This window comes from Onychostoma macrolepis, chromosome 15 (genome assembly GCF_012432095.1).
Source record: "Onychostoma macrolepis isolate SWU-2019 chromosome 15, ASM1243209v1, whole genome shotgun sequence".
Taxonomy (NCBI): Eukaryota; Metazoa; Chordata; class Actinopteri; order Cypriniformes; family Cyprinidae; genus Onychostoma; species Onychostoma macrolepis.
In genome coordinates, this window is record NC_081169.1 from 14739073 (window position 1) to 14883251 (window position 144179).

Below are 144179 nucleotides of genomic sequence, written 5' to 3' on the forward strand. Positions count from 1 at the left end.
TAAGATACTATTATAGTTGTTAATATTTTGAATACTTTTGTTGTTGTTGTTGTTTTAATTTAAATTAAAAAAAATTTTGGTGTGTTTTTATTAGGTTTTTTTAATAATTTTTAATAATATCTTTTTTTTATTCATTTTTATTTATTTTTATTATATTTTTATTCATTTTTCAATATGTTTATAGTTTTCACTTATTTCAGTTTTAGTTATTTTAGTACAACAAAATAAACTAAATGAAAATGAGAAATGTTGTCTTGGTAAATGACTAGCTTAAATAAAATAAAATAAGTTTAAAATGTCCATTCCACCACTGAAAATGTGATGGAAATGATTCTGTGCTGGAAATAATCATGACTTTCAGAAAAACAAACATGGCAGAATCTTTCTGTGATACTTTTATGTCCACTGTAGGATGTTGTTAGTGGACAAATTAAATAAACTAGTGAGTGTGGAAAGCGCTTCAAGAGAGTTTATTTTCACAAAAGTGCCTGATATTTGAAAGAAACAACTTTATGCAGTTTCATGGTTTCTGAAAATAGCAAACGTCTGCTTGAACACTTAAACAACATGTCACCTAGAAAATGCTTTTCTAGTCTGGGAGGATATTTTTGTCAATCCTTTCTTAGAGTTACATAATCCCTCTTTCATTTATTGTGTATAATGTTGTCCAATGGCCCACTCTGCTTTGCCAAGAGGCCATCGAAAAGCGTTCCCTTCCAGCTTTGCCATGTCAAAGTGGGAGCTTTGCTTAGGGCCACAGTATACCCATTCATGTGGCAACCGAAAGTCTAGCCAGCAGACTGTGTCGGCCTGTATCACAATGCCGGAGTGAGCACACATGTCAGCTATCAGTCTCCTCTCTCTCAGGCTCAGAGTTGGCAGTGCTGAGCGAAAGGGTCAATTTGCTGCATTAATGCCATCGGAAGCTGGCGCACACTCATATGGCACAGATTCCATCCCCACTCACTCCCTGAACACTGAGCGGGCCCAATCCCACCCCTCCGAGACGTGGCCTGCTCACTGCTTCAGTGAGTCGCTGGAATTAGGGGATCAGGGGAGGCAATTTGGTGTTTTCCTAAAACTCGGAAGTTGGCAGCAAGAGCTGATAAGAGGAGTGCCGGAGATATTAGTGAGAGCGCCGGAGAAGCAGAGGCCTCAGACGCAGGTGTTGTTACTATAGATACAAGCTCCTGCTCACCTTACTGATGACAGCCAAGGACACTGGCGGAAATGGACAGTTATGTAAACATTATGATTGCGATTTTATCCACAGTTTGTTCGGAATCGCATAACCTCCTCTGGAGGCTGGGACAGGCTGCGGTTTGATCTGTGGTTCAATGACATTGCTATGTTACTTTTTCCTATCTATTAATTCATTTAAAATCATTAAAACATTAAAAATTATATTCTTACATAAGATGAGTTGAATACTCTTCTATGAGCATTAATTCAAAAATTTTTTGGCATATAATAAAAAAGAAAATGTCAAGGTGATACATCTGTCCTCAAAACATTATGAAGACAAAAGCCTCAGTAAAAAAATAAAACATTCTTAAGTAGTTTGGCATAATCTTTTATCATTATTATTTCTAATAAAACATTGTAACAAAACTGTTTCATTGCTTATAAATATATGAAAAAATGTTCGCAAGTCATGTGGTACAACCAACATCCAGAAACTTGCAAGAAAAAAAAATACGTTTCATTACTTATAAATATATGGAAACAAATGTCTGCAAGTCATGTGGTACAACAAACATCCAGAAACTTGCAAGATAAAAAAAAATAGCATATAGAAATGAAATTATTATTTCATACGTTTTGCAACATGTGACACCTTACATTGCCATAAATATCTTATATCACTAAATTACAACTTTTCTTGAAAATGGTGCAATATGAAACCAGCATGAAATCAAAGAGTTTATTTTCTAAGCCTGGAATGTGTGAATGTTTGAAACTAAAATTTTCAACTTTTATTTGTCTCTTTCTGTATCACGGACATTCTCATATATCATTAGTCCCCTGTACCAGACCTGGGCTAAACCTGCTGAACAGACCACTTAAAACCAGCTGGTTTAGCTAGTAGATTAGCATAGCCATGTCAACTAAACGGCTTTAAAAAGATAGTTTGCTGGTTAAGCTAGTTAGGAGGCCTAGGTAGGAACACCAGCATACCACCACCTGATGGCATCTGTTTCCTCACAGCAGATACAGCAATATTTATCAATCACTCTTGTACTACACACTCTCCCCATTGTCACATTCATACAAACTGAGATGTTTCCAATGGCTCTTTCTTTCCAATCTCGCTTTCATTTGTTTTCCTTCTCCCGCTCAATGTAACAGCCTTTGTGTCGCAGGGAATCTGAAAATAAGCAGAATCGCAACGGAAATGCTACACACACTGCAGAACAATAGCAGACCACGCCACGAAGGTTAAAACAAATGTGTCTTTTATGAAGAGAGGGTGTCATTTGCTACAGTAGGGTGGGGGAGACGGAGCTCAGTCAGCGAGGAAATGACAATATCCACACTGTCCCCGGCAGCGGCAGCGGCAGCAGTGCCGAACCAGGCGCCGCCACGGCTGAGCACTGAGGAGCAGCGACTCATAGGAAACATCCATCTTCACCTTCGCTGAGAAGGGGAAATAATTGTTTCCTATGTGTTGCTCATAACGATTCGCTGAAAGATGGAGGAAGTTAGTGATGACTATGGTCATGTATGTCTTAAAACACTTTCATCCAGGGGCATTTCTAGCCTTTAATCAGTACTGGGACACAGGCCACTATCAAAAAAAGTCTCCTAATGCTGGGCGATATACCGGTTCAAACGGTAAACTGGTTTGAATTACGCACAAGGTATGATTTTTTTTTTTTTTTTGTAACGGCATACCGGTAGAGTGGCTAAGCAATGAAAAGATCCTTACACTTCTGACTTATGGTTAGAGAACTTTTAGAACTATTGCACTATTACACAACTAATTTAATAACTGGGCAAATAAACCAACTATAAACCGCTGTTAACAGAAGCCAGAGACGCTGAAGACCAATGCAAAGAGGAGAAAATAATGTACAAGCAGATCAAGTTACCTGTTCATAATGTGCGAAATATTGGATGAAAATCCTAAATATTTAAATTAGGGTTTATATGAATGTATTTCTGAAGGGAACTGACTGTCTTCAGTAAAGTTTGGATGGTATTTTTATTTTATCTTACATTCATATAATGCATAGTGTTTTAAGCATAACGCTGCTTTGTTTACAGAGGTAACCGAGAAAACACAATGTTGCTGCTGTTTGCTTTAAATTTTGAAATTATACAATCTAATTTGCATCAAAAACTGCTCATGCTACATGTAGCATGTTTGTTTGGATCGTGATTAAAATGCAGTGATTCTGCAACTGTTTCATGCATTCTGATTCATGTAAAGGCCAAGTCAGGGAAAAACATTGATAAACTGTAAAACTGCCAGAATCCTAAAAAAATATATTATATGTTACGAATATATTCATATAAATTACTTTGGCAGTACAGAGTCAAGCTGCTTCACTGATTTTTATTTTATTTATTTTTTTGTTTTCTGTCTAATAAAGTCTGCTGTTACTATTTTTGTGTGAGAAATCTTCTAAAAGAAATCCTGAGGAGTGAACTGTCCGATTGAGTCAAAGCCCACATACACGTTCAGTAATTTACAGTAGTGACAGTTCCAAAAACCAAATTAACTCAGGTAGTAACAACAGCATTTACAGAAATTCTGTGCAGTGTTTCTATGGAACTGAACTAAAGAACTAGTTGTTAATGACACATTTAAACGAGTTGTGGTGCAAGAAATCACAGGGTACGAGGTACGTCTTGACTCATTAGTGCTGCCAGATCTTGCTATATAAAAAAGAGGTGAATAAGAACATATAAAACACTTAAATCAAAATTGTTGACGGTGGTTTATTAAAAATTGCAGAAGATAATTAGTCTTTGATCACTTGTAATATTACTCAAAAAGAGTGGGTACCAAGTGCGCAAGACAGCAAAATGTTGCTATTGTTTCCACAGTGTCAGTCATCGTAATTTCAAGAGTGAGTTCCATTCTGTACACACAAAAACCTGTAATTTAAGGGATTCACTCTCGTATTTAAATGTGGTTGTCACTCCTGAAACTTTACAATTGCGAACAAATTCAGATTTTCAAATTCAAGTTTTGCAAACCCAAAATGTTTAGGGTTTGAATAGAGTGATTTATAACATCATTAGCTAAACAGCATATACAGGTGCATCTCAATAAATTAGAATGTCGTGGAAAAGTTCATTTATTTCAGTAATTCAACTCAAATTGTGAAAGTCGTGAATTAAATAAATTCAATGCACACAGACTGAAGTAGTTTAAGTCTTTGGTTCTTTTAATTGTGATGATTTTGGCTCACATTTAACAAAAACCCACCAATTCACTATCTCAACCAATTATAATACTTCATAAGACCAATAATAAAAAATAAAAAAAACATTTTTAGTGAATTGTTGGCCTTCTGGAAAGATAGATTCTCTACGGGGTTCAGGTCTGGTGAGTTTGCTGGCCAGTCAAGCACACCAACACCATGGTCATTTAACCAACTTTTGGTGCCTTTGGCAGTGTGGGCAGGTGCCAAATCCTGCTGGAAAATGAAATCAGCATCTTTAAAAAGATGGTCAGCAGAAGGAAGCATGAAGTGCTCCAAAATTTCTTGGTAAATGGGTGCAGCGACTTTGGTTTTCAAAAAACACAATGGACCAACACCAGCAGATGGCATTGCACCCCAAATCATCACAGACTGTGGAAACTTAACACTGGACTTCAAGTAACTTGGGCTATGAGCTTCTCCACCCTTCCTCCAGACTCTAGGACCTTGGTTTCCAAATGAAATACAAAACTTGCTCTCATCTGAATAGAGGACTTTGGACCACTGGGCAACAGTCCAGTTCTTCTCCTTAGCCCAGGTAAGATGCCTCTGACGTTGTCTGTGGTTCAGGAGTGGCTTAACAAGAGGAATACGACAACTGTAGCCAAATTCCTTGACACGTCTGTGTGTGGTGGCTCTTGATGCCTTGACCCCAGCCTCAGTCCATTCCTTGTGAAGTTCACCCAAATTCTTGAATCGATTTTGCTTGACAATCCTCATAATGCTGCGGTTCTCTCGGTTGGTTGCGCATCTTTTTCTTCCACACTTTTTCCTTCCACTCAACTTTCTGTTAACATGCTTGGATACAGCACTCTGTGAACAGCCAGCTTCTTTGACAATGAATGTTTGTGGCTTACCCTCCTTGTGAAGGGTGTCAATGATTGTCTTCTGGACAACTGTCAGATCAGCAGTCTTCTCCATGATTGTGTAGCCTAGTGAACCAAACTGAGAGACCATTTTGAAGGCTCAGGAAACCTTTGCAGGTGTTTTGAGTTGATTAGCTGATTGGCATGTCACCATATTATAATTTGTTGAGAGTTGTTGAGGTTTTTGTTAAATGTGAACCAAAATCATCACAATTAAAAGAACCAAAGACTTAAACTACTTCAGTCTGTGTGCATTGAATTTATTTAATACACGAGTTTCTCAATTTGAGTTGAATTACTGAAATAAATGAACTTTTCCACGACATTCTAATTTATTGAGATGCACCTGTATTAAACACACAACATGACTGCTAAAACATTATCAGAAAAAAAATATTCTCAGATTGTTATACAATAATCTCCATTCTCAGACATAGATTTATCAGTAACATTTTACTAGGGTACGGTGATCATTTTCTAGGTCTTACACCCCAGTAAAAAGGGTCTAGCGATTCCCCTGTTTTTATCCACATTTAAAATATGTCTGAATGCATCAATAGCGTATGTCGCACATTCTGGAAGAGAAACAGAATACGCCAAAAACTGACAGACACAGCGCAAGTGTTGATTTTGTTCAATGTAATGTGCTATAAGAGGCTGAAAGTGGCTGGGGGTATTTTTGGCACCACTTTACATCCTCATACTGCGTGTTAAAGAGGTGCTAACTATACCTCCATTTGCCAGAAGTCCTCTGTAAATATTTACAATTAATAAATAAATAAAAAATCTGCAGCCAGTCCAATAAACATAAGATGCATGGGAAAGGCTTACAGAAGATTAATGTTCTTTTGAAAAAGTGTAAATAGCAAAGAGACGTCCCTTTCTGCTGTTTGTTTGAGATGTCACGCCAACGGTCCAGAAAAGAGGATGGAGCCGGTATCAGGAGAACAGGCTCTTGTTTGTCTTTCTCACGCTCGTTGGCGAGCTAGCAATGTCCCAAATGTTTGGATTCATTTGGCTGAACCTAAAAGGGACGAATAACGGGGCACTGCGGCGGCACTCGCCAGTGTTATTTCTGGAAGTAGCAGGTAAGGAAGACGGGCGAAATGACATCCACGGTACCTGTCGGCACTTCAGATGGGATGTCAGGATGCCACGGCCGTCTTCAGAGAGCCGCGGCTCTGATTCGGCAGCTGGGCTGGAGGTGGTAAGCCAGCTCAACTGTGCCCAATGTTTGTGGAGATTTGGCTGGTGCTGATGGAGACTAGGTGACACCTCTCCAAAGCTAAACATAGCAACCTGAGCGGGGCCACGGTGTAACAGGAGACAGAGCAGCCCTGTGTGCGCTTCAAAGCTTCGCCATATGTCTGAGAGGCCCGAAGAGGGAGAATTTCGAATTTGTATGTCAACTAACCTGTTCATCAACGGCAGACGAATTAAAACTGATTCTGCCCCAGCGGCCTGTTCCGGCACAGCTGGTTTCCATGTTGCTGAGCTTTGTCCTGGCAAGCATTCACCAAATCGACAGGAGTGAAAGGAGAATGAGAATTAAAGGGGGGTGTGTGGCACCTCCATTGTTCGGGAGTGTTAAGTTCTTTTTATTTGTGATGTAATATTTGTCCGTAAGCTCACAGTTAGCACTACTAAGGGGAGTCCTGTTGCTAGGAGAGGAACATCACCATTCAATTCTATTGGCTGTGAGGACCTGCGCGATTGGCCAATAAAAATCGCTACTAGACTTGGACAGTGCTGGCAATCCAGACACAATTATATATAAAAATAAAATCTTTAGGGGCGACTTACAGGCAAAACCATTGTTTTTTTTTGTTGTTGTTTTTTTGTTTTTTTTCGTGTGCTGGTCAGTTTTGAGATTTTGGTTTATTTTGCTTCCCAAAGCATGTCTTCTTTTAGACTAGTGGAAAAGAACACAGCCAAAATACACAATTAAGAAGTGTTTATTATTACACTTTTTCTATTTGTGTCTGTACATTTCAGTTGCAACTGTAATTTGACAAAAGCAGCTTTCATAAAATAGTTTTTTCCTCATGCACTTTTATACCAAACTTTCCAGGTTTATTCCTACACTAAAACATTGGTGTAGAAAAAAAGAAATGACAAGTAACACACTGAATTAAACCTTACAGTTAGAAAGTACTTTTTTGTTCAATGTACTTCAATAATCTTTGTTTCATTTACAACTTAAGTGCATCTATATTCTGAAGGATTTTACAGAAGGGTTTGTTCATATTATTCGTCTGACTTATATAACATTTATGCAATTTCTTCTGGCTGTTGACATTATTTTCTGATTTATGAAGTGATAAAAATAGATATCTAAAATCATAATTTTGAACCTGCCTTCATCCAATGTCCAGATTTTTGGTCTGGAAATGAATGCAAATTACTGCATATGTAATTAGATAATGCATCATTTGCATATTCGAACATAACATAATTTAAAAAAAAAATGTTTTAATGTACTGTGATTAATCAGCTGGGGATGTATGTACATTTTCACTTTATTCACATGTGGTGTCTTGCATCGAAGCATACTCTAATAGATGGTCCAAATTTGACACAAAATGGAGAGGGAAATACATGAATATAAAATGTTGGGTGTTTTGAATGCCAGTAATTTCAAAGCAAACCCATGGTAAAGTGTTTTCTCCATCTCTTATACTCCCAAAGCCAGTGCCAAATCCTTTCAGACTTGCACTTAATGCCCCTTAGTTGGTGTTGTGACAGCAGAACTCCCAATCACAAGAATTTATATGAAAGGGTCAAGGAAGTTATATCACTCTTGAGCAAAGAACAAACCGCCTCCGGCGCTAGGCACAGAGGGAAGTTGTGACCCGTGAGAAGAAGGGCCAAATCCCTGTCAGAAACACTGAAAGTAATTTATATTAAGATTTGAAGATGTAAAAGAACAAAAAACATTTTTCCAGATCCACTTAAACTGACGTAAGACAGAAGGTCTCACACAAATGAGCACTGAAAACTTACTTGGTAACTGCTTGTGCCTGACATGCCCTTGACCTCCTTCTGCCACCTGCCAGGTGACCTTTCACCTCTAGGAGCTTGCGGTTCAAGAGGCTCCTGGTGTTTTATGGCGGCTAACGCAGACGAACACAGGACACATACAGGCACACAGGGATCATCAGGCCTGTGGAAAGACCAATGATCAGTAAATCAAGCAGGTGCTTCATATATGAAAATGATAAATATGAATGTTCAAATGAACATGAACATTCAAAAATAATATTTTATACAAAAGCATGTTCATTAAAAGTCATTAAAAGAGTGTGCATAAATGTTTGATAAACCTTTAGCAATTACAGCTGTCAATATTTAAAAATTTGTAATAATTTTATAAAATGTAATTAAAAATAAATTAATAAATCATACATAATAATTACAGTATAATTGTAATATTTGCATTATTCTTTGTCAATTGAAATACTATTACAAATCATCAAAATTGTGTGCATAAATGTTTTTAGTAATTACTTCTGTCAATAACATGCATTAAAAAAGTTTATAAAAATTAAGATTAAAAAAAAAAAAGAACTTAAAAACTTCACTACTACTCTATTAAGTAATATTCATGATTTGGTGCAAAAGTTAAATCTCTCAAAGCCTAAAAATATCGCACATGTGTTTTCATAAATAGATACTTTTTATTATTTTTTTTATTTTAATCGTGACATTGTTTATTCTCAGATCAAAAACATATTAAAAAATTGTCCCTAATGAAATGATGAAAGCTGAAGTCTTGAAACACGATCTGCACTCTAAGAAAGCTGTGTTGCTATTTCCTCTTTGCAAAAAAAGTGGTCGAACAAGGAAAGAAAAAAAGCATCTCAGATGAAGTGCTGCAGTGAGCTACACTGTTCATTAGAGAAAGGAAAAGAGCGAGTTTTGCGCTGGTGCACCGACTGCTGGTGTTTCCTTTCAAATGTAGGGCTTTTAGTAATCTTGATGATCCATCTGTTCTGGCTGTTCTTTATAATCATATAGTTATTTCTAAAAGCAATTATATAATCATTTCTGACAGTAAATACAATGCACATTAAAATCAACAACATTTGTCAGAGGAAGAGAAAACAAGACAGAGTCATTCCTACTTTTTCAGAAGATCTATTTTTGGACCTAGACCTTTCTGCCTGACCTTTTCTCTAAAGACACAGATCCATTACCACACTGACCTCATGTAATTGTTTGTCCCAGTGCAGCTTTGGCATTGTAAAACTTAACGGTCCTTATCTGTACACACTGGACAGCTAACATCAATTACCTTCCCATTAGAAACATCAAAGAGGCCGCTGCGTTACAGTAACAAGCATGCAACATCGATGCAAATCTGCTCAAGAGGCTTCAGCTTAGGAAGATTTCAAAAGTTTGAGTTTTGACATTTTAGATAAGTTTAGAAACAGAAAGCAAACCATTAGGCGGCTAATATATATACACTGTAAAAAGTGATGTTGACTTAACTTTAAAACATTGAGGGAACCCGTTGCCTTAAAATTATTAAGTACATAATAATTTTTTTTTTTAAATTAAGTGAACTTGACAATTTAATTAACTTATTTTTTTTAAATTATCATTTACATAAAAATTTTAAGGCAACGGATTTCCTAAATTTTTTTAAGTTAAGTCAACATCACTTTTTACAGTATATATATATATATATATATATATATATAAAGAAAAATTAAAGTCACAAAATAAAATAAAATAAAATAAAAATTACTGTTTACAGATAAATAATATTAAGTAATATAATTAAAATGTCTGTTTCTGGATGCAGTTTAATGACAGTTGAAACTTTATCTGAAAAGTAACAATTATTTTATCAATCTAAGAATTCTGAAAAGTTATCTAAGTATTTATATATGTGCTTATATAAAGACATTGTTTTCGGTTTTTCTCTCTTTTTCTCTATTTTTAATTGCCAAGCTCTAAAGAATTCTCTATTTAATTAATTATATTAACAGAAAAGCACCAAAGTTGATTTCATACTGTTATTGGAACTATTCACTAGATGTCTTCTTTTGTTATAGTTTCTCTTCCCAGCAAACATAAGGAATAAGGCGCATATGTGAGTGAGGGAGCAGTAAATGAGACATGAGACATGAGAGACATCTGCTGGTGGTTACAGGAAGCTGCATTATGATTCAGATTTCCTTCAGCCCCATAACCTTTCATTTTCATGTCAATCAATTATTTATTATTAGTGTCACATGTAAAACTCATTCTAATTAGCTGAGTGAATGCCTTTTGAGGGACATATTTCAAAATAAAAATGTAGGTTTATAAGGTTTTTTATATATAAAAAAGCCAAACAGAGGATGATTCTCATTACTGTTTCACAACATAGCCTAATGTTCTTCATCACTATTTTTGGTGTACGCCTGTTTTATTTACAATCAATTCTTCAGACAAACACAGGTTCCAGTTTCTGAATAGATGCCTTTTGAGATAAAGAGCAGCTCATTGATGAAACGTTCAGCTGTGAAACAACCTCGAGCTGCGCGCTCACCGTGACGTTACTCACACAAGCAACAGCCCTCCATCTGTGTTGGAGGAGTGTGATGTGAGGATAAATAAAGGACGACAAGTTCAAATAAACAGAGACAGGAACATGCTGCACATAAAGACAACCCACCTCTATAAACATGTCTAATTGTGGTTCAAATAAAGCCCACACATCAATAAACACAGGGCAGAAGAGCCAGAGGCTGAGGCAGGGAAATGAAGCAAACTGTTTGCTTTAGGTCGTCTTATTTTCAGAAATGTCTTTTATTTCATATCATGTGTAATCAAGTAAAAATAAGTTGATTTGAGTCAAATTTTCGTGAGGTGGAGGAGAAGAAAACATTTGTTCTCGGGTGGCGTGGCCTAGTGATTAAAGGACGTGGGCCGTTAACCAAAACTTTGTAGGATCAAACCCCACGAGAGTGATCAATTATCTATTGTGCACTTGAGCAAAGCTGTTAACGCCAGGTGACTGCAGGCGACTGACCCTCAATATGCACTGTGATTTGCTTTGAAAGAAATGGTCAATTAGTTCCGTGATCATTTTTATTACATTGGGGGGAATCACATATTCACACATTAAAGAATAGTTCACACACACAGACAGATAAAAAAAAAAAAAAACAGGCCACAAAATCACCATAAAAGTGGTCCATACGAATAGTACGATATATTCCAAGTCTTTTGAAGTCATGCGTTAAAGGAATCCCAAAAAATAAAGTTCTGTCATTAATTACTCACCCTCATGTCGTTCCAAACCTTTAAGACCTTCAGACGTTCATCTTCAGAACACAAATTAAGATATTTCTTGATGAAATCCAAGAGTTTTCTGACCCTAGACAGCAATGCAACTGAAATGTTCCCAGGCCCTTCTGGACTTACCGTACTTACTTACTTACGCAGTAAGGACATCATTAAAATAGTCCATGTGACATGAGTGGTTCAACCGTAATTTTATGAAGTTACGAAAATGCTTTTTTTGTGTGCAAAGAAAATAAAAATAACAACTTTATTCAACAATTCTTCTCTTCTGTGTTACCATAGTCCACTATTCATGACAGTACTGCTGATGTGGAACCTGCATGCGCTGTGCCTTGTTTACAAGCAATTTAATCTTAATTTGTTTTCCAAAGATGAAGGAAGGTCTTACAGGTTTGAAACGACATGATGGTGAGTAATTAATGACAGAATTTTCATTTTTGGGTGAACTATCACTTTAAAGCTAGTTTTTGCGCTACCCGAGTCATCTAGTGGAACTACAAAATAAAGAATGTTTTTAAACAACCTTTGTGCCTCTTTGGCACGTCACCCCCAATTAAAATATCACAAGCACAGCCCTCACAGGTCTATAAAAGTTAAGGCAAGTAGGCTCAATGGGTAAAAGTAGGTTAAATTTTTAAGTAAAATTTTTAAGTAGGTTAAGTTAAAACTTCCAACTTTAGATTTAGCTTCCCTGTCAAGAAGAAACTCCATAAGTTCGTTGTATTGATTGAAACCCAAACATTAAATCTAATTCCTCCATCTTGTAAAAACACTGCAAGTTTACCACTGTTTTACCCAGTTGTCTGTCTCTTGTGTATTTTAGCAAGTCTTTTGAATTTTACTTGCTTCACACCGGCCAGAGCCATAGAGAGACAGAGTTGCGACAACGGAAGTTCAAAACGCTCGATCGTCACGTGGTTCACGTAGACCTCAATAGTTCCAGGAAGTTCATTGCGGGCAATTGGAATGCATTGAGTTAGTGACTATAGTGAGACAGAACTGCGATTTTTGGTAATTAGTAGACAATAAAATACTTTATTTACATTATTTATAAAATAATGTATACGTAGTATATGTAGCTGTATCAATGTTGTTTTTAAAATATAAAATTCGCTAATATTTGAGGATTAATGTGGTCAGCTGTCCTTACCTGCCATGTTAACATATTTTAGGCTGACGTTACCATAGTAAAAGCCCATGTTTGCTATATAAACGACATCGTGGTCTTTTACCAAGTAACTTCAGCCTCTCTGTATAAATATAATTGTGTGTGTGTTTTCTAACAACTTGTTAGTCAAGTGCAGTCACATCTTAATGTTCATTGTCGTTTTATTAATCTCATGGTGAATGTTACATTTGTTGTCTTTGAAAATTCATTCCAAATAAGTGAAGATATTTTAAGATTAAGTGGGAATTAATCTCTTTTAATGTTTTTGATTCTTGTGCACCCCTCCATTATTAATATATAAATATATATTTGTAGTATATTCAAATTTAAAATAACATAAAACATTTTTACCCATTTAATCATATATTTGATGTATGTTAACTTTTGTTATGCACTTATTTACATGCTATAAAGCATGTTGTCCTTGAACGGTCTCCACTATAGTTTGCTGTGCTGCATGGGAGCGCTCCAGTCACTCACAGAAAGGAGTATGAATGTATGGTTTCCCTACTGACACGGAGAGGAGAAAAAAATTATGCATCAAGTTTTGTTCAATTCACATTTATTTGTATAGCACTTTTTATTACAAACATTGTTTCAAAGCAGCTTTACAGAAAATGAATGTTTCTACATTACAAATAACAGTTCTGTTAACAGGTGTAACTGTCAAAGTAATGCTCATATGACAGAAATGTTCTAAAATTAGGCTTTACAAATCATGCAGTTAAGTAATGTCATGAGTTCAGAAACAATGAATAAATTAAAGCAATGGTTACATGATTTGATCATGTTGATTACAATGAAAGGAAAATTTAGCAGTTTTGTATGTTTATTCGGAGTCAGAGACAGCTTCATCTGAAGTCCACTCAAGGGCTGGCATCATCTCTTCACAGGTGCTGGTCATCTGAAGTCTTCATAAGATGCTGGATATAGTCAGCAGGTGCAATCTATAGATTACACCAACAAAATGTGATGTAATCATATGGGAACTGACACTTTTTCACAAAGAACAGGGAAAGACTTGCCAAACCCAGTGAAGACTCATTGTGAGGGTGATTTCTCATTACAGGGAGTCTTCAGGTGGTTCTTGTTCTGATCCAGATAGAGAAGGAGAAAAACACAGGAGAAATGGTTAATGATGCTCCATCACATTTCAGTCCTGTGGCATCTGCTCCTTCAACACAGTGCTTCTACAGTAGCTAAGACATTTAAGTATAAAATACAGTACAGGTTTATTGTGATTACTTCTATAAAATAGTAGTGGTAGGCCTATATAATACATTTTGGAAATTTAGCCTAGCATGATTCTGAAATGAAAACTGCTCGCCTATTTTTATTTTCACTCAGGTCCATCAGCATCCTTTGCAATAAATCTAAATCTATTAAATAACTTCCCAGCAGCAGAAATCACGTTTAAAAGCCTTAATTACACAACAACGAATGAAACTGCCCGAAGAGAATGAATAACATCCCGTAAATCTACTAATTACGTGAGGAATAATCTAATAATAATCTGTTTTAATGCACAAGGTAATTTGATTTGCTGTGCTGATAATATACAATTTTGTTCTATAAATGTCTTACCTTTTAAAAGTTCATCACAGCGGTCTCTTCTGCTGTATCTCTATGGCGCTGATAGTATGAGCGCGAACTTCCGGGAACTATTGAGCGGCTCCATGATCCGCCATTGCTGTAAAAAAACGGTCCATTGGAGTCAACGGAGTTGTCGCAACTCTCTCTCTATGGCTCTGACACCGGCTAAACACTACAATACTGCAGTAGCCACGCCCACAAACTCTCGCTGGCCAGGGGTATGCAAATATATAGGATGACAGGCAAGCGGGACATCCTATCATTGCATTCAGACATAATGTAACGATTGAATGAGCATTTTATGGCCCTTAGCCTTCCACATAAGATAATTATTTTTATTACTTTGCTTTAAACCAGTATCAATAAAATTTTTATAAAAAAGATTCAAATAGAAAATCACTGCTTGCTCATAACTGTTCATAAGCAGCGATTTGTCATTTTCATTAAAAATTCATTAAATTTAGCTCTGTATCTCTGCATCATTAGACCCAGAATATATTTTATAACCACATTGTTTTTTTTTTTTTTTTTTTAGCTTTGCAGACCAGTTTTTTCTTTAAAAAATGTAAATAAATAAATTAATTAATTAATTAAATTTTGCATTCCGAATAATGTCATACAGCTCCAAAATGGCATTAAGATGAAAAATAATAAGAAAATATTTTTTATTTTGAAGTGAACTATTCCTTAGACATGTCCAAGTGCAGAAAATGCTATTGCTGCAAGTGGTTAAAACAAACAAACAAACAAACAAAAAAAAAACACTAAAACTATACTAAATGATTTTCTTGAATGCTGTGTGAGGTATCGACTATGGGAATTTATTTCCACTACCACACAAAGCAAGAGGAGTCAGATTCAAGTTTTCCACATTTATTTCAGCATAAGTGGTTCATAAAACATTTCAGACTGTACCACTTACAAGTTTCTTATCGTTAAAACCCTCAGTAGGCAGGCAAGATAAAAGATTTAAACATGGCGGTGTCCAATGTCACTGCTATGTAAAAATGTTTACATCTTATTGACCAAAAGTTAATGGGTTTCAAACTGGGCATGACAAATATCGCCACAAATGGTTGCGAGTAAAGAATACAAACAAGACAAAATAAAAACAGTGGCTCAGGATTCACACAAGTGCTGCACTGGAACTTTATACAGTGGTAATTCACAATATGTCGATACACACATTTCCTATCGCACTATTTCAGTCTTTTTACAATTATTTACTTTTTACTCATCAATTTTCTGTGAACGTGTGCATGTGTGATCACATTGACATACTGCTACATACTTTACTCAAGAGTGTTGTAATAAGGCAATGTGGTACTGAAAAGAACAATTCCACTAAAAACAGCCACATCTATCAACTGAACAGTTATAATTCCAATTAATAATGGGAGAGGGTATCATTAATAATGACCACAAGCATTTGAATGTAAACTGGCCATAAACCTCATTTTAAAATCCTTGAACATTAAAGAAGAAGGGGGTAGACCATATGCATTTTCCTTTTTTCTGGTCACCTCAATACAAGATACATAAAAACAAACCCCCAAAAAAAGAAAAAAGAAAAATACATTCATAAAGAAATCTTTTAAGCAACACCCGCAATCCAGTTAAAATGAAACATGGATTTAACACATGTACCTCTTCACAACGGTTTGGGAAGGCAAGACGTCTGCTCTACCCTCTGCTTTTCTTAAAGTTGGCACAATAATGAAGCCTTCTGGTCCGTTCAGACGAGAGCTGCACAGGCTTCACTGCAATATGAAACTACTGTACAGCACAATAGTCTCCGAATTAAACACACTGCGCTGCCTGTGGCAGTGTGACTGATATCGCTGGTACATCTACACTAACCCAGTTCCCTGAGAACACTAAAGGACTAAAACCATGGCAGCACACAGGATATGCAATATTATAATATTTGCTAGATAAAATGCGTAGGATAAATCAAAGACGACAGTGAACATTAGGACTAAGCATGGGACTTAATGTGGACAACACTCAAATAACTGTCTTGATTTTGGTCATTCTTTTCTGAAAACAACCAAAACAGGTTACAGTTTTCACATTTTCAAAAAGCAGAGAGAATTAAACCTATTGCTGAGCAAGGAAATTAATAAATGGATTCAAAGTGTAAACAAGGTACCATGAACAAATGCAGGCCTACTGACATAAAGTGACACAAATCGAGCATATACAACAAAAATCTGATCCTGTGCAATTTACTGTCAACAGCCTACGTACCGCCTTCCCTTTTCGTCAGCATTCATTGGTCCATTTTTCTCATCTGTACACATATGAGGTTTGCTTTTTAGATTTTTTTGTTGTGTATTTTGTGTTTTTGCACTGATGTACCCATATCTAGGTGCTTGTTTTGGCTTTAAGCAAATGCAATGCTCGTGTGAGAGTTTGTTGTACAATAAGGGTCTTTTCCCTGTTCAGTGAGTCTGCTGATCAGCTGACAAACTCCTTCACAGTTTGCTTCAGTTAATGCCTACAAAGTCCAATACCCACATATATTATATATAAAAAATAAGTTATTGCGCATCCGAAAAAAGTGCATCTTATTTTCAAAAATATCTCTTTTGCTCCATGCTTTCTTTTCTTCCTCGGGGTCCAGAAACCCAAATCAAGCGTTTTTCTAAGAGACCGGAGGGGTAAAGAGGAAGGGGGCTCGATAGCTTGAAGGCGTGCCAGATGGGCACGTAAGAAAACATGATGAGGAAGTGGAGCGGGAAGTGAAGGAGGAGGATAGAAGTGTTGTCCAGCTATGCAATCACCATGGGAACGTCATCTGAAAAGCCACTGATCATAGGAGCGTCTTCATCATCGTCACCTTAAGACGAGAGGGAACAAAAAAACATCTTAGTAGCCAATTTTCACAGTGTGGAAAACTGAACTGAACTGAATTTAAGTGAACTGAACTGAATTCAGGTGAACAAAGAGCTGAAGTGAACTAAACTGAAATAAACTATAAGTGATCTTAACTGAAATAAAATGAAGTGAAACTGAACTGATTTAAATGGTGAAGTTGAATTAATTGAAGTGATTAAATAAACAGAACACAGCTGAAGTAAATTGAACTGAACTGAAGTGAACTGATGACAATTTTGCAAAACTGAAGTGAACAAATCTAAACCAAAGCTAACTGAACTAAATTTAAGCATGCTGAACTAAATTGAATTGAACTGAAGTCAATTGAGCTAAACAGAAGTGAAATGAAGTGAACTAAACTAATATGAAGTCAACCGAGTTAAAATGAAGTCGACTAAACTGAATTTAACTTAAGTGAACTAAACTAAATTAAGTGATGTTAACAGTCAGCTTAGTCAACTAAGCAAAATAACTAAACAATGAGCTGAACTAATTTTTTTTGTACTAAAAACAACAGGTAATCTGAATTGAATTTAAGTAAACTAAACTGTAGTGAACTAAACGGAAGTGAACTTGACTGAAGTCATCTGAGCTGAAGTGAAATGGAGTGAAATGTACTCAAACACAGTGAAGTAAACTGTGAAATTTCATGAAAGGCAGGAGACTGGTCTTACCCAGCTCATCTCCTGAGGAGAAAATGGCAGAGCCCAGACGAGAGTTGTAGTGGCTGTTAGCGAAAGCCGTGAAGCTGTGCTGTAGCCGACGGTGTCTGAGGTAAAGCACCACCAGGCCTCCACACACACCCACCAACAGCAGGAACAACACTGGGACCACCACTGCCGCCATGTCCTCTGATTTACCCGACTGAGATGAGGCATCATTCGGCCCTGAAAGATGACATAAGTCAAGAACAACAAATGCCTACAAAGATAAAGAAGAAAAATGTTTATTGCATAAAAGCTCATGCCTGCTGCTTTGCCCAGTTCATCATATAACAGCACCGCCGCTTCTCCACACAGCTGGTTGTTGAGCAGACAGCGTGCCCGCACTGAGAACGTGTAGTTATGGCCCACCAACAGGTTGCTGATCCTGAGGAACGTCTCTGTTGTGTTTCCCAGACATTTTGTGGAGTTGCTGACACTGTCATGCATATACACCTCATAGCCCTGAAGGATCAGATGAATGATCAGTGAAACCATTTCATAAGTGAAACAAAAAGAAATAGAAAAGAAAAGCCAAAATGGAAAGTTTCAGAGGTGGAAGAATCTCATTAAAAGATACTGAAACTTTTTTTTTTATCATCATCCACAATAAGACCAGAAATGTTCATTAATTGAGTAAATAGGATCATTGTGGATTTTATGTAGACTTTAAAGGTGTGTCTGGTTTCTAACCCTGCTCTCATTGAAGGTCCGGTCCTTCACAGCCAGGCTCTTCCAGAAGAGGAACACATGATCCTGTTCTTCTAATATTTTGAGGGCCTCAGGCGCAGGCAGAGGAACTGTGCGGAAAAATACAAGACAGCAGGAAATTTTACTTATAGTTGTTAATACACTACCTCTCAAAAGTTTGTGGTCAGTACAATTTTTTTTCTTTTGAAAGAAAGTAATACAGGGACACATATAATTGATCAAATTGACAGTAAAGTAATTTATAATGTCAAAGATGTCTGTCTCAGAAAAACCTGTTCTTTTTAACTTTCTATACAGCCAAGAATCTTGATAAAAACTGTCATGGTTTCTACAAATAAATTAAGCAGCACGACTGTTTTCAACACTGTTAATAAAAAGAAATGCTTCTTGAGCAGCAAATCGCCATATTAGAATGATTTCTGAAGGATCATGTGATCTTAAAGACTGGATTAATGGCTGCTGAAAATTCAGCTTTTCCATCACATGAATAAATTATTTGTAAACGTATTTTAAAAAGGCAATAAAAGAGATGGCTATACCCGTGTTGAGTGTGAAGCTGGCCTCTTTGCTCATGTTAAGCAGCCTGATGGTGATGCTGTAGCGTCCTCCAGGCTCCAGGCCCTTCAGGTTGTACTCCACTGTGTTGTTCTGAGTGCTCACCTTATAGTCCCGCTCCGTTTTACGAACTGTATCTCGCACGTGCACTGCGTATGTCTGATATATACACACAGAGATGCTTGAAACACCCCATCTGACATATAAAACTAAAATGTTTTATAATAAAAAAAAATGAGTTGACTATGTGGTCATACCAAAGGACTGCTGGGAGAATCGTATGGCGGCTGCCACTTCAGAGTGGCCTGTGTCTTATCCACTCGTACTTTGTGCAGGTTTCGAGGTGGAAGTCGCTCGTTGGGGATCATCTTCACTACGGCGTAGTCTGATGGAGGCCCGAGGTATGGAACGATCACCCTCACCTGAACAACAAACACACTATCACTTCATCATGGTGCCCAATTGGATCTCTAAAATGAGGAGTAGGCGGGTGGACACTAACCAGGAAGAGGAACTGCTTGTCGCTGTCAACGGTCACCGTCAGACTGGTTGAGGTGGTATTCACCCTGTGAGGTCTGCGGTACAGATCCAGGAAGGATGTGGCGTAGAACACTCCATACATCTACGAAAACATGAAAACATTACAATGATGTCTCGACATTACTTTTCAGGACACAGTGAAATTTCAGCAAACTTTTGCAGGTCTATTATCTATTTTTAATTGTTTAGTAACATATGAAGCGCAACTCACAACACCTTCAAATCAAGCAGCTTTCGGTTGAAATGCTGCAAAATTAGCATGATTAAACCTAATGTGAAATCAGCACTGAGAAATATTTTGCCCTTTACAAAAACATGGATTCCTATTGAAATTACTGAATTTCACCTGCAAAATTTAATTGAACAACAGTAAATCTGACCGCACCTTTAGCTTATAAAAATAAATGCTGTACTTGTATTAAATTTTCTTTCGTTTTCATACTTGTAAATACACAAGTTTGTATGAATTCAATCAAATCTTTGTAAAAGGCTAGTTTATTTCTAAAATTGATCAACTTAATGGGGCTTCACTTTTCTTGTGACCAACTTTATACACAAGCGAAATTTGCTAGGGCAAATTTTTCACCCTCATGTGAATTGCTGAAAACGCTAGATAGCGCCCGTAAAATTTTTGCAGAGCAATGATAAACATGACCGCACTTTTAGGTGTTCATGAGTAAAGGCCTGTTCAGACCAAGAATGATAAAGATAACTATAATGTTACCTATATTTGCGACCACACCAACACACAATAACATTCTGTATTATAAGCACAGTCTGTAAGCATGCCTGCACACTTTAAAGTCAGGTGGATTCTGATTGGCTATCAATGTTTTTTATCATTCTTCAGCTGGAAAAAAGATTATAAAAGTGAGTCCCACGATATCGTTCCACTGTCGGTGTTGTTATAGTTGTGATGTGATCTCTGCTATTCTTTTACATTTAAAACTCTGTCTTTATTATTATAGTCCTTTGCCTGAATGAGACTTTAAGGCTAGAATACACTACAAGATTTTCACCCTAATTTCCCACTGATTTACAGTCTGGAGATGTTGACGGTAGTTGCTGAAAGTCAGAGCCAGTCTGCAGATTTGAGTTGACAGATTTCATAGAAAATCGCATTGTGTATGATGGTAACAACGATTTTAGAACAAATATCGTTTTCATTTATTGCGTGACTCCTAGCAACAAGGCGCACATTTCTGTGTGAATTTGTTATGATCGGAAAAAATGTTAAAGTCCAGTAGTGTGTGATCCTCAGTCATTTAGTGTATGATGCCTCCTCCTATGTTTTCCTCTGTGACTACTGCAAAAGTCCGTAAGTGTAAGTGTAAGTCTGTTCAGTTTTTAAAAGTCGTGTAGTGTATTCTAGCCTTTAGTCTTACCTCAGCTTGAGGGCCGGTCCAGTTGCACTCTACAGCGGTCTGGTTGAGTGGCCGGGCCTTCATCGATGGCTGGGCAGGTCTGGTACCTTTGGTCTGCTTGCGGAACAGAGACGTAGGACTGTCTCCATCATCCGTGTGAGCCCACACCGCCACCTCATACACTGTTCCTGCTGTCAGGTTAGAGGCTGTACAGAAAACAGTACACATATTTTATATAGCTCCAGAAATGCTGACATGATGTTTGATGACTGTGAAGTGTTTTACAGTACCATTCAATGTCCCTGAAACCGTGTAATTCCAGCTCTCCTTTACATGTTCATCAAATACCCATGAAATGACAACAAGATAGTTCTTCACCTAAAATAGAGAGATCAATATTATATTTAAATATTATATTAGGAGGAGATCATAAACGTAACCCACACAAAATGACTGACCTGGACTTTATAATCATTGGTGATGGACAAAATCATGGAGTCCTCTGTGATGCTGGTGATCTCAACACCAGGAGGAGAGAGAGCTGAAAAACACATTATTAAAGAGTCATGAAACACTAGAGCAGATTTTTTGTCCAAACACTAAAACAAACATAACTGGATGTTTACGTAATCTATAATACATTTGAGGGTAAAACTTCCAGCAAAATATCTGTATTGCAATAAATAGTTCTGAAAAAAAAAAAAAAAAAATCAAACTGATACACTCAGAGAAGATATACTGAAATACAGTGAAAGGATTTTGTTAATATATGATTCGATTTTAGGGTCAGTAAGTTTTTTTTTTTTTTTTATAGAGAAATTAATGATTTTATTCAGAAGTAATTGAAATAAATGCTGTTCTTTTAAACGTTATCAAAGAATCCTGAAAAAATATCATGGTTACCACAAAAATATTAAGCATGAGTAGCATATAAGAATGATTTATGAAGGATTATGTGACACTGGAGTACATGAGAAAGAGACGTCTGACAAAATCATAAAAAACCCAACCACAAACTACTAAGTGGTAGTATATAATATTTTCATATTCGTATTATAATTGTTTCATAAGATCAAAGAATGTTAAAATCCTCTATTTTTCATTGAATATTCGTATCCATTATTTTGAATGCCTCAATTATTTGAGACTGCATGGCCTTATGTACACTTGAGAAGGCCGTGTCTCATAATTATTGATGATACCACATTACTTTTCCAGTGATATTCAATTACAGATACACATTGATCTGTTTATATTTACGCTGAAAAGGGTGTTTAAATGACTCTCGATCGGTTTCAACTGTCCTATAAGATAAAACACTTGAGCATAAATGTCCAGCAGGGGGAGTCAGTGCTCCTCTGCGAACATGTCAGTTTCTTTTATATAGTTTTGTTACCTTTTTGAGGAATAATGGATTTAATTTCGGTCCAGTTTCCCATGCCTCTGCTTGTGACAGCAGCCACCTGACAAATAACAGATGAATAAAGGTTAGGTGAAGCTATGATCATCAGAAGTGTACATGAAACAACTTCATGCAGGTTTTAGAGTGTCTCACCCTGAATCTGTACAGCGAGCTGGGCTGCAGGTTCTTCACTTCTGCATTTGTAATGGTGCTACGCTGGGAATACCACTCTGCACTGTCCTTTTCACTGTACTCCACCTGCAAACACACATGAGCTGGTTAGAACAGGGTTTCTGCAGGATTTTTAAGCTCAAATTTAAGACTTTTTAAGACCTTTTTTAAGACCTGCACAAATAAAATTAATACCAAATGAGCAGGGTAGGGCAATGTCTATGGTAAACTGTAAAATGAATGTAAAAAGCACGATTTACAGTTCAGATAGACGTTTTCATGAAACAAAACGTTTTATAAAATTATACACTTCACATTTCAGCCTTTAAACCATTTTTTAAGAAAATGGATGAGTCAAAAGTATTAATTATATTAATTTAAACAATTATCAATAAATTATTATATGTGACCCTGGACCACAAAACCAGTCTTAAGTCGCTGGGGTATATTTGTAGCAATAGCCAAAAATACATTGTATGGGTCAAAATTATTGATTTTTCTTTTATGCCAAAAATCATTAGGACATTAAGTAAAGATCATGTTCCATGAAGATATTTTGTAAATTTCCTACTGTAAATATATCAAAAGTAAATTTTTGATTAGCAATATGCATTTCTAAGAACTTCATTTAGACAACTTTAAAGGCGATTTTCTCAATATTTAGATTTTTTTGCACCCTCAGATTCCAGATTTTCAAATAGTTGTATCTCGGCCAAATATTGTCCGATCCTAATAAACCATACATCAATGGAAAGCTCATTTATTCAGCTTTGTTATTTTGAAAAATTGACACTTAAGACTGGTTTTGTGGTCCAGGGTCACATATTAATTAAATAACATACAAACACATTTTATTGTTTAGATTTTTATAATGAATTATCTCCTTATCGATCCACCAGTTCACATTTACAGCTCTGCGTGTTTGCAGGGTAAAAACATGGGTCGATTTTTGCATTGGTCTGAACAAAAACAACCCATTGTTCCTGCAATACTGGAGGCTGCAGTTCTAGGACTGCATAGGACCCTATTTTTTGGGACAGCACCATCTATTCCAACAGAGGAGACCTGATTCAAACATCAAACAAACAGATGCAAACAAACAGCACATCAGACGTGAAGCGCTGCGGCTAATTAACTGAAGTCTCGCACAAACACAAGTCTTCTTTCCAAGAAAACTGAATTTTAAACCAGAATATATTGAATATTGAAATAAATTAGGTTAAATATTTCAAGAGGGTTACCAACGGGTATGTTTAGAGTTAGGAGTTGGTTAGGACAATAATTAAGTGTATACAATTAAATAACTACATAATTCCTTAAAAGTAATAATATACAGAATTGAATACCAAGTGCTATAAAATAGTATTAGCCACTAATATTCAGTCATTTAGCAGATGCTTTTATCCAAAGCGACTTATAAATGAGGACAATGGAAGCAATCAAAATCAACAAAAGAGCAATGATATGCAAGTGCTATAACAAGTCTCATTTAGCCTAACGTAGTACATGTAGCAAGAGATTTTTTTTAAATTATATAATAAATAAAAAGAAAGCATAGAATAGAAAAAGAATAGAGCAAGCTAGTGTTAGAGGCCTTTTTTGCTTTTGTTAATTGTATAATAAATAAAAAGAAAACAGAATACAAAAAGATTAGAAAAGCTAGTGTTAGGTTTTTTTTTTTTTTTTAAAGAATAGAATTAGAATAGAGAGAGGTGTGACGTTCTTCATTCTCTCTTACATTCTTTTTGGCTCATTAAAAATTAATCTTGCTGCCACATTCTGGATTAATTGTAAAGGTTTGATAGAACTGGCTGGAAGACCTGACACAATACATAAATGCAAAAAAAAATAAAATAAAATAAAATAATTAAAAAACAAGCAAACAAACAAAAAAACTATAGGGTGCTAGAAATCCAGTTCTGAAACTACAGCCTCCGGAGCTCACAACAACAGCCCTATTGAACATGCAGATTCATTCTCTGCCAGCAGGAGGCGCTTTCGAGCGGTTTCCCCGGTAACAGCAGAACACAAAGCAGCGCAGCACCGGACTTTGAAACGTGCAGCGCTCATATTTTATTTATAGCCTTTTGAAGTTTAATCGTCACATTAAGCTGTGTCGCGATTCTGGTCTGTACCCAAATTTAAGACCTCTTGAAATCATAATTAAGACAATTTAAGACTTTTTATGACCTTAAATTTGATAAAGTAAATTTAAGACCTTTTAAGACTTTTTAAGGACCCGCGGGAACCCTGTAGAAATAAGTATGTGCTGATAAATGCTATAAAGTACTGAAGGCTTCTCACTCACAATATACTCCCTGATGAGTCCATGTGCTTTATCAGGAGGGTTCCAGGAACACAGTACCGTCCCGTCCTCAGCGTTGTCAGAGCTCAGCTGCAGATTCTGCGGAGGGTCTGGCACTGCCACACAAACACAGACATCAGCATATCTCTTCCATGTAAATCTGAGCTGTTCCATAAATCATTTTAGTGACTGTGCTGCTAAGGTAGACTTACATCCTTCTGGTGTGCGTAGTGTGAGAACTTCATTGGTCCTATGCTGTTTGCTGAGACACTGAGTCTGAACCTTCACCTGGTAGGTGGTGTCCGGCATCAACACGGTCAGAACGGCACTGCCCTTATTACTGTTTGTGTCCATGGACGTCCACTGCTGGACACCCACCTGCCTGGAAAATATATACAGCTTTATTACTGACCTGAAGACATTTACTGTTGTGTGTCGATCATGAGTTCCCTATATAGCCTACAGTATTTAGTATGGCTGAATAATTATAAAACAAATGAAATGTCTACTGACAGTTGCCTCATTATGTCCTAATTATTTTTATTATATATATATATATATATATATATATATATATATATATATATATATATATATATTTTACATTTTATTTTCTATTATATTTTTCTTTTATTAAATACAATTAAAACAATAAAAACAAAAAATAAAACAATAAAATAAAAAACTAAAATTAATAATGGTTTAGTGGTCTGGGATTCTTTGATTCAACATTAACATGTTCCACCACTTAAAAAGCTTAAAATAAACAAACAAAATGATAATGACAATAATAATAATAATAATAATAATAATAAAACTAAACAAAAAATAATAATAAAGGTTAAGCAGTATGTGATTTTTGGCACAAAGTTGTAGTGGTCCACCTGAGAAAGCTTAAAATAAACAAACAAACAAATAAAATTAAAACACAAAACGTAAACCAAAACTAAGCACGAAACAAAAAACAAAACCATGCAAACAAAGCAAAGAAAATCAAAGCAAAGCAAAGCAAAACAAAGCAAAAAGCAAAGCAAAGCAAATTTTTTTTTATAAACGTTAAGATTTTTTTTCTCCACAGTTCAAGTGGTCCATCACCTTAAAAGGCTTAAGGCCCGTTCACACCAAGGACGATAACTATAAAGATAATGATAAAGATATAGTTCTAAAAATCGTTCTCAATATTAAAGATTAGCAGAGTCCACACCACAGCTATAACAATAAAAGCACAGAGAAACAATATCGTTGGAATCACTTTCAGAACGATTTTTTCCAGCTGATGAACAATATAACACCCAATCAGAATCCATCCTGCTATAACTAGCTCGAGAATTTAAAGCTGCAGACAAGCCGTGCGCTTAGAATAAACAGATGATATCGTTCGCTGGTGTTGACACTAATATTGTTGTGTTTATAGTTATCATTCTTGGTGTGAACGGGGCTTTAGAAAACACAGGTGTAGATGAACACAAAGCTTGAATGAATACCTGAAGTAGATGATAAAAGAGCAGGTGGATGCAGGCATATTTTTGGGCCTTGACCAGGTAAGCATCACAGCACCAGAGAAGTTGGCACTCCACTGTAGATTTTGAATTTTGTAGACCAGCAAATCCACTGAGAAAGAGAAAAAATAGGGTGAATCAGCATGAACAGTCAGTCGGCTTAATGTGGTATAATACTGTTCTTGCAGCAGTCAGATTTCAATGGCAAATACACCACAATGTCTCTCAGTGTCTCACTAGTGCAGTTGTCCTCGTCACTCCGGTCAGAACAGTCTATGAAGCCATCACACCTCTCGCTGTTCAGTACGCAGGCCTCGCCATCCGCACAGAGAGTACCATTCACACAGAGCAGTGGACCATGAGTGGCTGAGATAAAATGGAGAGCTTGTTAACATTTACAGGTATATGAAGACATTAGCCACACCACCCCATTCCTAGTTTATCCAAGTATATAGAGCATAATGTTTGTTTTATTTGACAGTTTTGATGAAAATGGGTAACTAAAGAGTGGGTAACTTTTGTACTGTATGATTCTCTTATATGCACTTACGACAGTTGTCCTCATCAGACCCGTCCACGCAGTGAGGATGTCCATCACAGCGCTGCCAATCAGCGATACAGACTGGAGGCTTCAGGCACAGGAACTGATCTTTAGTACAGCGGCCCGAAGGAGGAAGAGTTGCCAATGGAGTCACTGAGCCTTTGACTAAAAGAAACATAGAAACAGCATAAAACAAAACGATAATACATATAAAGACTCGAGGGTTAAACTTATTTTAGGTTTTTTTGTTCCCCCAATGATTAAATCTTAAAAGATTCTCAGTCGGAATAAACATTAATATAATAGTTTTTCTAATAATTATTGAGTTGATGTCTGAAAACAATTAAGAAATTCATTTAATAATTACACTTAACATTTTTAAATATTTAAAATAAAATGTGTGGTGTGGAAACAATTTATAAATTCACTTTTTTATGTATATAAAATGAATATTTAAAAAGGAGTATGGAAACAATTGAGAAATTCACTTATTTATTAACATTTTTGTTCTATTTTTTAATGTTATTATTAAGTGACAACACTCAGTAGTATTAAGTGAATTGCATAATTTGTGTGAAAATGAACTGTGGCCCTTTGGGAATGTTGTGTCACCCACGTCTGAAAAGCTGAAAAGCATGAATTTACATGTATGAACATGAGTGTCGAATGTCACACAATTTAAAAAGCATTTAATTTGATTATTATAAAAAATATTTCATGAATGTAAAACCAATACAATAAATGGATGTATATATATTTGAAATATATTTATATACATTTTTTTTATATGATATTTCAATACACGGATTTTATAAACTGCTGTTGTATATTTTTTTGCAGGATTCTCTGATGAGTAAAAGTTCAGAAGAAAATACATAAAAGTATTTATATATATATATATATATATATATATATATATATATATATATATATATATATAAATAGAGAGCGAGAGAGAGAGAGAGATAGAGATAGATATATAAATCTCTGACTCTTTCACTAGCCATATGTTTGACACCCCTTGTATTGGCTAGGAAAAGAGAAGAGGAGGTACCTGTGGGACAGCCCACTTCATCGCTGCCATCAGGACAGTCAGTATAGCCATCGCACACCCAGGTGTTCATAATACACGCGCCAGAACCACAGCGGAAACGATTAGGAGCACAGGTAGCTGGACCCGGCGCAGGTGTGTGAGGAGCTCCACCATCTGAACACAGACACAACATAATTAACTATAATTAATCCACTGAGCATTCTCTTTTGTCAGCACTCTACAAACAAGGTTAATAGATGCTGACTGGGACACAGTGTACTGGACTGATTTGTGTACCTGAGCATTGAGATTCATCAGACCAGTCACCGCAGTCATTTTCCCCATCACACTTCCACCAGGCGGGCACACAGCGGCCGTTCTTACACTCGTACTGAAAGTAACGCGAGCAGCCCGGCTCATCGGTCGGGGACGCTGAAACAGAAAGCACAAAACTCATTAGCAAACAAGCACAGAAACAAGATAAACAGCACTTTCTCAAAGCCGTTCCAAGTATGACTGGAGCTTATTTATTGAATGCTCAGACTGGAAGTCTGTCAAAAGTTCCTGCTCACCACAGTTGGCCTCGTCTGAGTAGTCACCACAGTCGTCCATGCCATCACACTTCCACTCCAGAGTCACACACATTCCATTGGAACACTGGAAGCTGTAGCCGTCACATGTTTTCTCAAACTCAGGGTTAGTTGCTGTGGAGGAGCAGGAGAACTAATCAATTCATTACAAAACACTGCATTTGTGCGCTATCCAAGGTCCACATTTAGGACTGTCAATTAAGACTGATTAAAAATCGAATTACATGATATGCCGATTAATTAATCAAATTAAGTTGAATAAGTGCATAGATCAATTTTTGCAGAGAAGCTATTATGAATAAATTATGACACTATGAATTAAAGACAATACATTAATGTAGCAGACAAGTATGAGAAAACAAAAAAAAGCAATAGACTGCAAAAAGTGGTGAATACATTGATTGCTTTATTTTTAAACACTCTAAAAGAAATGTAATAATACATAAAATGTATTTCTTTATTCTTAATTTATATAATACACATTACCAATCAAAAGTATGGGGTCAGTAAGATTTTTTAAAAGAAATTAATACTAAATAAGAGAAACTAAATAGTAAATAATAAATTAATAAATAATAAATATTAATTTGATAAAACATGACAGCTAAGAATGCTACAAAAGATTTCTATTTCTAATAAAACCTATTCTTTTGAAAAAAATTATTATAGTTTTCTATATATATATATATATATATATATATATATATATATATATATTTTTTTTTAATATTACAACATTGATTATAATAAGAAATGTTTTTGAGTGCCAAATCAGCATGTTACAATGATTTCTAAAGGATCATGTGGCACTGAAGACTGGAGTAATGGCTGCTGAAAATTCAGCTTTGCATCACAGAAATAAATGACATTTTACAATACATTAAAACAGAAAACAATTATTATAATTTGTAATAATATTTCACAATATTACGGTATTTTTGATTAAATAAATACAGCACTGGTGAGAATAAGAGACTTCTTTCTAAAATTATTATATAACCAAACTTCTGAATTGTATATTTATGTTAGATTTAATAATTTCTTAAGGAATATTTTAAGGAATTAACATTCAGGTCAGGAGGCATAACTAAATGTGTACATTATGATATTTTTATTTATTAATGTAATTCATTTCACAATATTTACATGGACAGTCCTAGTCAGAAGCACATAATGGACCTTTTGGCTAGTTCCTCTAGTGAACATTATCTAATGGTCACATTTCAGTTAGCAAATTTGTTGGACTCACAGCAGCCTGCAAACGTCGGGTCCTCATCAGATCCATCGGAGCAGTGCCGGGTACCGTCACACACCAGAGACTGGAATAGACACTGTGCTCGGTTTCTGCACACAAACTCCATATAATGTGCACAGAGGGGACCTGCAAGAACAGACCCTTATTATTTCTCTAGTTACAATTACAACGCAGCAAACAACAATTCCACTTACAGTCATGGTCAAAAATATCGGCACCCTTGGTAAATATGATCAAGGGTGTGAAAATGAATCTGTATTGTTAATCCTTTTGATCTTTTATTTAAAAAAAAAAAAAAAAAAAAAAAATCACAAAAATCTAACCTTTCATTGGATAATAAGAATTTAAAATGGGAGGAAATATCATTATGAAATAAATGTTTTTCTCAAATACACGTTGGACACTCTATATTCAAGTATATTCCCATTCATATTCACAATTTTGAGCACTCCAGGGTGATTATCAACATGAAATTATCCAGCCATGGCTTCCTGTTTCACAGAAATATAAATAGGAGGGAAAACAAAGCCCAAATTCCCTTAATCATCCATCACAATGAGAAAAACCAAAGAATATATTTCTTATGTGCAGCAAAAGATAATTGAGCTTCATAAATTAGTGAAGTGGCTTTAAGAAAAGAGGTAGAGCAGTCAAAATTCCCATTTCCACCATCAGGGCAATAATTAATAATTTCCAATCAACATAAAATGTTACGAAACTGCCTGGAAGAGGACGTGTGTCTATATCGTCCTAATGCATGGTGAGAAGAAGAGTTTAAGCGGCTAAAGACTCTCCAAGGACCACAGCTGGAGAATTGCAGAAAATAGTTGAGTCTCGGGTCAGAAAACCTTTAAAAAAAAAAAAATATGTCAAACAGCACCTACATCACCACATGTTGTTTGGAAGGGTTTCAAAAAAAATTCTCCTCGCTCATCCAAAACAAACTCCAGCATATTCAGTTATCAGACACGACTGGAACTTCAAATGGGACTGGCTTCTATGGTCAGATGAAACTAAAAAATGAGCTTTTTAGCAGCAAACACTCAAGATGGGTTTGGTGAACACAGGCATAAAAAGTACCCCATGTGTACAATGAAATATACTGCTGTATTTTTGATGTTGTGGGCCTATATTTCTGCTGGAGGTCCTGGACATCTTGTTTAGACACATGGCATCAAGGATTCTATCAAATACCAACAGATAAAAAAAATCAATAAGTGACTGACTTTGTTAGAAATCTTAAATGGGCCATGTTTGGATCTTCCAACCGTACAATAATCCAAACACAAAAAGGGGAGTTGCGATAACCGCAATATCGCGCTATTGACGAGCATAACCGCAGAGGAATGCAACAACCGCCGCAACAGCGATATTTCAGTGTTTTCTTTTTCGTAAGGTTACGCCCTTCTTGTTACACTTCCCAGAAGTGTAAGGGTGTAAGGGTGGTGTTAATTGTGGCCAATGTGTATTAGAGAAAAACATTTATTTCATAATGATATTTCCCCCCATTGTAAATTCTTATTATCCAATGAAAAGTTAGATTTTTGTGAAATTTTTAAATAAAAGATCAAAAGGATTAACAATGCAGATTCATTTTCACAGCCTTCTTTGATCATATTTACCAAGGGTGCCGATATTTTTGGTCATGACTGTATATGTATATATATGTATATATATATACCGCAGTTTTGCTCATCAGCGCCTCCTGGACAGTCCTCCACACCATTGCAGTGAGCACTAGCAGGCAGACAGGTGCCATTGGAGCACAAGAAGCCATTGCACTTTTCTTTACCTGAAGGACAAAACCGAAAGATGCCAAATTGCACAGAATTATACATGAGTGAGCAACATGATCAGAGAAACTGATGCTGATGCATTTGGTCTTCCACAGAAAAAAGTCAAATGCCATGAGTGTGAGTAAGGCAGTGTTTGAGACTGACCACACTGGGTTGGGTCCTCGTCGGAGCCATCCTGGCAGTCATCATCTCCGTCACACACCCAGCGCTGAGGAATGCAGTGACCCGTGTGACACTGGAAACTACTGCTCTCACACGTGTGGTGACCCACTTTATGTGATAGAATGAGGAAGAGAGAGACATTGAAGAGGCAGATGTGATGTATTTCACTGCATATTTCTTGCACTGGTGTGTAAACGAGTGTCTTTTCTCTCACCAGTACAGTTGGCCTCGTCTGACCAGTCCCTGCAGTCGTTGTCTCCATCACAGCGCCATGCATCTCGAATACACACACCTCTTGCACAGGTGAACTCCCCCGGTCCACACTTGTGAGACTCTAAAAGAAAGCAGATGCAATATTAGTGTTACAATTATAATTAAAAACACATAGGTCCAAGGAAGCTAGGTCCAAAGAATCCAAGGAAGCCAAACAGATTCAAAAAATTTTATGCAAAAAGTAAATCTTGATAAAATTAAGGAATGTTTTTGAATTAATGAACAGAAGAATTACTTTTTAAATGTATTAACTATTTTTGTTTATATACAGAAATATATCAATTTACACTCATAAAAAGCAGTATTAATTTTTTTATTTTTTTTTATTTACTATCTTCTCATTTCTTCCATGAACATTAATTTATCATGAACAAATTTAGCACTTAAACTTATTTTATTGCAGTTAGTTTCCAAGGCCAAAAATGGATTAAATTAATATTTTAAAATATTTTTTAGTTTTAGTTAAAAATACCAATTCAGGGAAAAAAATATTTAAAAAAGAAAAAAGAAAACAAAAAAAAACAACATCGGTCAACTTTTTATTTGCAAGTTGTGATACAGAGCATAATCTCTAAACTGGTCTGTAATGTGTTCTTTAGGAAATTTAAAGGTTAATTAAATAGTGCATTAAAATACTGTTAAACTTCTTAATTTTATATTACCCCCAAAATCATCTCAGATATATACTGAATATTTGACATGTAGCCCTAAACACAAACACATACCACAATGCTCCTCATCGCTGTTATCTCCACAGTCATCCTCGTGGTCACACTTGAAGGCCAGTGGAATGCAGGATCCTGAGGCCACACAGCGGAACTGGACCGCAGAGTCACAGGAAGTGGTGGCTGCAGAGAGAGTAAAATGTATGAAACACAGATCATACACATTTCTGGCATTTTATATGAGACAGGGCTGATGACGTCACTCACGACACTCCTGTTCATCACTCATGTCGCCGCAGTCGTTGTCACTGTCACACTTCCAGATGCTGCTGATGCATTTTCCATTAGCGCAGCGGTGCTGGTTTGGCTGGCAGGTGTGTTCTGAAAGAGTCAATAAAGTCAAGAAATCCATTTAAATTTCATAAAAATGTTTACTTGGCTTTTGATATCTGATACTTCAGAGTCTGTCAGACCTGTCTTAATGCATGTATTATTGCGGAGCTGGTATCCACTGGGACACTGGCACTGATGCTCTCCTGAGGGTAGGATGGTGGTGGAAACTCCATCGGGGCAAACACAGTGATGCTTGTTTCCAGGCTGGGGAAGACACAGAAGGCTGCATGGCTGATCCACACAAGCATTCTGACCTAAAGGAGAGAAAAAAAAATCTTTAAAAGCTATTTCTGTATCCAAGCAAACCAGTGGGGCCAATGTATGAAGCTGAGCCCATGAAATCAATATGGTAGTTTTGCTTGTTTGTTAGCTTTGTTACTACTAAAAAATAAAGTAAAGTAAAAATACACACATTAAAAATATATTTCTCTATTCTTGTATAAACAGACCAAAAATATTGATGACTCATCTTACACCAGCATTATTTTAGCATTACTGATATACTATTATATTTTTTGTTAGTATTTTGAATTGTATTTTTATATTTTGGGTTTTATTTACTTTTAGTGATATTGTGTTTTTGTAATGTTTTTTTTGTTTTGTTTTTTTAGGATATATTTTTAGTTTCAATTTAATTTTAATTATCTTAGTACTTCAACTTAAACTAAAAAACAGAATTGCTGCCTTGGCAGTTAGCTACAATTAAAATAAAAAACATTAAGTTTAAGTATTTTATTTTATTTCAGTTAATGTTCATTATATTTCAAGTAATGAAAATGTTTTTTTATGGTTTTAGTTTTAGTTAACGATAATAATAACCCTACTGCAAATTCTTCGCATGCAAATTATTTTTCAATAAAATGCAAGAACTACAATGATAATGTAAGTTTATATATTTAGAAACGACTAATAACAATAAATTATAAAATGAGTTTAATTAAATAATTATTTTAAACATTCAATTTATACAATACAAGCTGACAAGTGGAAAAAAGAAAAGCCCTTGCAAACCCTATCATGGTCTTTTAAAGGTGTATTTCCCATGTGTTTCAGAAGGAACTGACCTCTGTTTTTTCCCTTGTAGAAGATCTTGAGATCCATCACTCCTGTCAGTCTGCCCACTAGCATCTCACTGTCTGGTGAGCCTGATTTAGGTGCTTTGAAGATTCCCATTCTAGACCAGTCATCCCAGTACAGGTCATTCTACACCAACAAACACCAGTTCAACAAAGTGTTTATGATCATTAAAGACAGTTTAATATCAGTTGCAACATTCCCAGAAGTGATAACATTGGGCCTACCTTAAAAACAGCAATAGCATAAGGATGTGGCAGGCCCTCCATTATCACAGTACGGTGGCCTCCATTAAAGTCTGCTCTTTCAATGCGGTCTCCATATGCCTCTGTCCAGTACAGCCACGAATCATCGGCCGTTATGCCGTTGGGCCAGCGAACTGCCTCAGACACAATGCAGGCGATGTTGGAACCGTCCATCCAGCTGCGGTAGATGCCTGCTGCGCGATCGCCCCAGTCTGTCCAAAACATCAAGCTAAAAGAAACAGCAACTTAGTGGTCAGGGTGAAGGGAGCATGCGGATTGTTAAGGAAAACAAGAGGTTTTTGGGAACAGCCTACCTCTCTCCTGGCATGAGCGTCAGGGCTCGAGGCTGCTCCACCACTGAAGAATTGACCAGAGTGCGTCTCAGGTCTCCATCAGAGTTGGAAACCTGGAAGAGAGACCGTGTGAAGATGACTACAGGAACGAACACCTGTAACTGATGTTGCTGTAGTTGTTTTAACCTGTGGTTACCTCGATTTTGTGAGCACCAGCATCCACCCAATACAGCAACCGGCTGATGGGGTCAAATGACAGCGCCTCCACGTTTTGTAAGTCCTTTCTGACAATCACTTCCTGTCCAGAGCTTCCATTCAAACACAGTCTCTACAACACAAAATCAAAGAAAATACTTATAAGATTAATAAATGCCTAATATCCATAAATGCCTATCATCCAGGTGGATGCTGCACACTGGTGGTGGATGAGGAGAACTGTGAAATTTTAATGGGATGTGTTCAATAAAGACATGAAATATTATAATTCTTTGTGCATTGTTAGCTTAAGCACATTGTGTTTGTCCATACTTGTGACGTCGACGAAGAGCAGATGACATTTTACAACCAACTAAAGCGGAAATCCAATTCCAATGGGTTCACATACTTTTTCTTATCACTCTAAGTAGCTATCGCACCGCGTAGTTCTAGGAACTAGCCAGCAGGGTGGCTCCTAGAGAACCAATTTCTCCCTTGGGCCGTTTTCCTGCTTGCACCAACTCTGAAGCGGCCAACAGCGACGTCTTTATTCGCGGCATTTACAAACATCAACAACCAGTGAATGGAGAATGCCGTGATCGTAGTTGTTTTTGTTGTGTGTCTTGGGATTCATTATAACGGAGATGGAATGTATACGCACAATTTAGAGGATTGAAAAAGCATGAAAATCTGACAATCTCATGAGACAACTTGCAGTGTTACATATCATCGAGGCTGAGAAAAGAACACAACGCTGCAGACAACAGGTAAATGCCGTTATCGCAGTTTTCCATGTTCCTGGTGTAAATATTTTTACACAGATTTTAAAAAATGCTGGGTAGCTGGTGTTTCATATGTGCTCGGCCAGTCAGCGTACTAGAACTAGATACGTTCCTAGAACTAAATACATTCCCAGTTCCTGAGGTGCGAACATGCCAAAAACACATAAATACTCACTCATAAATACTTCACTTGTTTCATTACTGGATGACTAAGCGTTTTTGAACAAATCTCTTGAATGAATGATTCAATGACAAATACATTTTTAAAGTCACGACGTGTCGCCACCTAGTGGCAAAACAATGCAATCCACACAAACATTATTTGAAATGCCACTTTCAAAAGGGGATTTGCTCTATTTTTATCACTACCACAGACTTCAATGTTTTTATCTGAATTATAAACTTTTATCCCAGTACTTCTGTGATAATATGAATGACTGTAAGACCAAAATAATACTCTGTAGTTATAAAGGCTGTTTGTGAAGCTGTTTCTTACCCAAACATGGTAAATGTCTGCTCTCAGATTTGAATGTTCCGGTGTGATTGTTTCAAAGGTTTAATAGACATGGGAAAATCGTTGTCATTTAAAAATGGGATCGCATGGGTGTTTGAATCGAGATCATGATCTTTCAACGATTAATCTGTACCATATATTAGATATAATATATGGTACAGATCCCTATTTTTATGTGAGTGAAGGATGTTTATTCACCTGTATGGTGTCCAGTGAAATATCAGCCCAGTATAGGCAGTTCTTCTCATAATCAAAATCCAGAGCCACGGCCTCATGGAGACCTGAGAGTGGAAGCGGCTGGTCTGTACCTGTGGCCAGGTCATAGCGGTGAATGGAGCTCCTCACCGCATACAGGATGAACTCATTACTCTCTAAAAAAGAAAAGTAGGTAAGAGGTCTTAGTTAAAAGGTAAAATAAAGACTCATTCCAGAGAAATACCCTACATATTTCACCCGAACACTCCCATGTGAGCATTTAATTTCAAAACCATTGGCACTAAAAGGGAGTTGTTCCTTGCTAACAGCTTGCACCCTTCTGGGAAGGCTTTCCATTTTCTGTTTCACTGCAAATCGTAAAAAAACTGATGGCACCGCTGAGAGTCACATCACTTCCTTCTCCCGCTAGATCAGATCTCCGCTTCTGAAAGGGCTGCTTATTTACTCCCATCGTCCTCTAGTCAGAGAGGCAAGCCAATCAACGTGGCCAATGAAGCGCGGTCAAGTGGCTGAGAGCCACAATGATGGAGAGAAGAGGCAGTCTATACAGCGACGGCTCTTAAGAACAGCTCGGTGGGGAGATGGGCTTTGATCACACTCCAACAATCCTCATTTGACTTTCAAATCCCATCTTAAGGACTGACTGGCCACGTTACTTTATTCAGCTTTCATTGTAGAAATCAGTCCATCGTGTCATCTCAGCGGAGATAGGTATAAACGGAGGTCGGAGCCAGCTCCAAATGGGTGGGACTTGTTAATATTCCCTACACCAAACCCAACCCCAAACCTACCCTCCCACTTGGAGGTCTCCCAACCTACTTGCGGCCTAAGTCCCTCCCACTTGGAGGTCTCCGGGCTGCAGCGATATATACTTGTCTCAACGTGGTGATGTTAAGGCGTTACTGTATTGTACTATACTGTCATGTTTATACTATAGACACATATTCAGACACAATTGTAGACATTACTGGGATTTTTATATGTCACGCTGTGTACTAAAATGCATTTCCAAATATCCTCAACAAATGTGTCTTTGATTGGGTTAAAAACAGGACTGATTGTGTTTTTGCTACCAAACAACTAAACAGAATTCTGAAATTATTAGTAAAAACGAGATCCCATGAGTCAAAGAGTCAAGAAGGGAAGTATATATATATATATTTTTTTTTTTTGAAAGATGTTCTGCTTCTGCTCACCAAGACTGTATCAATTTTATTTTATGAAAAATGCAGTAAAAACATTAATATTGTTAAATTTATTATTGCAACTTAAAATAGCTGTTTTCTATTTAAATTTATTTTAAAATGCATTTTATTCCTATGATGGCAAAGCTGAATTTTAAGCAGCCATCAAGTCTAGTCCTCAGTGTCACATGATCCTTCGAAAATCATTCTCATATGAACAGTTGTGCTGCTTGATATCTTTGTGAAAATTGTGATACTTTTTTCAGGAGTCTTTGATGAATAGAAAGTTCAAAAGAACAACATTTATTTGAAACAGAAATCTTCTGTAACATTATGAATGTTTTGAGTGTCACTTTCGATCAATTTAATATGTCCCTGCTTAGTAAAAGTTTCTTTTCAAAGTATACAAATTGTATTTGTTCATTTAATTCATTTACATTTTCATTTTGCAGCATTATCATCATTTTCATCAACTTGCTTTAAAACGTGCAATATAAATATACTTGACTTGTTTCTCCACCCTTATTTTGCTCCATATTCTTGTAACTTTTTTTCCTGTGTAATGAAATGTCAAAACTGCTCTTTATTTGTTTGAGGTCGTGTTATGAACTTTGACTCCACAGCTTCATGTTGCATCCCATATGATTGTGTGGTGTTACATAAAAAGAGCTTAGAGAATATGATTGTATAAGCTGAAGAGGAGGATCTTACTGTACCTCCCACAGGACAGGGCAGCATTTCACCATCCAGCCGAGTTTCAACATCTCCCCCACTGCAGCTGTCTCCAGAAACCTTCCTGTACCTAAAGCGTCAGATGACACACCTTAACATCAGTGGAAATCATTTATTCAATTTCTCTTCTTGAAGAACTTTGTTCTAAAAGTTGACACTAGGTGATGCTGCAATTACACGTTTATGAATTTTGTGCTTTCTTATAAATTCTTCTTTTTCTGTCCTGATGCGTGCTTAATATTTTGAGAAGCACCAAAGTTGTCACAAATTTATCTGAAACTGCTAATTGCATTCATCATTTATTGACATTAGAGATGCTCAGATCTGCTGGTCAATAAAAGTATAATAGTTATTCTAAATATAATGGCCAGTTACCAATACATAGCTAACATTATGCTTTTTAGACTATATATATACACAGGTACTAAAAACCAATAGTTTTGTTATTTCTGTGAAATGTTGGTTTTACATGCTTTTTCATTAAATTGACTGAATGACTGACCACATAAATAAAACACATTGATACCTGCAGTATTGATGCATTACTATGAGCAAAATAATCAAGATATATCTATATTATTTTTCTGAAACATGCCCTTAAATGGCAAGAACATTTCTAGAGTTGTGTTAAATGGGTTAATCTTTGCTGTAATTTATCACTATCCCTTTAAGTTAAATCTAGATTAAGTTCCACTGCGAAATATAAAATTCCTCACCCAGTTAAATAACCAACATTAGCTGATAAAAAAAAGAAAAGAAAAAAACAACAACACTAAATGTTTAAAAAAAAAAAAACATTATCATAATATATTGAGCATCCCTAAATGATAGTAATTAACTTTACTTCTCCATTTTCCCAGGAATCATTACTATAATTGTGATTAACCTCATTTCCTCACATCTCAACTGACTGAGGAAGAGATCTAAACTCATCCAGCTAAATTCGGTTCAAGTCCGTGTTCTAAATAAATCCTCTCCTCTCGACTGCAGATAATGAGAGGAGAGATGCATGGTGACACAGCAGCGGCAGATCTAATAATGCTCCCGGGCTGCAGCTGATGGTGGCGGCTAACAATCTGTATCCAGGAGGACACAGAGCCTTTAATAAGTTATTCACCCCCTTAAGACCTTCTCATGTTTTGCTGATTTACAGCAATGAATCACAACAGATATGATTCGGCTTTATAGAGGGAACAAGAGTCTTCAAACTGACCTCTACAAAGTAATCTAAAATAAGATTAAAATAACTGATTTCATAAGTATCCACCCCATTTAATATATAAATATAAATGTGTGTGTGATATAACAAAACAATTGTAAACAATCAGTGGTGCAGTCATTCTTTTTGGAAGTTAATTTAATTTTAAATCTACCAATTCCAATTTAAATTCTGCCTGGTTCAGTATTGTATGATAATAAAACATGAAAGGAGTTTTTTTTTTTTCCTCGAATCGGTACTCAATTACTGTTCAAAAGAAGTCTTTTATGCTCACAAAGACTGCATTTATTTGATAAAAATACAGTCAGTTATATTGTGAAATACATATATCACGTATTAAATATTATTACAATTCAAAAATATTTTATTGTATTTTAAAATTTTATCAATGTTGAAAACAGTGCTGCTTAATATTTTTGTGCAAACTGTGAAACATTTTTTTAAGATTCTTTAACAAATGAAAAGTTCAAAAGAACCGCATTTATTAGAAATACAAATCTTTTGTAACAGTATACATGTCTTTACTGTCACTTTTGATCAATTCAATGCATCCTAGCTTAATAAAAGTATTAATACTGACTCTAAACTTTTGAACTGTACTGTGTATAATCAGTTGTGTTTTTGTAGGTAAAGGTAACATTGTTCTCACCCTTTGCTGCGGCGGTAAGTGGTGCCCACCGGACAGGGTACTGGTGGGGCATAAATGTTTCCAGAAAACTCAGGATCAGGCGCACACACCTCGAGAGACAGATCCTCACTCAGCTTAAACCCGTAGTCACTGCAAACAGATAAAGTTGACACAACAAAGTAGTGGAAAATGATTGGCATTCAGAGGTGAAGAAAATGACAAAATGAGAAAAGCAAAGGAAAACGGGGTTTCGGCTCATACCACTCATAGTCCTGTCGAGTGCAGGAGCAGTTGGACAGAGTGACGGGCCTGTCGAAGTCCTCGCCGTTGAAGCAGGTGGCGTGAGGCGAGCGGCGCTTGTACACCATCTCTCTGCCGAGCAGACAGCCGTTTCCCCTCTCATCAGAAGGAGACCAGCGTTTATAGTCGCCCTCAGAGCACGGCACACCTAAATCATAACATCAGATGTAGAACTGGCTGCTAGGGAATTTGCTGAGGTGTGGTGGTTACAAGGTGCACCAATTATAAGCGCACTGTTCTCTTACCAAGAACATCACTAGAGTTGACCTGCACAATGAGCCAGCTGTGTTTCTGGTCCGCATATGAGCCAAAGATGGTGAAGATGGTGCTCTTTTCACCCGGTTCAGTCAGCAGTTGGTACACATATACCTCCTGCTCTGAGAACTGGAACTCTTTCCAGGTTTCCCCCTCGTTGGTACTGAATCTGAGCCAGCAAAAGACAAGACCCAGCTATCAGTAACATCCTAAAGCCAGATAATACTCAAAGAGCTTCTACTAAATGCAGAGTGACATTAGATCCTTAAATGGTTACTGACTTGAGTGTTTTGGTGGAGCCACCCTGTGCGATAGCCATCAGGATCCCTCCATGATCTCCCCAGGTGTAGAAATGAGGACCAGCCAGGGCCTAAAGAACAAACATATCCATTACATGGAACAACAAATGCTACTACACTTTTCAATAAGTCTGGAAACATAAAAAGTGCTATTGTAATGGGCAGCAGAATCGTACACAAATTTGTTTTTGTTGGGTAACTAATGAGAAAAGCTGTTGGCTCAACTGGTGACAAGATAATAATACATGACCAAAAAAATCCTTTATATAAGATGGGATAGTCTAGTGGTACTTCTTTAGTATGTAAAGGCAAACAGGTTAAACTCCTGATTTAACACATTTTCTCAAAAAAAAGAAATCATAAATGAATAAATAAACAAACTAGGGATGCTCATTTTGGTACATTTTTCTGACAGACAACCACCGTTCGGTATCCATTACATTAACCGTTAACTGATAAGATTTGAATATTAAATTAGTATTAAATAAATAATAGAATGGATGAGTGTCTGTGACTCATTAAATATACACCTACTGCGCTTCTGAGAACAAATAATAAACTGAATTAAATAATATAAACAACAAGAATAAAATAAAAAAGCCTACACAAAATATTTTTCACTGATATAATTAAATTAAGATGACAAAATTAAAACACACTTAATTCTTCTATGCACTTTGAAGAACCGCATGTTTTTTCATCAGGCATAAATCCTCTCATTAGAAGAAACAAAACGTACACACGATGTAAATAAAAGAATAATTGTGCAGTAGTGTAGCGCTTCATTGAATATAATGAAACTCTGTGAGATTGCGAAGAACTGAAAATGAGTGACAGCTTTTTATTGATTCCCAAACCCATTCAGAATTTGAATACATTTACTCACGGATTCACTCTCTGATAACCATTTATCCAATATTGCCTTTTGCCATTGTGTTGCCTTTATTACTTGCGTTAAGTGAAAGTGGAGCAGGTGCTTTCGCAGCGAAATATATCTGTAGGCATGTGCGGTTGCACATATCGACACATCCCCGTGAGTTAACAAGTATGCATAGAATATTTTTCTTTAACAATGCAGCAAACTTTAAAAAATACTTGGAAAAAAAAAAACTTTTAAAACCTTTTAAGTAAATAATGCCTTTAAGTAATACCTTTTAAGTATTAATTGGTCAAAATTATTTCGGTTAACGGTTAAACCATTCAAATATGAGCATCCCTAAAACAAGCCAAACAAATATGATCTACAAAAAAAGAGCAGATTTGAGCAACACATGGGTGAATAAATATCAAGTCAAGTCAAATTTTATTTATACAGCACATTTTAAAGCAAATAAGTGCTGTAAAAAAAAATAAATAACTGCAGAGAAAAAAAAAAAAATCAATCTGAGAAAATAAAGTTAAAAAGAAAAAAGTAAATAAAATACTGAGCCAATACATAAATACAACTGACAAAACCCTGAAAATAAATAAAATATTAACTGAAATCATTATCATTAAAAAAAAAAAAAATGCCAAAAGTGCAACATAATTGGATTGAGCAAATTTGGACACATGAATCGCTGCTTTGTGTGTTCTACGCAAACCCAATTTTTACCAAAATAACCGTTTTTTGTTTTTTTTAATTGCAGAGAGATGCAGGTTCTCACCTCTCTCCATCTGACCCCTGCGCTACTGGACACATACACATTGGGCTTATTGGCCAGATTCTTTCCAACAGATCCTATGCAGAAGATGGTAGAGAGAGAGAGTAAGTTGACAGTCAATATTTACACTGTATCTGGCGTCATATAGGCCTCAATTACAACTGATATCAGGTGACCATCTGACAAAACGACAGCGTTTAAAACAAGTGTAAATGGGGTATTTATGTTTCATGATGTAAACCACATGAGAGATGTCATAAGTGCATCTGACCACATCATATTTGTAGTGTAGATGCTAATGTGTCAGCCTACTCAAAATTCAGACCAGAATAGAGACAAAACAGAAGAAAATTAGCACTAACAAGAACAAACCCAGCAAAGGGCAAGAACACTGTGTTCCTCTCAGATGCTTCAGACTTTCCACTGTGACAAGAAGCCCAGACAAGGATACTGTCTGTCACCTTCTCCTTCCACACCCCTGACATCAGAATCATCGTTTTCCTTTTTTCGATGCCATGCGTTGTACTGCTGCATCACCGCAGGTGGTTTTGTCATTAATTAATTTGAGTGGTAATGAACTTCATCTCCTTAAGAGAGATATGTGGCACTTAACACGTTTTTTTTGCAATAAGAACAATGCTGAGGTGGCGTGGCCGCTCTCGGCTGGCTAAGTCGATGAGTGCGAGGGTGTGTTTGTATGTGATAATTATCCAGTGGGTGAAGTACAAATAATTAGCACATCTGCGCCGGAGCGATAGCAGCTGAAGCGGCCAGACATTTTCACAAGCCTCCTGCGCCTCTCGTCTTCATGCATGCACATTATCTAATAATCATTTAATTAAAGGCCTGGCTGCGGCTGGCAGAGAGAACACGAGAGAGAGAGAGAGAGAGAGAGGATACGAGAGGGAGGAAGTGCCTTCCAAACCATGCAAAGAGAGCAAAATCAATGTTTTCCACCAGGCGGCGTGAACTCAAGAAGTCAGGCTCATGCACTTGCTCCCTATCATTACAGTTTGTACTGTGTTCTCTGAAGGGACCTACACACACGTGGTTAACAGGAGCAGAGCAACATAAACAGGAAGAAACAGAACAAGCTGCTAAAGTGTTTGCATTTCCTCTCTCACGCACATATGAGAGGAGAGGTTATGTGACCCACCTGTTGCCATGATGAGGCCAGGTGCAGACTCTTTAGACAGAATAGGGATCCTGCGCAGCTGAATATTCAGCAGCTGACTCCATCTCTGGGCCAAGTGCAGGGAACAGCCATTGTCCAGCTGAGAGACCAAAAGAGAGAGATAGTAACTATGTAATAAAGATAAAAAAAGCACAAACAGTTCACTGGAAGCATGAAAAAAACCCTACTTCCTCTTACAATTGTAAAACTTGGCAGTCTAACTCCTTTCGCAAACACAAAACCACATCTTCATGAACACATACTTAGCAACAGGACTACACAAAATAGAGCAAAAAGTGGAGATTACACTCATGGTAGGGATAAGCACATTATATTGTTATCATATCAGTTATCTACTGATATTAAAGTTTTTGGTAACACTTTCTATGAAGCCCATATTTATAATACATTATAAGGGTATTCTTAAGGCATTATAATGAATGCATAATGCATTATAAAAAACCTTATAATACGTTATATCATCTTATAAATAATCATAACAACAATTATAATACATTATAATGCTTACGCATTTGTGGTTATAACCTTTAAGATTATGATTATTTATAACACAATGAACACCATATTAAATCTACTTTTACATTTATAATGGACTATATATCTTGACATTGTTTATTTAAGATCTGCACAGTATCTTACTACATCTTGTGAGTGGTTAGGTGTGGACTGTTATTTGAGTGTTCCCCGTGAGGCTAATATTAATTTTGATGTGAGCTAGCTTATAATTTCAACTGAAAAAAAAGAAATGCAATGTTTATATGTTAGGTTACATTTTATTATGATGGTCCCCTTAGTCTATTGACTATAAGCAACTTTGTAACTACATATCAACTAACTCTCATTAGAGTATTACTAGGCTTAGGTTAAGATTAGGGTCGGTAGAACGTTGGCGTGCTTGTAAAGTTACTTATAGTCAGTTTGTCTGTTGGGGAACCATCAAAATAAAGTGTTAGCATATATTTAGCAGATATACTACTAATACTCCAGTGACTGCTAGTTGACATGTAGTTGCAGAGTTACTTATCAACAGCTGTCTAAAGGGTGCCATCAAAATAATCAAACTGATATTAAAATAAAAATAGTTCAAAGCAAATGTGTCATATTACACATTCATCTAATCTGATATCTGATCTTATGGCTGTTTGAGAAAAAAAAAATATTACTATTATTATTACTATACTTCTAAGTGGTCTTTGATTGCTGTAAGTAAAGTAGCATAAGAAAGATGGCAAGATATGAGACTTATAATACATTATAACTATGAGAAATATAATCCATTGTAATTTAAGTGGATGCAACGTGTTCACTGTGTTATAAATCATCATACTCTTAAAGGCTATAACCACAAATAAGTAAATATTATAATACATTAAAACTGTTCTTAAGAATATTCATAAGATGACAACATATTATAAAGTTTTTTATAATGCATTATGCATTCATTATAGTGCCTTAAAAATACCCTTATAACTAATACCCTTATAAATACGTGCTTCATAGAAAGTGTTACCAAGTTGTTGTTTTTTTATGTATCACTATCATTTAGTCTTGGGATTTTATTGTTTATGCTCATGAAGATCACCTTTGCCATCATCTAATGCCCACTTAAAAAACATTAATAATTTATAAACACTATTCAAGGTAATCTTTAGCAAGTCTCAAAATGAATATCTGTTCTTCACACTGTACAGTACAATTCCTGAATAATTTGTAGCATTAAAAATTAAACATAATACATATTAAATATAATACATACAATAAGTATAATATTACATTTTTAGAATTATTAAAATTGATTTTAGTTGACATGATTTTATTTTAATTGATTTAAAACTTTTTAATTTGACAAATAAATTAAATTAATAAAACAAATATATAACATGAATGTTTTAGACAATAATATAATGTATAGACAAAATAATATAACATTTTATTTAACATTTATCAGTTATTGGCCATGAATTTACTCAGTACTTAAAGTACTCAGTACTCTAGTACTTAGAAATGATCATTCATGTATATTATATTTCGTTACAGTGGCATTTTGGGTAGTAGTGTGCAGTCTGAACAGTTAGAGGGGGAAAGAAATGTATGCCAAAAAGCATATAGCGCATTTCAGGGGAAGAAAATTCACTCAACTCTGCATAGAAAGAGCATCCACATCGGACACGTTTGTGTGCTCCTGAATGGGAGTTAAACTAAATGGACTAAAATCACATGGATCTTACTTTTATATTTTGGATAATTATTAAATTGACAGGACATCTAAAAAAAAAAACCTGACCCCAGAGTATTTGGCTGATTAATCTAGTACTTGAGTATCCAAAACGACCAACATCCCTAATACCTGGCAGTTTATGGTTCCTCCCAGGCTGTCGGCCGCAGGTGGCTGCAGAAGCTCCCAGGTTCCTCCTTTATCAAACGTGATGACTGATCGCATGTTGTCCTCAGTGACCGATCCATTGATCAGAGTGGCCACAAACACACCCCTCAGCCCCTCGACCCGGTGGAGATCTGCAAACGGCTCGTTGGCGAAGTACCTTTCAAACACACAAACACGCAAATCTGTTTCCATGTGCCATTCATATCTGCCAAGAGAGGGACTCTATGAAAATGCAAGTGGCACGCGAGCCAAGCGCATCTCATCTGCATTCCGCACTGCAGTAATTGCGTCTCTGCTCTCAGGCGGCCGTGCTGAGCTCAGTGGTTTGGCGGTGGGTGAGATCCCGCTCTGCCGCAGAGTAAAACAATAGCATGTCCTTGGGAAGCTGTGCAGGAATGATAGATTGCTTTTCTACTGACAGTGTGAGCGGAGGGACCGGTGGGCGAAGACATAGTTCTTGCATTATAGAGACGAGACCTCACTAACCTGCTTATGGGGTTGAGGCGTGCAGAGCCAAAACGGATTTACAGCACTGATGAGGGGCCGTCACTAAACCAAGAGGAGTTCAAGTAAAGGTGACGAAACCAAAAGCTGTTTAAGACCGGGCTTAACGTGAATTATTGAAGTGGGACATGTTCCTGGCTCAACATGGTTGTTGGCTCTCAGACAACGTTTCTAACTACATTTTTGGGTTGGGGCTTCAACCAAAATTTGCATCAACCTATGATTTCCTTTGGATTTTAGGAATTATGGTTAGTGTGAAGTTGAGAAAAAGGCATTATGGTTAGTGTCGGTCAGTGGTTCTTGTTTTTTAGGGTGAAAAATAGAATGTATGTTGAAAGTTTCTATTGAAAACTGCTAAGAAATGCATTAATTAATTTATTTATCTATTTATGCATTTTCAGATTTACACCAATGTTCAAAAGTTTAGGGTCAGTAAAAATTTTTCCAAAGAATTAATATTTGTCATCAGCAAGAATGCATTAAATTGATTAAAAGTGACAGTAAAAAACACGTTACAGAAATTCAGGATTCAAATAAACGCTGTTCTTTTGAACTTACTATTCATTAAAGAAACCAAAAAAATCGTATTATGGTTTCCACCAAAAAATTATGCTGCTGTTTTCAACATTGATAATAAAATGATATGTTCATGAGCACCAAATCATCATATTAAAATGATTTCTGAAGGATCATGTGACAGTAAAGACTGGAGTTATGATGATAAAAATTCAGCTTTGCCATCATTCAAATAAATTACATTTTAAAATATATTCAAATAGAAAAGAGTTCATTTGTAATAATACTATTTCACAGTATTACTATTTTTACTGTATTTTTGATCAAATAAGTGTAGCCTTGGTGAGTAGAAGAGACTTCCAAAAAAAATGTAAAATTACCAACCCCAAACTTTTAAACGATTCTGTACAGTTTTATAATTAATAACAAAACTCTTTATTTTCTTTTAAGCTTATATGTCGAAATATGTCACATGTAAATAGTATTTTCGAATTGTTTGTAAATATTCTATATATCATTTGTAAAGACAGAAAACTACCAATAAAAAAAAACTAAATAAAAGGCAATATAAAGTCCTTAACATTAATGAATGGGGTTAGGGACACGATTATTTAAAGGGATAGTTCACCCAAAAATGAAAATTCTGTCATCAATTATGTTGTTCCAAACCAGTAAGACAAATTAAGATATTTTTGATGAAATTTGAGATCTTTCTGCCTCTCCATAGACAGCAAGGCAATCAACACATTCAAAGCCCAGAAAGGTAGTTAGGACATCGTTGAAATAGTCTATGTGACATCAGTAGTTCAACCGTTCTGTTATGAAATTACAAGAATACTTTTTGTGCACAAAGAAAACAAAAATAGCGACTTTTTTCAACAAAGTTCTCTTTCGTGTCAGTCTACGCTGAGCATTCACAAGAGTATACCAAGATGTGGTAGTTTCATTGCTGTCTATGCAGGGTCAGAAAGCTCTCGGATTTCATCAAAAATATCTTAATCTGTGTTCCGAAGATGAACGAAGGTCTTAACGGGTTTGGAACAACATGAGGGTGAGTAATTAATGACAGAATTTTCATTTTTAGGTGAACTATCCCTTTAACCTGTTCCAAGACCAACAAACATATGTCCTACTTTGGTAAATCACTTTTATGGTCACACCATCTGTGTTTATGTACTGTTCTGCAGCAGGAAGGCATCTCTCTCACACACACACTGTGATGTTCAACTGTACCTGATGAGCGTGTTGCTCCCCGAGCCATCAGGGCTGTAGAACAGCACGTTCTCTAAGGACAGAGAGAAGGCTAGGCCCTGTGTGTCCGAGATGTACAGGTGTGTAACGTTATTATTGTGATTCACGCATACGAACACCTGTTCCTCCGAAGCATCTGCTATGTAGTACTCCTGCAGAGAGAGGAGAGCAGGAAATCGCATGAGACAGGTAAACAACATGAAGCTTTAAAAGTCATGACCATAAATATATTCCTGAGACTAAGCGAAGCTGACGGCACTCACTGTGATGGGGTGGCGGGTGTTAAACTGAGCTGCTCTCATTGGCTGCCGGTTGTAGGAAACCCACAGCTGGACAGACTGAGTCTCATGGCTCCCAAATAATGTCTGTGGAAACACATTCTTTAATGAGCTTAACCAAAACAAATAAATCAAATTGGATATCACATATTACAATTTGTTAAAATTAGAGACAGGGTTATTATTGGTAACTAAAACCGAAACTAGAAAACAAAAAAAACTTACTTGAAAGAAAAAAAAATATATATATTCTATTCTTATATTAATTTAGCTTACCTTGATGTACTAAAGTAAAACTAAAACTTAAAAAAAATAATAATTTATATATATATATATATATATATATATATATATATATATATATATATATATATATATATATATATATATATATATATATATATATAAACTACTAAAAATTACAACAACAAAAATAAAAATAAATAATTACAAAAATTAAAACTGATTCAAAATATATATTTAAAAAAAACTATAGCGGTATATAAATGCTAAAATAACACTGATTAGGGATTAACCAATAATGTCATCTTATGGCCAATAATATTTTAATATTTACTGTATATCTATATTATTATTATATATATTATTTTCTTCAGCTTTGACACAGTAATAACAGTAATATGATTAATAGACTACAACAAAACCAATATGCATTTTGATTATTTTATTAATAATAAAATTCTTAAAATAATATGAATAATTTATAATAATTTGTCTAATAATAACAATAATGTATTATTATTATTATTATAAATAAAAGTAATTTATACATTTAATTAATAAAAATAAGATTTTAAAAATAATTTATAATTGTAGTTGTTGTTATTTAAGGCATTATATTTATACAAAGATGTTTTGGAATCTGAGTGTTCAGTTTTATTTTTTAAACATATTTTCTACTAATTTACACTGCTACTCAAAACTGGAACTGGATATGGTGTAGCAAAATAATTCAAATTAAACATCACAGAGTCATAAAGATTTTATAAGGTGATCCGATACATTCAGTTACCATAAACTGTGGCATAATATAAATAGGGTCTGAATGGCAGACAATATCAGCATTGGGAGATATGCCCAGCCAGCACTGTTTTCACTGGGGTCCTGTACTTGATACCGCTTAATAAGGACTACTGGGGATTTGGAAGAGGTAAAAACAGTATGTCTCATTTGTACTTCTAAAACTGCTGGTTTTTCAAAGATAAAAGAGAAGGAAAGCTGGTGCGAGCTGTAATAATCTAGTCAGTGTCCCAGCAACCTAGATGTGCCTCTGTCTAGCACTGTCTGAAATGAGAAATGCGTCACGAAGGGATGAGTCTTTTCACTCCTTCTTCCCAAGTCTCTCTTTCACTTTCTCCCCTCAGGAAATCAAAGCTTCAATCAATTCTGAAGTTCAAGCGGTTCAATCAGTCTCTCCTTTGTACGACAAGCTGTCACACTGTAATCAAGCTCTGGGTGAGTAAGAGTTACTTACATCAGGTTCACAAAGCCTCACAAAGCTGTAAATTTAAGTCTCGCTATAATAAACAGATTACGTACAACCAAACTAAAGATTTGTGTCTGAAATCACTCACTCAATATTCACTGCATAAATACCTTACGTGAAACGAGGGAATTCAAATGACAAAAAACTACTACCATTCAGACAGATTTTGCAAAACTGTTTTCTTGCCGTGTAAACAAGTAAACAGATTTGCCTAAAAGATTAGATTTTTGCTGCCTGCATAAAAGCCAAAGATGCCATTAGAGGTGAAAAAGGCAGTACTCGGAAAAAAAAGAAAAGAAAGAGATTCACCACATTAATCAGGTTTATTGCTGTTTCCTAGATCATGCTGCAAAGTCAAAAAGGCTTGCAAGATGGGAGTGGTAACAGGCAAAAATACTAACAAACACAGCCAGTGAAAGGGATTTATTGGGTCAGTGTAAGAACAACAGGAAGACAGCCTGTCAGATTAAAGTGTATTTATAAGCATAATCATCCTGAAAAACAAGTTTAACCACTTCCTTGTTCAAAGGCACAGAGGCTCAGTGTTTTCTTTCTCAGCTCTCTGCACTGCCTCGTTTTTAGTCACACCATTCATGCTATTGATTTATCTCGCTGTTAACGGCTGTCTCCAGGAACAGACTGCAGTGTTGTGGAAGCAGCCAAAACACAATCTGGCTTTAGAGAGCAAAGACCAGGGAGATCTCTCGAAACAGACGCTGTTGCCGAGAGATCTTAAGAGAGCAAAGTGTGCGATAACAACAATCAAACCACAAAGCTGCAACAACCAGATCCAGATGCCAATGTTTAGATAGGGTACCATAATATCAGAATAATAAGTTCTTGTGTAAACAATACATCATTAAATGCAATTACCGGACAAGGTTATATTAAAAATGATGGAAAACATTATGAAGTATTTAGTATTTCATATTATATTCAAATATTAAATAATAAAAGTTATATGTAGTATACTTGCATATGAAAATACACTACATATTTTACAATATAATTTAATATATAAAAACATTATATCATTTGTTTAAAATAATTTAGTTAATTTTTTTTATTTTTTTTATTTTTTATTTTTTAAGAGTTCACTTTTTAAGTGAAATTAAACTAAATTATATTTCTTTTCCATTTGCCTTTAAAAATTATAATATAATTTTTAGGTCTGGAAATCAAAAGTTTAAAACATGGTATTTTTAAGAAAACATTGTTAAAGGAATAGTTCACCCAAAAATGAACATTCTGTCATCATTTACTCACCCTAACGTCATTCCAAACCTGTATAAGTTTCTCTCTTATGTTGAACACAAAAAAAAGATATTTTGAAGAATTTTGAAAAGAACCAAACAGTTGCTGGTCACCACTGACTTCCATAGTAGGAAAAAAAATACTACTGAAGTCAATAGGGATAGCTAATAAATAATAATAGTACTAATAACACTATATTATATATACAGTATTTCATATTTACATTTAATATATATATATATATATATATATATTAATTGTCACAGTGTAATTTAATGGGGCTGTTTTTTGAATATGCAAATAAATTTATCATAATTCAATAGCATCATAACTGGCACCTTTCAGGAATGTGCAGAGCTGCTACAGAGATAGATGCACAATGTTTCTGTGATTGAGCCGTTAACGAATCCTGTCAGGTGGTCAGGTCAGAAATGTTCTCCCAGGGCTCCATTTGCACCTGACACGTAGATCCAACCTCCAATTTTAGCCATCACAGTATCATTAAGCATTTATAGGCAGTTAGCCACAAACAGCCCCTCTGAGCAAACTGTCATCTCTAATTCTGCTGCTGTAGTATCCGAGTGTCCCTGACTACAAACTTGACAGCAAAACTCGCCTATAAGAAGCCTTCTATTCTTACATGCCAACATGAATGGAATCGTTTCTGGCACAGCCGGCCTAATGAATATCTGGCTTTGGAGTCACTTTGCCGTCTTTGTGGAGGAGGCATTTATCTCTGGAACAACAGCCGTACTGTGCTGGCAGTCTCTCCCATCGCTTAGTCTGGAAGACAGATCAGACTTTCAAGCATGAGTGAGAATGTGTAGATGCAGAATGTTGAAGTAACACAGTGTGAAAAGTTCTGCATTGCCGCGATGGTCGGTTCAAACTGAGGACCCTTTCCTAACAGTAAAGACTCTACTGAAGTCTATAGAGTCACAGGAAAAAGAAAATTATATTTCTCTTTACTATAAAGAGTTATAAAGGTTCTTTAATCAGTATGTGAACAGACTCAAACTTTGGGTTTTGATGGTTAGCATAGTTCTGCCAAAAATTTTAAAATTTGCAAAAAATTTACTCATCCTTCAGACCATCCAAGATGTGGAGCCCTATTTTAACAATCCAAGTCCATGGTCTGAAGCGCACAGCGCAGGTGCACTTAGGGCGTGTCCGAATCCACTTTTGCTAGTTTAACGACGGGAAAAACGGTCAGTGCAGCCAGTGCGGTCTAAAAGGTTTGTCCCTATTCTCTTAATGAGTAATGGGTGTGTTTTGGGCGTAACGTGCAATAAACCAATCAGAGTCTCATCTCCCATTCCCTTTAAGAGCCAGCTGCGCTCATGCCATGGCGGTTTTGCTATTTACACGGCGGAATTTGCAAGCGCAAAGACTGAACGCATCTCCAGAGAGGAAACGGAGCTGCTCGTGCACCAGCAAATAGCTAGGTTAATTCTGATGGATGCAATGACTATACATTATGACACAAAGGCATTTTTATATTTATGTAGCCTACACAATAATAATCTTTTACATTGTAAATTGTACTCACTTCATTTTTAATATTTGGCATGTTTGTGTGCTGCTGCACACAGTGTATGTGCGTTGTGGACCCACCTATAGGCGCATATTACTAACGCGCTCTTTAAATAACAAAAAAAAATACTTTTAGTTTTAGTTGGTCAATAACATAGTCTATATCAGTTGCCTCAAAAAAGCAACACACCTCAGTTTCAGACCAGTATGCCAATGGGCGCACAAATGGGCGCAAATGCATTTGCTATTTAAACAACATAGTGCAGGACGTGGAAATGGCTGAAACTAGCAAAAAACACTTGCATCGCACCTGGTGCCACACTGCGCCGGGTGTTTGATAGGGCCCGTAGAGTTTGTCTCTTCATCGATACAGAAATTTAGCATTACATCACTTGCTAAACAATGGATTTTCTGCAGTAATAATAACAATAATAATAATAATAATAGTTTGCGTAATAGTTTCTGCTTCACAAGATGTTAACTAATGGACTGAAGTTGTGGGGATTAATTATTGATTATTGTGATGTTTTTATCAGCTGTTTGTACTCTCATTCTGACGTAGTGTTGTCACGGTACCAAAATTTCTGTATTCGGTACAGATACCAGTGAAAATCCACGGTTCCAATTTCGGTATCAAAGCAAAACACAAAAACATGGTAATTAAAAAAACACACTATTTTTATTAGATAAAGTCAAACAAAAATAAAATGTGCAAAAATCAATGCCATTCTTTATACTTATTTAAAATTGTGTTTCAAGTTTTTCCGCAAGTAATAAAAGTATGAAAAACAGTAAACAAGTTTCACCCAAATTTAATTTGTCTTTTAATTAATGAAATTTAAACACATTTTATTTTTTGGTAAATAAAGGGGATTTACTATTAAAATTAAAACATGGAAGAAATATTGTGTAATTATTTCTTAAAAAATAAAGTTTTAAGTTTTTTAAACAGTAGTAGTAGTATTATCACACACATTCTACTAAATAATAGTCTCATATTTCTGGCACAATGTCTAAGTTAAACTGAACTTTTATTTTGACGGGTTGCCATGAATACCTTTAAATTTCTGTCTGTATATGATATGACACTGGTTTTACTCAAATCAAAAGGTAAAATGCTCATGAAGGGAATCATAGGGCCCTACGTGTTAAGAACAGGCTTGACCGGGTACTCTGTACCACGGTACTTAAAAAAACCTGGTACCGTGACGTTTTCATTTTTTTAGTACCGACTTGGTACCGAAGTACCAGGTCTTTTGACAACACTATTCTGACGGCACCCATTCAAAATCTGTTCTGTTGAAGAAACAAACTCACATCTTGAATTGCCTGACAGTAAATTTAAAGCAAATTTTCTTTTTTGGTGAACTATTCCTTTAATCCAGTATTATATAGACCTCATTTGAAGCAGTCAACAACTAACTCATTGAGCCCATTGAAACAATAATCAAATTAACATCTGATTCATGACTTTATGGAAACCTGTAGATAAAGATATACATTTACAAGTTTTCTTGTAATGAAAGGTATTTTACTTAAATGTATTAATTTGAGACCACTTTAGTGCCTTCTGACATGCCGTAATCATGCTTAAAATCTCTCTCCGTCCTCCTTCCGTAAATATCTTCCTCCATCAAAGTTCAGATTACACCCTGAAACCAGGTTATCACTAAAGCAGCTTGCAGGGCTACAGAGAGGTGAGGACGTGAGAAGAGAAAAGGCTTAATTATTACTAAGAATCTCTATGACATTATGGATAAATCCCTGAGATGAGAGGACCTTGGTTTCCACAGCTTTAATTAGTCTTAGAAGCTTCTCACTGCCAAAGGCTCTTGTGATATTCATTATGGTAATCCTATTAGCCGGGCTGCAGATAGAGGGACTCGACACAATGAGAGCAAAAGAGTGAGTCAGAGAGAGACACAGTGACTGAAAGAAAAAAGGGTGACAGATTGAAAAAAGGGAGAAAAAGACTGACATCAATGTCGTCCGACTGGCAAGAGACTTTGGATATGTTCCAAAACCTAGTGAACACCCTTGCTGCCTACTATCTACATAGGCAGAATCCTAACTAAACTGAATCTCACTAATGACTAAATTTTGAAAGTTACACAAGCAGCAAATCACAAAGTATACAGAGACTTGACTCATAATTGCTTCCAATAGAGTTGTGTTAGCATGTTGCTAAGCTAACACAATATAATAAGAACAAATATATACACAAACATTAGGTGAAATAGTGATTTTAACTATATTAATCTTTATTAACACTTATCAGTATTTAATGATTAATTACCAGACAACAATTCTCTCGCTTCGTCCACCATCTTGGGATTTTTTTTTTTTTTTACTATGCTTGTTGAAAAACGTTCTGGTCTTCTCTATAAATGAATTTTTGTCTTGTGATTTGGCAAAAGAATTATTTTAGCATTTTTGTATATACTATAATATAGTATTTATTATTATATTTAATCAGATATTAGTTTTTATGTTTAATTTAGGGGTGGGTGATATGACCAAAATCTTATATCACGATATGAGCAATTTTATTTCACGTAACGATTAAGGATGCATCGATCTGATACTCAGGATCGGTATCGGCTCCGATACTGGCATTTTCTGCCAGATCAGGTATCGGTCAAACGAGACCAATCAAAATCCGATATTCTGCGTATACCATTCTGTGTTATTGTTAAGCCCAACGAAAGCACAAAAACATTATAAAGCACCATAAAGTCAAAGTCCAAGTGTTCTGAAGCCGTTCCATAGTTTAATGTGAGGTACAGATGAATATTTACCGCATTGACCCGAATAAGAGACAATGTTTTTTTTCTTGGAAATGCATCTGAAAAAATGCGGTCGTCTTATATTCAGGGTCTAGACTTTGACATGTCAATAATACACCCACAACAATAGGTGGTGCCAAAAATGCATAAAACAAGTGTGCCATGAAATATGTAATGCATGTTGTAAAGATCGCGAGTGAAAACAAGAGAAAAAGAAAAGCTTACAGCGGCTCGAGTCGTGACTGTCATGTTAGCCTGATGGGACCAAACTTCCTCTGTAAGTGATTTTAAAACATAAGACAGTACCCAGATTTGAAGACTACAATAAGATTTCACTTATACTGTTAATAAAATTTTGTTAGGCTACTATGAGATGGGTAGCCTAAATGTTATATAATTCAGATGGGCTACCTGTTATTTTTATGGTATATCAAAAAGTGTATATTTTTCAATGTCATTGTTGGTACATTTTACCAGTATTTACCATATTTTCAAAACAAAAATTAAAATAGGAAAAATATGCAATATGAAAATAATTTAAGAAAAAATGTGTTTTACAGAGAGGAAAAAAAAAAAAAAAAAAAGAAAAAAAAACAAGGTTTGGTTTTCAAAAAGCCTTTTTCCAAAAGGTTCATCTGGAAAAAGGGGGCTCGTCTTATATTCGGGTCAATACGGTAAGTCGTTAAATTCAAGTTGACGTAAACTCTTCTCTCCACTGCGGCTGTCTGTCATCCTCCATTCAGCATTCAAACTGCATGTCGTGTTCAGTTACGACAGTCAAAACGGTGAAACTCTCTTCAAGAGCATGTTGCCAAGTTCTTTCAATGGAAAGTAGCTAAAGCCCGCTTGAAAAGTTGCCATATGCTAATTTGCATATTCATGACGTCAGTGCGTCCTTTTTATGTCTATGTCTATGATAGGACAGAAAAAGAAAGGCTATTAATAATCTAATGTATAGCACAGAGATAGGACTCCTATCTATCATATGTTGCTGCCTTCATTACTGTGCTATACATTTAAAATAAATGTCTTTTAATTTTATAGTTTATATTTATATAAAAATTAGGGGTGTCAACGTTAACGCATGCGATTAATCAAAAATTAACGCATTAATATTTTTTTAACGCAAATTAATCGTTTGATAAAGTTTGACCCCAACTTCTTGCCTTCATCGCAGCGCGGAAGGTTATCTATAATAATGAGGGTACAGTGAACCAGTGTTGCCAGAGTCACGGCACAAGTGGGCTATTTTGAAAATACATTCGCAGGAAAAATTACAGAGCCATGGGTTGCGTTTTTTTGGGCTACTTTTATAACGTACCGCGGCCGCCCAAAGTAAAATAGATCCTTTTACTAATGTGTATTATACTTGGAATGTATGCCTGGCAACTTAAGAACGGAGAGGCGGTTGTAACATCACAACAACGTGAGTTTCAGCAGGGCATACATTTAAAGGCTTTTAAACAGCAGAAATAAACATGACAACAGCCACTATAGATTATATAAGATAATAAACACACGATTACGATAGATATGGTCTGTATGTGATTTTCTTGAGTGGAATGTGTACATCTGAAATGATAAATTGTGCAGCGATATAAAAGGCTATAAATAGCATATTTTAACAACAGTAAACGACCAAATTCCACATGTGATCATGAAAGGAAGTTATTACAAACACTCGATGGTAGTTTGAAGTGAGTTCCGAGTAAAAGTGTACTATTAATCTCATAAATTGTCTTATGTAGCATGATGCTAATGTTAGCTCTAATGCAGCTGCAGAACAGGTCCAATTCTTCTTTATAATGTATTTTGTCATAATACTTCATGTAAGGTCGCAAGAAATGTTTTGTTGTATTTATTTAGAAATACTTTTGATAATAGTTGCGTAAATGTATACTGGGATTGAAGCGATGTGGCTTGGTAAACATTTTATTGCCAGTATAAAGGCTGATAATGGCTGAATAAAAACAAAAGAATAATGATAAAAGAATAATAAGGATGTCTCATACCTGGTGGAAGTGTGTTTCCTTAAACTATAGTTTTATAGTTAGCACATAGTCATGCATTTCTTTTTCAACACATTTACAGGTAAATCCTAGTATTTTAAATTTGCGATTAATCATGATTAATCACAGTCCATGACTGTGATTAACACGATTAAATTTTTTAATCGATTGACAGCACTAATAAAAATACATGTATTTGTTTTAATTAATGTATTTTACAACAATACAAAGAGCAATGTGTAACATTTTACCAGATTTAGTCCTATACTTTTTCACTTTTATTTGTTCCCCACTAAATGTTTTGATTTTATAAAACTGTGCACTCATATTTTTTCTAGAATAACTTTTGCAGCTAAATTATCCACTAACCTTATTTATAATAGTATTTTTGTCATAGATTATGATTATATATTTTTTATGTTTAACAGGTCAACACACAGAAGTACAGAAATTCTACACTGATTTAAAAAAATCGAATCGGAATCAGCCAATACTCAATTTTCTGGATCGGATCGGATCGGATCTGAAAAAATGGTATCGTTGCATCCCAAGTAACGATATATATCACAATATAGTTATTTTTGCTTTAAAGGGGTCATATAATGCGATTTCGTGTTTTCCTTTGTCTTTGGAGTGCATATATAAGATCTGTAAAGCTGCAAAGATTAAATTCTCAAACTTTAAGAGATATTCTTTATAAAAGTTAAGACTCTGCCACGCCTTCCTAAATCGGATCATTCAAACACGCCCCACATGTCTACATCGTGGTGTGGGAAGATTTGCATAACACCGCCCAAATGTGTACGCAATGAAAGAAGGCGTAACTTTTATTCTCGCTGTAGTGTTGTTGCTGCCGCCAGCGCCATGTCGTGGAGATTAGCTCATTAAAGCCAAGTAAACAGTTTAATTTAGTCCTACACTTATTCACTATTATTTGTTCCCCATTATGTTTTTTTTCCCCCCACTAATTTTAGATTTTATAAAATTATTTTGCACTCATGATTTTTCTAGAGTAACTTTCCTGCTGAAAAGAAAAACAAAAAAAACAATAGACACCATCACAAAATTTGTAATGATTTTACTGGCTATAATGGGACTTGTATTGGTTTAAATGGAAACTGGACCCTGTGGGTCTCTACTGGTAATTGGTCACCTTCTATTGGTGGCTCGTTAAAACCAATACATCCAAATGGAATATGTCCCAAAACACACTACAGAAAAACATTTTTAATGGTTTTAATGGTTAAAAGTTGATGGTTTGTAATGTTAGTAATGGTATTTGTAATGAAAACCATTAGAATTTTCTGTGATGGTTCTATTGTTTTTTTTACAGCAGGGTTTTACTACTGAATTATCCACTAACTAATAGTATTTTTGTCATAGATTATAATTATACATGCATTCATTTGTTGTTTTTCTTTACAATAAAGTTGTCTATATTTCTGAAAAAGTGGTATTGAGCCACCCCTAAAAATTACAAAAGTGATTTAGTCAAGAACAGGGAGAGATTTTCTCTCTTATGTTGTTTGATTACCATGAATGACAGACAGCAGAAATATTAGACTGCTGTCACTTTAAGAGCTGCCCGGATCCAATATGCTGTTACATATGTGTTTTCTTTCTTAGCTGTTTGCTTTCACTTAAGACTTAAATTACTGTGTTTACGAGGATACTTTCAAAGATGGGCATTTTGACACATACAAGCGTGTGTATTTAAACATTCAAGGCCTATAACGCTGCAAAAATAACTCGGTTCAACACTCCCGTGCTCTATGAGCAACAGCTCCCCGTGCACACCTCTCAGAAACAGTCTTTCAGACAGCACACGCATTTAGCGAAATAAGTTCTCTTATATCACCCACCCCTAGTTTAGTTTTCTATATAGCTTTAATTTATTTTGTCAGTTTCAGTCGTTTTTGTAATAAAAAACAGATTAGAAATGTTGGTGTGGCAAAATAAAAAATAAATTAAAATACATTTTAAGTTGACGTTTTTCATCAAATTAATTTATATTTCACTATTTACTTCTACTTTAGCACTGAAACTTTCAGGTTTAGTTAATAACCACACTGGGCTAAACATGTTTATCTTATGAGTATGCAGAGAGAATATATAGCATAATTAAGATAAGCCCGTTTAAAAAAATAGGTTTAACTAGCCTAAGATGGTTTGCTTGTTTTAGCTGGTCTCTTGATTTTTTAACAGGTGATGTTGGAGGACCATCTTAAACCAGTTAAGATTGGCTTAGGAAAGTTTAAGCTGATTCTTTTCATCAGGGGCATCTTATGCCTCCTTAAAATGCTGCCTCTGTAGATGGCTCACTCAGTGTTCGTCTGTAAGCGAGAGACTGAAAAAAACGAGAGACAGAAAGAGAGAGGGGGTTGCTCCAAGGGTACGTCTGGCCAGCAGGGTCAGGGCCAGGCCACACACAGTCATCAACAAGCAAAGGCTCTCAACAAGCCTGTCACTTTCGCTCTCCTCAAGAGTAGAGATATTTACAACCATCCCAGCCAGACAAATTCCACAGTGCTGCTTGCTCTGGCCTGTTTACTATTTGTCTGTCTTGTTATAGACCTCCTTAGGATCATTTTGTTTAATGCACTATGTAGACAACTAACTTGCACTGCAAAGAGCTGAATGGTCTAACCATAATAACCACTAATTATCCTGATGTAAATCCATCCACTCAGTAAGCAAAGTATCCAAATCCGTTACAAAAAAATTCACTGGAACTGTGGCTCACCAGAACATAGAGAGCAAATTTCCCATTGCCGCTTGTGGAAAATTCTGAAAAATCACTCAAAGCGAGTGTGTATTGCTCCTTTTGGTCTATGCCTCACCAAAGTGATTCTCTATGAAATGAGATTCAGATTACTTTCAGGATCCTTGAAGGGATAGTTCAGCCAAAAATGAAAATTCTGTCATCATTTACTCCCCATCATGTCATTCCAAACCAAACTCTCTTTCTTCTGTGGAACACAAAAGAAGATATTTTGGACAAAACCAGTTGAAACATTCTTCAAAATACCTTCTTCTGAGTTCCATAGAACAGCACGAGGGTGAATAAATAATGAAACAATTTTCATTAATGTATTTCCTACATCTTTAATGCACAGTCCTTCACAAACAAGAACAATAGGAGCAATTATAAAACTGTTTCTTTGCATTACAGCAGCGCTCTGTGCCATTAGCACAGCGTAGTGTGGAAGACAGGACCATATGGCGGCACTGGGCAGCAGAACGCATATAAGTGGTGCATGAGTGGTTAGAAGCACCCCAGGAAACCAAGCCACAACTTCATTAACGGAACATAGATCAGAGCTGTCAAGCAGGCAGCTCCTCCAGCACGGTGTCCAGGGCCGTGGTGGTGCCATCCGTGCTGCACCGCTCATAAACAGCCCTCAAAACTCCCACGGAGTCTCTGGCTTTCTGATGCCACAGATAAATTGCACATTTCTTCCCACTTTAATGGGTGACTTAGGTCGGCTTCTGCTTTATGCAAACCTGGCAGTGCCATGTGTGACCTAACAGATGCTTCATCCACTTCTGGGCAGTCAGACATTTGCTGTGGGATGAGGTTAGTGAGATGCCAGCTGATGTGAGGTAGAAATGATTAACCACTGAATAAGCTCAAGGGTGAGAGATACACTGAAATATAACACTAGCTGTGGTCAGCATAGACACGTAGTCTAGACGGTCATTGTTTCAGCAACCAAAACTATGCAAAACTTTATGGAGGCATATTAAATGAAAACAAATATTTCAGGCTATATTATGTTCCCATCTTGGATACGAGGCAAATAAAACAGTTTGACAGATACAGCTTAAAACTTTTTATTTTCTATGACTGATGACCTGTGGTGCAGGGCTAAGTAATGCTAACTACCTCACAATACAAAACACATTGCAGCACATGTCAAAATGATGTGGGATAGTAATTGTTTCTGCTCAAAATTGTGAGATAATATTAGTGTCTAACTTCAATAAAAAGGGCAAAAATAGTTGGTCCAGAGAGTGTAAATATGCATGATCACCTTCAATCTCTTAAGCAGTTAGCATTTACAGAGTTTCCATTTATTTCAATGAAACTCTTCATTAATAGATCTACATGGTATTATGTAAATGCACAAATAAAAAAATATACATGTTTTAAAGCAGTGGTTCTCAAATTAATAAATTATCCAAGCTAAATTTAAATGCTAAAAAGCTTATATACCAGCTACCAAACGTGCTGTATTAGGGTGGCCGTATGTACCATTTATACGGGACACGTCCTGGCCAAGATTTTTATATTGCCTAAAACATCCAAAGTAGTTTGACCAATAACATGCGGGCATTGTACATAATTGACCAATCGTGGCACGTGAGAAGGTGGGATCGACAGAGAACAATCAAAGCGATGCAAATACGTGCACGTGTTTGTTCGTTTGTTCGACTTGAAGTGCCGCTGCGCATCGATCATTGTATGACACCAAAGTACAGCGAGAGTGATTCGAAAGCATAAGGCGCCATCTGCTCTGCTCTCTATAGCTCTCGCGAACATACAACGATCGATCTGCACAGTGCAAACAGCCAAAACCTGGATATTTTAGGCAATATGGAAATCCTGGCAAGGACATGTCCCGTAAAAATGTCCCGTATGGTCACCCTATGCTGTATGTAATTGTTTGAATGTACTAAAGCATAAAAATACAAACCAGAATATGTTTGCATATATTTAGGAAACACGCTAAGTTCACAATGCTACGGCCAGTTATTCATGTTGGAATTTCTGTTTTTGTTTTGGTCTGTGTGATTCCACCCTAGTATTTCAATACCCCAGGTTACCAGTTGGAAAACACAGTGTATTCAACCATGGAAGCCAGCAAACGAACTGGGACAGATATCGCAGATTCTACCTGACCTACAAAGCATCGGCATCCATCTAAAAAGCTTTTTGACCAGAGGCATATTAAAAATAGATAAATCACTTTATAGTGTGTAAGGCCTGTCGCATTCCGTTGTCAATTGCTCTCGTTCCTGTTTTGTGTCCTTGATCTGGCAACCCATATGAGCGCTGAGTCTGAGGAGGAGGGTCAGGAGAAACAACGCTCTCCAATACTTTGAATTTGGACTGCAGTACCCACTTCAACCTCTAGTTGTCAATATGATGTAAGATGTAGCGTGAGCTCTGGTGAGATGTGAAAAACGCGGAAGGGCAGTGGAGAGAGCAAAACAAAACACTGGTCACGAATTAGAAGTACAAAACTAGCATTTGAAAAGAAAAATGTCGATATAAGCCAAGAGGAGACTGGTTTTCCTTTTCTGTAAACCAAACTTGGTTCTCGCAAGCCTAGCATATTCTCACCGGAGCTTATGCTACTCCTACGTTCCATGTCATCTGTTGGAATGCCTTTCTCTCGTGAACGTGCATATGACAGTTAGCAGATGCTAGAGATTACGGTTTATAAAGTTTTAAACACAGATATATTTCTCACAAAAATCTTTTTTTTTTGTTATCAACATTTTTATTTATTTTTTATACATAACATCCAAAAAAAAAAAAAAAAACTCAAAAATCTTTTGAGCCATGTGGAGTATTTTTTATAATGGATTTATGCTCTTTTATTGGACTTCAAAATCTTAAACCCCATTCACTGCCATTATAAAGTTTGGAAGAGCCAGGACTTGTTTTAATATAACTGCATATACACCTAGGATGGCTTGAGGGTGAGTAAATCATGGGGTAATTAGCATTTTTGGGTGAACTATCTCACTAAATCTTTATAACTATTCTACCCAAGACATAAACATTTCTCTTGTTCGCCATCTTGTATTTCGTCTTTTATCAAGCCTCGTGGCAGTGCATTCTGGGTTTGCGCTCTCTGTGTAGGATACACACGATGCTGCCTAAGAATCCGGCCAAAATTTGGCCTCTTAGGAGGCAACATAACTAAACCGCCTACCTTCTGGAACAGTCTTCATCTCAGGAAGCCTTAAATATTGCCTTCCAGGCAGCTCACTAGGTTTTGGAACAGAGCAAGAGTGTAACAGCAACATTGTGTAACTTTGAACATTTCTTGCGTATTTTCACAGTTTTCTGCCTCTGCTCTGTTCACAGTCTGATATTTAGCAGATGCTTTTATTCAAAGCACAGTTATTACAGGCTGTCCGTCATGGGACAATTGTGATGGTTCGGGGCACGATGGTTTTGCGGGATTCAATCCTGCAACCTTTCGGCTACCAGCTCAGATGATTAAATACTACACCTCATAAAGGGTCACCTGTCTAAATTACCTTCCTCCCAAAAAGTTCAGAAGTTCACTATTGGCTAAACACACCAGCAATCCTCCACACTTGACTTCAAGGCTTTAAATAAGCCTGTTATCACTGCCTGTTCATCTTGAGCGGGATCGTTCCTCCAGCTCTTCAGAGGAGTGTTTACTCACACTCACAGGAGAGGCATTCAGGGAGTTTGGCACAGATCTAACTCTCGGCACTCTTCCCCTTTTTCGTTTTTTTTAACTCTAGCTCAGCACTGCATATTCTTCCCATCTTTTGCTATATAAAAGCCTCAAGCTACAAATTATCCTTCAAAGGTTTGCGGCTTCGGTCTGGTCGCAGTGCACCCTTACCCACGTGGTTGTGGCAAACATGTACTTGTCCCGTAGCTGGAAGCTGTCCACCTTCTCCAGGATAACACGGCGGTTTTGCTCGTCCTGGAAGAAGTCTGTACTGCTGAGGATGCTGGAGTCTCCCTGGGGCTCGTGGCGCTGGACAAACACTGTGGTGGGGTTGTCGTACGGTTCCACACCCCTATGGGAATAGAAAGACACACATACTTGGACATATTTGTTTGGACATACTTGGAAACAAGTAGCATGTGGTGGAATTCTGAAAGCCCCCTCTCCAAATTTTTTTTAATTTATTTTTTTATGTTTAGCATAAATCTGTGCTCCAATTTATATGGCAAACATAAAAACAGCCAATAACATATTTTTGTTTCATATTTATTCAGAAATCAACCAATAACATATTTATGTGTGTTAATATTAAACACTACACTACTGTTTAAATGGCTGGGGTGAGTAACATTTTTGTTTTCGTAAGAAATGAATACCTCGTTTATACTCGCGCCTGGCTCCGCTTCGCGAGCCTCCGCTGACTGCGCGCGCACCTCCCCAAACGGACGAGGCGTTTAAACTTGACGCGTTCGCCGTTGAGATATTATTTGAAACGATAGGAGGTGTACAAACGAAATCGTCCTTTAAATCCGCAGGAACTAGAAGAGAAGTAGGAATTTTACCGGAATTAAGTCAGGACAGGACACTGTCATCAGGAGAGAGTGCTTTCAGTAAAGAATAATGCGAAAGATGTTTGTGTTGACAAATACGAACTACAGTCCCACACTAATTTTACAGAGACTACACACTTGTTTATTGTCCTTTATATTTGTATTTTTATATGTTGCAGCTTTGATAGTTGCTGGACTATTGTTTGTTGATTTAATAAAATTTTACATCAAACTTTTTATTCACTCTTTCATTTCTGTACATAATGCAGACACATTTCTACATATTGCAGTATAGTTAACGGTATGTGGGTTATTCGACAGTGTTGGAATTGCAGGATGTCTTATTTCTTATTCTAACATTTAAAATTAGACCACATTATTAGAGTACAAGTTAGACAAAAATATGGCCACGTTGAGGCTCAAGTAGGTGTAACTGTTCAAATACAAGATTAATGTTATAATGTATATAAATTGAAACCCTAGTGTTTTGCAAATGTAACACTTCTATAAAGGACTGCAAAATGTACTTTGCCATAGATTAACCCATGTGTTGTCTTTGTTATGTTATATAAAATGAGAAGATATAAGAGTTCAAAAGAGCAATGTTGATAAATATTGTTTTATTCTGAATACAATATAATACAGACACATTGTTTTGTGGTGCATAGAATACTTTGCTATAGTTACAGTGCTACAGGCATATATTTGAATAATTATTTTAAAACTATTATAAAAATTACAAAGAAAATATAAGTCCACAAAAATAAGAATGGGTCAACTTAAAGAGCAAACAATTAAATTATATGACAATTTGGAAAAATGCTAATGGCACTTTTTAAACGTGAGGTATAGTCTGTTACAACTATACAAACAATATTACATATTGATGTTGTTGTAACAAGCTTTTATAATTATTTAGATTCACGAATTAACATAAACATATAAATGCATCATTCATTCATTCAACATTGTTAAACGTGTCAATTCAAGCAGTCTTGGTTTGCTGCTTGTCCTGCCTGTTCAGCCAAAATCTCTTCAAAGCTGTTCATGTTGAATGCGGCGCCGCGCGAACTGTTCGCTCAAGTCACAAAAAACGTTGTGCACACCGCCACGCGAAATGAGGTCGCGCTCACCCAAAGCGAACTTCCGCTAACACCGCGATGACGTCATATTTGGCGCGCGCACCCAAGCGAACTTGCGGACGCGTCGAGTATAAACCAGGCTTTACACTCTATTTGTGGTGGCAATCCCCCGCAGAAATTACATTGAACATTTTCTGAAGACAGTCGGATTCCTTCTGAAATACAGTGATATAAAAACACCCGCACTGGATTTAGATTTTTAAACGTGCACAAAATCAAAGCTTTTTGGAAAATGTAGCTCTCTTCACAGCAACCATTTTCGGTTCATGTCCTTTTAAATGCTAATGAGCTACTGCTCACCCCTCTCTTCCATGGGGTGACGAGCAGTTCTCTGAGAGACTGTAAACTTTAGCCGCATTTGTCACGGAACTTGCTAATTAGCACATTATTAGGATTTGCAAAGATTCATAAAAAACCTTAATCACTTCTTCTGTAGGTGAAGCTGGTTCACAATTGATTTGCGCGAACACAAACGCATTTAGGTAGATCGGGGGCACATTCACTTCAAAAACAAAAGTAATCCACTGTGCCTTCAGCGGCTAAGATGTCGGGAGTAAATGATGACTGCTATGTTCATTATTACATCCGACAACACAACACCTCAATCGCATATGAGCCATTCTTGTCTATATCTGCTCTGGCGACGAAACAACGGCGGACTGTTTACACATCACTCAGGGTGGGTCTGTGCTAAAACACCAGTGTCAATCAACAATCGTGGGAGGGGCCTGCCAAAACTACGTCACTCTGCCAAGAATCTGTGAACAGCTTGATCTGAGAAAGAGCTTATGATTTATGGGAATTTAAAAAAACAAAAGCACTGGGTGGATTTTTATCATTATTTGGTGGTTGTGTACACAACACTGCCAACACACGTTTATGTTCAAACACCATATAAAAGTGAATTTTGCATCTGATGTTCCCTTTAAAGGCAACAGTAAAGACATTTATAATGTTATAACAAAAGATTTCCATTAAAAAATGCTGTTCTTTTAAACTTTCTATTTCTATTAATCCTGAAAAAAAGTGTCATGGTTTTTCTCAAAAGTTTAATAAACCCAAATGCTTTCAAAACTGATATTAAGAAATGTCTCTTGAGCACAAAATTAGAATTTTAAAATGATTTCTGAAGGATCATGTGATACTGACTTCATAATATTACTGACTTTAATAAATTTTTGATCGAATACATGCAGTCTTAGCATAACATAATTTAGATGGTAACACTTTACAATGTGTCATTTGTTAACATTAGTTAATGTATCAACCAACATGAACAAACAATGATCAATACATTTATTACACTATCTATTCATCTTTCTTAACGTTAATCAAAACACAGTCGTTCATTGTTAGTTCATGTTAGTTCATAGTGCATTACCTAATGTTAACAAACACAATTTGAGATTTTAATAATGCATTAGTAAATGCTGAGATTAACATTAACTAAGATTAATAAATGCTGTGAAAGTATTGTTAATTCTTAGTTCATGTTAACTAATGTTGTTAAAGCCGCAGTCCGTAACTTTTTTTGGTTAAAAATGATCCAAAATCAATATTTGAGAAAGTACATAAGCAGCCAGTGTTCAAAACTATCACCTTACTTTAGCCCGATTCACAACGGTTAGCTTATAATAATGTTTTCTAATTTGAGTGGTACGGGTAGGTTTTCGTGGGAAATTCGAGCATGGCACTGCGTCATTACGTCACGTCAGGTGGCGGATCATTTATAGCCTTTTCTCACAGCAGCTAGAATAATTAAATGTATCATTTTGATGGCGGATTGTAATCCAGAAAGGATTATGTGTTTATGAAACATGTGAATGAAATTAAATTATATTCCCGTTTTAAATGTGCTTCTGATTACAGATAGGCTGGGATTACACAAGATTTGTATTTTAAAGAAAACCAGTTCGAAAGGGAGCATAATTTGCTTTTTGGGTTAAAAGAATTTCTTAAATATGAAATTCGAATGGCATGACAATTAGATTAAACTGCGCAGAATTTGAAATTACACACTAATACACAATATACTCATAGTCACACAATGCTGATGTTGTTAACATTAATAATTTGAGAAGTATAACAATAATAATAATTTGCACGGTTTGATGTGATATGAGCTAACCGATCTTTAGATTAAATCACCATTGGTAGCGCAATTTATGGTAGTGTTTTTTTCCTCAGTTGGTCAGAACAAACATGGCAGACTTGTTACTTGTTCAGATGGCAATATACGGTGAAAATTCTTATTTGAGTCATATATTCCAAGACGTAGGCTAGAATCTGTGATTACGAAGTACAGTAAACATCCACACCGGTGCGTGACTGACTGCCACACATTCACCTCAAAACATTAGATTCATCCGCGTTGAAGCCGTGCCAGAGCACAACCCCACGCAAGCAAGCTAATTCCACAAAAAGTTGCAATTCCAGGTTTTCAAACAGAGATGGCGACAAAGAGGCAAAACGTACAGACTGCAGCTTTAACTAATGTTAACTAATGAGCCTTATTGTAAAGTGTTATCATTTAGACTTCTTTCAAAAAATCTTACAGACCCTAAACAGTAATGTATTTATTAGTTGAATAAAAGCTTCAGGTAGTTTATGCATTTTCAAGCACATTGCTTAAAAAATAAAAGTACATTAATAAAGTAACTAATTTGTTTTGTATTGTATTTCCTAATGATATACAACGTGCTACACTGCAAAAACGGCACAGCACATCTGCAGCGGCATTTATCAAACGTGATCAATAGCTACTTCCACTTACCAAGCAAATCCAGGCTCTTTACATATCACAACTTACATTCAGCTGAAGAGGCAACCAAATTTCCTCATCTGTCTCCTGCATGACGTTACTGATAAATTATTCAGGGTGAGTGTGGGAGATCAAGACTACAGACAGGGAGGAACGGCCAGCGGTTTCATATAAACGGACGAGAGAGTCTCTCTCTCTACTCTGGACAAACGGCCTGACTTCACTTCCTCTGTAAACACACAGGGGTGCTGATTGTTGAGACGGGCTCTTAAATCACCAAGCTAGAGGATAAAGGGATTATCTCACAGGGGAACAAACACACAAACCTCACCGTTTGCTTTCTATTTCACAACTGGGGGTTTAACACGTCCAGCAGCAGGGTGAGAGACGGATAAAAGCAGGGGCTTACAGCTCTTTTAACCAGCCCTGCAGCTCCGCCTTTAGTTTGTCTAGATTAAAACTGAAAACCAATTGAGGGCTCAGAGGATACAGTCAGCAAACTCACACCCAGAAAAACACACACACACACAGAAAAACACACACACTGCGTGCGCACACACAAACACACACAGAAAGTCTGTTTGTTGACCTTTAAAACAGAAGTTAAGCTGTTTGACAGAACTTCTTTATTCCATCTGACTGCTACTATGAAGTAATAAAATAAACTAAAATATTGAAATTCTGGTCAATACCAATAAGCCAACAATTATTTTGATGTTATGGCCAATATTAAAAAAATTCTATTATTTTGTCTAAATTACACTAGTGTTTAAAAGTGTGAGGTCTGTAAGACCTTTTTTAATGTTTTTAAAGAAATCTCAGCAAGGCTGCATTTGATCAAAAATACAGTAAAAGAACAATATTGTGAAATATTACATATTCTAATATGCTGATTTGCTGCTCAAGAACATTCCTTATTAATAAATGAATAATTTTATTATTTTTGTGGAAACTGTGATACATTTTTCAGGATGAAAACATCTATTTGATCTATTTAACTTGTCTTTGCTAAATAAAAATCTATAAAAAAAAAAAAAAAAAACTGTCCCCAGACCTTTGAATGGTTATGTACTTAGCAACACAAAATGTAAACATTTTAAAAAAAATAAATAAATAAATTGTTTTACACGCTACAAGTGATTTTAAGTATCAGAGCATAATGTGCAGTATGAAAAATGGAGATTTTGCTAAAGATTACATTTAACAGTGTTATTAAATTCATTTTTTCTTTATTAAGATTAACATAAGGAGGAATCTAAATGTAAAAATAGAGAAGATCAGCATAAAAAAATCCTAATTACCAGCTAATAATCAATATAGTACTGATACATCATGTATCAAGAAATCCAACATCTGAAAAGGGTGATTACCCTCTTTAAAAAAAAAAAAAAAACATCTGTCAATCCAGAAAAAAACAGAGCTGTTTGAAGTGTACAGGTTCTTCTGACAAACTTGAGCCAGGCTCAGTGTGAGAGAGCTCTTAGAGAAGAGAACAGAAGGGTTATCACTGCAGTAATGGTGTAGTCGGTCTCCGAGCTCTCGAGTCATTTGTGTTGGGCCATCGCAGTGGGTCGCTGATGTTATCTCCACAGGCACTGACTGCCACTCCAGCCGATGAAATGGGCTACGGCTGGCAGACACAATCAATTATTAATATGGCCGCAGTCTGAGCCTCATCAGAGAAACATCCACAACCGACTGTTTCACAGTCAAGCAGCCTGTCTGGACGGCAGCCCACACGCTTGAGAACACCGACAGCTTCCTTATATATCTGACTGTTATGTTGCAATAATGTGCAAAACAAATCTGTTCTGGCATCAAGACACTGTAGACATTTGAGCTAAAGTTAAAAAACGGTAATCACGTATGTGATGAATTACAGTCATAACATTCTAATTAGCTCCGGTCTTCCGGTCGGATCATATCCTGGAGATAAGCAATAAGCGCCACTCTGTTATTTCTAGTTGCTTCTTGCGTTCGATGCCAGTCCCTGATTGTGCAAACACTAAGTGCTGGCTGCAACCCAAAGCAAGAGTTTCACATTCCTACATAAACTCGTGAATTGAGAGAGGCAGCACAGAGCGCTCAACCCTCTTCAAATTACAAACACTGATACAAAATTCCTGTAGAGCGTGGAGAGCAAGCACTTGATCTGCCAGTGATCTTCCTTTTTACAGTAAAAACCATAATATTCTGAAATATTATTACAATTGAAAATAACAGTTTTCCACTGAATGTATTTTAAAATGACATTTATTCCTGTGATGGCAAAGTTGTATTTTTAGTAGTTATTACCCTAGTCTTTCCTTCAGAAATCCGTTGTCATCAATGTAGAAAACAAATATGCAGCTTAATATTTTGTGGATATTTTTTCAGGATTCTTTGATTAAAGTTCTGCATTTACAACAATAATGATAACCGATAATGATAATGATAACGATAACAGATAATGATAACCAATAATTTTTAAATTTGAAAGCCAATAACCAATATGTTGGCCAATAAATCTAAATCCAAATTTTTGTATAATTTTTAAGAGCATGATATTAGAGACTAGCCATGTCCCAAACACTTCAACATAAATCCAACATATACATCACAGCAACTTTCTTTATCTAAAAAATAAAATAATGCTTAGACAACGTTACTTACGTGTAAAGAATCAAAATGCATGAGCCATGGATAAAACGGAATAGCCTCCACATGGACAATAATTAAATTATTTTAATTAAACCATATTTTTGATTAAAATAATAAGATAACGTGGTGGTGGTTATTATTAATAATGCATCAATGATTTTGATTCCTCTGAAGGAAATAATACATTATTTATTGGCTTTAATATATCGGCCAAATCTTCTTATCGGGTCGATAACAATAACAGTGAAAGTTAGCATTTATCGGCCGATACCGATATGTTGGCCGATATATTGTGCATTCCTAAACCTTGTTGAATATATGTACTAATTTCTTTAAAAATAAAAATCTCATTGACCCCAAACTTTTGAACTGTAATGTATATTAAAAGGCTACTAATAAGCAGCAGACAACTGCATTGAAGCTATTTGAATTTTAAATTACTGTGATATATTATCGTATAGTTTTCTATGCCACTACAATCATGGTGGCATTAAAGGTGGTAAATTGTTTTTATAAACTGGTTCATTTAAAATGAATGAACTGTCAAAACAACCATTTTATTAAAATGACTCGAAATTCTTTATGCTTCATAAGACAAAAGGACAGTAGACATTTAGGCAAGTATGTTTAATTGTTTACTCCGTTTGTTTGGCTGCAAAGCTGCATGCAAAATATGATGTGACAAAAAATAGCAATGTAGCATTTTGTTACTACTACTTGCTGGAAAAAGTTGTTTCTAGAAAAGCTACTATGTTTATAGCACTGAAAAAAAATGCAGTTAAATTAGAAGCATGACTACTTTGGGCAAACATAAATCATACCCATACACACATAGACAACATTCCAAAACAGATTTCACACTGGACACATTCACAGAGCGATTTGCGTCAACACTCTCAAAGAGCTGGATCTTACCAGAAGTAGGACTTCACATGCTCCTGAATTAACACCCACGTCTCACCGAAGTCATCTGATTTCCATAGCTGCCAAAAGAAAATATAAAAAAGAAAACAGAAAGAAGGATAAGTCCTTAAGAGTCAGCAGTTTCCAGTATAGCAATTAATATGATTCAACATTTATCATAAACCAGCTTCTCATACAAAAATTAGAGCTGATTAGCTCAAATCAAAACATGCTGCTGCTTAGTGCAAAATTCAAAAGGGCAAATCTCTACAAACAACTAAAGGCCTAAAATGACAGTGCCATTCATCTTACTAAAACTGGACACACAATATACAAAAAGCCCAGTAGTGATGGAAGGCATTAGTGTTCATACCTGTTTATTGGGGTGAGAACTGTCATAACCAAGGACCAGGTTAGGCCTCTTACTGTGCAGCAGTAAGTCTGTGGGCTTGAATGGGATAGAGAAACCCTGAACAGTTTGGCAGAAGTCAAAGGTGTTCCACAGGTAACTGTTCGTGGTGTCAGTAAATAGATACTGCAAAGGAAAAATTGAGAAAAGACAACATTTAAAAAAAAGGGTAAATTCTGCAAAAAAAAAAAAAAAGAAAGAAAATTTATATAGTTCAGCCATAAATAAAATATCATCATTTACTAATCTAAAATTACAAATCCTATATTATATAAAAACATAAAAAGACATGCAAAGTGGTGCCAAGTGGTGGTTGACGACACAACAGAAGCTCTCAAAGTTACTGCATTAGAGGTGTTTATTTCAAGCGGTTGGCTCCATGAAAACATCAAAGCGTTTAAGTATAGTAAAAAACATATTTTTAACATAATTAATTATTCAGATTATGCATTTCTGCCGTTCTAATCTGCCCCCTTCTCTTTGATCTTTCGATTAAGAGCTTTTGCTATAAACTTTGTCCTCTCCATGGCCTGGTTATAGAAGCAGGGCACTTCCCTTTCCAGATTCTGAGGCAATGAGGACTGGGACTGAAACAGAAACGCTTGACTTAAAAAGAAACCTAATGCTGTATGGAAAAATTAAAGAAAAAGAACAAAAAGAGGAAATGGAGCATATGCCTTTGCCGCATAACCTATGATCACCATCAGACCATCACTGACTCATAGAACTGTATTTTTATGTTTGCCTTTGTAAACCTTATCGTCACAATGTTGTTCAGTACAAGCAGCCACATGATTTCATCATTTCATAGTGAAAAATAATAAGAGATCATCATTAAAAAATATAATTAACTCTAAATAAGTTAAATATAAATATGAATTAAATATAAAATATTAATATTAATTATTATTATTAACTAAAATAATAATAATAAAAATAAAGTATCGATAAAGAGTAATATTGTTGATTTACTGATATTAATTAACTTCAATATATCATATTCTAAATACATACTATAATATCTGAGGTCTATATAATAATTTCATGAATAATAATAGCCAATAGTAACTCCTTACGAAATCCATTCTCAATTGCAAGTCAAAGCCACTATAAAGAGATCAATCAAACAAACAGGCCCAGTATGCCTCAAAATCAATTATGAGTGCATACCAGCTCATTCTTCACACAGTTATTCATATGAGATTTTATGACAGGATTATTAATTTATCACAAATACATTAAAATACTCCACAACAAACCACACAAGCACCCTGCCAATTTCTCTGTTAATTATCCCATCTGTAACAATCAGGATTTAGAATTCTTCTCTCCATGCGGATCAGCAGCGCAAGTTACTCCGATCATGTGAAATGTAATTAAACAGCCCTGTGCTCCTACAAAGAGTATGTATGCTTTTTGTATGCTTTACAAATAACACTCGTAATGCTTTAGCGTCAGTCCTTCAGCAGCAGCAGGCGGCAGCTGCAGTGCCAGCCACATCATTGACTCCAGATGAATGGTCACCGTCTGCTGCCGTCAGCCCCTACAATAACGCAATGCAGAGTCCCACAGCGGTTCTGCCACATCTGCAGCTCCCCACTTCAACTCCCATGAGCCTCTGCACCTCACAGAGACCCACTGGAGCAGCCCGTTACGGTGGGTGCCAAGGGCAGAGACTGAGCATGTAGCTTGTGTTTTTGCCCAGCCCTTGGATCTGCTCTCTTGGAAAACACCATCTGTGAGCGTATAAGCGATTGGAGTGGTGGAAGGTCACAGCTGCAGATGGCCGCGAGGCGGTCGGTGTCACCGCGGTCTTGTTTGACCTTGGCTTAAGCTCACAAAGACAAGACAACTCAAGGATGTCACACAGATAGTCCAGCTAATGTCTCCCACACACTTACTCGTTTGTTGTCGGCGGGGCTGTGGTAAAACTGTGAGATGACTTGTTTCTTGCCTTCCTGGTCCCCAGACAGTTGAAATTTCTCTGATACGTGAGTGAAGGTGGTTCCATAGTCGTAAGACACGTACACCTGTTAAATAAACAAAACCATGTCAAATTTCAACCTGATACACTGCTGAAATTGAGGCTCTATTCCAAAACCTAGTAAGCTGCCTTGTTGTTTTCTGTCTACACAGGCAGCTGCCTTCTAAGTCAACATCTTAACTGAAATGAAAGCTTTTAATAACCTAATGGAAATGAAACCTTTCTTAATAGTGAGCAACTCCTTATGTTTCAAAAACAACACTCTTTAAGTGAACTCCACGTAAGACTTTGCTCACAATTGATTCCAGCTTGATGTTAGCATGTTGCTAAGCTAAAAGCATAATAATCCAATAAGCAACGCCAAAAAATAACGCACGAGACTCTTCTTTTTATATCCAACAGATTTTGAAGTTAGCATATTGCTAAACTAAAATCATGATAAACTAATAAGCAACTATTTATGTCTTAAAAATAACACTCCTTACATAAAGAGTATGAGACTCCTCTTACAACGGAATCCAATAGATTTTGATGTTAGCATGTTGCTAAGCTGCCAGCTTGATAATAGGGTTGGGCCGATAGACGATGCCATCGTCCATCGCCGACGGCTGACAGACATCATGATGTTGAGCCGGCATCGTGATTCCTTCCCCCCCCACCCCCTCTTCCGCAATCCGCCGCATCCCAATTCCGTGTTCAGAAAGGAAATTAAGTATATTATGAAACCCCTAAAGAGAATAAATAGCGTACAAGATGGGAAGATAAAAAAAAAAAATGAAGTACTTTCTCTTCGAATGCACGCTCTCGTTTTACTTTCACTTTCGAGATTTGCGATCACACGGACTCTATACTACGGAGCATACATTTTACAAGATTAGATGTTTGTCAGTGGTGCTCAGTATCTGCAAATCATTTGCCATTGTCCTGTCAGTCATCACCTTACTCTGTGTATGTGGTAAATTAACTTTCATGTACTGTAATGTAACAGGCTGCTAGCAAGCGGCTAACCATGTCCCTTTAGTGGCTCCGTAGAACGTGTTATTTGTTTTCCGTGCGTTTCTGCATACGGCTTCACACTTCAGGCACACCCCTAACCCCGCCCCCCCGACGTGATCGTCCATCACGATGTTTCACTGTAGACATCGTCCGATGCCACTTTGGTAGACATCGCCCAACCCTGTTGATTGCATTTCAATGGCTTAAAATCACTTGTTTTTAAACTGCAATGCTCAAAAACGCATACAAATAATACGTTTCCGTGACAACGTCACGTGAGCGTGTAACCGTGATAAATCTATTGGAATTGCATATAAATTATTTCAATAGATTTTATTGCGATTAGCAAGTTGCAAGTTAACAATAAAATAAACAGGGTACAATAGTCCGTTTTGGATTTAACTATGTTTATCAATACTTTTCAGTATTGGTTGAAATATTTTTCTTAACATTTATTTTGTCACTTTTTTGCATGTTAGTCACATTATTTTACATACAATTGGCAGGGGAACATTCATTTTATGCACCTTGAGTCAAAAGCTACATCCCAATTCACATATTATCCTTCCCAAAATAGTATTTGAAATTAGAATTAGTGTGTTCCAAATCATAGTATGCTGAAACGAGTATTCCAAAGGCACACGGATAGTTTACTATTTCCGGTTAGAATCCGAAGTGCAGATCGATGCACAGTTGCACACTCGAACGGCTAACACTGCCCACAACCCATTGCGCGTTGGACGAGGATTTAATTAGAACTACAAACACGCATAAAAAACTGGTAAAAAAAAAAAAAAAAACTGCAAACATGGCATGCGAGACCAAAGGACAGATAGAGAAAGAGGTTTGAGTGATAAAATAATCATTATCTAACCTGATAAAAAAATTACTTGTTTAATTTTATCTGTGTTATATTTCATCTGCAACAACGCTGAACTTTTATCATCGTTATGCTAACACATGAGGAGAGTTCTCTGCATAAACCCGCACCTGACGGACCAACGTGTCTCAATATGGGAGGAAATTAAACGAAATGTGAATGATGTTAACTGTGACAAGATGATTGACAGGGCAGTTTAAACGGTGACAGAATGCATGTAACTAAGCAACAGAACGGTCCCTTAAAGACACAGTTATGATCAAGTAGAATGTCCCAAAGATTGCATACTATTCTGCTACACACTCAAATGAATGCACTTCTTCACAAAAAGAGTATAAGTAAGCGAATTTGGACAAAGCAAAAGACAAATTTCCCTTCATGAACAATCAAGCGTATTTCATTTAATTAATGTGTCCAACATCTTGGATGCTAAATTTTCCAGACTGCATTCTGGGATTGTCTTCTCCAAAGAGGATACATATAAATCTAAATTTGAGAATTTGGCTCAAACAATGTAAGTGATCATGATTAGGCAGTTAATCTTTTGAAAAAGTACTGGTTTTGGAACATATCATTTCTGTAATACACTCATCTGTAATCACTTGCGATTTCCTATGAGAAGCTGGAGAGCTTTTACTTTGATTTGCTTTGTCTAGCATTTCACAAAGAACACCTGTAATGCACTACACGGGTGAGCAGATAACAGCTCCAGCACCCCATAAAGTTCAACCGCACCACTTTTGTTCTCGCATTTGCATTAGATAATGCTCTGCAATTATTGAAACTTAGCAATTATTGCCACGCAGATGGAAAAGTAACATTCAAGGGCGCAAGAGAGTCTTTGCAGGTAGTGCAGTGAGTTGGATCTGGCAGCATTTAAGATGATATAATAAAAGTGCAGGGAACTGAAGAACAGAAGGGGGCCTTTCATCTGTATGACTCAGAGAGCACTAAAAAGCAAAGCTAGCTGGTCAAGATATTCTCTGTATCTTACAGTGAATAGTCTGATATATACTCATATACAATGTTGAGAGTCAAAGTTCTGAAATGATCTGGCGGGGGGGGAGAGATATACTCACCGAGCTGCTCTTGGGATCTGTGGCACCAACGCTGTCTCTCGCGAGCGCTACTATGACATTGCTCTTCTCTCCAGCCCAGTGGACGACCATTTGATTATGAGAGTCATTCAGGTTGGCCTGTGAATACAAAATATGATGAACAACCCATCTAAATGAAATAAATTGTAGCTGACATTTATTTTGCTGTGGTCAGAGAAGTATCTAGGTTTCCACAGCACAAATCAAGCTGTCATGGCATAACACTGTTTAACAACTGGCTCAAAGCTGATTTTCAAAGACATTTCTCTGTTTCTGCTTCACTCACTGGGCCATTTTCCATTTCAGTCGTAATGCATTTGTAATATCATCTAAAATGAATCTGTATTTGACAGCATCTAGTTTGTGGTATAGACTGCAGGTGTGTCACTTGCACAGAAGGCCAACAGCCTTTGAGAAAACAAACACAACCGCAAGAAGAGAGAGCAGAAGCGAGCTGAGCTACACCACAGCGGCAGGAAAACTGAAACTACGGGCTGCGGTGTCCCAGTCTGATCTGCTGAACAAAGAAATGTGTGTCATCTTTTCATGTCCATCCCTCTCCTCTCTTTCCGCTAGGAACAGCTTGTTTCATCTTTAATTCAAACTTCTGCATGAGGACCATGATATCCTCAAATGGGTTCTCCTTCGATATTTTCTGTCAGACATTAAAGAGAACTTGCAAAAGGTTGTTTTTGTAAAAAAACAAACACCACTTCTTCTCCTGCTTGAGGAACACCGTCAGGGTTCACTGGCAAACAACAGATTTACTTTCTTAAAAGCGTGTTAAACCACTTTTTGTTTGAAAGGTCACCTTACAGACTTTCAACAAAAGAAGCAAACATTCTACAAAAGAAAACTAACATTTGTTATACCATTTTAAACGATATACATTAGAGGAATAGTGAAAAAGGCATACTGATGTTCATTTTAGAGTGTTGGTTTTTTGTAATGTACAAACAGTGACTCTGCCTCAAACTACCTCACCTTGAATGCACGGTCATATTTTTATTCGCCATGACACGGTAGTAAATCTCTCCATATTGTAGGCCTGCTTGGCAAGCAGCATGTTAATACAACATAGAGACTTTAGGAGACTGACAGAGCTGTTAGGAAAACTTACAGCAGTGGTTTTACATATAGCCTCAAAACACTTTTTTTTTTTTTTACCTCTATGCATGAAATATTATTTTTTCTAAATTCATTTAATAAAGTATGTGATGCGTAACGACATCCTGACAACATTTTTCAAGCATGTACTAATGTTTCAGTGACCTGTCTGACTTGTTTGTTATTAACTATTCAAAGTAGAAGTAAAATTAATCACATTCATCTGCCATCGGTCAAACAACCAGTTAGTCCTGCCCTAAACTCGCACCATTACTGTAATGTTGCTGTTTCTGTCTGCGTGGGAGTTTATGGAGGACTAGTTTTAATAGTTTTTAACATTTAAAGGTTAAATATAACTATAAAATAATAAATATCTCAATAACTCATTTTTAAAGGTGCCATAGGTGATTGTCTTCAGAAACTTTTTTGTTATTCTGCTTGAAAGTCTCTTCACATCCTGATAGCAATCATTAAGTTAAGTGGTCTAAACATATTTATCTGTATTTATATATTCTGTGGAAGGTGTAGGACCAAGAAATGTTCGTCCGAGCGTTTTAATTGGCTTTCCTACCTGCCCTGTCAACGCATGTATTTGCATACCTCTGCGTCGTCAGCGCGTTCACGCGCATTGCAGACAGAGCAAGAATGGCAGGCAAACATCAACAACCTGATCTTCCTTCCTGGTACTGTAGTACTTTTACTAACTGTGCTGTAAAGTTTTCACATGACACATGATGTAGCCCAGCGGTTCCCAATTCCAGTCCTCGCACCCCCCGCTCTGCATATTTTGCATGTCTCGCTTAGTTAACACACTCGGTTCAGATAACCAGCTCGTTAGAAGTGAGCTCCGTGCATGAACTGTGTTCCGATTGACATGCTCCCTATACAGTGTTCATTGCTCTCTACTCCCTGAGCAGGGAAAATCCGTTAAAGTTTATTTCACTTCGGGACATTCATTCACGGATTTGCGCTGCGTAGCGTCTTCACACACAGACGAAACTTACTAGAGAAGTGTGAAGTGTGACATAATATACCTCTGTAAATAAAAACAATTTAAATTCACGTCTCGCACACTTTAATGCCCTTTGTACGGAACATACGCTTTGAACTGGAATCGTGGCGGAATATCTGGTGATGCCCACTTCACAGGGCACTTATTACGGTCGAACAGAACAACCATCGGATGTGATAAGATATACATATGAAATGTGCAGAGCGGGGAGGGCGCGAGGACTGTAATTGGGAACCGTTGAGCCTATTGTAGAAATTTTATGTTGTCTTTGGTATTCTGCTCTTTGAGCGTATGTGCGTTCAAGGGGCGTGGCTTTGGACAGCGATTGCAGGGAGGGTGGGACTTCGCTTTCAGTGCTATCAGGCTAAAGTTAGCATTTTCTGAGATCTCCTATTGCACCTTTAAATGCAAACTTTAAAGAGCATTTATTGTAATATTTTAAGGACAGATCCTTACAATTAACTAAATGGCTGTTTATAGTACTTATAAAGCACATATTAGCTAATAATCAATTCTGACCATATTCTAGATTCCTTAACCCAGGGGTGTCCAAAGTCCAGTCCAGATGAATTTTAAACAGCCCGCAGCTTGTCTATTATAATATATTATATGTGGCCTGCATCAAATCATGCAGCTTCACAATGTCAACACAAGGTGACAGCACTAAATTTTAGACCAGATGTAGCAGTAAAGCGCAAGTGTGAAGCATGCTGCACGGCTCATTATTAGCTCTGCCTAAAGACAGCGAAGTGCAAGCTCAGAACAAATGCGTTTACTCACTGACTGATCTCGATCACACGACCACCAAACAGAGCTGTGAGATTCAATGAGAAGCGTTTGATTTTGGAGCAGAGGTCTCCGATACGAACCACAGATGTCGCAGTGAATTAAACTAGTTTAAAGGCAGATAAAACAAGTGCTGGCATAGGTGAAGCGGAAAATAGGTGAAACATTTTGCAACAACAATGCAGTTAGAATACCTTTCGATCCATAATTCACCACACAGTGGATTTACTGCAGTAACAGTAAGTTAACTGTGCTATTGTGGCAAAAATATTGGATATTCATAGCAAATTTTATTATATTATGCATGTCTATAATGTAGACATACAGGCCAATTGAATGTAATGTAAGGGAGTATTGAAAATATAGGCCAAATTACAGATATTTTTATTATAAGCGGTTTTGTGCTTTTCTATTTATATATAAAATAAATGTATTTATAGACTAAATATCATAAAGCCATAATTATTAAAAGTGACATCAGATGCAAAATTCACTTTTACATGGTGTTTGAACTTAAAGGGTTAGTTCACCCAAAAATGAAAATTCTGTCATTATAAGCTATAAGAATACTTTTTGTGCGCGAAAGAAAAAAAAAAAACTTTACTCAAATTTGTCTCCACCCTAGAGTCATTTTGGAGAATATCCACTGAACGCAAACAGTGTATGCTCTTCTGTGTCACAGTGGATATTCTCCAAAATATCGCGGTGAAGACGAATTTGAATAAAGTTGTTGTTTTTTTCTCTTTTGCACACAAAAAGTATTCTCATAGCTTTGTAAAATTACGGTTGAACCCCTGATGTCACATGGATTATTTTACAGATCTCCTTGCTACATTTCTGGACCTTGATCTTGTAAGGACCCTTGTTGTCTATGGAGGGTCTGAGAGGTCTCACATTCCATCAAAAATATCTTAATTTGTGTTCCAAAGATGAACGGAGGTCTTATGAGTTTGGAACAACATGAGGGTGAGTAACTATCCCTTTAAATGCGTCTTGGCAGTGTGTGTACACAACCACCCTATAATGATAAAAATCCACTCAGTGCTTTTTTTAAATCACTTTCTCAAATCAAAACGTTGTCAGATTCCTGCCAGTGTGACGTCACACAGACGAAGGACGCTCCCACGATTGTTGACTGACAACAGTGAGATGTGAACAGTCTGCCATTGTTTCGATGCCGGAGCAGGTGTAGACAAGAATGTCTCCATATGTGATTGAGGTGTTCTGTTGTTGGATGTAATAAGGAACATAACAGTTGTAATTTACTCCCAAAATTTGAGCCACTGAAGAGGCAGTGAATTACATTTGTTTTTGAAGGGAATGCGGCCCCCGATCTACCTAAATGCGTCTATGTTGGTGCAAATCATATGTGATCCAGGAAGAGAAGAGCAGGGTGAGGAGAGCTCATTAGCATTTAAAGGAACATGCACCGAAACGGTTCACTGTGAGCAGAGCTGTTTTTGACAAGGTAAAAAAGGGTGTTATTTTACACCACCATTGAGAAATTTTAACCAAAGTATGTTACAGACTTTTCATGAAGAAAAAACCTTAACCCTACCACATACCTAAACTTAACAACTAACTAACTATCAATAAGCAGCTAATTAGGAGTTTGAGGGAAAACTCTTAATTAATAGTGAATGTGTTCCCTAATCTAAAGTGTTACCTTAAATAACTGACTTCATTAATCCATTTGCTAAAGTCATTATCTTTCACTGAATGTTTTTTTTTTTTTTGTCAGTCGAGTTAAAAATGCCACTGGACAGAAATCATTTGAAAAAACCAATGAATTTTCAACTGAATTACCATGGAGAAAAATGTCAATTTGTACTTCAAATGGTACATTAACTTATTTATGGTTGACTCTACGTTTTGTAACAGCTGATTAATCTCTAAAAACAGTTCCACACCATCTCATCAGGATGTGTCGAAGAGCTTTTCCCTCCACCTTGCCAACAAACACTTTGAAAGAGCAAATGGTTGAAACCCGATCCATGTCAGCCCGGCAAACTCTTGAGTCTGCTTATTCAAAGACAGTTAAAGGCCTGTCTGCAACTTCTGGTTATCCTGGAAATGGACTTTCTGCTAATCTAACAGGGCACTCATTTATACTGACACCGTAATATCCTGAAAGCATAGACGGTAAGACAAGTGCAAATAACTTCAAGTTCATTATCGCGTGTCTTGTTGAAAAGCAATAAAGAATGAGAGACTGTGAAAATAAAATAATTAATTTTTTTCTGTTTCTTATGCATTATTCAGCAGGGAAACAGAAGGAAGAACGAGAGAGCGGGAGCACTAGAGCACCTTCGCCCATCGCTGCAAGCAACGCACGGCTTGAAACCATGACATCATCTCTGCAGCACTAACATTTGGGCCAACAGTTCAACAATTTGCCTACCCATTCCCTTCTGGCAACTAACCATATGAGAAAAAATACGGGTGAACCACACACTTAATATCACTGTGGCCGTAACCACAGGAAAACCGAGGAGTCATTATCCTGTTAAAGGCTTAAAGTACAGTTAAAAGCCTGTTTTATTATTGCAGTATGGATAATTACTATATATGGGACCATTACAGGGATGTGTTATGCTATCATGTAATGAACATACTTGAAATATCCAATCGCACAAAATACGAAAAACGGAAATGTTCATTCTCTTTTGATATTCACATGAAGCAGTAATAAATCATCTTAAACCAAAAACTGCTGACAATATTAATACTGGGTTCATCTATAATTTGCTTGTTGATGTTTAAAATTGTGTCTTAAGGGAACGATAAAGATTATATGACTCATCTGTGTTGATTTGGTTTCACCTTGAGCTTAATGCAAGAGGAGGACTTCAGAAAAACCGAAACTAAACCGGCAGGCTGTTCAGACAAGTTCCAGTAATACTCCATGGAATCATTAGAAACATCTACACCGCCCTCCATGATCCTTCCCCAGGGTTTCAAACTTTCTTATCACAGAAAACAAAACTAAAATACTCTGCAAGCAAAGCTGCTTAAATATCATGTTTGAACAGGAATACTAATGTGATCCAAGTGGCACTAGGGTCACTTTCTGAAAAACTAAAAGGGAATTAAATGCAAATTTCTTTTGCAGTAACTGTCATACATACAAAAATAAGTAACTTGTTACTTTCTACATCTGTCCAAGATCATGATTCGGTCTTAACTAAACAGAAAAATTTTAAAGTGCTACACGGACAAAGAGAGAATAAAAGTAATTACCAAATGAGATTAAAAACTGACTTCACATGACTTAGAGACTCGTGAAGTAACACGACATGCTTATCCTGCGAAAGGTGAGGCAATGTCAAGACAACTCGTTTAGATTCCAGCTATTACTTTATGGTAATGATTCTGCATTACATACTTTACATACAAGAACAAAACTGCATTTGTTCGCCAGAAGTCTACTTAACATAGCTAAATATATGAGGGAACAGAAGATCCAAGGTCCATGATGAATTCAATTTAACAGCAAACTTGTTTTGAATGTAAAACATTCTTCTAAGAATTAATTATTGCTTCATCAGGGCTGCCGGGTCAAATTGTGAAATACTTCCCATTAAACTATGCCTCCAAAAGCAATACATGTAAACAAATGTGTCAAATTCTAAATACAAAAATAAAAATAGATAGGACTGTTTGGTTAAAAAAAAAAAAAATTCTCAGTAAAGCACTCGTTGCTAAGTCTGCCTTGGGGTCTGGCAATGAACTGAATATTTATGATAATGACTCTGTCACAATTCTCCAAACCTCATGAATAATTGTGTGTCACAGCAAGTCTCCAAAGACAACAACAAAAAGACCCTTTAAAACAGTGTATATCCTTGTCCTGGCAGAGCTGAGGACTTTTCTAGGTTACTTGATCACAATAGACAAAAAGAGAGGAACGATGTCTCTTACATTTTAGCTAACACTGCTTCCCTGTATGTGCCAAAAACAACACATAAACCAAAAGGTCTAAAAGAGGGAAGGAAGGAGGAGGGGGGGGGGGGGGTCAGATGGGAGATCTTAATTGGATCATCTGAGGGGGTAATTCACCTCATAGCAACTGCAATGGACTCCATCCAGGATACTAATAACACTTCGTAGAGGATTTCCTGTACACTCAACAGGGTGAAAAGGGGAGAAGTCTAATCTTAGTGGCCGCCCACTGCTCAAACTGCATATGCATTATAGAAGAATTATATGCTGCTATAATACCTTCCTATATACAGTATATATTTTGACATTTTGAGAAATTTTCCTTTGTATATCACTAGAAAATAAAACTGATTAATATTTTCAAAAATACTGCAAAGTCACCACTCAGTTATATTTACGAGTACGTATTCATTTTCCAAATGTTTTAGTTTCACAATGATAGTATTCAACAAATCAACAGTCATACCATGTACCTGGTTGAATCGCCACAAGTGAGTCACAACGAATCATACCTTGAATCATAAAATCACCTGCTGCAGTAGATGAGTGTATTTGAGCCCATGTGAGGTCAGCCAGCTCTTGCAAAAACCACAATACCTGTATTTACTCTGCCAACTACAATCTTGTGTCTGTGGACACAGTACAATGACTGTTTTTCAGACAAAATTCTGTGCTTTGACCCCTTTGAGATTTTAAAGTCACAATGGATCTGTGGTAAAAGCAAAACTAGCAACTGCTGCATGCCTGACTTAACAAACATCTCGAAGCAAAACACTTGAGGGGGTAAAAGGTTTAGCTGGGAAATTTCCCAGCAAGACTGTGCAACCAGTTATGCCTCTCTGGTTTGTTAATGCTTGCGTAACAAAGCTGCTTCCTGACGGTAAACAAACAACGAAACGTTTTGTGTCATACATTTAATAGGAACAAAGATGAGCCGAGTCGGTTCCCAAGAGACTGACATTAAGCATGCCCTTTGGTGTAAAAAACAAAACAAAAAAACAACAACATTATTTATATATAGGGATACTGGGGTTAGTTTTCAAAAGGGTTTTATCTCAGCAACTGTAAAGTTTCAAGTCAAAAATATCTGTTGGGATATTTTCGCATTTTACTGATGTGTCTGGTGTTTCAAAATTGTTTTACCGTCTAAATGTCGCCGTAAAACCTACAATAAGTTGTTTGGTGGAAGGTTACGTTGTGACAACGTACCCCAAATGGCATGACAATATGTGTTAAATGAGAAGGGTTGTTTTTTTTTTTTTTTACTGGAGCAAAAAGTAAGACAACTAGCCTCAGACTCTCCATATTTCAGAATATTTAATTGTATAAAATAGCTTTCAATAATTATTAGATGCCCGCTGAATTAATGCTTTTTCTTACTCTAGAAGGAACATTTATTATTTGCATCACTACAGAGACAGAAATAATAGAAAAAATGGTAATGTATGCTTAATAAACAAAACAAAAAAATCAATGATATCTGATTCTAAATATTGTTTAATAATGTCTCGTTGTTCAATATAACAGAGAGAGAGAGACTGAAAAATGACTTGCAAGAAAATACGTTTTGTTTTGTTTTTTACATTGTACATCCTAAGAAAAAATGTATTTGTTTTGGTATCAAATATCTTGATTGACATAGCAGCTACGAGAGAAATGGGAGACTGTTTATGTGTTTAGGTAATGATGAAACCTTGGCTTGCCATCCCACATTCACTGAAGTCATTGCTATAAAAATGTATATGTATTATTTATCATTATTTACCCTCACCGGAGAAGCAATGTTTTGCTGAAGGGAAGTGCGAGAATTTTTCATCTGACAAACAGGTCAATTACACTTCTAGGTGACTGCGTGCAAACCAAAGGTGAATGATACACAACTATTGGGAATACTGAATGTAATATTTATGAGGTTATGCAAACGCGTGAGGATGTTTTTGCCTTATTATCAATGCAATCACACCTAATGAATGTAAACCTCGCTTACCCTTCCATAAACCTTTGGCACGGGTGATCCAGCAGCATTCCGCCGAACGCGATGCTGGTGCGCGGATGAAGCCTCCCTGACTTCTCTCTCCAGACGCACGACGCGACTTTCTGCATGCTCCAGGTGTGCACGCACTAGGGAGAAACCCCTGTCCTGTGGTAGCATGAATCTCTGATCATGGTGAAGTCGAAGCGTGGAGGAGATCGCGCCAGGAACGAGTAATAATAACAGATATATGGCACAGCGACTGAGCGCCAGCATCTTGCGTGTCTGCCCTGACGCCATGTTTGTGTATGTTGAATGCGATGTGTGACAGGGCGCCTCTAGCGGTCAACCGCAGTCACACTCATTACCATGGATACAGATGGCACATGATGGCACATGATGTTTTGTTTTGTTTTACATAAACTGTAGATTGGCAAGTTCAAAATAAAGGATTGTTTCAGGGCAGATTTCGCAGAAAGAACGTTTTGAATCAGTAGCATCCCGTTAAATGTCGTTAAATGTAGCCTATGAATTAAGAAGAAGAATGATAATAATAGTAATAATAATAATTGCTTTTTGAAGAGAAAATAAATTACGAACTTCACCAAACTTGATTCCAAATTAATTTTTTTTAAAACGCAAGAAACTGGTCTACGTGTATAAATAGCACAGGAGGTTTATGTTGTGGAATATGTTTGGATCAGAATCGAAAAACAATTGAAAGCTGCTAAAAGGCCAAAAGTAAAGGCAATAATTGGTTCTTCGAATATGGGAAACATTTAGACTTTTATTAAACCGATGTTTCTATTAAAAACAAACTAATTCATATAAACTCAAAACGTTATTGTGTTTGTTTAGATATCCATGAAAATGTCACAAAAAGAGGTGCCATTTATGAAGTATATGGAAAATGGATTTAAAAATACCTAAAGAAGGATTTCGAAAAAAATAAAAAATAAATCGGCCATGGTTTAAATCAAAGATAGGACCACAACATCCTTACAATTGCATATTTTGCAGGATCTTTTCATCACCTAGTGATGAAACAATTCATTGTTGTCCAAAACCCCCATCTGCTGGTCAGAATATGTAAATGCATTATATATATATTTATATAAGCCTAATTTTGCCACTAATAGTTTCTTCGGAATAATCAGTAGTAAGTGAGTCCATTTAGGCTACTATGAGTTGTTCGCTCAGTAGCAGGCTACAGTTGCGCGCGCGATTATTGACAGTTCAAATTTAAGCGGCGGTTGGTAAGTGAGGTGAACTGCGGTGACCGAGTGACCAAGTTTATCGAAGGTTACTAATTTTCTGGTATTTACTTTAGTTAATCAAACAACTGATAGGCTATATTCCATTATTAACGAACACCCTTTTGTCAGAGATATTGATTTTGTGTAAGTACGTTTTATCACTTGATTTAATTGAATACGTCGAGCACATCAGCTCTCACGTAGGCTAACAAACTGGTGAGATCCCTGGACAAAAGATTCAGTCATTGGAATAAGTTTTTAAAAAATACCCAGATGTTTGTCCTAACATGAATTATGTTTAATAAGGCTTTGCTGATTTTAAAGTGGGAATATCTTGACAAAAAAATATGATGCCACTTTTCTTCGGTCACAGACAAGTATGATGACACAACGCAGTCTCGAGAGCACTAAAGAGGCGGTCAGAGGAACAGAAATGAAAAGGTCTCAAGCGAAAATACGTGAGGTGAGGATTTCGAGGGCATCGTGAATTCAATTAATGTATCACAGAAATCTACGGTCACAAAATATCAGCTAACTTCTGTGTTGTCTTGCTAGTTATTTCTTTGATTTCTAATTGATTTGTTTACTAATGCTCACAAACATACACATGTAGATTGAAAATGCACCGTTTTCTGAGACATCTCCAGCAAAAAAGAAGGCACAGCATTTCAGATCAGCAGCTGGAGACATGCCTCGTGGGTTTGAAGTAGCATTAGCAGGCAAGTCTTGGTTTTTCTAATCAATTTTCTTTATCAATTATTTGACATATGTGAGGTTGTGTATGATGGCTATTTAAGTTAACTTATGTTTTAAACAGAGCAATTATTTTTCATGAGCATTCCTGTAGACTTCAACTTGTGAGACACAGTTTTCCATATGTCTTTTCATTTTAGAGGCTAACCGAGAGGTCAGTGTCCTCTTTTCCAAGTACTCCGAGGTCTTGAGGTAACTGGATGGATTTGTATGCCACCCCTGTGTCTCATCAGTAATAGATCTATAAGGTTTACACTCAAACATTAATTTCACATGTTTTCTTCTAAGGGAAAGAGCTGCTGTGGATGCTTCACAGCTTGGAGAACTGGAAGATATACTTACTGAAGCCAGGAGCTTGGAATCTCATCTTATAGAGAAGAAGGAACACCTGAGACGATCTTTGGCTTTGATCTCTGACAAACTACAAGGATAGGTTCAGTTCTTTTCAGTGGTGTTATTTGATTCACATAATGCATCTCATTTGCTATACAAGCATCAGTTAAGACATTGTTAAAATGTTGATTATACATGTTCATATTATACTTTAGAAGTTATATACTATATAACAATAATAGAAAAAAGGTGTTATGCTGAAATAAAGCTGATATGTGGTGACAGTCACAATCTGTAGTGATGTATCATAAAAACAATTGAATATATATACACACAAGCATTTGTTATTTTAATAAATGCTTATTCTTCTGGCAGACATGTTTTAAATTTAAAGTTACTGAGATTATATAATACAAGTTATTAATTCAAGAGAGAAAACAACACAAGTAGAAAAGGAAAAGAAGGTTATTCAGAGACAGCTTGATCGTCTTGCTAAACATTTGGGCTTTTTAAAGAGTCTCTCACTGTCAATTTTGGAAAGTCCCATGGAATCCATATGGAATGTTGATAGATACCTCAGCCCGGCCCAGTTCTTCAAATGTTTTTGCATCCAGCACCAGAAGGAAGGTGCTCTCATCCTAGAGGGACAATTGCTCATTAGCCTAGCCATATCTTTTACCTAATTTTGGAAAAGCTAAAAAGCAATATTTGAAACCACTAAGGAACATGTCGTTTTATACCTGATTTGGGGTGATGACCACAGACAGAATGACTCCGTCATCCTCTTCTACAGCACCAGGTGATGAGACAAAGATCGGTTCTGAGGGATACATGCCTGCATGTTTCCACACCTGTCATAAGTTGAAATATTAGTTCAATTGACTAAACATTAAATTCACTAACACAATTTCAACATGCATTAACTTAATACTCCTAACTAACCTTTATTTGTTTGCCTTGAAGGTCCATTTTAATGAGGGAGTCTCCAACTAGGTGTCTGAAGCCACATGCGTAGAAGTAACGGTAGGGACGGGAATTGCACATTGAATAGTTGATGTGTGGGAATTCCAGACCTCCATATTCATGGAGATCATCACCATGGAGATCTTCATGTGCAAAACACCTGTATAAATACACAATTTATAATATTTGTTATTATAGAAAAATTTTTTGGAATTGTAGATGTTCACATGTAGATAATCTAGACAAAAGGTTATCCACACAAACCAACCTTATTCTTGTCGGTCTTGATGGCTGTGGCAGTGCTGTTCAAGCGCGTGTTGAGATTTTGCCCACAGGGTGTATGACTATCCACGTTCAGTGGCAGGACAAAGCGGCGGGGGAACACTCTGCACATTGTGTTGTATACCTAGCAAAAAAAAAAAAACACATCAAACACTGAAGTACACTGAAAAGTGCTAATAAATGTCACAAAAATGTACATAGAATAGGCAAGTATCACATTAAATTAGATGTGACATTTATAAATAGAAAGACTGAAAATGTACTTCAATAATTGTTGCATTTACAACTTACAGTCTAGCTATGTTGAAAAACTTGTGAAAAACAAGGGTGCTTTTACAGATATAGAATAAAAGTAAGGTTTTACCTCATCTAGAGCATTTCCAGACTTTTTTAGATTCTGAATCAGGTAGTTGTTTATTGCTTGGCCATCATCAGAACAGCACATGTCCATGATCAGGAAACCGTTTTCTTCATAACAGTTTATCTGATGAAAAGTTGACAGTGGCTTTGCATAATATTTGATGAGGCTCAGCTGTGACCAAAGCAGAATCATTTCAAAATGAGTTATACTAAATAAAATAACATGAAAACATCATTTAAAAAAAGTGGATACAGTGTGGCGTTATTAGCAGTAGTTACCTTTCCTGTGTGTTTATTGATTACATGGAAAACTGTGTTTCGTTTGGGGTCCCAGTATACACCCTCATTAATTCCCTTTCCACGGAGTTTGCTTGTCACAATCTTCAAGAGATCCATTTTGATTGGTTGCTCGATGAATACCACATAGTTCTCTGACATGGCTGCAATAATAATGTCAAATTTTTATATAAATAAAAAAAGATAAAAATAATTACATTTCAAATAAATGCTGCTCTTTCGAACTTTCTAGTAATCATAGAATCACCATTTCCACAAAATATTAAGCAGCACAGCTGTTTTCAACATTGATAATAAAAATAAATGTTTCTTGAGCACCAAATCAGCATATTAGAATGATTTCTGATAGATCTTGTGACACTGAAAACTGCAATAGCTGCTGAAAATTCCTTAATTACATTTTAAAATATATTCAAAAGAAACCTTATTTTAAATCGTAATAATATTTCACAATATTACAATTCTTTTTTTATAAATATAGCCTTGGTAAGCATAATAGACCAAAATTAGGGGTGTAGCGGTACACAAACATGACGGTTGCGTACTTAAGTTTTGACGTCATGGTTCGGTATGGTTTCGGTACAGCAGGAGGAAATAATACTAAACATAAATTGTTTTGTTTTTTTAATTAAACAATGTTTTACTGAGCAAATTGCTCTTTCTTTAAATAAATTTGAATCATAATTAGTGCTGTCAAGCGATTAATCGCATCCAAAATAAAAGTTTTTGTTTACATAAAATTTGTGTGTGTACTGTGTATATTTATTATGTATATATAATGACACACACATACAGCATATATTTTGGAAATATTTACATGTATTTACGTGTATATATTTATATTCATATAAATGATATATAAAGATATTTTATATATAAACATAAACATTTTTTTGAATATATACATGCATGTGTGTGTATTTATATATACATAATAAACATACACAGTACACACACAAATTTTATGTAAACAAAAACGTTTATTTTGGATGCGATTAATCGTGATTAATCATTTGACAACACTAATTATAATTGAATTTTCTTTAAATCTACCTCATAAAATAAAAAATCTATTGGCCCTACCTAACCCCTAATCTACCTCAGCTTCTGCTCTGAACTATAGGGAGCCCTTTTAAATTACAATAAGGTTACAATTAACGACAGAGCCAAAACTTAAATTTAATTACTATTTATTTTTAAATATAAAAATCAACATTCAAATACAAAAAAAATTGTATGCAAACATGTAAATTGCACTCAATGTGGTTTTTAAATTAACTTCTAAATTATAGGCTACAATTTCTATTTGTTGTTGAAATATAGGCTAATCATTTAATCGTGGAGGAGATCGCGCCAGGAACGAGTAATAATAACAGATATATGGCACAGCGACTGAGCGCCAGCATCTTGCGTGTCTGCCCTGACGCCATGTTTGTGTATGTTGAATGCGATGTGTGACAGGGCGCCTCTAGCGGTCAACCGCAGTCACACTCATTACCATGGATACAGATGGCACATGATGGCACATGATGTTTTGTTTTGTTTTACATAAACTGTAGATTGGCAAGTTCAAAATAAAGGATTGTTTCAGGGCAGATTTCGCAGAAAGAACGTTTTGAATCAGTAGCATCCCGTTAAATGTCGTTAAATGTAGCCTATGAATTAAGAAGAAGAATGATAATAATAGTAATAATAATAATTGCTTTTTGAAGAGAAAATAAATTACGAACTTCACCAAACTTGATTCCAAATTAATTTTTTTTAAAACGCAAGAAACTGGTCTACGTGTATAAATAGCACAGGAGGTTTATGTTGTGGAATATGTTTGGATCAGAATCGAAAAACAATTGAAAGCTGCTAAAAGGCCAAAAGTAAAAGGCAATAATTGGTTCTTCGAATATGGGAAACATTTAGACTTTTATTAAACCGATGTTTCTATTAAAAACAAACTAATTCATATAAACTCAAAACGTTATTGTGTTTGTTTAGATATCCATGAAAATGTCACAAAAAGAGGTGCCATTTATGAAGTATATGGAAAATGGATTTAAAAATACCTAAAGAAGGATTTCGAAAAAAATAAAAAATAAATCGGCCATGGTTTAAATCAAAGATAGGACCACAACATCCTTACAATTGCATATTTTGCAGGATCTTTTCATCACCTAGTGATGAAACAATTCGTGTTGTCCAAAACCCCATCTGCTGGTCAGAATATGTAAATGCATTATATATATATTTATATAAGCCTAATTTTGCCACTAATAGTTTCTTCGGAATAATCAGTAGTAAGTGAGTCCATTTAGGCTACTATGAGTTGTTCGCTCAGTAGCAGGCTACAGTTGCGCGCGCGATTATTGACAGTTCAAATTTAAGCGGCGGTTGGTAAGTGAGGTGAACTGCGGTGACCGAGTGACCAAGTTTATCGAAGGTTACTAATTTTCTGGTATTTACTTTAGTTAATCAAACAACTGATAGGCTATATTCCATTATTAACGAACACCCTTTTGTCAGAGATATTGATTTTGTGTAAGTACGTTTTATCACTTGATTTAATTGAAAACGTCGAGCACATCAGCTCTCACGTAGGCTAACAAACTGGTGAGATCCCTGGACAAAAGATTCAGTCATTGGAATAAGTTTTTAAAAAATACCCAGATGTTTGTCCTAACATGAATTATGTTTAATAAGGCTTTGCTGATTTTAAAGTGGGAATATCTTGACAAAAAAATATGATGCCACTTTTCTTCGGTCACAGACAAGTATGATGACACAACGCAGTCTCGAGAGCACTAAAGAGGCGGTCAGAGGAACAGAAATGAAAAGGTCTCAAGCGAAAATACGTGAGGTGAGGATTTCGAGGGCATCGTGAATTCAATTAATGTATCACAGAAATCTACGGTCACAAAATATCAGCTAACTTCTGTGTTGTCTTGCTAGTTATTTCTTTGATTTCTAATTGATTTGTTTACTAATGCTCACAAACATACACATGTAGATTGAAAATGCACCGTTTTCTGAGACATCTCCAGCAAAAAAGAAGGCACAGCATTTCAGATCAGCAGCTGGAGACATGCCTCATGGGTTTGAAGTAGCATTAGCAGGCAAGTCTTGGTTTTTCTAATCAATTTTCTTTATCAATTATTTGACATATGTGAGGTTGTGTATGATGGCTATTTAAGTTAACTTATGTTTTAAACAGAGCAATTATTTTTCATGAGCATTCCTGTAGACTTCAACTTGTGAGACACAGTTTTCCATATGTCTTTTCATTTTAGAGGCTAACCGAGAGGTCAGTGTCCTCTTTTCCAAGTACTCCGAGGTCTTGAGGTAACTGGATGGATTTGTATGCCACCCCTGTGTCTCATCAGTAATAGATCTATAAGGTTTACACTCAAACATTAATTTCACATGTTTTCTTCTAAGGGAAAGAGCTGCTGTGGATGCTTCACAGCTTGGAGAACTGGAAGATATACTTACTGAAGCCAGGAGCTTGGAATCTCATCTTATAGAGAAGAAGGAACACCTGAGACGATCTTTGGCTTTGATCTCTGACAAACTACAAGGATAGGTTCAGTTCTTTTCAGTGGTGTTATTTGATTCACATAATGCATCTCATTTGCTATACAAGCATCAGTTAAGACATTGTTAAAATGTTGATTATACATGTTCATATTATACTTTAGAAGTTATATACTATATAACAATAATAGAAAAAAGGTGTTATGCTGAAATAAAGCTGATATGTGGTGACAGTCACAATCTGTAGTGATGTATCATAAAAACAATTGAATATATATACACACAAGCATTTGTTATTTTAATAAATGCTTATTCTTCTAACAGACATGTTTTAAATTTAAAGTTACTGAGATTATATAATACAAGTTATTAATTCAAGAGAAAACAACACAAGTAGAAAAGGAAAAGAAGGTTATTCAGAGACAGCTTGATCGTCTTGCTAAACATTTGGGCTTTTAAAGAGTCTCTCACTGTCAATTTTGGAAAGTCCCATGGAATCCATATGGAATGTTGATAGATACCTCAGCCCGGCCCAGTTCTTCAAATGTTTTTGCATCCAGCACCAGAAGGAAGGTGCTCTCATCCTAGAGGGACAATTGCTCATTAGCCTAGCCATATCTTTTACCTAATTTTGGAAAAGCTAAAAAGCAATATTTGAAACCACTAAGGAACATGTCGTTTTATACCTGATTTGGGGTGATGACCACAGACAGAATGACTCCGTCATCCTCTTCTACAGCACCAGGTGATGAGACAAAGATCGGTTCTGAGGGATACATGCCTGCATGTTTCCACACCTGTCATAAGTTGAAATATTAGTTCAATTGACTAAACATTAAATTCACTAACACAATTTCAACATGCATTAACTTAATACTCCTAACTAACCTTTATTTGTTTGCCTTGAAGGTCCATTTTAATGAGGGAGTCTCCAACTAGGTGTCTGAAGCCACATGCGTAGAAGTAACGGTAGGGACGGGAATTGCACATTGAATAGTTGATGTGTGGGAATTCCAGACCTCCATATTCATGGAGATCATCACCATGGAGATCTTCATGTGTGCAAAACACCTGTATAAATACACAATTTATAATATTTGTTATTATAGAAAAAATTTTTTTTGGAATTGTAGATGTTCACATGTAGATAATCTAGACAAAAGGTTATCCACACAAACCAACCTTATTCTTGTCGGTCTTGATGGCTGTGGCAGTGCTGTTCAAGCGCGTGTTGAGATTTTGCCCACAGAGTGTATGACTATCCACGTTCAGTGGCAGGACAAAGCGGCGGGGGAACACTCTGCACATTGTGTTGTATACCTAGCAAAAAAAAAAAAACACATCAAACACTGAAGTACACTGAAAAGTGCTAATAAATGTCACAAAAATGTACATAGAATAGGCAAGTATCACATTAAATTAGATGTGACATTTATAAATAGAAAGACTGAAAATGTACTTCAATAATTGTTGCATTTACAACTTACAGTCTAGCTATGTTGAAAAACTTGTGAAAAACAAGGGTGCTTTTACAGATATAGAATAAAAGTAAGGTTTTACCTCATCTAGAGCATTTCCAGACTTTTTTAGATTCTGAATCAGGTAGTTGTTTATTGCTTGGCCATCATCAGAACAGCACATGTCCATGATCAGGAAACCGTTTTCTTCATAACAGTTTATCTGATGAAAAGTTGACAGTGGCTTTGCATAATATTTGATGAGGCTCAGCTGTGACCAAAGCAGAATCATTTCAAAATGAGTTATACTAAATAAAATAACATGAAAACATCATTTAAAAAAAGTGGATACAGTGTGGCGTTATTAGCAGTAGTTACCTTTCCTGTGTGTTTATTGATTACATGGAAAACTGTGTTTCGTTTGGGGTCCCAGTATACACCCTCATTAATTCCCTTTCCACGGAGTTTGCTTGTCACAATCTTCAAGAGATCCATTTTGATTGGTTGCTCGATGAATACCACATAGTTCTCTGACATGGCTGCAATAATAATGTCAAATTTTTATATAAATAAAAAAAGATAAAAATAATTACATTTCAAATAAATGCTGCTCTTTCGAACTTTCTAGTAATCATAGAATCACCATTTCCACAAAATATTAAGCAGCACAGCTGTTTTCAACATTGATAATAAAAATAAATGTTTCTTGAGCACCAAATCAGCATATTAGAATGATTTCTGATAGATCTTGTGACACTGAAAACTGCAATAGCTGCTGAAAATTCCTTAATTACATTTTAAAATATATTCAAAAGAAACCTTATTTTAAATCGTAATAATATTTCACAATATTACAATTCTTTTTTTATAAATATAGCCTTGGTAAGCATAATAGACCAAAATTAGGGGTGTAGCGGTACACAAACATGACGGTTCGTACTTAAGTTTTGACGTCATGGTTCGGTATGGTTTCGGTACAGCAGGAGGAAATAATACTAAACATAAATTGTTTTGTTTTTTTAATTAAACAATGTTTTACTGAGCAAATTGCTCTTTCTTTAAATAAATTTGAATCATAATTAGTGCTGTCAAACGATTAATCGCATCCAAAATAAAAGTTTTTGTTTACATAAAATTTGTGTGTGTACTGTGTATATTTATTATGTATATATAATGACACACACATACAGCATATATTTTGGAAATATTTACATGTATTTACGTGTATATATTTATATTCATATAAATGATATATAAAGATATTTTATATATAAACATAAACATTTTTTTGAATATATACATGCATGTGTGTGTATTTATATATACATAATAAACATACACAGTACACACACAAATTTTATGTAAACAAAAACGTTTATTTTGGATGCGATTAATCGTGATTAATCATTTGACAACACTAATTATAATTGAATTTTCTTTAAATCTACCTCATAAAATAAAAAATCTATTGGCCCTACCTAACCCCTAATCTACCTCAGCTTCTGCTCTGAACTATAGGGAGCCCTTTTAAATTACAATAAGGTTACAATTAACGACAGAGCCAAAACTTAAATTTAATTACTATTTATTTTTAAATATAAAAATCAACATTCAAATACAAAAAAAATTGTATGCAAACATGTAAATTGCACTCAATGTGGTTTTTAAATTAACTTCTAAATTATAGGCTACAATTTCTATTTGTTGTTGAAATATAGGCTAATCATTTACACAGTGGCTGTCATAACTTATTTCATAAAAGATTCATTTAAATATACATTAAAACATTAAGATATCACTAACAGGTAAAGTAAAATATATGAGTATATAGCCTAGTCTAATAAAGCATTTCGCGAAATGCTCTTCTCTAGACTTAATTTCTCTGGTGAACTGACGAGGCTGTGGACACTGACTACTTGCCTATAGGCTAAATGAAATGCTATGTGACATTTTGTTTACAAGCCATTTTAATCACATCTTTGTACGAGTGAAACTCTGATTGTGTGATAACATGAGGCATGAGATGTTAATTCATGTTTATTTCATGTTAAATTACAAATAAAGAGGAAAGGTTTACACCCCTGAGGGTTACCGTTACACCCCTATGTAAAATATTAAACCAAATAACCCCTAAACAAAATATTAAAAAATCTTACAAACCCTAAACATTTCCATATTTAAAATATAAATATATACAATAACTTTATATTTACTTATTTATTTGCTAATTTGCAAAAGTTTGTAGGCATTGCTAAATGCTCACTTACCAAAGCTGTGATAGTAGGATGGTTTGGACTTGTCCTCTGAGGGGATTGAACACACAACTGAGGCTCCTTCCAAGGTATCAGCTGGATTCACCTTATTTGACGGCACCATTATTATATTGTAGAAAGCACCTTAAGAATAAAATGAAAGAAGAATAACAATTTTTAACAATTCTTATCTTTGTTTTTTGACAACTCTAACACTTTTAGACATTTCTTAAATTCAGTCAGTGTGATTTCTCTTTTTTTTAACTGCTGACAAACCTTTTCGAGTGTAAGAGTTGCCCATGTTGTATGTGGTTCCATCATGATCCACATGGGGATGAGCTGTGGCTCCATTAACCGCAACAAATTTACTCCAGTCCACCTAAACACAACAATTGTCTCATTTCAGCTTCAGCTTGTTCTCCATACAAACATACTTTATACATTTTTAAGTCATAATTAGTATACCTTTTCTTTTGTTTCCAGTGTCTGTGGGTCTATTTTGTGCATGAAGTTTGTCTCTGTGCTGACATAGTAGTCTCCTTTATACTGAACAAAGCTCACATTCGCATTGTCACTTGGCTCTGTGGGTGTAGAGAGATAACATGCTCACATATGCAGAACATATTCAGACCACTTCAGTCAGAACCAAAGATTTCACACTCACTTGGCAGCTCAAAGCGCGAGAGGAAGCGCTGGAAGACGTTCTTGCATGGGTCTGGCATGGCAATCGTGCCGAATTCAGACACCATAATGCGGTTATGCTCAAGGTTTTCCTTGTAGCAATCACTGTTGAGGAAGCGGCTCATGTACGTCACCTTTCCATCCTCAATGTGGAATTGGTGCATAAGCGCCATGCCGTCAAACCAGTGGTTGAAACTGAGGAGCAAACACAAATGCTTATTTATTTGCTTTGATAATTCTGATCTATTGAGTTCTCAAGGAGCCCAGATGATGCTCACCTGCTTCTTCCGATCTCAAACTTTCCAGGTCCATTCCTGAGGAAATTTCCTTTGATCCAGGAGGGGATGGTACCGGTAATTGTAGTTGCGATGGGCTCTGGGGTTTCATCTGCAGAACACACCAGATTCTCAATGCACGGTAGACCATGAACATCAGTGAAGTGTTGGTCTTTATTCTGTGACTTGGTCTTTTTCCAGCCTGCGGGGGAAAGAAGACTTTCAAATCTGAAGTTTTGTGCACTACGTACATTTAATCTATGATTAGAATGGTAACCTACCAGATGTGCTGCTGTTCACACGGTTCACAGAAGACATGCTGGTCTGCTTATGATGGCTTGCTGAGTTGAAGATGTTTCAAGAGCTGTCCTTGAGACTCCTTTGTCTCCCTCTACTAACTGGACTCTTATAAAGAGATCTGTTGGGTCACATGGTGCTTATGCAATACCAAATCGCAGACACCAACTGTTGTTTGCTTATCTTACAGTTACCTTGACAAGAATGGTCTGTTTTTAATTCAGTACAGGGTTGCTCTAAGCTAAAACAACTGAACTAATTAATTAATTTCTTGGAGTGCTTGAGTGCAACACATTTATATATCAATAAATATAGAAACAGCATCTGTCACTATACCATTTGTTACACAACGCTTATATATTGATATATTTCAATAATGTCAGAAGCAGTTAATTATACTACAAAGCAGATTTGTGGTGTTATTTTTATTTGAAAAATTAATCATTCTAAATCAATCTAATCTGTCTGGGAAATTCCAGTCAGCAGCAAATGATGTAACTATATCCTCACTTTAACTCAAACTTAAGAGGGAGAAAATTAATAACTCTGAAATCCTTATGTTATGGGGGAAATTTAAGTGACCTTACCATAAAATCTAATAATCAAACCAGCCACGCTGAACCACAGACTTTCTTTGAATTTATTCAGTAAATTCAGACTTTCTTCATTAATTCAGTAGCCTACTTCAAGTATTTATTTTAATATTAAATATATTAATACAAATATACCCTGTAGTGTTCACCTAAATTGATTTGAAATATTTTTATACTTTTGTTTATATATTCTGTTTAAGAAAATCTGCAACAGTTTGTAATATGCATATGCTATCACTGATTGTACTAAATTCAGACTCAAACTCATATACACTTTAACAGGTTATGAACCAGTATATACAGCAGATTAAAACAAAAATAATAATTCTATGTACTTTTTTTTTATTGAGTTATTCACAAGCACAAGCATAGAATATTTCAGGGATATCATAAACAGAAAAAAATGAAGACAGAACATTTTAGCTAATTTTGGAATAGCATTATGTTAGCTAATTGGTTCTTTAATTCGTTAAAAATTCAATTACACTGTAAAATCACAGATATGTATACATATCTATGGCAAAAAAATTCTAACTAATAAATGAAACAAAGATTTTTTGGGGTACATTTTGCAAGAAAATACTATTTCAAAATTTCAGTTTAATTAAATGTTAATTGCCATTTCTTTGTATTTACTAATTGTGAAATTTACTACCAATCTGAATCAAAATTGTCAGTACATTCAGCAGTACTCCACTTATTATGTGATATTCAGCATAAATGTGCATGAAATCCATGGATTAAAAGCAAAAAGTTAAAAGCTAAGGCCCTAAGGTAAATTGCAATGAAATGTTTAGTGTCTGATTTAGGTCAGGTCAACTCTTTTTGATTGTTAGATTGAATAGATAGTGTTATGTAAAAAATAATAATAAGAATAATAAAGTAGGTTTTCACACCCTGTACAACAGAAAAAAGTCCTTGTCCCATTTTTAGATCAATCACAGATACAGTCATTAAAATGCATTATGCATGGGGCAAAAATACAAAACTCAAACAAAAAAGCGTTTTTACACAATTACACCAAGCCTGTAGAGGAATATCGGTCAGATTTCATCCTAAAATCTGTGGGGGAAAAGAATTCAAAAAGAAAATGCAGCATGAAGTACTTTCGGACCATTAACTTTTTTGTTGTTGTTGTTGACAATTTGACATGAACAGTATGCTTATTTGTAATGAATGCAAAAAATCTATACAAGGAATCTTATGCTTTCTGGGAATTTCCCTTAAAAACAGATTAATTGTGAAAAACCAGACTGATCTTGTCTCATAGAAATCAGTGGTTCAACAAGTCACAGGCTATCCTGTTTAGAAGAGGTTTGATTCTTTCAGGTTAAACAGAAGTGAGCAGCTTACCTAATGTACCCACCTTTAGTGTTTTATTGATTTACATAAAGTCAGTGACAGTTACAGATTTTATGATATTGTCCGAACAGAATTTTGTTAGATAGAAATTACTGAAAGCTTATCCATCCCAATCTGAGCTGCTAACATTCACTTCCAACCTTCAATCAGTACCTTGAGCGCAGACCACGTCTCCAAAATTGCATCTGACCTCTTTACCAGCAACTCCTCTGGCTATTGCAGAAAAACAGTACATTCTCGAATGTGATATAAATAAATGGACTAGTATGAAAAATGTATTGACCTTCTGAACAAAAGCAGCATGTATTTAATTCTGCGCCTGGGAATTTCCTGTGAAGTTATCCAAAATAAAATATTAATCATTTCCCCATGAGGCATTTGGTGCTAACTGAATACATGGGCTCTTTAAGTGCACAACAGTGCATCAGCTGCCATTAAAATACATCTCCCCTGAGGACACATTCATGGCTATTAAAGACAGTACAGTGTGTGTGTTGACTGTCTCTCTTACACATAGTCCATAAGTAGCACATTAAGATCAAGCTTAGAACTTAGTTTGGTCTTAAATTACCTCAAAATTACCACCTCAAATCAAATGTAATTTAAAAAAAAAATGCAAGGCACCCACAAGATATTTAAACAGTAATTATTACATACATATAATAATACATACAGGTGCACCTCAATGAATTAGAATGTCGTGGAAAAATCAGTAATTCAACTCAAATTGTGAAACTCGTGTATTAAATAAATTCAATGCACACAGACTGAAGTAGTTTAAGTCTTTGGTTCTTTTAATTGTGATGATTTTGGCTCACATTTTTAGTGAATTGTTGGCCTTCTGGAAAGTATGTTCATTTACTGTATATGTACTCAATACTTGGTAGGGGCTCCTTTTGCTTTAATTACTGGCTCAATTCGGCGTGGCATGGAGGTGATCAGTCTGTGGCACTGCTGAGGTGGTATGGAAGCCCAGGTTTCTTTGACAGTGGCCTTCAGCTCATCTGCATTTTTTGGTCTCTTGTTTCTCATTTTCCTCTTGACAATACCCCATAGATTCTCTCTGGGGTTCAGGTCTGGTGAGTTTGCTGGCCAGTCAAGCACACCAACACCATGGTCATTTAACCAACTTTTGGTGCTTTTGGAAGTGTGGGCAGGTGCCAAATCCTGCTGGACAATGAAATCAGCATCTTTAAAAAGCTGGTCAGCAGAAGGAAGCATGAAGTGCTCCAAAATTTCTTGGTAAACGGGTGCAGTGACTTTGGTTTTCAAAAAACACAATGGACCAACACCAGCAGATGACATTGCACCCCAAATCATCACAGACTGTGGAAACTTAACACTGGACTTCAAGTAACTTGGGCTATGAGCTTCTCCACCCTTCCTCCAGACTCTAGGACCTTGGTTTCCAAATGAAATACAAAACTTGCTCTCATCTGAAAAGAGGACTTTGGACCACTGGGCAACAGTCCAGTTCTTCTCCTTAGCCCAGGTAAGACGCCTCTGGCGTTGTCTGTGGTTCAGGAGTGGCTTAACAAGAGGAATACGACAACTGTAGCCAAATTCCTTGACACGCCTGTGTGTGGTGGCTCTTGATGCCTTGACCCCAGCCTCAGTCCATTCCTTGTGAAGTTCACCCAAATTCTTGAATCGATTTTGCTTGACAATCCTCATAATGCTGCGGTTCTCTCGGTTGGTTGTGCATCTTTTTCTTCCACACTTTTTCCTTCCACTCAACTTTCTGTTAACATGCTTGGATACAGCACTCTGTGAACAGCCAGCTTCTTTGGCAATGAATGTTTGTGGCTTACCCTCCTTGTGAAGGGTGTCAATGATTGTCTTCTGGACAACTGTCAGATCAGCAGTCTTCCCCATGATTGTGTAGCCTAGTGAACCAAACTGAGAGACCATTTTGAAGGCTCAGGAAACCTTTGCAGGTGTTTTGAGTTGATTAGCTGATTGGCATGTCACCATATTCTAATTTGTTGAGATAGTGAATTGGTGGGTTTTTGTTAAATGTGAGCCAAAATCATCACAATTCAAAGAACCAAAGACGTAAACTACTTCAGTCTGTATGCATTGAATTTATTTAATACACGAGTTCCACAATTTGAGTTGAATTACTGAAATAAATGAACTTTTCCAGGACATTCTAATTTATTGAGATGCACCTGTATAGTCATGGATAAATATAGTATCCAATGTCTAACGATAATCAAACAGCATTGAAAAGGTCCACTTACAGATACTGTTTTTCCATTATTGTGAGCATTATCATGTTGACACAAAGCTCATCAGTGACTATCAAGAACTGCATTCTATCTATGACTGTTTGCACTGGACATCTGAATTTCATTACAATTTTATAAATACATATTTACAGGTTAAATATATTTGTAACAGTACATGTTTCACCTGCAAACTACATTAGATTTTCTTACATAATTCTGTTTAAGCATTAAGTCTTGGACTCCATCTAGTGTTAATAAAAAGCATATTAAAACAAAACAGTTGTTTCATTCAGTGATCCTAATTCAAGCTTTATAACCTTAGCTATAGGCCTTATCAGCTAGTTTTAGAGAACATGTTTTTAGTTTATAGAACATAATTTAGTTTTTACTTGGAATAGCAATGACTGGGGCCAGTGAAATGACTGAATCACTGAGACCCTTGATATTGAAACTCAATACTTGGTAAAATTGGGAGAATTTTAAGATGCACATTCAGGTATTTAATCTTTCAACTTTGCCTGTTGTAACATAGTACAGTGGAAAAACCTGTTGGCTCCAAACAAACCATGTAATCCAAAAAACTGCCTTTATTCTTAAGTGCACAATTGTACCCAAAGCTTCAATCTGCATAGAAATCTAGTCATACAGATTTATTACACAAATCTCCATAGCACTTTAAACAGACAAAAGTGCAACCAGACTCAATCATGTCATTTCAGACATGTATAAGATCATGATAACAGGACTTGCAAAATCTCCATCGAAAATTTATTCCTTTCAGGAAAAAAAGTATCTCTAGAAACCTTTAGATCCAAAACTCACATTTTGTAATTTAGATTCAATTTACATAATTACCCACACAAGCTTGGATATACCATTTTAAATACATCAAGCAATTTAAAATGAAAGACATAAATTGCTTTTAATGCAAAGCACATCAAGTTACAAATTGCCTTTCATAAATGATTAATTACTTAAGCAGAAATACAGCCATGCAAAGTGTCAATGTGTCAATTCTCCACATGTTGTGGTTATTACTGGAGGACTATGAAGATACATGTTCAAATACCTGTATAAAGTTTATTCTGAATGTGACAACCAACTTAAGTCAAGATATTACGTTTTAACATCAGATACTGGCTGACAAAAAGACATTATGCGATAAATATGGCCAAAACATTTATTACCTGATCATTTTCCTGTAAAAAGGTAATATTATTAGCATAGTGATTTCAAATACAGTGACCAGCATCTTGTAGCCACAACAATTAGTTCATTTTGCTGCTTCAGAAACACTGATCTGCCAGACAAGAGAGTGGATGACATGCAGAGATTTCCATCTTAAGCAAAAGCTGAGCATGTTCTGAACAAACTGACAACATTAACAATTAAAAACACCTGCAAATCGACACAATGTTGTCAAAAATGATATATTTATAGAATTTACATATTTCGCAAACTTCACAAATGTATACAATAAACTGGAACTCTGATGCCAAAAGCAGATCCCATCCCCCATCTCAGTCCAGTCATTTACTCCACAAGAGGGCCACAGCTTTACAAATCCCCACGTCATGGTAGTTGAAGTAGCACAGGCCGGCGAAGGTGACGGTCGACAGAAGGAAGAGGCCAGCATTTGCCATCTTGATTTTAAAGTCTCCGTGAACGTAATCTGTCAAAATCTGGCCAAGACCCCTGGAAAACACAAAGTAAAATGCAATGCTGTCCTTTTCCAATAATGATATTGATGTTAAATGAATAGTTCACCCAAAAATTAAAAGTGCAAAACAGTTCTAAACATCTTTTTCATTGGAGGAAGCGTTATTAAGGATTATGGACTCATGTTATGGCCAGAAGTGACAGTTTCAGGTTAAAATGTCTCAATGACAGATTTGTTTAATACAAACAAGCAGCATTTTCACTTCACAAGATGTTAATTGATGTGCTGGAGTCTTGTGGACTCATTTTTAATGGAACCCATTCACTGCAGAGGGAGTGATGTGATGCTAAATTTCTCCAAATCTGTTCCGATGAAGAAACAAACTCATCTACATCTGATGGCTTGAGGGTGAATAAATTAAGCAAATTTTCATTTTTGGGTGAATTATTCCTTTAATGATTAATCAACATTATTTTTTTGTCTCCTTTAGAATATAAATATTTCAGCTGTTGTATATTCGATTCATACATTTAAAGAGATAGTTCACCCCAAAATGAAGATTCTGTCATTAATTACTCACCCTCATGTCGTTCCAAACCAGTAAGACCTTCGTTCATCTTCGGAACACAGATTAAAATATTTTTGATGAAATCAGAGAGCTATCTGACCCTCCATAGACAGCAATGCAACTGAAATGTTCCCAGGTCCAGAAACGTAGTAAATACATCGGTAAAACAGTCCATGTGACATCAATGGCTCAACTTCAGTTTTGTGACGCTATGAGAACACTTTTTTTTTTTGGCCAAACAAAACAAAAATAACAATTTACTCAACCATTCTTCTCCCCCAAGTTACGTCATCCGCCATTTTAGAGAGTATCACAATGCATACGCACGCTTTCGCCTAAGCGTAAACAACGCTTATTACACAGCTTTCGTTCATGCGCACGCTTTCCCCCCCAAACGTAAACGCCGCTGATTACGTCAAATATGTTCTAGGGTACTCTCCAAAATGGCGGAAGACGTAACTTGGGGGAGAAGAATGGTTGAGTAAATTGTTATTTTTGTTTTCTTTGCGAAAAAAATAAAAACAGTATTCTCAAAGCGTCGCAAAACTGAAGTTGAGCCACTTTGTCACATATACTACTTTACCGATGTATTTACTACGTTTCTGGACCTGGGAACATTTCAGTTGCGTTGCTGTCTATGGAGGGTCAGATAGCTCTCCGATTTCATCAAAAATATCTTAATTTGTGTTCCGAAGATAAAAGAAAGTCTTACGGGTTTGGTACGACATGAGGGGGAGTAATTAATGACAGAATTTTCATTTTGGGGTGAACTAACCCTTTAAATGTATCAATCGAATATCCAACAGCTCAAATATTTATATTCTAAGGGAGACAAAAAAAAGAATACCCTTTAAATAAGCTTTCAGTAAACATAAGAGACATGTACCATTGGGTTTTAAGAAGCCAAACATGTAAGAAGATGTTAAAGTACAACAGGACAAAAAGCACTGAAATAATCCATTGAATTCAAAGTCAAAAGTAATGTCCAAGAAATGTTACAATCCATAAAAGAACATCTTATTACAGCAATCTATACTTTAATCTGCACTAACTATACCATTATTAACTTTAATGTTAACATTTATAAAAAAGAAAAGTTCAAATGCAGTAAAATACAAAATATATACAGTATCTTACAGAAGTGAGTACACCCCTCACATTTTTGTAAATATTTTATTATATCTTTTCATGTGACAACATTGAAGAAATGACACCTTGCTACAATGTAAAGTAGTGAGTGTACAGCTTGTATAACAGTGTAAATTTGCTGTCCCCTCAAAATAACTCAACTCACAGCCATTAATGTCTAAACCGCTGGCCACAAAAATGAGTACACCACTAAGTGAAAATGTCCAAATTGGGCCCAATTAGCCATTTTCTCTCCCCGGTGACATGTGACTCGTTAGTGTTACAAGGTCTCAGGTGTGAATGGGGAGCAGGTGTGTTAAATTTGGTGTTATCACTCTCACTCTCTCATACTGGTCACTGGAAGTTCAACATGGCACCTCATGGCAAAGAACTCTCTGAGAATCTGAAAAAAAGAATTGTTGCTCTACATAAAGTTGGCACAGGCTATAAGAAGATTGCCAAGACCCTGAAACTGAGCTGCAGCACGGTGGCCAAGACCATACAGCGGTTTAACAGGACAGGTTCCATTCAGAACAGTGCACGTGCTCAGCGTCATATCCAGAGATTGTGTTTGGGAAATAGATGTATGAGTGCTGCCAGCATTGCCGCGGAGATTGAAGGGGTGGGGGGTCAGCCTGTCAGTGCTCAGACCATACGCCGCACACTGCATCAAATTGGTCTGCATGGCTGTCGTCCCAGAAGGAAGCCTCTTCTAAAGATGATGCACAAGAAAAAAAATGCAAACGGTTTGCTAAAGACAAGCAGACTAAGGACATGGATTACTGGAACCATGTCCTGTGGTCTGATGAGACCAAGATAAACTTATTTGGTTCAGATGGTGTCAAGCGTGTGTGGCGGCAACCAGGTGAGGAGTACAAAGACAAGTGTGTCTTGCCTACAGTCAAGCATGGTGGTGGGAGTGTCATGGTCTGGGGCTGCATGAGTGCTGCCGGCACTGGGGAGCTACAGTTCATTGAGAGAACCATGAATTCCAACATGTACTGTGACATACTGAAGCAGAGACTGGTCCGCAGGGCAGTATTCCAACATGATAATGACCCCAAACACACCTCAAGACGACCACTGCCTTGCTAAAGAAGCTGAGGGTAAAGGTGATGAACTGGCCGAGCATGTCTCCAGACCTAAACCCTAGTGAGCATCTGTGGGGCATCCTCAAACAGAAGGTGGAGGAACGCAAGGTCTCTAACATCCACCAGCTCTGTGATGCCGTGGGTTAAGGCAGTGCTGGAAAATAATGGTGGCCACACAAAATATTGACACTATAGGCCCAATTTGGACATTTTCACTTAGGGGTGTACTCACTTTTGTGGCCAGCGGTTTAGACATTAATGGCTGTGTGTTGAGTTATTTTGAGGGGACAGAAAACTGTTACACTGTTATACAAGCTGTACACTCACTACTTTACATTGTAGCAAAGTGTCATTTTTTCAGTGTTGTTACATGAAAAGATATAATAAAATATTTACAAAAATGTGAGGTCACTTCTGTGAGATACTGTACTTGAGTTTTTAAAACTATTTGTTTAAATGTAGTCAAGCATATGGTATCCAGGCTCAAACATGTTTAAAAGCCAGACTTTTACCATATTTACACCCAACTGAAATAATAAAAAAGCAAACTATATGTACCTATGTGACCCTAACAGCTTTGCTAAAATTAGAAGTGTGGCCTTGAGTGCCAATGTCCACAGGGAGGTTAAATCCTTGCACGAAGGGTGTAACAGCCACTCATGACTTAGCTTTGCAGACACCTTCATTTCATGTCAGACACTATTTTTAATGGTATAGCGCAACGTCAGTCACTAAACTGAGAGGTGAAACTTCATATGGAATTACAATAGTCACATACTAAATATTACCAAATGACTGTGGCAACATTCACTAATAATTGATCTGAATTGTTCTCAACAGCTTTCCAGAATTCAGAAAAAAAGCAAGACAAAAAATTAACAGCAATGAACCATTTCATTTTGAATATGTCAAGCATTAATTATAAAACACAGCCTATTCTCTTACCAGTGACCATGTAGAGTAAGTGCAGCTGCTAAAGAGTAGTCAACAGCAGGGCCGGGGTAATAGTATGCAACGGGTGCCAAACCTAGAAGAACTATGCTCAGGATCCGCTCTCCTGTCCAGTGCAGAGAAGCGGCTTTGGACCCAGAGCCCGCTATTACATAAAACAGTAACACATCAACAACTGTTCTTCACAACACAGCATCTCCGTCAACACACATTCAGTCTTTCAACAGCATATGTCTCCATCCTGTACCCCAACAGAGGGAAATAAAAAGCTGAAGATGACATTCTGAGTGTTTGAGCTTTACTATGTTTAGTCTGTAGCTCTAAATGACCCAATGTTTTCATTCTGTCTTTCCCAGCGATCAACTTATTTACCATTTGCTCTGAGAACCTGACAGACGGTTAGCATAGCAATATTCACATTCAGCATTTATCTTCTGTTGCCTATTACACAGTAGTAGTTATCCGTTAATAATCATTTACTTGACTAACGAAACAATCATGATTAGATTTGTATTTCTGCATGTTAAAACACTTAAATTCAGACCCAACGAAAAGGCTCTTGTCCAGTCTGACAGTACTGTCAACTATATATTAGGACAATAACATTTTAGGAATAGACAAAAAGCTCTGTCTTGATTTACAATGTTACAAAAAAACACAATCTAAATCACTAACCATAGTTGGATGGAGTTGCATGGATCTTTGCTGATATCAAGTACGGACAATCACGATCCTTCTTCTGTACGGCCAAAGGTCTGATGAGGGAGGAAGAGCGAAATAACAGAGCTGTGGAAGTGAGGAATAAACAATACAAGGAAACATACGTAATTAAAAGGAAAAAGGTACTCAGAATTCATATTTCACGTAATTTGATGTTCATTTGTGACGAATGAGGTTACTGATGGATGTTCATACAATGCTTCTATAAATCAAGTCATTTAAAAACAAACACCCCACATGAATTGATAAATTACGAGAATATAACTTCTATTTTGAGCCTTTACAAACACTCTCTATAAACACAGACATTATTATACGCTAATAAAATCCGTCTAGTCTCAGTCTCACTGTGTACGTTATTGCGTTTACCAACACTTTTACATAAATATAAAGTTAACTGGTTGATTTAGAGAAAGAGAAGACAGGGTTAAGTTAGCATGCTAGCTATTCAGTCCTAGTACGCGTGCTGCGATTAACATGGAAAAAAAGAGAACGATTTCTTTTACATACGACCTTGAAGCTAAACAACTGTGACACAGGATGAGGTGCGAGAAGAAAAGCATGAAAAACATTCAAACTTACGGCTGACACCTCTGTGGCAAACAGAACTTATCCTGACAAGAGTCGCCATGATTCTCACAACCAACCCAAGGTCACTGGAATCACCCGGATGTACTAACGCTGCCAGTGACCGGTGTGGTGAAATTAACCTTTACATGCAAAATATGCTAATACAAATCAATTAAAATATTTACATATACTAGAATACTTGATTATAATATCTCATCGAGTTTTAAACATCTTAACATTTATTCCAATACAATAACTCAAGGCAGTACCAATTTAAACAATGTTAAACACCGAGCTGTCCCTTTGAGTTCACCAAATTTATGGTGAATTTTAAGAAAAAACACTGAAAGACCATTGAAAGTTTTAATTGGACGTGACAAGGTGGTGATATCAAAGTGGGTGAGTTGTTTAGACTTGCATTAGTCTTCCCATTAACGCCATCTTTTTGTTTGTTTTTTCAGACTGAATATATACAGTATAAACAGAGGATGTATTGTATTAGATGTGTTATTGTTATTCATTACTTTTTTTAATTGATGTTTTACAAATTGCATCACATACAATAACAAAAAACAAAATACTTTTGAACAAATACACACTTTTATTAATCTATGCAACATTTTAACATTTCATTATTAACTTGTAAATATATAACAAAAGGTACGTAAATACAATTTCATTTCAGTTGAATAAAATATATATTATTAATGATGTTAATAATAAAATAGTCTGTATAAATACAGTACCAGAATATTCAGTAAGGTAATTCCATGTCAGTAATTTTAAAATAAAATAAATAGAATAAAAATACACTGAATAAATGTCAAGTTTTTTTTTTTTTTGGTAGTCTAGTTGCATTGTTACATGATATGTTTACAGTTAGCAATAGAATTCAGGATAATGATACATTGTACTGAGTGTCATGATTCTTGCATAACTGCTTAGAAGATCACTAGCATCTTAAATTTACATACAATTTAATAAAATATCAAACAACTCCAAAATGCCAACCACAACCCACAACTTAATCTACTAATTTATTCCACAAAAATCTAAGAATTATTATTTTTTTTTAACAATTGGTATTTGACAAATAGTATCATAGCAGTGCAAGTAACAAAGTCTGGCAAAGGTGATGGTTGACAGAGTGCTGTGATATCCGTTGTTTCAAGTCATATTTTGACGTCTCTGAGAGTGTAGTCAGTCAAAACCTGGTAAAGAAAGAGCACAAGAGGGTTAAATTTCAAATTAGGCAACTATATGGTTTTCAAAATGTCTTTAGTGTATTATTAAACACACCGTCATGCTTTGTTTCCTACTTTGCATTATTTATTTTATCTGCAGCTCTCAGAGCAGATTTCATGGCGGTCTCAATCCAGGCATGAGGTCTGGCCGTGTGCTCTCCTGCAAAGTAAATCCTCCCCTCATTCTGGACTATAGACTTACTATAGTCTATCATCTGGAACGGAGTGAAGATGGCAAAGGCGCCATGGCTGTAAGGATCCAGTCCCCAATTTTTCACAACTCCCCGGTGTAGAGCTGGCGGATGTGTTCTCCATGGATCTTTACCAGGTCATTCAATACCAGATGCTTCAACTCCTCTTCATGTATAGTCTGTAGGAATGCAGCTTCATCAGAGAAGGTGTACGAAGCCAACACAGCACCGCCTGTTCCGGAGAAATTATGACTAGGGTAGTAAATGAAGCGTGATGGCAGATCTGTGATGCTTTTCCCACCCCGGATGCCATCATTCTCCCAGAACTTTTTGCTGAAACTCAGCACTACTTTTGTGGAGCTGGAATAGTGCAGCGACCTCAGCGCTTCCATCTTTTCGGCCGACAGAGGAGGCTTAAAGTCAATGAGGAGCGTTGCTTTGGCTGTGGCGGTCACCAGCACATAATCGGCAGTAATGCTGGTCAGGGTGCCGTCGTAATGTTCATATGAAACTGTTACGTTGTCCTGTGTTTGAGTGATAGCCTGGACTTTTGATTGCATAAAAACTGTGGCATTTAGCACAGTGTAGAATGCTTTAGGGAGTGATTCAAAGCCACCTTCAAATTCAGAATACCTGAAAAAAGAGCACTGAATGATGTAGATTATTTTAATATGTTTGACATCATTTGATATTTTAGCTGATATATACTACCATTCAAAAGTCTGGAGTAAGCTATATATATATATATATACTTAATACTCATTTAACAAGGATACATTAAATTGATTAGAAACAGTAAAAACATGTCTTCAACATTGAATGCTTCTTCGGCATATTAGAATGATTTCTGAAGGATCATGTGACACTAAACACTAGAGTAATGATATTTCACTAAAATTTCACAATATTAGTGTTTTTACTGTATTTTGATCAAATACATGCAGCCTTGATGAGCATAGGAGACTTTCTTGAAAACATTTTTTTTTTTTTAACTTTCAAATGGTTGTGTAGAGATAATAGTTTGTGTTAACTGTAATATCTTACATTTCATTGTCGTTTATATCACACTGGATGTAGAGCGTCTCAGTGAGGGCCGTGTAGAAGAAGCTTTTCTCATTCAGGAGATCACCTATCATTCGCAAAGCTCCTCTGCTCAGATTTCCCACATTCACCAAATACTCCTGTTACAGATTGGATTTAGAGACATCCTGCCATTAGTACCCCTATTAAATACACTTTAAAACTACTTGTAAGTGCTAAATCTGATGACATTTTACCTTGACTGAGTATGAATCATATTTGTTCAACATTTTCTCACAGCCCATTTTCCGCAGATCATCTTTTAACTAATAAAGTTCAGAGAAAGAAAGGAAAATGTAGTAGCAAATAAATAATAAAAGCAAGATAAGGGAAAAAGCGTCTATGGTTTTAACAATATTTAATTATTCTGACTTCATTTAATTGATTTTATCAGAAACCTTATTAATTAACCTCATTCATTCTCCTTTTCATAAACATTTGGCTGGTCAGATACATGTGTTTTTTGAATAAACAGAATGTCTTTTCACTCACCTTGCCCAAAGCCATGTCAAACAGTTCTCTGGCACTTTTCCCTTTCTCCCTGTCATTCACAGGGTACTTCAGAATGTCTGGGTTCTGCTTTACGGTGTAGGTTTTATAACGAAATCCGTTTATAAAATAGTAAGTGTTTTCGTCGTCCTGTACAAACGGTGTTAACTTCAGGCCCATCTTGTCTGCAAGACTCCTGAGAATCCTTGAAAGTGATAGCATTGAAAACAAGTTAAGTTGTGGCCTGCAGCTCCACCTTTTGACCATCAGGGGTCATTGTCACTTGAATAGCAGTCTTTGATTATATGTCAGTTTCACATGTTGGATTTCCTGTTGTCTGCCGCATGTTATTCATTATGAATTACACTATCAAATAAATCTCTGCTGCTGACTGTGACAGTTTCACACGAATTATTGTACTGTCTACCCTCAGAAAGTTACACAAAGTGAATATGAAATAGAATTTGACTCTCATGGATAGAGATTAAAAGAGAACTTACTTGTGGAAACTTGGGATCCTCATGGAACCAAGTTCTCCATACCAACCCTCACTTTCATTCCTATATGTTAGAATTCTTCCACCTATACGGTCACTTGCCTCAATAATCGTCACCTATAAGAGCAGAGAAAAGAAAATAGAATTAAAGGCTGTGATAATGGAAATTAATTAGAATATTAAATAGAAAGTAGATGTGCTTCAACGGAAAATACCTTAAAAAAAACTTTAATTATGCAGTGCTTCAGGGAAACATTTTCTAGGGATTTTCTCTGCTTCACCTAGCCTATTGTATATAATCTTGATTACTGTCAATTTCTTTTCCTATAAAAATGACTGATTTCCGCGTGCGCTAAGTAAGTTGGGAAAAGCCAGGTCATGAGATTAAAGACATCATTTTGGAACTAGCAGAAAGTTACTATATTAGGCCACATCATGAATCTCACGTGGAAGTGGTTAGTGGTCTGGTGTCTGAAAGGGTTAAACCCAGCAATATAGATAACTGGAACTATATGTGAAGAAATGGACAAAACCTATTGTTCTGCTTTTACCAATTGTTTCTAATAATCTCTCGTAACTAATAGAGACATGATTTGCACCAGTCATTGTTTCCTTCAGTTTAGATGTGTTTAGAGGGCTCTTCCTATTTGCAGCACCTGTTATGGTGTTAGTGTTAAATGTTGCTTTGTGCTATGGATAGTGTTATGAGACCTTATGTCCTGCATCCTCCAGGAACTTGGCAGAAGTGAGTCCAGAAGCACCTGCTCCAACGATTACCACATGCTTAGGGTTCTTCGTTGGAGGGAGACCTTGTTCTGTTAGCTTCAGAAGGTAATCATAATCAGAGTCTTGTAAGCATTTGAAAAGAGGGTCTTCATCCGTAGATCCACCAGCATGGTAGGTGACAACCAAGATCAGTGCCAGCACTGCAGGTACTGTTGAAAACAGACATTACAGTGTAAAATGATCAAAGAAATCAGTTATTGGCAGTTAGGCTATGTTTGAAATTTATTTTCACACTGCAAACCCTTATGCTATTAAAATAATTAAGCTTTCATAATTAAACAGCATTTGAAATGTGAATTTTTGTAATCAAACTCCATAGTTCACTCAATTATCACTACATGCACTACCCATAAGCCTTTGGATACTTTGTTAATATGAATATTTTCCATTTTTATTTTTTGTTTTAACCGTATTTGGAATTAGCCTACCTAGCCTAGCCTACTGCATTTGAGTCGTGTTTTGGGGTTAAAGAAATGTCCGTAAACCTAACGTAGGCTATAGGCTATGTCCTGACTCCTGACTGAAAATTACCAGTAGCTTAATTTTTTTCCTTAGGTTACAGGCTACACAATGTGTTAAGGAATTTTTAAATTTGATTTCTACAGGTGTTTTACCCGTAGCTTAATACGCATTGGATTGTGTTGTGATTTTCTAAGAATTAGGAGAGGTTTTTCTACAACAGTAGGTGTAGTTTTGACAGAAAATTATATGAGGGAAGTTTCTCAAAAGTTCATCATTTGCTGCTACCTTAAGGTGTCAACATGGAACATACTTTATAGGCTTGCAGAATGCTTCAAAAGTGCTGCCTAAGCTAACTGAAGTGTTAAAAATATTCAGTAGGCTATACTTGTTCCGTTTTCCAGCAAAACGATCCTGTTTTCCCATTTACTCAATAAAGGAAGACTTCTCCACACATGAAAGTGGTTTCGGTTTACTTTCTGTTTATGAATGAAAAAGACACACTTCACCACTATTGGACTCCCTATCGTTTAAACTTAGCATAGCCTATATCTCCGCAACTAATTCAAATAAGCATTTTGACAAATCAAAAGCACGTGTCCTAATACTCACAGTATTTACACGGGCTAAAGTTTTTAAACATTTTGAACTGTGCGAGCCAGAAGCCGGAGCGCCTCGCGCACCTTTTCTTGCGTAAAGTGGAAAGCGAAACCTATGGAAGACAAAAGCAATTTGCAAAATTATGGAGAAATTTGGGCAGCATAATAACCGTTATATCACTATAACAGTATAAATCACAGACAAATTCAAGCTATAAAAAATTCAAAATGATACTCACATTGGAATAGCTAACTGACTAGCTAATACTCACCTTCATAATGAAAAATGGTTAAAAATGGTCCAGAATTTTACTTAACCGCTATGGATTATATCTAAGAGTGTAATTGCTCAAATTTAATTGACTGAAGAGATGTAGAAGACGGATAAAATATCTGGACAGGCTATTCAAGCTATTAATATGTCTAATGCCCCTTTCAGGGTAATGAATCATGTGTGGGCTCCCCTATTCTGCAAGAAATATTTTCCCACACAGACTCAAGATTCAACCACACTGAACAAATTAGATTAGTGAGCTTTAGTATTCATTAACATACCTAATTTCCGCCAGAATCAATCATTTCTAACCACTCATTTAGGAGTTTATTCTTCTGACTAAAGCAAGCAAATCTAGGATCTGTGTAAATTTCTATCAAATTTGCTTGTTTCCACTTTAAGGAATGTCAGAATCTTAGGCAAATAAATCATAGATCACTTACCAGATGTCCTGTTACTCACTCTGACCGGTCTGCCCTGAATGATCCGTCTTATAAACTACACAGTGCAGAAACTGAAAGGATGGTGATGATGTATTTAGCCACAAAGTTTCCGAGGCTGTCATGTTGCAGGTTAGGAAAAAAAAAAAAAAACATCTTCATAGGCGTATTTAATGGGAAGACATGAAGATATGGACTTTTTTTTTACTCCTGACTACAGCACATTTATTCCTTTTAACCTCAAAGTTCTGTTTCTTGAGTAAGATCAAAAGGCTGTCCTCTTCCCTCTTATCACAGGAATTTAGCAGCAAAGCTAGAGACTTTGTGAATATGTCAAGTCAAGTCTGCATTACAAGTGAGATGCATGTCACATATACATCCATACATATACCATTTAAAAGTCTGCGTTCAGTAGGATTTTCTATTTTTATTTTTGTTAGGCTATTATTTTGAAAGAAATTAATACCTGCTTTCAGCAAGGACATGCTAAATTGATAAAACGTGATATTAAAAACTTAATAAAATCTAATCATATCTTTTTTTTTTTTTAATCAATGAATCACATCACAGGTTCCATAAAATTAAGCAGCACGACTGTTTCCAACACTGAGAATAGGCCAAATCAGCATATTAGAATGATTCCTGAAAGATCATGTGACACTGAAGAAAGGAGTAATGGCTAATGCATATGTGTAGAATACACTTTTAATAACACTTAAATTCCTCCCTCGCATTTTTTTGGGGGCAATTGTGTTCACACAGAGGTTTTCAAACGCTGGTGTGAATAAATCTAGATTTAACTTAAAAGACATAGGATAGTCTGTGCATGACCTGATGTTTTATTTGTATCCAGAATAAGGCAAACATCACCGAGCGCTCAACATTCTCATGCAGTGAATGTTTAATCCATACTCAAGCCAGAGGGCGCTCTTGCGCAGAACATCCAAGACAAACTCATAGAAGTAATACCTTACGCTAGGAAATCCCTAATATGGACAAAAGCATCCAGCTATCCTGTTTAGGCTGAAACGTTTGAATTGATGAAGATATTAAACACATGATTGTGACAATATATGGTTTATATGAGTTTTTCTCCAGGTTATCACCATGTAATTAATAACGTATATAAATAATGCAGTGCTAATTGACATTGCATTTATTACAGTATAGAAACTATTCTGAATTACTCTGTGATAAAAATGGTAATGTTTGTAGTATATAAACAAATCATAAAGTTGTCATTTGAAAATATAAGAAAAATATTATAGAATACAAATTTTTGGTTATTGTCCAGCAGTGTATTTGATTTCTTAGCCAATTAAAAGTAAGAAATAAGAGAAAAATAAAACTTGTCAATTAAAAATTAAATAAATAAATAAAAATAAATTACTACATTTGACATTTCAGTCCCCCTCACTTCTGAAATGATGGCTACGCCCCTATAAATTCAGCTTTGCCACCACAGGAATAAACTGGCTGTTTCTCACTTCCAAGAATGCAAAGAACGGACTTGCGTGGAGACGTCTTGCCAGTTGAAAGAACGTTGAAAGAACGAACTTGGAAGGACACGAGACAGTTGGCATGGCAACTGTTTTATATGACGGCAACATGGTGGAGGAGGCATTCTGCGCTTAACAAAAAACAACAATGTATTTAAAATTATTATTATTCTAAAGTATTTTAAAATAGAAAACAGAAAACTGATATTTTAAATCGTAATAATATTTCACAATATTATGCTACTGCTTTTGATCAAACTAATGCAGTCTTGATGAGCATAAGTCACTTCTTTCTGGGATCAGTAAGATTTTTAATGTTTCCCTGGAAACAGGGCTCAGGGCAAAACGCCACCTAATTTGACAAAAAAAATGCCCCTGTATAATTAAACTAAAACCTATTACGGTTGTTGCGAATAAAGTGAAAATGTAAATAAAATTAAAAGTGTGGAGTGGACCCATATATCATATTTCTTTTTACCTGTTTTTACAGTGTTGCAAATTAAAACCAATCACACATGATTCTGTTGAGCTTATGAATGCAATGGCCAATCAGAGGCATTCAGATTAGTCATCAGTGAAACACGGAATTTTGTTCGGTGCGCGTTTTCTGAGCTGCGGAAGAGACGCTGTTGCCCAGGCACTTTTCGAGACTGAGTGAAACAGTTTGGCCTTCTTTAGGTGTGCACTCAAATGGACAAGTGAATACAAACAGTTGGAAAAGTAATCAAATGCTAGTTGGTACATTAGATCAGTGCAATCCGTGACAGGATCCTACTGTATAAACCTGCTGCTGTCTGTGTCATTAATGTTAATCAAACAACAAAAGAAAACGGGAGAATCATTCACTGCTCTTCATTGAATAACTTTTGTAACTTAATGAATCAATTTATATTTAATATTTAAAACTATGCAGTGCTTTATTTTTACATTTGTATATGTAAAGTGCAATAAACAGTAAAATTGTTTGTACTGCAACCCAGTGTGTTTATAATTAAGACAATACATTAAAATAATATGGCAAAAAAACGCAGTTTGCAATATCAAGCAGCAAAATTAGCTGTTTTGTACAATTAAAAATAACTGGAAGCGGATGACACCTGAAGCCAGACACATTAAATTTACAAATGGCCGCACACGCTCTTACCAGAAAAATAAGGTGGATAGGCTTTGTAAGCTAAATTGTGTATGTTATTTGTCATTTTTTTCAGTTGTTTGTTTTATTGTTTGTAATTTTTTTATTGTATTACTCACTGTTGTTTGTTGACAGTGAAAGAACAGGTTAAGGGGTTGGGGGTGTTTTTGAGGTTATGAATGCACAGGCAGGCTCTCCTGACAACGGTTTTGCTCTCTCTCTCTCTATATATATATATTTGATATTTGGAGGTGTTTATGTGAGACCCATCTCAACCACTGATCTAGCCTATATAAATGTATACAATTCTCCAGTGTAGATCAGTGATCTCAACATATTTCATATAACTTGACGCCATCTAGGCACGAGAACTACTGAGCTACTGCAAGAACAGAAGTTCAAAGACAACATTGCAAAGATGGCTGCATCTGTCACATTTGTTGGCCGCCTTTGAAGATGACTCATTTCAGAAAAAGAACCATTATAAAACTTATGAAATCCCAGGAATTTCTTTCTTACTTTGAAATGTAATGTATGCTTCACATGTGTTACAACAGTTACAAGTTACAACTGGTGTCATCGGCAAGACTGAAACTTGTTATGTCTCTGCATTTATCTGTTTCATGATACAATCGCCTCACATCAAACTTTTTAGTTTCTTCAGCTGATGCTATCATATACCACCCGTAGTTGGCCAATGTCAATAAACGACCTTGGTTGTGTCAGGTGCTCTGCTGGCTGTCGGTCTTCATATAGGCCTATTATTTCATTGAGCACTCAATAAACACCCTGGAACTGAATGTGCTTTTGTGGTCATAACTTTTTCTCATGAAAGGACTATCGTCTAGCAGACACTTCCCCTACAGTCTAAAAGCATAACCGTGACAACCACATACCCTGCAGAAGACCACATGCCCCATGCTTGCACATAAACATGCTCTTATGTCTGTCTTTATCATGAACAAATGCTAAGGGTTTTTATAAGCTCCTGATGTCATATGCTGATAATGCAGGTATTTATTGGTTGTCCATTAATATGTTTTTACTGGATGATATATAGTTCTCCTTGGCTGTGGAAATGTTTACAGATGACAGCTGATTTTTTATTTTTTTATTTTTAAGTATACTTGTAAAGTTAATGCAGTGTATTTTTATTAACAAAGAGAAAAGAATTCAACAAAAGGGAAAGCTCTCAGTCAATGGCATGGCAAGGCAAGGATGAGCAGGACAAGGTAAGATGGGAAAAGGCATGGCAGGGTGAGGCAGCCACACAAGAAGCGGCCTGAGAAGCACTCAAAGCTGCACAATCACACAGAGACAACATAATACACATGCGTGTCATCAGGGTCCTGTCACCAGAACAAGAACTAGACCAACCAGGTTTTTATAAGCTCCTGATGGCATATGCTAAAAGGCAAGGCAGGGTGAGGCAGCCACACAAGAAACGGCCTGAGAAGCACTCAAAGCTGCACACTCACACAGAGACAACATGATACACATGAGCGTCATCAGGATCCTGTCACCAGACCAAGAACTAGACCAACCAAAGTCCCTCAGAACTGGGACTTTTCTTCTTCATTATAGGCATTTTAATGTGTTGCCATTACCATTTAAAAAAAAAAAAAAAACTGTAAACGCGTTTCTCCTATAGTTTATGATTTGTTTGTATGTCTTGTCAAGATTTTTACTTCCTTGTTTAGACTGAATACACCTGCAGTCTCATCATCATGTTCGTGTTTCCAGATATCAATGTTTATAGTCTAATATCTTATTATTTTTACAGTTGTTTTTGTTTTAAACTTAACAGATATTACAAATGAAGAGCTCTTTTCTAAAACGCTATAAATCCATTTTAATAGTTTTCATGAAAATGACTTTTTTTTTTTTTTACCTAGACCCATACATTTTGTTAATATTCAATTTATCCTGTTAAAATGGTCTGTTGGCTTAGTCTGAACATGTTAAACAATGATTGTTAAATGAAACAACAATATTGTCAATTTTAAATTCTAAGTTTATTCATTTATTTTTTTTTAACTTTTAAAATTAAAAACCTTTTTTTCATAAAAATGTTGGTTTATGTCTTCTTAAAAGAGGTCGTCCGGTGACAGCTTCTCGGCCTGACAGAAACCGGTCGCACCAGCCTTGTGTTGACATCCCACAGTGGGTATTAAAGGGATACTTCATCCAAAAATGAAAATTAGCCAAAGATTTACTCACCCTCAGGTCATCCTAGGCGTGTCTGATATTCCTCTTTCAGAATAACACATTCTGAGTTATATTCAACATTGTCCTGTCTGTTCCAATCTGTATAATTGCAGTGAATGGTGCCCCTGTTTCTGAATCCGAAAAAAAAGTACCCATCCATCTCAAAACTACTCCACACAGCTCCGGGGTGTTAATAAAGGACTTCTGAAGCGAAACGATGCGTTAGTTTAAGAAAAATGTCGATTCTTAAAACTTTATAAACCGTTTAGTCCAGCTTCCCTCTCTCGAGCAGGCGCGTTCCCGACAAGGCGGTTGAGAGTATGATGTAGGCGCCGCGAAATGCACAACGTAAGCTCCGGGGAGAAGCGCGTAGTCTCGCGAGAGTAAGCACCTGGGAGAGAATGACTAACATGGAAGCACAGAGGAGAAAGGAAAACAAAAAAAACCTGTCACTAACTAGATTCAAGTGAAAAATGTCGGAGGATTTCGATATAAGGCAAGAGGAGACTGAGATTTTTGCGCTTCTCCCCGGAGCTTACATTGTGCATTTCGCGGCGCCTACGTCATACTCTCAACCGCCTTGTCGGGAACGCGCCTGCTCGAGAGACGGGAAGCTGGACTAAACGGTTTATAAAGTTTTAAGAATCGACATTTTTATTAAACTAACACATCGTTTCGCTTCAGAAGTCCTTTATTAACACCCCGGAGCTGTGTGGAGTAGTTTTGCGATGGATGGGTACTTTTTTTTCAGATTCAGAAACAGGGGCACCATTCACTGCAATTATACAGATTGGAACAGACAGGACAATGTTGAATATAACTCGAATGTGTTCATCTGAAAGAGGAATATCAGACACGCCTAGGATGACCTGAGGGTGAGTAAATCTTTGGCTAATTTTCATTTTTGGGTGAACTATCCCTTTAACGGTATTAACACGCCACCTGAGTGACGAACCTTCTTTCTTTGTTGTTTTTTTGTGATTTTCTTTGTCCAGTCGGCGTTTTCTACCCCCAGGTGTAGGTCTCATTGGCTCATCCAGGCCATCAAAAGTGTTATTAGAGTTTAAAGCACTCATTTTTAAGACTGACCACAAACAAACGCTTCAAAGCGTCGCCACGTTGGATTGCATCGAACGAATTCTGATTGGTCGAGAGGACATATAGCATTTAGGCTAAAAACAGGTTCGGCGCTTATAGCGGTTTGGAAAGGAACTGCATCTTGCAGTACATTTTAAAACAAAGAAATATATAGCGATTTGGCATGAAACATTGATGGAGCAGTAAATAGGTTCAGTACACAGCAAAATGGCATGAACTCATTTAAAAATTTGGCGTTTATCGCGTTTTGGAAAAGAGCTCTCATGTAAAATCATTACTTATGATCAACTTAAAGAGTTCAAAATCAAAAATGAAGAGTTCATTTGCAAAACGGATAACTCCGTTTTTAAAAATGTGAAAAAAAAAATCATGTTTTTTTTTTTTTTAAATCCTGCATTCCAATTAATATCAATCATGCAGTTGGGTTGTTTTGATTAAATAATAATAACTAACAAAAAATACAACTACCACAAAAACATGATAACACAATAAAAAAAATATTTATGAAAATGAATAAAAAACGGTTTTCAAATAGTACATTAGGCTATTAATTAATCTGTTTGGTAAGATTCCTTTTATTAAATGATGTTTTTGTATTAGTGCAAAGTATGAGAAGCTAGGCTATAATATTCTGTCTCTCTTCATTCAGAAGGAAGTAGCATGTAAAGGAAAAGTATCAGAAGACAACCTTTCTTACATTGTTTGGGGAATTCCAGTGTCATTAAAATCCTAAAATCCCTTTCAATTTCAATGTTTTTTTTTTTTTTTGTTTTGTTTTTTATCTCTGTCTCTGTCTCACTTTCTTTATCTCTCTCTGTCTTTCATTGCCTTCCTAAAGCGGAATGAGGATCTGAGCGATATAGACCTATTGCAACATTGTATTGATTGTGACACAACAGACCGCCACTATAACCAAAGTCTCTTTAAGACAAGTCATGTCTCGGGCATCCAAGTGCAGCTCCTATCTCTTTGAATGGTGAAACATCAAATTCTCCAAAACTGTTCAGTAAGCTTACGATTAAATTTCATATTTGAAACCACCTCTTTTGCTCAAATCGCGTTATAAAAAGCTTATTTTTCAGGCAAGATCCACCAGTGCGCATGCGCACGTCTCAGAGCGCTGACTGTTTTTATAGCAACCCGGGACTTCTAACGCCAGCTGCAGTGACGCGCTGACTTTACAGATTAGTGATTGGCTCTTTCATTCAGAAGGCAGGGCTTCCTGCGACTGAGCGGCCATATTCAGCATTGCATTGACAGTTTATCAATTTAGTATTTTCCAGTTGTAGTATAATAGAGTGGGGGAACTATGATGTCACTTTGTAGGCGAAAACCCAGAAGCGAGTTAGCATTTTAGCACTTCCGGTTCCATTTGTCTTAGAGTCAATGGGTTTTTTGAATGGGATTTTGGTTAAATCCCTAAAATAAGGTCCATGGTTCACACGGGCTCAAGATACTTTCACGTTTTATTCTACGACATAAAACACACCAGTCACACCACACTCGTGATTTTTTTAAACTGTTAGGTTTCTTAAAAAAGACGGTTGCTAACAAATTGCTAAATGGGACTACAGGTGCTGTCGGAGACATTAAACGTCATCACACCGAACAGTATATCAATTTAGTATTTTGCAGTTGTAGTATAATTTATGATACAATTAATTTTAGGATAACCAATGAATAGTTTACAGCATTTTATATTGTTGTTTGACAATGTTGTTTTGCTTTGCCCCGAAATGCGACACATGTCTGCTGTTATTTAAAAGAAATAAATAAAAAATAAATACGCGGGGATACGTTTTTAATTAAAATATTCATATTAATCAAGGATTTATTGACTTTTAATGCACCTTATTTCGAAATGTACAGAAATACGTGCTTTAAATGTCCTTTAGTTATGATTATTTCATTTATTCACTATACTATTTATTACTAATGTCTCATTTCAGTTTTATTTTGGCTCTATAGTTTTGCATTTATTCCTGTTTATATGAAAAGGTTAATGTAGTGTGGATTAAAATTCATATACAGAGTAAATCCTTCACTGAACATGTTATAAATAAGTTTGAAGTAGTTGTCGGAAGTGGTCTGGTGGTGATGCTGAAGTCGAGCGACCGTGGTGCTGTAGTTCATTTATAGCCTAAGTTTAGCTTTTCAGTTCTGGCACTTTTATTTAGGCTTCAAAATTCATCAACGTTATATTATTTTGTGAAGATTATCTTGATGGACAAAACGTGTAAGTTTCATGAACTATGATTAAACGCAGAGCCTATTTTTTGCGAAAATCCAAAAGCCTATGGAAAAATCCTATTGGCTTTTTGTCGAGGGAACCAGTTTCATGCTAACCGCCGATCTGCCTACAAAGTGACGTCATAGTTCCCCCACTCTATTCTCAGAGCCATAGAGAGACAGTCTTTGCTATAACCTAAAAATCAAATTAAATAGAGAATTTGGTCCGTGTAAGTTTTGATCGTTTGTTTTTCAATTTGAAATTAAATAAGCAGAAACCAGAAAACGGTTGTTTTTCCGTTTTTTCATTTGTTAAAAAAAGCGAAAAAACGAGATTTTGGCTCGATTTTCGTTTTTTTCGTTCACGGGTTGAAAATAGATAAACGACTTCAAAATTCGTTTTCCCCTTGCGGGCGGTCATGACACGCCCCTTTCCGCCAATTGGCCAACCAAATCTGAGCCCGTGACGTCATCCTCAGTTCGTCCTCTGCTGCTGTACGGGGCAGGTCCTAGCAGTAGCCCCTCACTGCAGAACAAAGATCCAGGGGGCGGGGTTGGATCCACATCCAGAGGGTGGGGATTGGTAGGTTTAGGGGTCAGGGGGTGGATGTAAGCTGGGAGGAGTTGGATCTAGATCCAACCACACCCCCTGGATCTTGTGTTCTGCAGTGAGGACCATCTCGGTCCTAGATTGGGCTTTCTTCTGTGCAACCTAACACGTTTCTCAGAAATATTTATTTCAGAAATTTTAATCAGCACCCAGCCTGTTTTATTTAGCTGTGCGTGTTGTTAAATCTGTATGGTGACGCTGCGCTACCCATAGACTGCAGAACAGATGAGAAGCACAGATTAAAAAAAAAAAAGAAATAGACGTAGGGGGGTCCCCCAGATATTTTTGGTAAAAAAATGAGTCTGATTAAGCTCACACAGTTAGTGTAACGGGGCTGACGAGACGTGAGACGTGCGGATCCAAGTGCAAGCTTTTATTTACAGGCATGGTCATAAATACAGGCAGGGTCGAGCAATGGCAAACAGGTATGGCAGGGACAAGACAAAGAGTAATCCTAGGGCAAGCGAAGGTCGACGATCGGCGAACAGTATCCAAAAGGGCAAGGCAGAGAGATAATCCAGGTACACAGGCTATAATCCAGGCAAGGGAATAAACAGAGTCCGAACAGTGAGACAGGGGTAAATACAGGGAAACACAGACTAGAAAATAACAAACGTTCCGTAAAGCAGCTGACACTTGGGGAGTGAAAAAACGCAGGACAATACAGAAACGGAACAGAAACAGGGAATGGCACGGAAAGGGTTAATCCAGGAAACACGTGCTAGGAAACGAACACAGGAAAACAGGCAATGCAAGACTAGGATTACTAACAAGGGCTCTGTAGAATAGCTATCGCTAGGAGAGGGATTTGTGCATATAATACTCGGCCGTGAGGGAAAGAAAGTTCAGGGTTTAAATAAGGTATGTAATCAGTATGTGCGTAGGATCAGGTGTGTTTGTGATTAGTGCCATCAGCTGTGTGTGTCGTCAGTGCAATGAATGATGGGAAATGGAGTCCAGTGTTATGTATGGTGTGAGAGTCAATGTGGTGAGCGAGTGACCTCTGGTGGTGAGTGAACGGAAGTTCCTAGACTGGATTCGTGACAGTTAGGATACAGTACATTTCGTTAATTAATTGTTTACAGTCATTCATGTGACTAAAGTCTGTTTTTAGGATATCAAAATGTGAATTCCTCAATTAGGGTCAGCGCCAGAGCACACAAAGTGAGGGGGCATGCACAATTTATATATTTATTTTATGGGGGCTCTTATTTATCGTTAATGTTTGATCTTTACATCTTCCCCCATCTTTTAACCGAAATATTATTAACACAACGAATAAGACATGGCCTGTAGGCTACCCGAGTTGTAACACAAATAAATGAAAGACCTATGGATTTTCCCCTTACTGAAAAAGACATGCTTAGTTTTTGGTTCATTAAAACTGGCTAAACCTTTATTGACAAAACGACTAAGACTGATTACATCCGTGTTAAAACAAACGCTCAGTTTGTGGTCCAGCTAACACATGACATAACTGTTACGTAACCTATTGGTAATTTTTGGTAATTTCATGATTTACCAAGAGGCAACATAACCATGACGTTGTATGCACGTAATGAATGAATGAATGAATGAGGCATTTATATAGCGCTTTAATGTGTATTGCAATACACTCAAAGCGCTTTACAATCATGTGGGGGGGGGGGGTCTCTCCTCATTACCATCCCATTACCAACTCACAACGTCAGCAGTACATCCTCCTGACGTAACAGGATAACCAAGAACATCCCAGATAGGTACTCTAATCGTAATATATTGGTAACTTCATGACTTACTGACAACGTAACTGCAACATCGTATGCACATAATTTCATTACCATAATTTTTGTACTTTCTTTATGCTCTGATTACCATAATGCTATTTAAAAAGTGTAATTAAACTTCAGACACAAGATTGAACGTTCCTTGAAGATAAAATGTGTTTCTTTTCACCAAGTCAGAATATGGACGATTGCTTTTAATATGCCTTTATATAGCCCTATTAATAAATTCACATCAATTACACCCATACAGCACAGTTAAATATGTTGAAATATATTTTAAAAATACATAAAACAAAGTTAAAAAAATTGTTCCTCGTGATACATGTGTAAATGTGTATGAAAAAATACATTCCTATGCCTTAGTTTTTAATGAATGTTTTTTCAATATTGTTTCTACACCACGTTTACCATTTCTAAAGCTATTATATATTATATTATTCACGTAAAATTCTGCGTGACTTCTACGTGCTTTAATGGGCGAGCGCGCGCTGAACTGGAGCGGAGGAAGTCACCATGGAAGGTTTTGCTGGCAATTTGTCAAAGGATGAATGGAAGTTAGCTAATTTAACCTAAAAGTATGCACTGTACAGTTAATCGGATACGTCACTTACATGGAGCGTGAAAATGGGCTGAAACTTAAAACAGGTTTTGATCTTTCATGGTAAACGCATATTGATACCACTTGTTCTGTGATTTCAGAAGCGTCAGAAAAAAACCCAGGAGGACACAGGAGAAGTTCCCGATTTTCACATCACCTCTGCTATAGCTTAAATAAACCTGGCATTGTGACAGATTGTTTATTTTCCTAGATTCTTCCATGCTGATGGCCGTGCACAAGAGAAACATCTCTAGACATTATGAACCATCTGTCTATTAAGTAATACCTCAAATATACACTACCTAAGGTTTAAGGGTCAGATTTGTCATGTATTAGTATTTTATGCTCACCACTGCTGCTGCGATGAGTCAGAAGCTTGATGATCCATCTGCAGTTTATTAAACAACAGTAGACAATACAAAACACAAGTCAAATGGCGGGCAGGCAGACTGAGTCGAGAAACAGGCTAGAAGGTCGAGGCTGGCAGCAGGAATCGTAATCAATATAAACAGTCCGAGTAGCTCGCAGGCAGAATTGTTACGTCTTGAGACGTATTTTGTTTGCTTTGTTCTGTGTTTTGTGGTATGTATGCTGTTGTTGTTCTTCTTTTGTTTTTTTTTCATGTCTACTGCTGTCACTGTCGTGGAGGTGATTGGATACACCTGTTGCTGGTTACCTATTCAACTCGGCTCCACTGATTGGCTGCACTCAGGAGGAAGCAGCATAAAGCCAGCACTGTCTCAGCAAAAGGAGAGAGAGGGTTGCAGTTTGTAACCTGTCACACGGACTTCTTTTCGCTGGCTCCAAGCTAACTTTGTTTTGTTGTTGAGTGCTAACCATTGGTGCTACTGTGAATTTGGTTGTAGATTTGTACATTTGTTTAGGGTTCAAGGGTTTTGTAAGGAAACTTGTAGGGAGGTGGGTGCCTTTTTCTTTAATTGCTTTTCTCCTGGTTATCTGGGTAGTCAAGGAGTTAGGGAAGTTCAATTTTGTTATTCATTTGTTTTTGGTTTATGTATAGGTAAGTTATGTTTAAAATTGAGTTAGAAATCTTTTGTTTGTTATGTTGGCCTTTGCCCCCTCCTGAAGCTAATGTTTCCTATTATTTTTTTCTTATGATTTAATAAAAAAACAATAACAAGTTATTTTGTTTGGAGTTGTGTTATTGGGGCTGGAGACAAGAGGTCCCTGTGCTTTCTCTCTCCAAAGTTTGTTACTGCTATGCCCATTACCTCTAGACACAAAAAGGGCTAGCACATAACAAGTGGGGGCTCGTCCGGGATCAGGTAAAAGCACAAGGACACTATCACCAGGTTGAAAACTACGGTTCACGCTTCTCTTATCGTAGTGGGTCTTCATTCTTGACTGAGCTGTAATCAGATGTTCTCTAGCCAGTTCGCAGGCCTTATACAGTCGCTCACGAACAGTGCTAACATAGTCAAGAACGGTCACAGGCGGAGAGTCTTTAGCTAATAATTGCTCACTAAGCAACTTCAACGGCCCACGCACAGTGTGACCGAAAACAAGATCGGCCGGACTAAACCCAAGACTCTCTTGCTCTGCCTCACGGACAGCAAACATAAGGTATGGAAGACCCTCGGCCCAATCCTTCCCATGGGCTACGCAGTAGGAGCGCAACATTGATTTAAGGGTTTGATGGAATCTCTCAAGCGCGCCCTGCGACTCAGGGTGATATGCGCTTGAGAGTTGGTGTTTAACCCCTAACTCAGCAAGGGTCTGTGAGAATGCCTTAGATGTAAAGTTGGACCCTTGGTCAGTTTGCACAACACGGGGCAGACCAAAGGTAGTACAAAATTTCACCAACTCTTTAGTTATCACTTGGGCTCTAATCGAACGTAAAGGTATCGCTTCTGGAAAACGGGTCGCAGTACACATAATTGTTAGAATATATTCGTGTCCCGACTTAGACTTGGGTACCGGACCCACACAGTCAACAAGGAGTCTCTCAAAAGGTTCTCTCATAACCGGAATCGGATGAAGAGGGGCAACTGGTATATTTTTGTTTGGTTTCCCAGCCAATTGACAAACAGGACATGATCTACAAAAATTAGATACATCCGATTTTAATCCAGGCCAATAAAAATACCTGGAAACTCTACGAAAAGTTTTCGTAACACCCAAATGTCCAGATAGCACATGTTCATGAGCCAATTTTAACACCTGCTCATGATAACCAGCTGGCAATACAATTTGGAACAACTCCTGTGAATCCGCATGAGCTCCATCTCTCCACTTACGCATGAGCACCAAGTTTTCCCAAAAATAAGTTACCTTAGCACTAGACACTTGACTAAGGGGAACAGCAGCTTCAATGCATTTTGTTAATGAAGGATCTAATTTCTGTGCAGCCGCCAACTGTTCCCTACCAATCTTTAAAGGAAAAGTAACTGCAGCTTCACTACTAGAGCCAAGTTCTGGCTCTACCGGCACCTCATCTTCCACAGGTTGGTCACAAATTGGTGACACAAAAAAGGATTCAGAGAGATCCACCATGTCCCTAAATTTAGAGGATTGGGCACGTGTCACAACACAGGCAGGGAAAGCTGCCGGAAATTGACGTGCAAGATCAGGTTGCTCATTTACACTTGGGTTATGGACCACAATTGGCCAGGGAAACACTTCACCCCCTGCAAGGTCATTTCCAAGAATAACGCCCACCCCCTCAACAGGTAACTGAGAACGTACCCCAAGTTTTACGGTTCCTGTTACAAGATCAGATTTCAAATAGACATTGTGAAGAGGAACATTTATGCACTGCATTCCAATTCCGCGTATAAGCACGTCTGTACCTGAATAAGTCTCGGCAGACCGGGGTAATAACTCCTCTAAAATAAACGACTGAACTGAACCAGTATCTCTCAAAATGGTGACAGGTTTACACTCAGAGTCAACAGAGACTGACACTAACCCAGACAGAAGGAAAGGTTGATATGACGGTTCAATCGTGTCACTTTCCTCATGTGCAGGATGTATAAGTGCAACACTTTTAGATTTGGAAGCGAAGTTATTTTCCTTCCACACCTTACAGTCAGAAATTAAATGACTGGGATCAAGACAATAAAACATACGCGTTTATCACTAAAAGCCTTTTTACGATGAGTTACCGACTGGTTCTCACCTTTGCCAATGCGTGAGAACACACGTGTCATTTCCTATCAGACCCTTCATAAATGGGAGGAGACGATTAACACAACGTATGGGGAAAACACAGTGAGGTGAGTCAACACAAACTCATCGGCTAAAACCGCGGCATCGGAAAGATTTGTAACTCTCTGCTCATTTAAATGGACAACAACATTTTCCGAAATACAACTTTTGAAGTCCTCCAGTAAAACAGCTCTTGAAGCTGAACAAGAGTCGTGATCCCACTGGAGAGACACCACCTCTCGAAAAGGGTTTTCTTCTCCTCGCGAACTCGACAAACGCCTGTTTGGCTGTTTTCACATGTGATCTAAACTTTTGACGGTATGCCTCCGCACCAGCTCAAACGCTCTCAGAACGGCAGATTTCACTAGATCATAGTCAAGGGACTGATCTATTGGTAAAGCAGAACAAACCTCCTGCGCTTTACCAGAAAGACTGCACTGCAAAAGCAGAGCCCACACGCCTTTTGGCCAGCGCAGTTTCGTAGCAACTCGTTCAAAAGCGATGAAATACGAATCTACTTCGGCTTCTCTAAACGGGGGTACTAGTTTAAGGTACCTACCAACATCAAAATCTGGCTCAGAAGTTGCATTATCACAATCTTGGTGTGAAACAGCAGCAGGTGAAGTAACAGAAGATAAAGCAGAGGGGAGTCTAGAACGAGGCATAGGAACTGGCCTTCGATTTAATTCCTGTGCTCGCAAATCCAACTCACGCATCCTAATATCCCTATCTGCTTGAGCCTCTATAGTACGAAGCCTAATCTTCTGTCCCTCACACTCCTGTTTTTTTATTTGGAGGTCTAACTCCTTCAGCTTAACAGCTAACAAAGACTCACCCAGAGACTCAGTTGCCGGCCCAGGAAGAACCTCACCTGTCACAGCGTCGGCTGTGAACCCAGGTTGTTCCCCAGCACTACTGGCAGAGTAATCTGGCAAAATACCCTCATCAACTAGCTTTTCCCGCAAATAATCTTTAACGACTTGTTTGGTATCCTGCCTTGCAACTTCAATATTAAAGAAATCTGCAATTAAAAACAAATCTGCCTTCCTGCAACGTTCAAAAACATCTATGGTAGGAGAAAGAGTAAATGAAATCAAATCAAATTCCATAACTCTCACTACCACAGAGGTCTTCTCTTTCACCAAAAAGAAAACAACCAAACAGAACAAGAAAGAAATGAGCAGATACTTACAATTACACAACAGTAAATTTTCACTTGAAAGGACGAGCCCCCACTTGATCCCGGTTCTGTCTTTCGGGCGAAGTTTTCGGGTCCATATGAAGTCAAAGAAAAGCTCAGTGATACCAATTACGCCATTCATACTCCTGATCGACGTCGCAAGACCCGTATATGTCACATAAATATGTTGAAACAGTTTATTGTGCGTGGTGAGAAGCCCATTTCATCCTCCGTTTCCCCTGTTGCCGTGGCAACCGTTAGTGAAGTGCTCGAAGATGAGCCAGTTGAGAAAATTGCACAAGTTGCAGCTAAAAAGCTTCAAAACTCTGCTATATTGAGGGATTTGCAGAGCTTTCTTGCACACCTGACACCAGAACAGAGTGAACAAATGATTAAATTGGTTCATAAATTTCTTTCACTCTTTTCGGATGTGCCTGGTAGAACGTCCATGTTGACACATGACATTGATGTAGGTGAATCTCATCCAGTCAAGCAACATCCTTATAGAGTGAATCCCAGGAAGCGTGACATAATGAGATCTGAGGTTGAGTATATGTTGCAGCATGGTCTAGCAGCGCCTAGTCAGAGTCCATGGAGTTCGCCTTGTTTATTAGTGCCTAAACCTGACGGCTCCTATCGCTTCTGTACCGACTACCGTAAGGTTAACTCCTTAACGAAACCTGACTCCTTTCCACTTCCTCGGTTGGAAGATTGTGTTGATCGAGTAGGCTCTGCTAGATACGTCACCAAGCTAGACCTATTAAAGGGTTACTGGCAAGTGCCCCTAACTCCACGTGCATCTGAGATCTCCGCGTTTGTCACTTCTGAACATTTCCTGCAATATGAGGTTCTGGCTTTCGGCATGAGAAATGCACCTGCCACCTTCCAGCGCCTTATGCAGGTGGTTTTATCAGGTGTTCCGAATTGTGATGCGTATCTAGACAATGTAATCATCTATTCAAAAACGTGGGAAGAGCACATAAAGACTTTGGAGTTAATATTCAGTCGCTTGACTGTTGCCTCTTTAACCCTGAATCTTGCTAAATGTGAGATTGGTAAAGCTGTGGTAACATATCTGGGGAAACAAGTTGGCCAGGGTTTTGTTAAGCCAGTTGACGCTAAGATTGCTGCCATACTCGAGTTTCCTACACCTCGTAACAAACGTGATTTACGCCGGTTTTTGGGCATGAGTGGTTATTACCGGGGATTTTGTTGTAATTTCTCCACTATTGTGTCACCTCTTACTGATCTTCTCAGTACTACAAAGAGTTTTAAGTGGAGCACTGAGTGTGATAATGCTCTTAAGGCTGCAAAAGATCTCCTTTGCCATGCCCCTGTGTTGTCTGCTCCTAATTTTGATTTGCCTTTTAAACTCCAAGTAGATGCCAGTGCTACTGGTGCTGGAGCAGTTCTGCTGCAGGAGGATTCCCGTGGCATTGACCACCCAGTCTGCTACTTCTCAAGGAAGTTCTCGAAATGCCAACAACACTACAGCACGATTGAGAAGGAGGCCCTCGCTTTGCTCTTAGCTCTTCAACATTTTGAGGTTTACTTGGGAAGCAGTGCGGTGCCTATCGATGTGTATACGGACCATAACCCCCTGGTTTTTCTTTCCCGCATGTCTAACTCCAATCAACGCTTGATGCGCTGGGCTTTGATTGTCCAGGAGTATAATTTAAATATTCAACACATTCGTGGTAAAGAAAATGTGGTGGCGGATGCACTTTCTAGGACCGCAGATATGGGGACTTAAGTGGATTGCTTAAAAGGATAATTATTGTGACTAAGTTGCACTACTATTGGAGTTCTGTGAGTAACTTGTTTTACAATCCATGGGTTGTAAAATTTAATGATGGGGGTGTTACGTCTTGAGACGTATTTTGTTTGCTTTGTTCTGTGTTTTGTGGTATGTATGCTGTTGTTGTTCTTTTGTTTTTTTTTCATGTCTACTGCTGTCACTGTCGTGGAGGTGATTGGATACACCTGTTGCTGGTTACCTATTCAACTCGGCTCCACTGATTGGCTGCACTCAGGAGGAAGCAGCATAAAGCCAGCACTGTCTCAGCAAAAGGAGAGAGGGTTGCAGTTTGTAACCTGTCACACGGACTTCTTTTCTCTGGCTCCAAGCTAACTTTGTTTTGTTGTTGAGTGCTAACCATTGGTGCTACTGTGAATTTGGTTGTAGATTTGTACATTTGTTTAGGGTTCAAGGGTTTTGTAAGGAAACTTGTAGGGAGGTGGGTGCCTTTTTCTTTAATTGCTTTTCTCCTGGTTATCTGGGTAGTCAAGGAGTTAGGGAAGTTCAATTTTGTTATTCATTTGTTTTTGGTTTATGTATAGGTAAGTTATGTTTAAAATTGAGTTAGAAATCTTTTGTTTGTTATGTTGGCCTTTGCCCCCTCCTGAAGCTAATGTTTCCTATTATTTTTTTCTTATGATTTAATAAAAAAACAATAACAAGTTATTTTGTTTGGAGTTGTGTTATTGGGGCTGGAGACAAGAGGTCCCTGTGCTTTCTCTCTCCAAAGTTTGTTACTGCTATGCCCATTACCTCTAGACACAAAAAGGGCTAGCACATAACAGAATAAACAAGGAAAACGCTCAGTAGAGATCACCGTGGTAAATCAAGACTTCGCACTGAGGTGCCAGAAACACAGTCCTTTATGTGAGTGAGTGTGTGTATATGATTGATGATAGGTGCAGGTGATCAGTCCCAGGAATGTGGGCTGATGGGAGTTGGAGTCCGAATGTAGGTTAGTATTCTGGTGAGGGCTCCCTCTGGTGGTGCGAGAGAGAAGGCGCAAGGGCCTCATTTGTAACAGAGCCCCCACCCTGCGAGCGGCTCCTGACTCGAGGCTGGCGACGCCGGGGTCTACCTCGTGGTCGAGGAGCTGGTCTTTCCGGGTGTGTTCTATGAAACTCGTCTGTGAGTGATGGGTTGACAATGTCTCTCGTATTGACCCAGGACCTCTCCTCCGGGCCGTACCCCTCCCAGTCAACCAGGTACTGGAGTACGCCGCCCCGGTGCAGAGAGTCGAGAAATTCTCTGACCTGGTACGCCTCCTCGCCATCGACCAGAATAGGCGGGGCATCTGAGTCTCGGCTTCCTCGTTCACCTCTCCCTCTCTCGGGCCACCAGCGGGTTTTAACAGCGACACATGAAAAGTGGGAGAAATACGATAATTAGCAGGCAAATCTAAATGAAAGGAAACTGGCAGGATTTGTCTTAGAATTTGAAATGGACACACATACCTAGGACTGAGCTTTCTGCAGGGAAGTCTGAGGCGGATGTCTCTGGTGGAAAGCCAAACCCATTGGCCGGGAGTGTATTCTGGACCTGGACGGCCGTGACGGTTGGCCTGTTCCTCTTGCCTTCTTACAGCTCGTTGTAGATAAATATGTGCTCGGTTCCAAGTCTCCTCACTTCGTTGTAACCATTCATTGACTGAAGGCAGATTCGATGGTTCCCCTGACCAGGGGAAGAGCGGTGGTTGATATCCTAAAACACACTTGAAACGTGACGTGAACTGAGGGCCCCTGTCTGATACGATATCCTCAGGTAGGCCGTAAAATCGGAACACATAGTTGCACAAGGTCTCTGCTGTTTCCAGAGCTGACAGAAGCTTGGACAGGGGTGTGAGGCGGCAGGATTTAGAGAAATGATCCACTACTGTAAGAATGGTGGTATTACCTGATGAGTTGAGTAAGTCAGTAACAAAGTCTATGGCGATGTGGGACCACGGGCGTTGGGGCACGGGGGGTGGTTGGAGGAGACCTGCAGGAAGGTGGCAAGAAGGTTTGGACGTATTACAGGCTGTACAGTTATTCACGAAGGTTGCTGTATCTTTTGACATTGTGGGCCACCAGAACTGGTTCTTGAGGAGCTGAATAGTAGTGGTGATACCTGGAAGCCCTGAACTAGGTGTGTCATGAACTTGGTGCAGAAGTTTGTCTCAGAGTTGTTCAGGAACGGAAGTGAGGTATGGTGGACAGTCTGGAGGAGGTGAGTGTTCTGCATTGGCTAGTTTGATCTCAGATTCAATGTCCCATCGAACGGGAGCAACAAGCAAGCTCTCTGGAATGATGTTCTCCTCCAAGTCGGTGTGATTCGTTCTCTCGTCTAGCCGTGAGAGAGCATCCGCCTTGATGTTCTTAGAACGAGGTCGATATGCGACTACAAATTGGAAGCATGTAAAAAAAAGAGCCCATCTAGCCTGCCGGGGATTTAATCGTCTGGCTGATCTTAGGTATTCAATGTTATTATGGTCAGTTAGGACGGTGAATGGATGTCGTGCCCCCTCTAGCCAGTGACGCCACTCCTCTATGACTGCTTTCATTGCCAGCAATTCCTGATTCCCCACATCATAGTTTCGTTCGGAGGCAGATAGCTTTCTGGAAAAATATGCACAGGGAAACATCTTAGCTAGATCTCAGCAATAGATTTTTCTTAAAGTTTGCTGATGATACAGTCATCAGGAGTCTTCTGGAAAATAACGAAACGTGTCATGGTCCAGTGGTTGATGATTTTGTGAAATGGTGTGATGGTGCCTGTTTGCAATTGAATGTGTCTAAGACAAAAGATATGACTATCGACTTTAGAATAAAACCACATTCTTCCCAGGCCACCATTATTAGGGGTGAGAAGGTAGAATGTGTGGACAATTATAAATACTTGGGCACCACTATTGATAACAGATTGTGTTTTGATGTGAACACAGAGGTTTTATGTAAAAAGGGACAGCAGCACCTATACTTTTTAAGAAAATTAAGATCATTCAATGTAGATGGGACAATGATGGAATTGTTCTATAAGTCTTATATTGAGTTGGTACTGTCCTTTTCTATTAGCTGCTGGTTTGGAAATCTCAGTGTGAAACATAAAAATGCATTAAATAGAATAGTTACTCTTAGTGGGAAGATTATAGGCAAAGAACAAACAAGTTTGTAATTTTTGTTCAGTAGGAATGTTTTGAGTCGGGCCCAATCTGTGCTCCTGGACAGTGACCATTTTCTGCATCCAGAGTTTTTAATGCTTCCTTCAGGTTCCCGTTATAGACTACCAAAGATGAAAAATAACCGATATAAATACTCGTTTGTTCCCTGTGCAATTCGGCTGTTAAATGGTCTTTAAGGAATCTGTTAGGTGAAATTTATTGTATTTACTGTATTTTATTTATATATTTTTATGCATTTATGTTTTGTCTGCTGTGCTTCTGATTCTTGCTGCATATAAATTGCCCGTAAGGGATCTTAATAAAGTTTGACTTGACTTGACTTAGCTGGTGAACCCTGACATTGTGAAAGAATAGCCCCTATACCTGTACTCGACGCATCAACTTCTAGGATGAATGGGTGACTGGGATCGGGATGATGGAGGATCTGTCCTTGAGTTCTTGGAAAGCCTGCTTTGCCTCTGTGGGCCAGGAGAGGTGTGAAGTATACCGTCTTGTTAACGAGGTTAGTGGAGCGGCCACAGAGCTGAAATTCCTGATGAATCGCCTGTAGAAGTTTGCGAATCCCAGGAAGCGCTGCAATTCCTTCAGAGTACGTGGTTGAGGCCAATCGACAACTGCCCTTACTTTGTTATCATCCATGGCTACTCCCTCCTGACTGATGACATATCCCAGGAACGCTATTTTGGTTTGGTGAAATTCGCACTTCACCGCTTTGGCATAAAGCTGATGTTGAATTAAGCGCTCTAGAACACCACGCACGTGCTGGATGTGTTCGTCGAAGGAATCTGAAAAGATCAATGTCATCGATATACACCAACACCCACTGATCAAGCATATCTCTGAAAACGTCGTTAATGAAGGATTGGAAGACAGACGGACTGTTAGCAAGGCCAAATGGCATAACGCTGTACTCATAGTGTCCAGTAGAGGTTGAGGATGCTGTTTCCACTCGTCGCCCTCCCGGATTCTAATTAAGTTGTATGCTGAGCGAAGATCGAGCTTGGTGAAATATTTGGCTTGACAGAGTTGTTCTAATGCGGCAGAAACTAGTGGCAGTGGATATCTGAATTTGATGGTGATGTCATTGAGACCCCGGTAGTCAATACATGGTCTGAGGCTGCTGTCCTTTTTCTTTACGAAGAAGAAGCCAGCCGAGGCAGGTGAGGTAGATGGTCGAATGAAGCCCTTTGCCAGCTCTTCCTCAACATACTTCTTCATGGCCTCAGCCTCTGGTTGTGACAAAGGAAATATTCTGCCCTTGGGAGGAGTACTACCGGGTATTAGTTCAATGGAACAGTCACACAGTAGATAGACACATCCAGCACGTGCGCGCTTAATTCAACATCAGCTTTATGCCAAAGCGGTGAAGTGCGAATTCCACCAAACCAAGATAGCGTTCCTGGGATATGTCATCAGTCAGGAGGGAGTAGCCATGGATGATAACAAAGTAAGGGCAGTTGTCGATTGACCTCAACCACGTACTCTGAAGGAATTGCAGCGCTTCCTGTGAATCGCAAACTTCTACAGGCGATTTATCAGGAATTTCAGCTCTGTGGCCGCTCCACTAACCTCGTTAACAAGATGGTCTACTTCACACCTCTCCTGGCCCACAGAGGCAAAGCAGGCTTTCCAAGAACTCAAGGACAGATTCACTTCCACGCCAATCCTCCATCATCCCGATCCCAGTCACCCATTCATCCTAGAAGTTGATGCGTCGAGTACAGGTATAGGGGCTATTCTTTCACAACGTCAGGGTTCACCAGCTAAGATGTTTCCCTGTGCATATTTTTCCAGAACGCTATCTGCCTCCGAACGAAACCAATGAAAAGCAGCCATGGAGGAGTGGCTTCACTGGCTAGAGGGGGCACGACATCCATTCACCGTCCTAACTGACCATAAGAACATTGAATACCTAAGATCAGCCAGACGATTAAATCCCCGGCAGGCTAGATGGGCTCTTTTTTTTACATGCTTCCAATTTGTAGTCGCATATCGACCTCGTTCTAAGAACATCAAGGCGGATGCTCTCTCACGGCTAGACGAGAGAACGAATCACACCGACTTGGAGGAGAACATCATTCCAGAGAGCTTGCTTGTTGCTCCCGTTCGATGGGACATTGAAACTGAGATCAAACTAGCCAATGCAGAACACTCACCTCCTCCAGACTGTCCACCACACCTCACTTCCGTTCCTGAACAACTCCGAGACAAACTTCTGCACCAAGTTCATGACACACCTAGTTCAGGGCATCCAGGTATCACCACTACTATTCAGCTCCTCAAGAACCAGTTCTGGTGGCCCACAATGTCAAAGGATACAGCAACCTTCGTGAATAACTGCACAGCCTGTAATACGTCCAAACCTTCTCACCACCTTCCTGCAGGTCTCCTCCAACCACCCCCCGTGCCCCAACGCCTGTGGTCCCACATCGCCATAGACTTTGTTACTGACTTACTCAACTCATCAGGTAATACCACCGTTCTGACAGTAGTGGATCGCTTCTCTAAATCCTGCCGCCTCATACCCCTGTCCAAGCTTCCGTCAGCTCTGGAAACAGCAGAGACCTTGTGCAACTATGTGTTCCGATTTTACGGCCTACCTGAGGCCTACACGAGTCCGGTCAGCGTTCTTTAGACTCCTTAACATTAATGTTAGCCTCACATCTGGCTACTATCCCCAGTCTAACGGACAGACAGAACAACTGAATCAAGAATTCACTCGCTTCCTCAGAACCTACTGTCAGAGCCATCAGAAGGACTGGAGCAAATATCTAATGTGGGCCGAGTATGCTCAAAATTTGCTTCAGAAACCTGCCACCGGCCTAACTCCTTTCAAGTGTGTTTTAGGATATCAACCTGGTCAGGGGAACCATCGAATCTGCCTTCAGTCAATGAATGGTTACAACGAAGTGAGGAGACTTGGAACTGAGAACGAGCTGTAAGAAGGCAAGAGGAACAGGCCAACCGTCACCGCCGTCCAGGTCCAGAATACACTCCCGGCCAATGGGTTTGGCTTTCCACCAGAGACATCCGCCTCAGACTTCCCTGCAGAAAGCTCAGTCCTAGGTATGTGTGTCCATTTCAAATTCTAAGACAAATCCCGCCAGTTTCCTTTCGTTTAGATTTGCCTGCTAATTATCGTATTTCTCCCAATGTGTCGCTGTTAAAACCCGCTGGTGGCCCAAGAGAGGGAGAGGTGAACGAGGAAGCCGAGACTCAGATGCCCCCGCCTATTTTGGTCGATGGCGAGGAGGCATACCAGGTCAGAGAACTTCTCGACTCTCGGCGCCGAGGCGGCGTACTCCAGTACCTGGTTGACTGGGAGGGGTATGGCCCGGAGGTGAGGTCCTGGGTCAATACGAGAGACATTCTCGACCCATCACTCACAGACGAGTTTCATAGGACACACCCGGAAAGACCAGCTCCTCGACCACGAGGTAGACCCCGGCGTCGCCAGCCTCCTTGCGTCAGGAGCCGCTCGCAGGGTGGGGGCTCTGTTACAAACGAGGCCTTGCACCTTCTCTCTCGCACCACCAGAGGGAGCCCTCACCAGAATACTAACCCACATTTGGACTCCAACTCCCATCAGCCCACATTCCTGGGACTGATCACCTGCACCTGTCATCAATCACATACACACACTCACTCATATAAAGGACTGTGTTTCTGGCACCTCAGTGCGAAGTCTTGATTTACCACGGTGATCTCTACTGAGCGTTTTCCCTGTTTATTCTGCCTGCCTGTGATCTACTCGGACTGTTTATATTGATTACGATTCCTGCTGCCAGCCTCGACCTTCTAGCCTGTTTCTCGACTCAGCCTGCCTGCTTCCTGCCCTGACCTTCTGCCCGCCATTTGACTTGTGTTTTGTATTGTCTACTGTTGTTTAATAAACTGCAGATGGATCATCAAGCTTCTGACTCGTCACAGCAGCAGTGGTGAGCATAAAATACTAATACATGACAAATCTGATCCTTAAACTCTAGGTAGTGTATATTTGAGTATTGTATATTACTTACTAGATAATGTGTAGAGATGTTCTTCGACAGGAGATACGCTCCAACTCTTGTGCACGGCCGTCAGCATGGAAGAATCTAGGAACATAAACAATCTGTCACAATGCCAGGTTTATTTAAAATATAGCAGAGGTAAAATGCAGAAAAGAAAAATAATAATTTACAGAATATACAATTTAATAACAGAATGTACATTTTTAGGTTTACTTATTTAGTAATGCTCTTACAGTGTTACTTATGTTTGGACATCAAAGCCCTTTTAAAATAACTAACAAGCAAACAAACAAACGCGCATGCACACACACACACACACTGTCACGAATCCGGTCTGTGAACTTCCATTCACTCACCACCAGAGGTCACTCACCCACCACAGTTACTCTTGCACTACACTAACAGTTGCACATCACCTCCGGACTACAGTTCCCATCATCCATTGCACTGACAACACGCACACAGTTCATTGCACTGATCACACACAGCTGATTCCCATTTGCACACCTTACTTAAGCCATGGACTTTCTCTCCCTCACTGCCGAGTATTGTATGCGCTTATCGCTCCCCTAGCCTTAGCTACTCTACAGAGCCCTTGATAGTTTTCCTTGCCTTGCCTGTTTCGGATTGTGTTTTCCCCTGCCTGGACTATTGCTTACGTTTTGGATTACCTGATCTTGTCAAGCCCCTTTGGATACTGTTCGCTGTCGTCTAACCCATGCCCGTTTTAGATGACTCTTTGCATTCCCTATGATATACCTGTCTGCCATTGTTCGACCCTGCCTGTTAAGACCACGTCTCTTATCAATAAAAGCTTGCATATGGATCCGCACGTCTCACGTCTCGTCAGCCCGTTACAGAATACTTGGCCACAGAAGGATCCAGTGGCTTTTCAAGTGTACCATGGCCAGGTATGGATGCAGCGATCTTGTTGCTAGCCCTCAAGCAGGGCACCCAATCACTCGAGGGTTACATTGCGGAATATTTGGCTTTGGCTAATGGCTCAGAATTACCGGACGGTATGTTGATAGACTTTTTCTGTGATGGCCTTAATCAGCCTTTAAAAACAAAAGTGATTCATAAGGGTCCACGTTCGTCATTGAGTAGTTTTTTGGATTATGTTCTGTGGACTGTTGGTTCAGCTTTCACTGTGGGTGTGGCGGAGGAACGCGACACCGCACTCTCTCGTTGGATAGCAGCCACACTGGAGCAGACTCACAAAGTGGCGGCGACAGCGGAGCCCGTTCGCAAAATGGCGGCCACAACAACACCCCGTCTTGTCATCGCTATCAGTCATGAGTCAAGTCAAGTCACAGTTGATGTTAAAGAGCCCAGTCAATTCACAGTTGATGTTAAAGAGCCCAGTCAAGTCATGTCACCGTTGATGTTAAAGGGCCAAATCAAGTCACAGTTGATGTTAAAGGGCCAAATCAAAGGGCCAAATCAAGTCACAGTTGATGTTAAAGAGCCCAGTCAAGTCACAGATGATGTTAAAGAGCCCAGTCAAGTCACAGATGATGTTAAAGAGCCCAGTCAAGTCACAGATGATGTTAAAGAGCCCAGTCAAGTCACAGTTGATGTTAAAGAGCCCAGTCAATTCACAGTTGATGTTAAAGAGCCCAGTCAAGTCATGTCACCGTTGATGTTAAAGGGCCAAATCAAGTCACAGTTCATGTTAAAGGGATAGTTCACCCAAAAATGAAAATTAGCCAAAGATTTACTCACCCTCAGGTCATCCTAGGCGTGTCTGACATTCCTCTTTCAGAATAACACATTCTGAGTTATATTCAACATTGTCCTGTCTGTTCAAATCTGTATAATTGCAGTGAATGGTGCCCCTGTTTCTGAATCCGGAAAAAAAGTACCCATCAATCGCAAAACTACTCCACACGGCTCCGGGGTGTTAATAAAGGACTTCTGAAGCGAAACGATGTGTTAGTTAGAAAAATGTCGATTCTTAAAACTTTATAAACCGTTTAGTCCAACTTCCAGTCTCTCGAGCAGGCGCGTTCCCGACAAGGCGGTTGAGAGTATGATGTAGGCGCCGCGAAATGCGCAATGTAAGCATCCGATTAACTGTACAGTGCATACTTTTAGGTTAAATTAGCTAATTTCCATTCATCCTTTGACAAATTGCCAGCAAAACCTTCCATGGTGACTTCCTCCGCTCCAGTTCAGCGCGCGCTCGCCCATTAAAGCACGTAGAAGTCACGCAGAATTTTACATGAATAACATAATATAATATAATATATAATAGCTTTAGAAATGGTAAACGTGTTGTAGAAACAACATTGAAAAAACATTCATTAAAAACTAAGGCATAGGAATATATTTTTTTCGTACACATATTTACACATGTATCATGAGGAACAATTTTTTAACTTTGTTTTATGTATTTTTAAAATATATTTTCAAAATATATTTCAACATATTTAACTGTGCTGTATGGGTGTAATTGATGTGAATTTATTAATAGGGCTATATAAAGGCATATTAAAAGCAATCGTCCATATTCTGACTTAGTGAAAAGAAACACATTTTATCTTCAAGGAACGTTCAATCTTGTGTCTGAAGTTTAATTACAATTTTTAAATAGCATTATGGTAATCGGAGCATAAAGAAAGTACAAAAATTATGGTAATGAAATTACGTGCATACGACGTTGCAGTTACGTTGCCAGTAAGTCATGAAGTTACCAATATATTACGATTAGAGTACCTATCTGGGACGTTCTTGGTTATCCTGTTACGTCAGGAGGACATACTGCTGACGTGAGTTGGTAATGGGCAGAGCCATAGAGAGACAATGGAATTACGTGCATACGATGTCGTGGTTACGTTAGGCTTGTTTGAGATGCGCCTCGCCTGAAATGTAGGCGAGAGCAGGCGGCTGCAGTGAGGGGAGGAGTGAAATAAGTGCAGTCAAGACGGACAGTTCTGACCTCTCGAAGTGGAACAGATACCAATGAGATCAAAGGCAGATATTTTTTGCTCATCTCAAACAAGCCTGTTGCCTATTGGTAAATCATGAAATTACCAAAAATTACCAATAGGTGACGTAACAGTTACGTCATGTGTTAGCTGGACCACAAACTGAGCGTTTGTTTTAACACAGATGTAATCAGTCTTAGTCGTTTTGTTAATAAAGGTTTAGCCAGTTTTAATGAACCAAAAA

At 37.2% G+C, this 144179-nt stretch overlaps 6 protein-coding genes and 1 long non-coding RNA gene across 14 annotated transcripts; 2 read left to right on the plus strand and 5 right to left on the minus strand.

Annotated features, from left to right (window-relative positions):
* Window positions 1–7691: 7691 nt before the first annotated feature.
* Window positions 7692–11711, minus strand: LOC131554005 (uncharacterized). Its single transcript, XR_009274311.1, has 3 exons — window positions 11576–11711; window positions 8303–8462; window positions 7692–8186 (listed from the first exon to the last, which is right to left on the minus strand). It is a non-coding gene; the product is annotated as an uncharacterized LOC131554005 (long non-coding RNA).
* Window positions 11712–15214: 3503 nt separating this feature from the next.
* Window positions 15215–87229, minus strand: sorl1 (sortilin-related receptor, L(DLR class) A repeats containing). The gene is made up of 48 exons (XM_058744369.1): window positions 86908–87229; window positions 78056–78172; window positions 75018–75146; window positions 73081–73242; window positions 72720–72787; window positions 64603–64783; window positions 48885–48986; window positions 48604–48773; window positions 46315–46507; window positions 43929–44046; window positions 42776–42849; window positions 41112–41200; window positions 40821–40999; window positions 40537–40723; window positions 40297–40425; window positions 38413–38498; window positions 36495–36667; window positions 35002–35133; window positions 34827–34918; window positions 34495–34741; window positions 34258–34396; window positions 33274–33447; window positions 33068–33181; window positions 32861–32983; window positions 32077–32196; window positions 31845–31970; window positions 31586–31696; window positions 29899–30030; window positions 28632–28763; window positions 28357–28491; window positions 28081–28233; window positions 27036–27191; window positions 26723–26851; window positions 26471–26597; window positions 25199–25368; window positions 24990–25102; window positions 22664–22768; window positions 22505–22571; window positions 21567–21649; window positions 21399–21486; window positions 21130–21314; window positions 19707–19826; window positions 19462–19626; window positions 19189–19363; window positions 18632–18738; window positions 18205–18403; window positions 17912–18124; window positions 15215–17199 (listed from the first exon to the last, which is right to left on the minus strand). The coding sequence occupies exons 1-48, from the start codon at window positions 87190–87192 to the stop codon at window positions 17132–17134; spliced, it is 6642 nt and encodes a 2213-aa protein (XP_058600352.1). The 5' UTR covers window positions 87193–87229; the 3' UTR covers window positions 15215–17131.
* Window positions 87230–87984: 755 nt separating this feature from the next.
* LOC131553996 (testis-expressed protein 12-like) lies at window positions 87985–89602 on the plus strand. Of its 4 annotated transcripts, none has more exons than XM_058798985.1 (5): window positions 87985–88292; window positions 88522–88611; window positions 88762–88867; window positions 89042–89093; window positions 89190–89602. In XM_058798985.1, the coding sequence occupies exons 2-5, from the start codon at window positions 88528–88530 to the stop codon at window positions 89332–89334; spliced, it is 387 nt and encodes a 128-aa protein (XP_058654968.1). In that variant the 5' UTR covers window positions 87985–88292; window positions 88522–88527; the 3' UTR covers window positions 89335–89602. The 4 variants fall into 4 exon arrangements, with proteins under 4 accessions (XP_058654968.1, XP_058654969.1, XP_058654971.1 ...); XM_058798986.1 differs by having other exon boundaries at window positions 87985–88209; XM_058798988.1 differs by having other exon boundaries at window positions 87989–88194; window positions 89190–89558.
* Window positions 89603–89741: 139 nt separating this feature from the next.
* bco2b (beta-carotene oxygenase 2b) lies at window positions 89742–99243 on the minus strand. The gene is made up of 16 exons (XM_058799402.1): window positions 99032–99243; window positions 98833–98948; window positions 98644–98746; window positions 98383–98511; window positions 96494–96654; window positions 96219–96386; window positions 95841–95978; window positions 95547–95729; window positions 95345–95455; window positions 95137–95242; window positions 91119–91279; window positions 90844–91011; window positions 90462–90603; window positions 90177–90340; window positions 89975–90085; window positions 89742–89872 (listed from the first exon to the last, which is right to left on the minus strand). Exons 1-16 carry the CDS (start codon window positions 99219–99221, stop codon window positions 89762–89764), a joined length of 2262 nt encoding a protein of 753 aa, XP_058655385.1. The 5' UTR covers window positions 99222–99243; the 3' UTR covers window positions 89742–89761.
* On the plus strand, window positions 93374–94949 carry LOC131520323 (testis-expressed protein 12-like). Of its 5 annotated transcripts, none has more exons than XM_058744452.1 (5): window positions 93374–93582; window positions 93895–93984; window positions 94135–94240; window positions 94415–94466; window positions 94563–94949. In XM_058744452.1, the coding sequence occupies exons 2-5, from the start codon at window positions 93901–93903 to the stop codon at window positions 94705–94707; spliced, it is 387 nt and encodes a 128-aa protein (XP_058600435.1). In that variant the 5' UTR covers window positions 93374–93582; window positions 93895–93900; the 3' UTR covers window positions 94708–94949. The 5 variants fall into 5 exon arrangements, with proteins under 5 accessions (XP_058600435.1, XP_058600432.1, XP_058600431.1 ...); XM_058744449.1 differs by having other exon boundaries at window positions 93374–93665; window positions 94563–94948; XM_058744448.1 differs by having other exon boundaries at window positions 93376–93567; window positions 94563–94942.
* A 5132-nt stretch (window positions 99244–104375) lies between the features above and the next one.
* Window positions 104376–110650, minus strand: sdhdb (succinate dehydrogenase complex, subunit D, integral membrane protein b). Its single transcript, XM_058745147.1, has 4 exons — window positions 110507–110650; window positions 109880–109990; window positions 109199–109349; window positions 104376–105501 (listed from the first exon to the last, which is right to left on the minus strand). Exons 1-4 carry the CDS (start codon window positions 110553–110555, stop codon window positions 105336–105338), a joined length of 477 nt encoding a protein of 158 aa, XP_058601130.1. The 5' UTR covers window positions 110556–110650; the 3' UTR covers window positions 104376–105335.
* A 448-nt stretch (window positions 110651–111098) lies between these two features.
* il4i1 (interleukin 4 induced 1) lies at window positions 111099–117727 on the minus strand. The gene is given in 10 exon segments (XM_058745146.1): window positions 111099–111705; window positions 111814–112024; window positions 112027–112562; window positions 112974–113110; window positions 113207–113275; window positions 113502–113703; window positions 113999–114111; window positions 114706–114929; window positions 115852–115951; window positions 116111–117727. Coding segments are annotated over 10 exon segments (1605 nt in total). The 5' UTR covers window positions 116117–117727; the 3' UTR covers window positions 111099–111698.
* Between the last annotated feature and the right edge of the window lie 26452 nt (window positions 117728–144179).

Excerpts from the sequence above, each read along its gene's own strand:
- sorl1 (XM_058744369.1), bottom strand. The coding sequence starts at position 87,192 with ATGGCGTCAGGGCAGACACGCAAGATGCTGGCGCTCAGTCGCTGTGCC. Across the intron at positions 34,742-34,826 it reads ACGCTCATGCCAGGAGAGAG|CTTGATGTTTTGGACAGACT; the intron begins GTAGGCTGTTCC and ends TGTTTCTTTTAG. Across the intron at positions 34,397-34,494 it reads ATGCTATTGCTGTTTTTAAG|AATGACCTGTACTGGGATGA; the intron begins GTAGGCCCAATG and ends TTGTTGGTGTAG.
- LOC131553996 (XM_058798985.1), top strand. The coding sequence starts at position 88,528 with ATGATGACACAACGCAGTCTCGAGAGCACTAAAGAGGCGGTCAGAGGA. Across the intron at positions 88,868-89,041 it reads GTTTGAAGTAGCATTAGCAG|AGGCTAACCGAGAGGTCAGT; the intron begins GCAAGTCTTGGT and ends TTTTCATTTTAG. Across the intron at positions 89,094-89,189 it reads AAGTACTCCGAGGTCTTGAG|GGAAAGAGCTGCTGTGGATG; the intron begins GTAACTGGATGG and ends TTTTCTTCTAAG.
- LOC131520323 (XM_058744452.1), top strand. The coding sequence starts at position 93,901 with ATGATGACACAACGCAGTCTCGAGAGCACTAAAGAGGCGGTCAGAGGA. Across the intron at positions 93,985-94,134 it reads CTCAAGCGAAAATACGTGAG|ATTGAAAATGCACCGTTTTC; the intron begins GTGAGGATTTCG and ends ATACACATGTAG. Across the intron at positions 94,467-94,562 it reads AAGTACTCCGAGGTCTTGAG|GGAAAGAGCTGCTGTGGATG; the intron begins GTAACTGGATGG and ends TTTTCTTCTAAG.
- bco2b (XM_058799402.1), bottom strand. The coding sequence starts at position 99,221 with ATGGCGCTTATGCACCAATTCCACATTGAGGATGGAAAGGTGACGTAC. Across the intron at positions 98,949-99,031 it reads CTCGCGCTTTGAGCTGCCAA|AGCCAAGTGACAATGCGAAT; the intron begins GTGAGTGTGAAA and ends CTACACCCACAG. Across the intron at positions 95,730-95,840 it reads TCAAGACCGACAAGAATAAG|GTGTTTTGCACACATGAAGA; the intron begins GTTGGTTTGTGT and ends GTATTTATACAG.
- sdhdb (XM_058745147.1), bottom strand. The coding sequence starts at position 110,555 with ATGGCGACTCTTGTCAGGATAAGTTCTGTTTGCCACAGAGGTGTCAGC. Across the intron at positions 109,991-110,506 it reads TTGCCACAGAGGTGTCAGCC|CTCTGTTATTTCGCTCTTCC; the intron begins GTAAGTTTGAAT and ends TCACTTCCACAG. Across the intron at positions 105,502-109,198 it reads CTTACTCTACATGGTCACTG|GGGTCTTGGCCAGATTTTGA; the intron begins GTAAGAGAATAG and ends TGTGTTTTCCAG.